General features: G+C 39.5%; 5 protein-coding genes across 10 annotated transcripts; 3 read left to right on the top strand and 2 right to left on the bottom strand.

Moving 5' to 3' along the window:
- Nucleotides 1-28,941: 28,941 nt before the first annotated feature.
- LOC146556538 (uncharacterized) lies at nt 28,942-32,333 on the top strand. The gene is made up of 2 exons (XM_085250182.1): nt 28,942-29,031; nt 29,715-32,333. The coding sequence occupies exons 1-2, from the start codon at nt 28,942-28,944 to the stop codon at nt 31,638-31,640; spliced, it is 2,016 nt and encodes a 671-aa protein (XP_085106308.1). The 3' UTR covers nt 31,641-32,333.
- A 25,729-nt stretch (nt 32,334-58,062) lies between these two features.
- cmss1 (cms1 ribosomal small subunit homolog) lies at nt 58,063-91,491 on the top strand. Its single transcript, XM_085249570.1, has 10 exons — nt 58,063-58,184; nt 88,204-88,337; nt 88,857-88,928; nt 89,055-89,190; nt 89,287-89,346; nt 89,435-89,537; nt 89,624-89,684; nt 89,782-89,869; nt 89,946-90,034; nt 91,354-91,491. The coding sequence occupies exons 1-10, from the start codon at nt 58,136-58,138 to the stop codon at nt 91,435-91,437; spliced, it is 876 nt and encodes a 291-aa protein (XP_085105696.1). The 5' UTR covers nt 58,063-58,135; the 3' UTR covers nt 91,438-91,491.
- On the bottom strand, nt 61,070-77,935 carry LOC146556537 (filamin A-interacting protein 1-like). 2 transcript variants are annotated; one of them, XM_085249455.1, is made up of 4 exons: nt 77,833-77,935; nt 77,541-77,711; nt 76,850-77,028; nt 61,070-63,778 (listed from the first exon to the last, which is right to left on the bottom strand). In XM_085249455.1, exons 1-4 carry the CDS (start codon nt 77,932-77,934, stop codon nt 61,273-61,275), a joined length of 2,958 nt encoding a protein of 985 aa, XP_085105581.1. In that variant the 5' UTR covers nt 77,935; the 3' UTR covers nt 61,070-61,272. The 2 variants fall into 2 exon arrangements, 1 of the variants encoding a protein (XP_085105581.1); XR_014888957.1 differs by lacking the exons at nt 76,850-77,028; nt 77,541-77,711; nt 77,833-77,935 and adding an exon at nt 65,184-66,351 and having other exon boundaries at nt 63,643-63,778.
- Nucleotides 91,492-92,081: 590 nt separating the features above from the next.
- Nucleotides 92,082-95,554, top strand: cdc50c (Cdc50 family member C). The gene is made up of 7 exons (XM_085249569.1): nt 92,082-92,279; nt 92,514-92,630; nt 92,918-93,025; nt 94,139-94,229; nt 94,310-94,453; nt 94,525-94,737; nt 94,864-95,554. Exons 1-7 carry the CDS (start codon nt 92,082-92,084, stop codon nt 95,049-95,051), a joined length of 1,059 nt encoding a protein of 352 aa, XP_085105695.1. The 3' UTR covers nt 95,052-95,554.
- Nucleotides 95,555-96,569: 1,015 nt separating this feature from the next.
- On the bottom strand, nt 96,570-117,524 carry dcbld2 (discoidin, CUB and LCCL domain containing 2). 5 transcript variants are annotated; one of them, XM_085249327.1, is made up of 15 exons: nt 117,142-117,524; nt 113,317-113,541; nt 111,337-111,474; nt 108,268-108,319; nt 108,111-108,183; nt 105,893-106,026; nt 105,681-105,721; nt 104,912-105,112; nt 102,458-102,582; nt 101,819-101,966; nt 100,737-100,871; nt 100,560-100,650; nt 100,406-100,455; nt 100,187-100,321; nt 96,570-98,465 (listed from the first exon to the last, which is right to left on the bottom strand). In XM_085249327.1, the coding sequence occupies exons 1-15, from the start codon at nt 117,242-117,244 to the stop codon at nt 98,071-98,073; spliced, it is 2,046 nt and encodes a 681-aa protein (XP_085105453.1). In that variant the 5' UTR covers nt 117,245-117,524; the 3' UTR covers nt 96,570-98,070. The 5 variants fall into 5 exon arrangements, with proteins under 5 accessions (XP_085105453.1, XP_085105451.1, XP_085105452.1 ...); XM_085249325.1 differs by having other exon boundaries at nt 100,731-100,871; nt 117,142-117,523; XM_085249326.1 differs by having other exon boundaries at nt 100,187-100,324; nt 117,142-117,523.
- Nucleotides 117,525-144,179: the final 26,655 nt, after the last annotated feature.

Raw genomic sequence — 144,179 nt, 5'->3', positions numbered from 1 at the left:
ACCTTGGGAAGCAGAAAGACAAGGACAAGACATGAATGCTCCACTGCACGTCGGGCTCAGTTAACACTGCAGCCACACAGGTTGTGGCAGAGAGTGAATATAAATGGGCTAATAGGTCCCTCCAGTGTATTGTTGTCAAGGTTTTACCCTTTTCTGTCAGATAATATATGTTGTATCCATACTAGCTACTAAAAGGAATAATTCTTATAGTTCACATATTACTACTTTAGGATTCACTATATCGAGATACAATACTTTAAAGCAATGCTTTAAGGCAATGCTTTAAGACCTGCTCTCTGACGCAGAGTAAGCAATATTTTTGATGCGCTTTTCTACGCAGAAGACAAATTCACTTTCCTGCGAGAAAAAATACTTGTTCGTGAATAAGCTTTGGCTTGTATATTTTCCATTTTTAAAATGAGATTTCTCTACCAGCTTAATACTGCAGTTTGCAGGGATCTGACTAAATGCACCAGTCGAGATACTTTTCTCACTGAGTTTAAGCCCTTCCTGTGGCACAAGTCATTGGCCAAGAAATCAAATTAATCTTTTTCCTTTAATGAAAACTTATTTGTTATAATTAATTGATAACTGTAACTGCTGCTTGCTCTAAGCATTGATACAAAATTCTTCTATATAATAACCCAATTCCAAAAAAAGTTGGAATACTGTGGAAAGTGTCAACAAAAACAAAATGTAAGGATCTGCAAATTTGAGTGAGGGTTACAAAATAGAGACATCTGGATTAGGTTAATTGGCAACAGATCAGTAACATGAAAAAAAGAGCATCTTAGAGAGACAGAGTTGCTCACATCTCAGTAAAGATGGGCACAAGTTCACCACCCTATAAAAAAAACTATGAGAACCATTTCAGAATGATGTTGCTCGTTGTAAAATTGTGCAGACTTTGAAAAGCTTGTTATCTACAGCACATAACATCCTCAAAGGGGAATCTGGAGAAATCTCTGTGCACAAGGGACAAGGCTGAAAATCAGGATTGGATGTGACTTTCGGCCTTTAGGTGGCACTGCATTAAAACGCATTGAACTTTCCAGAAATCATAATCTGTGAACACACGATCCACAAATGCAGGTTAAAGCTCCATCATGCAAAGAAGATGGCCTGTCTCAACATGGTCCAGAACTACTGCTGTCGTCTGTGGGCCAAAGCACATTTAAAAATGTTACAAAAAGTTTGGACTTACAGCTCAAATACTTCTGAATACTTGAATACTTCTTTCTTGAAACAAGAAAACATTCTGTGATGTGTTGTTCATACTCTTCATGTAGTTCTGCACACTTGTAGCTGAATTTGTGCGCAAAGACTCGTAGACTGTAAAAACGATAACTGAATACTTGTTTGAACTAATATCATTTCGTGAGAATGTTTTTTCATGTTTCCAAATAATGATAGGAATATGATGAACCGCATCTACTCCTCCAACCTCTAAACGCTCAATCTATACTATAAAAGCAAAGAGAATAAACAAGACAGTACAGTTGTGGACCAGTCAGTGAAGCAATGAGTTGAAATGCTCTACAAAGTTTGAAAAAGCACACGGGGGTTGTTGATTTGATTTGTTTTCAGTTCTTTATGCGCTATTTTGAACTATTGATGCCTGCAACATGGAAGTAGACAGCAACAGATGAGAGACTGAAGTTCAAGTTGAAGCATCCTTTGGCTGTGTACAGAGGTCTGCTTACATGTGTCAGATTATCTCCCCCTGCACATGTACGCCTGCGTCGGCTCGCTCTTACATATCTTTCTTTCTCCAAATCCCTTCTTCTTAACACAGCCTCTTCTCCATTCTACATTCCTCCCTGTGTGTCTCTCCATCTTTCGTGGTGCAGTCGTTTGTTTCTAGCTGTCTTTGATCATGAGCTGAGGAGGACAGTAATCTACTGGAAGCCAAGTGTTTATATCTAGGACGGCTAAGAACTGGGTCACACGTGACTCCTTCTGCCCTCGGCCCACATGGGCGCTACCTCGAAGTTTCCTCATGGTTGTCTCTCACTACTGTGCCCGAGTTTGCCGGCAGTAACTCGGCAGAATGGATTGAAGTGTTCATCCAAGTGTCAAGGTGATACCATGACAAAGGACAGACGTCCTGTACAACATGCAGTGCTTTCCTGCCATTTAAATCAATAATGTGGCATCAGGCCAAGTTCAAAGAAGATTACAGTGATTTAAAGCTACAGCCTAGTACTACTGTCAGCATCTGGTTTATGTTACATTTTTAAAAATGAAATACATTACAATAAATTCATCCCTAGTACTGCTTATGAACTTTGGCATTCAGTATAAGTAAATGCTGGCCTGCTAAACTAAATGCTTTAGCATTAAACATTATACTTGCTCAGCACCCGCATGTTTGCACTGATATCGTGAGCACGTTAGCAGACTGACTTTAGCTTTTAGATCAAAGCACCACTATAACACAGTTTGCCTTTGTAGGTCACCTTTAGATGGAACTGGGGAAGGCTGTGTCATCTGGGGCTGATTGGCTTAACGTATAAAGATCAGACCTGGTCAGTTTCTCTCTGTTTTTCCTTTCCATATGGCTGACACCTAGTCTCCAAGCATACATGCCAACAAGCACTACTACTACTACTATATGAATCAGATTTTCATATTATTTTGAGTAGATAATCTAGTTAAATCATGGACTTTTGTAGACTTGTATGTGTTGTATAGAGTTTTTAGCCTCAAAAGAGCTTGACTCCTTTTTTCTTTCCTGCATGTCTCACATGTCGGGCACCAACAGCAGGGGCAATCCTTAAACAGCAGGACGGCTGCTGGCTGTGCAGACTGGTAAAATGGACCCAGGGAGTCTCTTTTATTTGTGTTGGCGCACCAGTTGGTTAAGGTGTGCTATATCCTGGCTGTGCTCGCTGCTGCATATCAGCCATTGTGTTATGTATCCATCACAGCTGATCAAAGCTGGAGACATATATCTGTGACCACTGCAGAGGCATCAGATGCTGATTCGAAAGCTCCCCACTGAAGATAAAACTGACTTATCAGTGGAGGGTTTGTTTTTTTTCTGTGACTCTAGATTATATAACCTCTCTGTTAAGACTCTTTTCGAAAACACAAACATCGCAGCGTAAACCAAACGGAAAAATGTCTCAGACATTAAACAAGAACATGATGTGATAGCACGATTTCTAAGCTGTTTTCATGGGGTTTTATTCCAAGACGATGACTGACTGGAAGTAAGCAGAGTGTAATGCCATTACAGACATCCTCGGTGATTGCATTACGCTCTGTTTAGGATATCAGGGATAAAGTTGTCAGTGATGATGCAAGTGATGAAAAGCTTTATCTGAATTTATCTTTGCAGTGTTTTGTTTATCCGATCAGAGAGACTATAATGATCCAATAATACTGCAGATCTTTGAATACAAACTCTGTATTCACTGTGTTTATCCAGCACAGGCTCTTATAGGACTGAAAACTCTGTTCCTTTAAAACTGTACATAAAACTGATGGGATGTTGCAAAAGGTTGGGGAAGCAAAACAGGAATTTTGGAAAGGTATTAGGCAAATAGGACAAATATGCAGCTGGAAGAAAAAAATATTTTCTGTTTTTAACACTGAACCTTTTTTAACCTACAAAATGAAGACTAAGGGGTGTGGTTGTACACTTTGCCTGCTTAGAGCTGCAAATATGAGGCTATATAGTTGCCTTTCTCGCTGACAGTTCCCTTTTTCAAAGTCACCAGAAAATACTCCAAAACATAAAAAAAAAAAACTATTGCAGTCTCATCAAAGACAACGCAAAAACGCAGATGTGCAGCCATTGCCCTCTCTGAGGTTTTGTCAAATTCGTATATTAAAATAGTGGTTTGAAATTTGCCAGCAGACACAACACAGCAGGATGTCTAGTTGACTTTTTTTGGAAAGGTAATGCCATTGCGGATCAGTAATGGAGTGGCTAGGAAGGAATGAAATTTGAGACTTTAAGTAAAGGAAATTTACACATATAATGCTGTTTTTCTGCTGCTTTCCTTGCTTTCATTAGGCCACTGACAGAAAGCAGCACTCGGGGCCAGGAAGACTGCACGGTGATGTCAGAGAGGACGGAGGCACGTGTGCTCCCACAGATGTTCCGGTAATTACGGGGGAATGAATAGTGATGTTTTAAGAGGAGATCTGGGGCAATTACAGTGATTTAAAGCAATGGAGCTGGGCCCCGAACGCACACCTTCTAATTATCAGGCAAAATCTCGCAGTGAGCACGACAGATTTGGCATGTTTGCATAATCAAACAAAGGCTGCTGTATGATGTTTATCTTTCAATATTTAAAGGTCTCGATTCTGCTGGTGCTCGATAGTGCACTTGCGCCGTGATGTGTTTGTTTCTGCTGCCGCTGTTGTCGCTGTTAATGACTTTGAAGGAGCTTGGTGATATATTTAGCTGCTAATCAGACGAAATTAATCTAAAGTAATTTGGAAATTTTGTTGCATTGCAATAGCTTGCGGGAATGCATTAGATAGGAGTGTGTGTGAGGGGGTTGCCCACAAGAGGCTAAAACAGGGATATAATTTCATTTGATTGCCACACTCATCAAGTCCAAATGAAGATTAATGAACACATGATGGAGGATTGAAAATAATAATATTCCCGTTGTCTTTAGGGCTCTAATTTGTTTGAGAACATGCTGTCACGCTACAGAGGGCTTATTGGCATTTGCTAATGGACTGCTCATTGCAATGGAGACAAGGAGGGGGGCATCTGTATACACTAGTGAGACCACGAGCCATGAAGAGTGAAAAGGGAATGGGCAGTGGATGTGTTTTTAAGCACTATCTGAGGAGACTGTTATTAAGAACAACTTTGCATAAAAGTGTGTGAGAAGGATAGAGTTAGTGCACTGGGGGGAGGCGGGGCAATTCCCTAAATAACTTGTTCATTGATCGCAGCGAGTAGATGCAGTATTGAGTGTTGTTCACCCAAAGGTCCCAGATCCACTAATAATTAATTGCAATAGAATGAGGAGGGAGAGCGTCTATACTGCATTGCAGTTCTACACAGTACACTGGAGATCCAGTGTGTAACAGTCTACGTTCAACCCTGTCTCCTTACTGATTTGCACAGCAGTTACTTTTTGAAGGAATAGTGATGCTGATTTATTTATGCATTTATGCTAATAATAGGAAAAAAATTTTAGTGGCCAGCTCCTTTGTTTTTCTGCAATATTTGCTGTTGCATCTGAAGAATAAAATATTTTTTTATTATTATATTTAGGCAGTGCATTTCTTTAAAGGCAGAATAAATACACTGTTTGTTTGAAATTCAGAGAATACAAAGTGACTTGGATCAGACGACAGGATAAGTTGGATTGCGGACTTTTAGCCAAGACCATTGTTTAAACTGAAATTTAATTTAAACTAATTACACTCTGAATGAACTCATACCTTATATTTACATTTCCAGCCTGCCTTCTTTAAGATCTGTTTCAGCTGTTTCAGAACTTCATTCTTTGAAAAATAAGTATGCAGCAACTATAAGCACAGCCTGAGTATTTTTTTTCCAGCCTTCTAACATGTAGTCATTTGATGGGAAAGTAAACAACAGTTGTTTTATTTGCAATAGCAATAGTTTGAAGTCTAATGACGCGATGCACCATCCTTCACTATAAGAAAAAAAGTGTCATGCTTGAAGTCAGAGCTTTGACAAGTTGGAAAACTCTGCAAAATGCATTATTTCTTATAAGGGCACAACTTGTCTTATTCATGCATTCCTCAAGCCAGTACATAGTGCACTGTACAGTACACAGTACACAGCAGCAAGTATCAACAAACGTTCACAGTGCCAGTATTGTAAGTTTGTAACTAGCTGATGGTTTGAGAGATTAATGAATTGATTTTTTTTTCCCAGATGTTCATAAACTCGGCAGCTTTGCATGTGAGATAAAATGCTTCAGGCTGTCATACCTCTCTTAACAAAATTACTGTTAATAGTTCAGTGTGTTTCACTGCATCAATGTTAGATTGAGCTAAGTGTGTCACAAAAATGATTTGTTTAGGCCTCAGTCACACTGGCCTAGAGAACATTCAATAACCCTGATGTTGCCACAGTTGCTCGTCTCTTGTCTGCACACCTGCAAATTACCCTACAAGCAGAAACTGTGAAAGTGTGCAAAATGGATGAATTGAAACCTTAAACCAAGCCATTCACCTCCCAAGTGAACATTGTGCCTTATTGCTGTAACCAACACATTTAAACAACTTTTACTTTGAAGGCTAATCGTCTCCGTTTCTGTTTTGCATCACGTTTTTTTCAGTTTCCACTGTTTGCAGACCAGTTGGTGTCTTCCATGCAAACTACAGGCAACCGTAGCAATCTGCTTGTGACCAAAGCAATCAAAAGGTTGTTAGTGCAGCACTCTCTTGCCAACTGGTTGAGGAATATACATTTTTCCCTTGACACTGACAGCTTCCAGGTGGTCACTCTCCCTGGCTCATGGTAACTAAGGTCTAAATAAATAATTTGTGTGACTCTTAACTCACATCAACACCAAAGAAATTGCAAGGTTTCCTGTGTATGCCTCTTTACTACTAATTTCACACAAGTGACTCCAGAAACCACTCACCAATTGGTGCTGGAATGTACACTTCTCCATAGTAACAGGTGGTTGCCAGGGGCACAGAGACTGGTTTCTTGGCCTGTTAGACTGGGGCTTTATTATTCAGCATCACAACAATCTCCATCAACCACTTGCAATCAGTGACTGTGACCCACATGACTAGTGGTTACCAGATGGTCACTAACCAGTCTCTAGGCCTGTGTGACTAAGTGGATCTATCACACATACTAGCTTATTTTGCAAATGTTGTCAGCTTTCTTTACATATTTTAAGTTGAAGTAGGTTAATGCAAACTTAGTGACTTATATCTGAATAGCTTATATTGTGTTAATTACGTCAGTGTGTGTGCATTCTGCAAATCTAAGGAGATGCATAGCCATCAGAAGTTGTACAGTACACCACTGGGAAAAGCAAATTTTGGGACATAAGATGTTGACTATAGCCTTGTTTACAAAGTCTGTCATTATAAAGAGTGAAAGGGGGATGAACAATTATTGCTTCATATGACATACTTTGGTCTTTAGTGCTTGAATAAAGGTTGAATGAGTTTAACCAGCCCTGCATTGCACCTTATCATTACAATGCATTGTCATGTCATGTTAAAAAAACATTACCAATATGATTTAATTAATTAAATAACCTAGTTGTTATTTTAATCATGTTAATGTTACATGGAAACAGTATACAGGCTTTAATATGCACTCTGTCGATGTGGCTGATTGTTGCCATGTAGTGTTAACCTTTATTCTTCATCATGCTAAAAAGTGATTTTTGTTCTTTGTATTTTGCCATTTCAGATTTGTTGTTATCGCATGCTTCAGTTTTACAAATGCAAATTTAAATGGCTGCAGTAACATTCAGTGCAGTGAATGTATAAACAATTTTTTACGGTTATTGATTCAGCTGTAGAAAATCAGTACACCAGCAACTTCGGTGACCTATGTTAAGTTATATTTTCATGTTTACAAAAAAAGATCCAGTTTTGATTGACTCAGGCTGCCAAATGTACTACCCACACAAAGTGATATGCTATCTACACAAGAGACAGAGAGCACGTAGTCACTCCAGTATTACAACTATATTTACACACTTGAAATAAATAATAACAATAGTAATGTAATAATAATAAGGTCAGTGCTACTACAACCATTTTTAGTTTGTATCGACACTGACAGCTATCCAAAACCCTCCTTACGTAAAGTAACGCCACACTGAGAGGACTAACCTGAGACCCAACCAGGATGATTCAGAAATCATTCAAGATCATTCAGAAATAATGATCTGTATAATGGGCCAGAGCCGTTGTTCAGTTCAGTTCAGTTCAGTTCAGTTCATTTTTATTTCAAACATTTCAAACATGTGCCTTCACAATCATTACAAAATATCATTCCATTATTTGTTTGAAAAGGAGTAGGCTGAAGTATTTACTTATTTGTCCCTACCCCCTCAAGTTTTACCTCTCATTCATTTAATTTTTTTTTGTCTTAAATTAAACAAACAACATATGAAACATATGAAGTAAAACAAAACATAACATACATAAATCAAATCAAGAAATTAGCAAGCCCCACCACAGTATAGTTTCTTTCATATGAAAAATACAGAATGTGTATATTTGCAGATACACAAGTTATGGAAAAACAACAAAACAAAACAAAAACAAAAAAAAAGAACCGCAACACCATTACCAGCAACATTACCGTCCTGGATTAACCCCGTTTTCTTCATTCTTATACTTATTTAAAATTAGGTTTTTATATTTTACTTTAAACTGTTTTATGTTTTGACTGTCTTTTATTTCTTCTGTTAGACTGTTCCATAATTTAACTCCTGCAATTGAGATTGACATAGTTCTTAAAGTTGTTCTAGCACTTTGTATTTTTAAATTCCATCTCCCTCTTAAGTTATACCCACCTTCTCTTTCTATGAACAATTTACAGATTTCTTTGGGAAGCAGTTTATTTCTGACTTTATACATTATCTGCGCTGTTTTAAGCTTCACCAAGTCTTGGAATTTGATAGCTTGCATTTTGACAAAGAGTGCATTTGTATGGTCCCTGTACCCTACATTATTTATTAATCTAATGGCCCTTTTCTGTATTATAGTTATTGTTTGTGTGTTACTTTTGTATGTGTTTCCCCAGACCTCTACACAGTAGCTCATATATGGCAGTAGTAAAGCACAGTATAAAATGTGCAGTGCTTTCTGATCCAACATATGCTTTGCTTTCCCCAGGACGGCAATGCCCCGTGCCAATTTCCCCCGAACATAAGTAATGTGTGGCTTCCAACAGAGCTTGTGGTCAATGATCACCCCAAGAAATTTTATTTCATTTACTCTTTCTAAATATACATTGTCAAGTTCAACACATATTTCTACTTCGATGTTTTTCTTTTGGTTTCCAAACAACATAAATTTGGTTTTATCGAGATTCAATGATAATTTATTTATATCAAACCACTTCTTTAATATCGTTAATTCCTGTGTGATCATTTCCAAAACCTGTGGCAACTCCACACCTGAACACAGTATATTTGTGTCATCTGCAAATATTACAAACTTTAAAATCTCCGATACTCTGCAGATATCATTTAAGTACATAATAAACATTTTTGGACCCAGTACTGAATCTTGAGGTACTCCACAAGCTATATCCATCAAATTAGATTTATATTCATTTATTTGTACATATTGTTGCCTATTCCCTACATAGCTTTTTAACCATTCCAAAACCACTCCCCTAAACCCGTACTTTTCCAGTTTTTTTAATAGAATTTCATGATTAACAGTATCAAACGCCTTCTTTAGATCTAAGAAAACTCCGAGCGCATACCTCTTATTATCCATACATTCCGTTATCTTTTCCATTAAATCTATCAGTGCCAAAGCTGTTGATCTGTTGTTTCTGAACCCATACTGACTATCTGTCATTAATTCATATTTTTCCACAAAACTGTCAAATCTTTTTATGAAGAGTTTTTCCAGTATCTTAGAGAACTGGGAGAGTATTGACACTGGTCTATAGTTTGTAAAATGATGTCTTTCACCGGTTTTGTAAATGGGAATAACTTTAGCAACTTTCATTTTTTGTGGAAAAACTCCTTTTTGAAACGACAAGTTGAATATATATTTTAATGGTTTTACGATACCATCAATAACTGTCTTTACCGTTACCATATCAATATTATTCCAGTCTGTACTGGTTTTGTTCTTAAGTCCTCTAACTATGTCATAAATCTCTTTCTCTTCCACTGCTCTTAAAAACATTGAGCTACTATTCCTTTCAATATTTTCACCAGTGTCCCTTTCTATTCCATCCATCCATCCATTCACTTCCGCTTATCCTTTTCAGGGTCGCGGGGGGCGCTGGAGCCTATCCCAGCTGTCATAGGGCGAGAGGCGGGGTACACCCTGGACAGGTCGCCAGTCTGTCGCAAGGCTAACACACAGGGACAAACAACCATTTGCACTCACATTCATTTGCACATTCACACCTAGTGACAATTTGGGTTATCCAATTAACCTATCCCCACAAGCTGCATGTCTTTGGACGGTGGGAGGAAGCCGGAGTACCCGGAGGGAACCCACGCAGACATGGGGAGAACATGCAAACTCCACACAGAAAGACCCCGGCCTGATGTTGGAATTGAACTCAGGACCTTCTTGCTGTGCGGCAAGAAGGTCAATTCTATTCCATCAACCTTTATTTCTTCTGCCAGTTTTGGCCCTATGTTTACGAAGAATTCATTAAAGCCATTTACTATCTCTTCCATGTTATTAATACTTCTTGTCCCTTCTATAAAGTACCCAGGGTAATCATGGGTTGTCTCCCATATCCTTATCTGTTTAAAGGTTATAGAGATCTTGAACATCAATATAACAGCTGTCTGTAAAGACAAGAGAATATAGTCCTCAGGAGAAATTCAAGTCACTCTTTCTTCACATGCTAAATTAAGCTTCTCCATTCTGCATTTTAGTGGCCAGTCCAGTCTCTCCCTTTATTCTTAGATTCTATAAGAGCAACATCATTCTGCATCACCATGCACCCAACAGGATCCCCATGAAACAGGAAAATTTGGAAAATAAATGTATTCATATACCTAATGTATGTTATGTGTGTCTACTTTGCTTTAATACATTCGACATGAATCTGGTGACCAAAAAAAGAAAAGCCAACAAAGGAAGCACCACTGAAAGCTGATGGGCTTACTGTAACATTTAATGGCCATTCAGTGTATTTTACAATGTTGCTGTGGGATAATGGTTGTGCTTGGATTTATTTTTCTTTCCGATTGTAAGTGAAACACAAAGAAGGGGAGGACGTGTGGCTGACATGCTAGTCTGCTGTGGTCTGAGATGCTGGTGCACTAGCGAAGCTTGAAGTCATGTAGAATATAGTATAGCAACTTTAAAGCAAGTGTTTGTTAGCTCCACGGCTCAATAACACAGTGCGTTTGCATGTGAGTTATTAATAACTGCGTGCTCACGCTCTCAGCTCTCATTGGCTGACACTGCAGCTACCCGACGTCTTATTCCAAGCACCGTTGTCTAAATTGAAAGTACGGAGATGCCTGAGGTTTATGAGTTCTGTCGCAGTCAGGGCTGGGGGATCACGTGCAACATGCAGCTCAAATGAAATGTGTGATTCGAAAGGAGAGAGATGACATCCCTATTTCCTGAGTCATCAAGTATCCACTCTAATGCCTTCTGTCTTTCATCTCGTCTCTCCTTTCACTTCCCGCTATGTGTTAGAAAAATGCAAGCCTAAGTCGGCTGCAACTTTATTAACTTTTCAGTCTAAAATAAGTTGGAGAAACAGGGGAAGGCTTATCTGTTGGGAATTGAGTACGGTATGCAGTACAGTATCTGTGCTGTATTTTCATCCCATCCCAGCCAAAGGTTCATATAGGTGGGCTTACACTTAAGCGCATTCACATTTATGCACAAACAGCAAGATTTCTCCTACTACCTCATGCAGAGGAATAATGTGTAGGTGTGCCCCTAGGCACTTTCTGATCCTTTGCAAAAACTGAGACAGAAGGAGGAGGTGGAGGGGGGAGTGGTGGGGGGGGCAAAAGAGAAAAGAAAGCTTTGTAATGAATGTCATAAAAATGTCAGATACTGACATCTCGCATGACCTTTGGAAATACAGCTCTCTTGTTAAGTAGATTCACTGCCTATAAAAAAAAATAAATTATGATTGAACTTATTAGTAAAATCTTTTTAAGCTGATTAATATGGAGCCCCGCAGGGGACATGGGAGAAAAAAAATTAAGACGGACTTTTGCGAGATCTCGCAAAACAAACTCGGGATCTCGCAAAACAAACTCGGGATCTCGCAAAAGTTTCATACATCTCCGAAAACTTTTGCAAATATGTGATGTCTTGTAAACCGAGCAGATATCTGACGTTTACACAACTACATTCATGCCTCAAAATATCTTTAAAGTGTATTTTGTGACCCAGAAAGAGTAATATTACAACTAAATAGCTGCCGCCATTGTTGGAATTAAATTTTTGTGAGATCTCACAAAACTTTTGCGAGATTCAGAGTTCGTTTTGCGAGATCTCGAGTTAGTTTTGCGAGATCCCGAGTTAGTTTTGCGAGATCTTGCAAAACAAACTCGAGATCTCGCAAAAGTTTTGCGAGATCTCGCAGTTTTTTTTCTCCCATGTCCCCTGCGGGGCTCCGTAGATTAACATTAACTAGTTGTATAAAAGAATGTTTTTGCATTTGTATTTGTTATTTGGGTTCAAATTCTAATCTCATAGTAAAGATGCCTCCATCACAGACACTTTTTTATTTGATGTCTAAAATAAACTGTTCTTAACAAGACAGCAAAGATTGCCGGGACTATGCTTTCTGTTGCACTGAATGTTCCTTCTTGGCTCACCTTTTTTCACTTGTTAATCTGTGGCTCCCTTCCCCAAAGAGTTTCAGAGTGCATTAATTTTTAAATTAATGCACTCTGAAAGTTAAGCCACTAGTATGTTTAGCCTTCTAGTTCCCAACCAATTGTGAAATGCAAGTTGTGCATCCTTTTTATTATTCACAAATGCAAGCATTTGGAATAACAGATGTAGTTAAAGTAGTCACAGAGGACTTTTTGGGAGCGGCAGCCAATCAAATCAAAATCAGGTATGTTTTTTTCTTATTATGAGCCAAGGTATAGTTTGGTGTAATCTCAACTTGCGATGAGTTGACTTGTGCTAAGGTGCTGCATAAGTAAAATGAAACTGAATGAAATTATTGTAGGTTATTATAAAGAAGATAATTAAACCTATTTGACATTTTGAGGGTAAAATCCTGAGGAAACTCTAGTCAGACCTTAAAGAGAAATCAGAAAGCCCCAGTTCTGTCCTCATTCATGCCACTATTATTCATCATCTGTCTAACAGATTGTCTCTCATTATCTGAGTTTTTAGGTCTTTTTGTAGGTTAAGAATATAAAGCAATATGAGCTAAAGTAGGTGATGGTGATAATGGATCTTTGAAGAAGGCAGAACAGTTTGGAAAATAAAGTACTGGTGCTCAGTTTGAGATTTTTTTGGCAATAGAGCACAAGCTGCTATCTAATGTGCCCAAAGTCTCTCATCTGTACACATGCTGTTTCATATTCATTTTCATTTTATTTGAAACTTCAGCTATTACCATGTTGGCAGCATCATTTTATCTGTAGTCAATCTTTCGTTGTGTGATCATTATCATAATACCAAAAACAAAGGAGGACACAGAAACAGATGGGGATACAGATTGCAAGGAAATTAAACAATCAATTTCTTTCGTGTGTCCAGTGATGGATTAGAGTTCTTACTTGGATTCTTAGTAAGTGTAAGTGTATCTCCTTTCTTTCACAGATGTGAACTCGGGTAAATGTTTGCATGCAAAGAGTATGCATTATTTTCCTTTGCACGTGATGAATGGCTTGATAAGTACGCAGCTGTGGGTGTGGGAAGTCGTTCCTGCAAAGCAAATGACTTTCAGGTTTCCAGAAGTATCCAGTCATCGGGGTAAGTTTCACTGACTGAAGAAGTTTTGTATCAAACAGACCTGATTACCACTGCAAGGGCAAAAACAGTCTGGCACAAAGAAGATGTTCAAGAAGGTCCTTAAATACTGTGGATGATGAATGGCAACCCACTGGTGGAGCAAACACAGAGCCAGTCCAACTATCCACCTAAAGCAGGATTTAAGGTTCAGCAGGGAGAGCGCGCAGAGAGCTCTGCTGTCAGAGGGAGGCAGTGTACAAAGCTACAACCGGTCTTCAATCCATACTTGCTTGTGCTGTTGTTGGTCCACTACCACAAAGAGCTAAAATAAGAAAAGAATGTTAAAAATGACGAAAAGTGTCCACCGGACCAAGTGTCAGTGCTTTTCATGCTGGATTTTTTTTTTATCTTTGGAAGATTTTTCTTAAATTTCCTATTGTTGCTTCCTTGCTTATTCCAGCCTACTTGTCAACCAATCGCCATTCAGCAGATGCATAGGTCATTCGCATCTTGTGACAGGCCGTTACGATACTGGAGGACTGCATGAGAGCACATCTGTGATGGTTGAAAAAACCCTCTCTGTTTGCTTTCTGAACATAAGCGTGTAAGCTGACGGATGCATTTGCAGGACCATAAATTACATTTGAGAAAGCGAGAGAGAAAGAGCTGGAGAGGTGAGAGAAATAGAGAAAAAGGAAAACAAAGCCAAGATATCCCCAGCACATGACAATTTTACTCATCAAATTAGATTTACATTGTATTTTTCTTATGCAGCCCTCATTTGCCTTTTAACTGTCTTTCTGCATGCATACAGTATGTGTACTGAATGTGAGTATCTTCAATATCTTCAACACAAGTTATTCTCCTCTAAGAAATCGATGCTTGCCTTCGTTGATAGTTGAAAGGCATTTTGTCCATGAGGAACAAAACCAAACATGAGTCATAGAAAGTCAATGATGAAAGTCTGTGATGTCCCACTCCCAATGAACAACCAACATTCACACCCATAAACTAATACTGCACACCTTCACAACCAAAGTGACATGCACACATAGGCTACGTTCACTCTGCAGGTGTTAATGCTCAATTCCGATTTTTTGATCAAATCCGATTTTTTTTGTCTGCTTGTTCACACTACAAATAAAATGTGACAGCAAATGCGCTCTAGTGTGAACGCTCAAAGCGGCCCGCATGCGCAAAAGAAGACGTCACACACAACGCGCTCTGTTTAGACACAGACCAAACAGTATTGTTTGACTGACGGCCCTTAATATAAAGACTTGTTTCTGACTTTACGTTTCCCAATTTTGCTTTAAGTTATAAAGTTATTTTGTTATTTACATATGGCATAATAATTATCCTTATTGCTGTTTTAGAGGAGCAGTGCTTCAAAGGATAGTTGCAGATTTCTGTCAGAATCTGCAGATTATACAGTGCAAATAAAATGTTCACGTTTCTCCAACGTTGTCTTCCAAACAGCATCATTGACATCTACATGGGATGGCCAGGAAGCGTTCGCGATGTCTTCGCGGGCGCTTCTCCGGCGTCTGTGTTGTGTCAGTGGCGTAAAAGACAGATTTAATGCGACATGACCGTTCAAACAGCAGTCGCTTTCTAAAACATCAGATATGTATCGGATTCAGTACCACATACAAAAGTGACCCAGATTGGATTTGAAAATATCGGATTTGTGCCGTTCACACTGTCACACCATGATCGGATATGGGTCGCATAGGGTCAAAAAAGTCGGATTTGATGCGTTTTCGCCTGCAGTGTGAACGTAGCCATAATGACTGGTGATGTGTGATCAACCTGAGGAGCAACAACATACATCAAACCTGCTAGCTTTGTCAATAGCAAGATATTGATTTGGACCCCTGCCCAGGAGGATGATGATGTGTCTGCTTTGTTAAGCCAACTGACAGCAGTGATTTTTTTTTTATTTCTCTCTCTAGCACCCACTCTTCAGTCCCATACATGCCAGACATCCCGTCTGTCGCCTCTCATCCATCTCAAAGTGCCTTTTCCGGTGTGAAGGGAGACCCGGGAGAGAGCGGCAGGGGCATCTGAGACATGGCACGAAGATAAGGGTTATAGTGCTTAACAGACAGTGTCTGTCTCCAAACCCCTCGGCCAGATGGCCACTGTCTGCCAGGGAGATGGCCAGTTCCCCAGGTTCACACGTGCAAATTCACACACACATGAACACATATTAAAAAAATTAAATATGCTACTGTAAATTGACTTTACAAGTGTATTATTCCAAGAGGAACGCAATAAAAAAAAAATAAAGTGGTGTGCAGAATCTTTTTAACTGCTAATTGGAGCTGCCATATCAGCTGAGCCAAAATTGAAGTCAAAGGTAATGAAGCCCTACACAAGTAAAAGGCATCATGACGTTTAAGCCATATGTGTTTTCGGCAGCCATATGCGGTTTTGTTGTCCATCCCGTCATTGGCAAGCAATGGCTGTGACATGGCTGCCGTGGAGCGCAAAGCGAGCCTGTGTTTGATGATATCTGCCCAAGACTCCCCACTCTTCCAGGGGGAGATGTAACAGTATGTGAGCCCCTTGGATCCACAGACAGATGGAGACACTCATCTTTTCTCCTCCCCCTCCTCTCTATTCTCCCAGGCGGAGCCGTTCATCCTGCCCCGGGGAACATATGTGCTGCTTCAAGGAGGAAGTGCACAATCGCATACAGAGGCCAGTTTTAGAGATCTGGCTAAGGGCCTTTTTATTGTTTAGTCAGACCTTCTTTTTCAGCGGACAGGGTTGGATTTATTGTCGATGTAGCACACAGCGGGCTGTGACTACCTCTTGATGGCCTGTGCCCACCTTGAAGTTAAAGTATATGCAGGCATAAGTCCTGCACTCCAACGTGAAGGATTAGTACAACACAAAGAGGTTATTAACAGTTAAGGTACGGCCTGTCAGGGGATGAGGTAACATTTTTTCAACCCTTTCAGAACACAGTGCAGGTTGTTGGCTCTTTCAGGTAGCTGTTGAAAACCAATTACGCCATCCAATATTCCTTTCACTTTGACAATGGCAGAGGATAATTAAATGTGATTTTCATCCAGGTAGTAGGCTATTAAATGTCTCCACCTCTGCCACTCAGCATTCAACCCTTCATTTAATTTTTCTTAAAAATAAAAGGAAAGAACTGTAAATGCAAAATTATTGTGAGGTATGTGCAAAGAGAGTTAACCTAGGAGTCACTATTACAGTGCAGTTTATAGTTACAATTTCTTTTTTCTTATTGAAAGTGTCTGATAATTATTGGTCTTGCACCTTTTTTTTGTCTTCACTCAAATAACATTCACCTTAGACTTAATTTGCAGTACGCACACTAACTGAGTAAGCGCTGATTATGTTATTAGAATGACATGTTCTCTTATTACATTACATTTTATTATGTTGGCAAGGGGCTCATAAAATAAATTTAATGCAAATTACTCTGTTGAGATTAAACTTTTCAGATTAAACTTAGTACTGAAGACTTTGATTATGACTTAAAATATGTACATTTCATTTTTTTCTTCATTTAATTCGGTTTTTGCTGTTTAATCATTTGGTTTTTTGTTTGTTTTTGGATTATGAGGTTGAATAAAAAGCCTCTAAACTCTACAGCAAGGTTTCCTTTGGGGGACATTTAAGTGGTTCCGGTCCACTTGCTTCCTTAAGGGGAAGGGTCAGTGCAAAGTTTTTCTGAGTGACCTTCACTATCATATCAGACTATGCCTCCATCCAAAGGGCATGAACGGTCAGTGAATTAATCATATCATAAAACCTCCACAGTCACATGACCTCAACCCACCTGTGGTAGATTTCAGACTGGCGTGTTACACAGAGCACTCTCGTCACTGCCGACGTCAAGACACCAAGCGGGGGGAACGTATCACAATTTGTGCAAAATGTTTATGTTGCAGGACGCCCTGGAAAAAAGTTCAGTGTTTTTAATGAGCTCCTTCAGGTTAATAACAGGTATGCATTTGCAGCTGTTCAGGAAAGTGAGTGAACATTGCTTTCAAAGGTCAGAGGTAAGACTTTGTTCAGGTAAGATTTCTCTGTTTCTCCAAATGCTTGAGTTCAAGTAAGTGCTCTCTAATTTCCTCAGGTTTGAACCTGGGTAAGAATTCTCCTGTGGGGCTAGAGTGGGACTGGCAGGTTTTTCTAGAAACTAGGCAGGAGGGTACATCAGGGCAGAGTCTGCGATGAAGGAGGACAAGTCAGGTAAGCATACAGCAAAGGTTAGCAGGCAAGTGACATCAGATGACTAAGAGGCTCAAGTAATACTACCACGCTATGTGGCTTAACGATCCAGTGAGGAGGTGAGAGGAGGACTGTGGTGTAGATGGGAAACAAGTGCCAGTGGTATCTGGGGTGGCCACATTCACTTCTGGAAGGAGGTAGGCTGAGTTAATTCACTCACACCCAGACACACATGAGAAAAGGATAGAGGTAGAGCAGACAGGGAAGACAGGTCAGCACCTGAGAGGACGGGGGGAACATTTCCTCTCAGGTGCATTTTGCAACTACGTTGTTCAACACAGCTCTGTGAAGTTGGAGGATGTAAAGTAAGTAAGCTGAAGTCCTCCTACTGGCATGTGCTGTTCCTACACACTTCATGTTGGTTTTTTCCATTAATTTGAAATGTTTTTGTGGCACCCGTGTGAGTTGTTAATAAGAAATTTCTGATATATTTTTTTTAAAGTGAAAATGTTTTTTTTTTTAATAAAAGCATTCCTAATCTGCTGAGAGTTATCCAGAATGTCTGCAAAATTGCAAAATGCCTTCTGTAAACAATAATCCGTTCCCTACAATACAATTAATCTAAATAAAGGCGCCCTGGGATATCTGAGATGTCTCTGAACAGCTCTAGCTAATCCTTTCCATTCTACATGTACTTCTCAATTATGGAATATTCCATGTGGTTCAGAAAAAGCATCCACTCGGCCAAATGTTAAATTTCAATTTTTGTTCTGTTTTATTGCTCATGATCAGTGTTGGTCAACTTACTTTAAAATAGTAATTAGATACTAATTACTGATTACTTCTTCAAGAAAGTAATCCCATTACTTTACTGATTATGCAGTTTCAAAAATAATTCGTTACTTATTACTTAGTTAATTTTTAAAAAACACGATACACAACCTGAATACGTTATAAAGCAATAGACCTTTCAGCCCAATTCTATTTTTTCTGCATAATCCACCATATAAAATTAAATCAAAGGAAAAAGTCTATTTTTAAAACTTGTGTTATTAGTTTTAATCTTTTAACTTTATGCATATTGCATCAAGTAAAAATTAAATTATATGCAAGATTCTCTGACCAGAAGATATTTGTTTAACATTTAACTATTTTCTGCGTATTCCATTAATAAAATAAAATGCAGTTTCTGACTCGTGCTTCCAAGAAGCAGTTTGCATGCCATTTAAAAAACAAGACAGATGTTAATTATTCCATGTACAACAGACAACTACAATACAAAATGTCTCCAGTCCTGCTTATCGATTTCTCATTTTTGTTACTATTATATGTAAAACAACTATAAACTATAAACTACTCTTCGCATGCTGACCCAAGTGCATACACCAGTTTACAACAACAACCTACACTAGTATCAAATGACCTGATTACCTCCACGAGGGCAACAACAGTCGGGCTCACAGATGATGTTCAAGAAGGTTCTTAAATACCGTGGCTGATTATTAGCAACAGGTGTGACCGCTGGAGCCCAGCGACAACCGCAGAGTAGATTAACATAAGCAGGATGAATTTAATAGAGTGCAATATGTTAAATTACAAAGTTAAGTAATCAAGATAAAATATACTACGAGCTACAAATTAAAGATCATAAGGAAAACTTTTTCAATGTGGCTCAATACATTTAAGCAAAATATTGGCCCTAATACAAACTGAATCATTGATGCTGCAATCAGGACTCTGGTGGAGCCACGCCTTCTGTTAAAGAATGCCTCTTTGTTTAATCGCTGAAGCTAGTTTTCTGTCACTCTGTTGTGTTTCCACTGAATAAATCTGAGACTGATCAGATGGTATTGTTGCTTGATGGTATTATGTGATACAAACACCTGAAGTGCTAACACTTCTGGACAGTACTGTCCATAATTATAAATGAAGTCAGTCAATTAGTGCTGCATGTTTATCTTTAGCATGCATTAAAATCAATGTATTTTTTGGTAATGAGGGGTTATTGCATAATTCAACAGTGACTTACAGAAAATAAGCATTACCATGATTCTATGTAAAGGAGTGGTTTGGAATATATGGCTGACATGCAAGCGAACACATACAGTAGCCCTTTGCTGTATTTATGATGTAGGGAAAGGATTGATCATTTGCCAGATTGGTAACAAGAAGAACACAGAGTCTCGACTGGGGGTGGGCCTGTGTTGAGCGCAGATCATACGAGCCATCATGGTTCATGACTGAGTGTGATGCTAAGAGAGGAGAACGGAAAATTACCACACACCAAATTAACTTGGCAGAGTGTGATTAAAAATATTTTTTGCGAAACTAATTTGCACTTACTGTACCATAAAATTAAGGGTGCGTTGGAACAGTTGGTTCAATTTTCGGAGGACCATCAGGACTTTTGAAAATTTAATGAGGATCCAAATTGCCTCTTTCTCTCCTATCCACATCATGTATTTGTGACATCCCAATGCCGTCTCTGTCTGTTAAAGACCAAAGAGCCATTGAGCAGAGATGCATTCAGCCCAAGTGGAGCTATTTGGCAGGATTCAGAAAATATTTAAGTTTAACTGTTGTTAGTGCATCTTTTGATTTATTTTAATTGGATTTTTTACTTTTTGGTTTGTTTGTTTTTTAACGTACAGAGAGATGCATTAGACAAAATTAGTACAAATATTCAGACTGAAAATCCAAGACTTTCCATCAGTCTTGAGATGACATAGCCATTACATGGATGACCTATTAACCCTTCAGCTACAACATAGAGTGCAGGGATCATTTGTAGCCCCACAGCAGCTTATTAAGCAACTTAAATGACTCCATATATGACTCCCATTTGCTTAATCTTCCTCAGGTTACGAAGGGAAACATACCAAAAGGAATATAATCTGAATAAATATGCACGTAATCAGCTATGATAAGAGAGCTATGCCATTAGAATTCCCGTCATTAAAATAAGTGTTTTGGGTTTTGTTGGTTGTTTTTGTTTTTTTACATATAAAACACTTCTAACCATGGTTTTAGGGATCCATAGCCGAGGTAAAGGCTTTGTGTATGTGCTGCATTGTTCCCTCTTGTGGTTGACACAAAGATCGGCCTACTTGAAGTGAAGGCAGTGGATCTCTATGAGCTTCTCATGATATGGCACGAAGACATTAGGGTGACGGGTGTTCTAACCTATTCTCCTCATGGTCATTGTGTGTTGAAGAGAAATGTTACAAGATGACAGCAGAGAGAGCAAGCAGAATATAATCATCCTTTACCTTTCCATGGCCTCAATCGAGTGTAGCGGTCCTTTGCATGTCCGCTGCAGACATCCGTGGTCTGTCTGAAATGACAGAATAAGAAGCCATGACTGACTTTGATTTGCTGGAAAAGACACAAGTTATGAGCCCTGGTGGTATTTTTATAGGCTAACCTTAACCCTTCTTACCAATGAACCGTTGCTCACATCACAAATTTTTCAGTCATTCTGTAAGAGGCCAGTATCTGTAGAAACAACCAGACCGGCCTCAGTATGGAATGAGCATTATCTTCCTAGAAAAGCTAGCTAGCTATCTAGCTACATTAATAATACATTTTTTTTAAGTGGATACAGAGAAATAGCAAGTTTTAAAATCTTAAACCATCATTTTTTTAAACCACAAAAAGGCTGTAAAAATGCAGTACTGGGTGATTGGTTAACTGTCTGACTAAAGTAGAAGTATGTCCTGGTAGTTTTTGTTACTGGCCAAACCAACACAATTCATTTTCAAGTACAAATCAATCACCAAATTGAAATATGATGTTAGAAATGAGTAAAACAAACTGCTACTGCAATAATGGTAGTATCGATCAACATTGATGAAAACACACAGTATGTCAATCCACGAAGATTAAAAGTCACAAGTGATGAAACTGCATTTTTCATTTAAATCAATGCAAAAATAAATGCAGATCTACTGTGATGGCATCAGCCACACATGGGTAAAACCTGTCCATTCATTCGTTTCATTGGTTTGGTTTGCAGTTATTTCAGTAATATAATTCATTATTATTCTTACTTAAACCTAACAATGATATTATGAAGTGCACGCATAGTAGCATTGTGTGATTTTTAAAGATGTTTTCTGTTATATTAATTATTTTTCTCCTTCTTTGAGTTACCTGGTCTGGGGAGGCCGTTTCCTGTCTGGACAAAAGGCGTGGCCAAGGCCTGACTTTGAAAACACAGGACCAACTAAGTGTTTGTCAGAAACGGGGGCTGTTTTAGGTTTAGTCATGTTATTTTTGCGCTTAGTTGGTATTGGTGTTTGTTTTTGTTTCCCCTATTGTGTGTAAATGGTTTGGTGAAACCACTATATAGGTTACCCTCCTGTGTCTTTGTGTTTAGGTCAGTTTGTGAGTTAAGTTGTGTCTATTTTGTTTGGTTAAGTTTCTGGAAGTTACTCTTTGAGTAGAGTTATATTTAGTTGACCTCTTTTAATGGGCTCAGTAATTATATTTTGAACTTTGTCTTTTTGGGGTTAAAATTTTAAAAAGCCCATTTTGAAGACATTTTTCCTGTTTCCTCTATGCCGTTGCTGCTTGGTCCCTCACACCTACACATTACACAATAGTCCAGGGGAACAGGTGAAAAAATTGTTCTGGTGACAAACATTAACAAACATCATCAGTTCTTTCTCTCTTGTACCAAGACGTCTTGCAGCAGGATCAGAAACACCTGATCTCAGATGCATGGTTGTAGGTAACCTTGTACCTACAGCGAATAAGCCACAGGAGGGGATGTTTCTGCCTCAGGCTGGACATATTTAGTTGAAAGGACTGTCTTAAAGTGACGGATCTGAAAGGCCTAAGCTTCTATGAGGATGTGTAAGAGCAAGTGTATCAAATGCAGTAGACTGCAAGGGGGGAAGGGGTCTTCTCCAGTGCATTTGTAGAATTTGGATTGTTCTGCTGATACCAGATTTGTTTTAGTCTAAGATGGTTCAGATCTAAAACTTCATTGTTCTCAGTAATTTCTCTGAAACGTTATTGCTTTGACAAAACTTTTGACAAAAAAGAACTTTGTAAACTCTTGTACTTTTGCACAGAATATAAAAAGTAACCTTGGTCCTTTTAATGTTAAGATGAGCATTAAAATTTGAATTTGTTTGATTTTCCTATATTTCAGGAGGCTCACATTTGATTCAAGCAGCAGAATCCAGTCTAGCTCATAGCTCCCTGCCACTATGAAGTAAACAAAAAATGGGGAGTGTTGAGTAAAAAAATACAGAAGTTAGCAGACATGCAAACAACACTAACATAACAGAGTGAGAAGTGTGAAAGTTGGCAGGGTGCATCACTATGTCATGCGAAGAGTGAGTCATGTTAGCATATGACACAGTGCAGTTGACTGCCTAAAGTACTCTGCATTACATAACATTATTATTTTTCCATGGTGATTTTAAGGTATTTTTTCATTTAAAATTGTGTCAAATGTCTTTCTTTATGAGAGGTTTGTGTATAATTTAGTAAAATGTCACTATGAATGGTGTTCCCCAGGGTTCAATTTATGGATCCTTTCTGTATCCATCATTAAATAGAGCCAGGTAATGAGCCATCATCCAGTTTAAATACACATTTGCAGTTGTTTATGCTGCCAAAGTGGGTTTATGGGTCTTGAGTGGGTTGGGCTGTTGCTCAGAAGCAGTGTTGCTAAGATTTTAGTTACACAGGCACAAGAGACTTGTTGGAAACTATCTAGCAACAACCAGTCTTGAGTAAAAATGTGTCTTCCCATCCAGTTGGTGAATGGTTGCTAGAAATTGCTGGTGATTCCTTCGTTCAATAGCAAGTTGTCATGGTTGCCAGTGGTTAGCATGTCATGTCTGAAAATACAGAGTCACATTACAGTATTTGTATTGTATATATGTATTTGTACTGACATTAGATTACACACAGGTGCACTCCATTTAGTCATTAGCACTCATCAGGCAATGTCTATGGGCAACTGACTGCACTCAGACCAAAGGGGGCTGAATAATTACGCACTCCCCACTTTTCAGTTATTTATTTGTAAAAAAAAATGTTTGGAATCATGTATGATTTTTCTCACGTGTATACCACTTTGTATTGGTCTTTCGCGTTGAATTCCAATAAAATTGATTCATGTTTGTGGCTGTAATGTGACAAAATGTGGGAAAGTTCAAGGGGGCCGAATACTTTTGCAAGCCACTGTACTTGCGAACAAGCAGTTTTGAAACTGTAAAAAGTATAACACAAATGTTGTCTGTTTCTAGTTTGCATTGCACTTTTTCAAGTTTATCTTCAGCAGAGAAAACAAATGGCAAGTGTTTGTTCAGATTCTATTTCACCTGACTATAACCAGGACCCTCCAACAACCAGTGAAAGAATTCACATTTTTCCCTCGTGACTATGGTTGTCAGATGGTCACTGACCGGTCTCTGGATCTGTGTGACTGAGGTCTGGAGCATTAAATGTTCAATAACACTGAGTCTTGAAAAATGCAAAATAGAATTACCAATAAGCTTTCATCAAAATGCAAAGTCCAAACAACCAATTATAGAGCAGCTCACATACACACTACTTGGTTGCAAACTGTGAGCTACTCTCACACATTCACCCTAAAATGAACCAAAAACAATTGGAACAATTATTCTAACAAATGCTGGGTTGCATAAGTAACAAATTTCCATTTCTTGATTATTTTACAACATAAAGAATTGATTTTGCTTGTCTTGAAGTAAGTTTCTACACTTGGTAATTAAAAAGAGAGAGCAAACAAGTTCCCCATATTAACTATCTGTGTCTGCCAATTTGTGTGCAAAATGAATCAAAAATCACATGTTAAACAAATCAGTTCATTTGGTTTCAACCTTGACTTGTTGTCATTTAAGAAGTAAAACTGGCACTGCTAACCAAGTCTTCGTACATGCAAAACTGTTTCTGTGTGTGTGTGTGTGTGTGTGTGTGTGTGTGTGTGTGTGTGTGTGTGTGTGTGTGTGTGTGTGTGTGTGTGTGAGAAATATGTCTTTTAAGATAAATTTTATTTTCAGTGGTTAGAGTCTCCAGAAATTCAATGTGACCCAGTATAAGCTGATGGTAATGCATGTAGAAGTTGTTTGTCGACCACCATTATACAACAAATATACAAGAAGAATGCCTTACAAGCTGCCAGACCTCAGACAATAAGGCATGGGAAGATTAACCATTACCACATGAACAGAAGATGCCAAGGTACAAGGGAATTCAGCAAGCCCTGAAACAAACAATCCAATAGTAAATATGTGACAATACATCATTTACATTCAAAATATCTTTGAAGTACAAACAGAAAATGCTCCTGAATCTCTAAAGGGGCCTCTGTAATAATTTATTGAGAAGCTGAATTGTAGTCATTGTAGGGATAAACCCAAACAGCATATATATATATACATATTGTATATTTTATCCAAAGTGCCCTACATTTTGACTCTCATGCACCAATTTGCACACTAATAGTGCAGCAAGCTTCAGTGCCATTCAAGTCATTAGCATAAACATCTGTAGGTTCTCAAGGACACTTTGACAAGACAGAAGAAGAATACTGCAATTAGCTGCTGACCTCTACCTGCTGGCTCACAAAAAGAAACACGTAACAGTATTCCTATTCCCTGAACTCTAGTGGTAATATTTATCAGTCAGGTTTGGATAGCCACCACCTTTTCTTCTCTGCAAGGACAGCGCAAGGGCTTTTAATGAACAGTATAGTCATTCGATTTTTAACTAAGTCAAACACATGAACAAAAACATAACAACAAATTACTCCCAATGCATGACTGAAAAGTAAAATGTGCTTTTTTTTTTTTTTTTTGGAAAAAAGGGGAAGTCTTCATTAATTCAAAACTCTCAAGAAAAAGAAGAAAATTGCCAAATGATTGACTCCCTATCTTCTACATATTTTAAAAGTCCCCAAACCTTTGCAAATAACTTTTGTTTTTCTTTCTGGATATATGTTTGGAGTTTTTTAGTGGAAGATTTGATATTATTTGTCATATCCAGCATGTAATATTTGACCAGTGAGTTTGAATCTAGTGGAATACCATTATGCAATACTTTTTAATAGGGTTAATAATGAGTAATAAGTAATACAATACTTTTTTAAAGTAATCACACCAGCATTGTTGATGGCCTGGATTTTCAGTTGGTACTTTGCGGTACTTTACTACCCTCACTCACCACCACAAAATCCAAGACACAAACTACAACTTGTAATTAGTTTACTGTTAACATGAACCCTCATTTACACCCACAAATACAAAACAAGTGGAAACCACTTGTAGAATAAAAGAACAAGGCAACTATTATGCCTTAACACCATTAAAGTTTAGCTGCTCCGCTGATATCAGTCATTTATCTTCACTAATCATAGTAGGCTAAATTTACAGGTCCCTCTCTCCTCACAGAAGCAGTGGTGTGTCTGAAGACTCAAGCAGTGAGCGTTAACCCACAGCTGCTCTGACTTTGACGCACAGCGCGTGGTACTGCAGGTGGACAGCGCTCCACTAACACCCCCTGCAACTCTCGATCAAACAGCTTTTCTAGTGGAAATTCAGCATTTCTGCAATTGATTAATTTTCAAAATCACGTCTCATTGATTTTTCCACTTAATTCAATAATCTAATTTAGAATATTTGACATGAATAGTTGATAGCCCTACTCTCTATATCCATGTGTCTCATCTGGACAGACTAATCAAAACATGAAAACAAATGAATCAAAAGATGCACATGAATTTTTGAATAAATTATCTCTCGTGTACATATATTACATGCTCTGTGTTGTAATTTATGCCCTCTGTGGCCACTGATAGACTCCCTAGTGTGAATGCCATTGGACCATGGAAGGAAGCAGGAGGACCTTGAGAAAAAGCAAAGTGCCATGCAAATCTTGCCCAGAGACACAGCACAACATGTCAGCTAAAATCTAAATCTTTATTGATTTCCAATCAATAAAATCAATAAAATCAAAATTACTTTATATATTTCTTTTGTTTTCAGATGAGGGAAATATTGTGAGATGGCAATAAGGGGTAGCACTGTATATGTGCCTTCTTTCCTTACACTAGCCCCATCTCTGTGGTCTCTAATAACACACTGTCAATACACTACAGTTATGAAGTGCCCCTTAGGGAATCACATCATCCGTCCTTCAAAATAGGTTGTTTGTTTATTGTGCCCATTGACATAAAAATGAAAATAAAGTCATAAAATTCCAGACAGACAGATGGACAGAGAAATATAAAGTTTGGATAGGCTCAAATCTGGGACTTCAAAGAGCTTTTTTCATCACCGGCTTTAATGAAGCCTTCTCAGAAGGGAGTGAGCAGTGAGACTTGCTTTATTAAAGCACAGTCACTAAGGGCCCCCTATGGACCCACATAACAAAGTGTGTCATTAAAAATTAACTTTGGGTGGAAGAGACTTAGTCACAGAGGAGAGAAGTAGCACCTAATCAGTCAGGTCTAAAGCTAAGAGGCCTGGAGAGTGACCGTGGCATGGCAGAGGTAAAGCTCTAGGTTTAGGCTACGTGAAAATCCCAGATATCACTGTACAGTGCAGAGATTAAAACAGATGAAAGGCTACTAGATTTCTGGAGAACAAAAGATATCTGGAGTAAGAAATAAAGAAGAAACTGGAAGGGCATCTGATAGTATGAAATCTGGAAAGGGGGCAAGATCAGATCATTTTCCTGTTGATTTGCATGAAAGTGTTAAAATAAAATAGTTAGTACTACTGTTATCACCATGGCAGCATTAGCTTTCTATGAACGGTGCTCTAAGTATATTACTTTCAAAGCATGGGAAACTTTCTATCAAACATGAGAAAATACAAGTTCTGATCTTAAAGGGATATGAAGAATTTTACCAAGAACAAGTCTAAATGTGTCAACCAGTAATAAAAATAATAAACACCAGAAGTGATTTTTTTTCTTTCTTTCTGTTTTCACTGTAAGGCAGGGTTTTCATAATGCTAGAAGAGTAAATATTATAAATAAAAGTCAGATAAAGCACAGATACAGATGGCTCTGTTTGTTCAATGTGCTGGAAAATTTCTGTTTGGAAAAAATTCAGAAAGTGTGTTCAGCTGATTCCAAGCACAGACACTTTTTTGGGACAAACAGGAATAATTCACACCCAATTTCTTTTTAAAGAGTCTCCACCATGGTTGCCATCTGTCTGCACTGCTGTTTACAACTTCACTAACAAATCTATGGAACAACGGTGGGACCGACTAAGCATAAGCTATCATTATATGCTGATGATGCCAGTTTTGTTTTGCCTTATTACAATGTATAAAATGAAGTCAGAAATTTACTTTCTAGTACAAATAAAAGAAGGAACCCACTTGCTTTACTGTTTAATGTCATATAACAATTCCTATACAAATTGTGCCAAACACAGAACAGGTTGTTTGTGGTAATTATGGACCTGTTTTCACTGACTGGCACATGTTGTGAAAGTTTCAAAACTACCTTCACATGCGTATTTATATAAAACACTGCAAAAGCTGGCTGGTAAGTATATTATTAAAAATTTTGTGTGAAGAGTATTCAAAATAATCTGTCTCTTTGTTAATATAAAGTCCCTTTTGGGGTAACCAGATTTTAGCCCAAGATGAGCAGATGCTACATTTAATTTTGGGTCCTTTGGGATTTAAAAGAAAAAATTTAGAATTAAGGTACAAATACTACGGAAGCGTAGAGCTGCCACCCAGGCAAAAGAAAAATACAAGTGTATCACGTTATAACGTGAAAGGTTTATTGTTCTAACAAGATACTTTTCCTGTTTGTACAATATACTATCATGTTTGTACAATATACTTTTCACGTTTGAACAACATAATATCACGTTATTACAATATACATAATTATCACGTTCGTACAATATAATTATCACGTTCGTACAATATAAATATTATATTGTACGAACGTGATAATTATATTGTACGAACGTGATCATATATTGTACAAACGTAAAAAAAAATACCATTACAATAACATTTTTTATTGTAAGAACGTAAAACGTGTTGCATTCGGAAACCCAAATCCATGGTAGTTGTGGAGAGTGCACGCTCGTCAGAATTGGCACTTAACTTTGAATGCCCTGCTTTCAACATGGACACAAACACTGATAGCCCACTTCTGAGATTTCTTCGGAATCGTGGTGTACCTGAGGACTGTCTCTTACGAATGCTACAAGAACACGTAAGTGCACTCTTGAGGGGGAAACTTGTAAAACTCGCTTTTTACGAAGTTACAGCGTCTAAAAATGTGACATATTGCTAAGTTAGCAACCACAGCGGTTTTCGCTTCTCTCGCTTTGACTGCGTAAGGACGTAACGGTAGGCTGCATTGGTGTGGATCTTTAATATGGAATGGAAAATGTAAAACAAATTAACCCGCTGTATAAAACTGGGTCGTTGTATGACCACATGTTACTACTTAACCCGTATGCAGATTCCAGGTTTCTTAAATATATTGCTATATTATGTGATGCACAATGTTTCCTTGTTTATCTAAAAACAAATGAATTAAACTGTGTTTATATTGATATTTGTCTTCAATTAAAAAAAAACAGTGAGTTCAACCCTTTGTGCTCTGTGCAACTGAAAGATACGTGAATACTAATTTACTTTTTCAAAGGTGGGCGTTGTATATACTGTAATATTTCTATTAATAACATGTTAGAGAATCTCATTAATGTTGCTGCCATAGAGAGAGGAAAAGAATAAATGCTAAATATTGATGGCTGCCACTAAAATAATAACAGACAATTATCAAAACACATGTGAAATTTACATACATTTTTTTAGTGAGGTACCTCATGTGGTGTGGCAGCAGGTATACCTTGTACTTCTGTATAGTAATAAATATCCCTGTTATTACAGATTGATGCCACAGTGATTGATTTCATGGATGACAAGACCCTGTCTGATTACATCCCAACATATGGTGACCGGATAGCTGCCAGACGGTTCTGCTTGGAAAACAGTGGTGCAAGTACTAAGGAATCAAGAAAAAACTCATTGCTCGAAAAATTGAAGGAAAAGATGGGAATCAATGAAAATGAGAAGAAACCTGATCATGAGGAGGCATTTGTTTCTAAGAGAAAAAGAACATATGCAAAAAACAACAAATGGGCTGAGAAAAAGACACGAAAAATTGAGTTAGGGTGGATCCATGAAGGTAAGCAAGTGAGAAAGCGCAGAGGAGGAGGAACAAGGACCTTTGATGTGCCCAAAGACTCCAAAAAAGCTGACATATTACAGTATGCTAAAGATCTTTTCTTTCCAAGTGGAAAAAGCAAATTTGGAAGATGGGAAGTGTTCAGTCATGACATATTAGACTATCAGGAAGAGGCCGTATTTGATGAAGATGTCACAGTTGGAGAACTCTATTCAGCACTTAAAATGGGAATGTTGAGATTTTACTTGTGCACAAGAAGATTTTCCAATGATGAAGATGATGAAGAAGTTTATGATAGAGGGAAAACACATGTAAACAATGTTACACAACTGACTGACTCACATCAAGGAGATGAAGAAGCTTCTCACACTGTTGTGATCTCATCATCAGAATCTAGGAATGCTGATGAAGATGTATTATTAGACACATCTGAGGTAATGATTGGACCCTACCTTGGAGAGCCTCTGCCTTGTCAACTTGATGACACTGTAATAGATGAACCATTCCTGCAGTTTGAGGAAGATGATCTGGTCATCACATCCATTACACTTCCTCCAACAAACACAGCAGTCAGTAGTCCAGAAACATCTATAAGCAATGAAGCAATAAGCTCTGCAGGATCATATGATGTTGTCTGTGTTACCATCAAACTTCACAGGGTTACTATTCTGGAGGAGATGATCAGCCAGTTCAAAGATCCAACACTCCTCATACACCCTCTAAAATACACCTACATTGATGAAAAAGGAGCTGACGCAGATGGCGTATCAAGAGATGTGTATGCTGCATTTTGGTCAGAGTTTGTGGACAACACAGCTGAAGGAGAGGAGTTCAGAGTGCCATCACTGTCTCCTAAATGGCAGGAAGAAGAGTGGAAATCCATGGGTAGAATTTTACTGAAGGGATTTCAAGACCATGGATATTTCCCTTGTCGCCTTGCTCCTGTTTTCACAGTGGCACTCATCTTCGGTGAGAATCAAGTATCAGATGATCTGCTGTTTGAAAGTCTTCTCTTTTACCTAAGTCAATCAGATAGGGATCTGATAACAAGGGCACTAAAAGAAGATCTTTCAGATGAAGACAGGGATGAAGTGCTGGATCTCATGGATCGCCTAGATGTATCAGTGCTTCCAACCAAAGAGAACTTAAAAGGCCTTCTTCTGAAAGTCGCACACAAACAATTAATCCAAAAACCAGCATATGCCGCAGAGAAAATGTCCTTAGTTGCAAGCTACTTCCTAAAAGAAGCTTTTCAAAGCCCACAAGATGTCCTACAAATGTATGAGGATAAAAAGCCAACAACGAGAAAGCTTTTGAAGTTGCTTACTGCCTCTCCCACCACTCAAGCAGAGAAGCAGAGCTTCAGATTTCTGCACCAGGACATCAGAGGACTTGACGATACAGGGCTCAGAAGGATGTTCAGGTTTCTTACTGGGTCAGATGTCATCTGTGTTGACAAGGTTGAGGTACTGTTCACGCCTGTGGATGGACTGGCACGACGACCTGTGGCACACACATGCGGCCCTCTTCTGGAACTACCATGGACATACACGTCCTACCCAGAACTACGAAATGAACTGAACAATGTTTTGGCTGCTAAAAGCTCTTATGAGTTCAGCATAGCTTGATTAAAGTCCATCATGTTTAAACCAAAGAATGAAAGGTTTGCACTAACAATGACTGGCTATGAAGCTCTAAAGTTTGTTAAACCCACAAACAGGGAACACATCATTGTATAAAAAAAGAAAGAGCTTAAATTTCAGGGAAGTGTTTTATTTCATATTTGAATTTATTTTCAAAAATTGTGGATAACATCAATTTGTTTCCACCATGAAAAATGTAAATTTCAGTTTAAATTTTCATACTTAAAAGTTTTACTAGTTTAAATGTTAACTAATTATGTTTAATAAGTTCATATGGTTAGCAGCAAGTGGTGAACTATGCTTATTATTAGTTCTTATCATGTGTCAAGGTCCTTTTCCACAGGTCTGTGGTGCAGTTTTGTAGGATACAAGATGTCTGCTAGAGGGGATGTTTTGTTTAGTAATAATTCAAAAGACTTAATATTAATTATTTTCAAGTATATTTTTTTTACCTTTCCACCAGTCATTTGTTTAGAACATATTTTAAGGGAATAACTTTGGAAGGCAATGTGTTTGATGCAATAGTTGACTGGAATAAAAGACAGAAAATTGGCACATAAGTTAAGTTTTGTAGTGTTTATCAAGAGTCCGTGTTTTCTTCTCCTTGAACACAAATAAAAGGGAGGTTAACATCTAACACTATTTGTTAATTATTAAATAATGCAGAATTTGTACATTTACCAGTTTACAAGAAACTGTTCGTGGATGAATAGCAGTTGCACAATGTGTTCAGTAAAATTGAAAACAATATTTCATGAATGATAATGTATAGGATCAGCAGTTTAAAAAATGTTTTTTTGACAGTCTTAAAACAGAAATCAGATATAATAGAAATTCCGTTAAAAAATAATTGGAAATGCCAAAAGGTTGGAGTACGCAGATTTGGTTAAATATATTTAGACATGCTTGCTTGCTACTATCTTGAACCGAAAATCCAAACAAAATAATAATGAATGTCTTTTCTATTGTTTATTGCACAAATAAAACATTGTACCCAAAAATATATGCGTAAAAATTCCCAAAGCCCAATTATATTTAGGTTTATAAGTCCTTCAGTATATAGGCTCTCAGGAAGAGATACAGTTCAATGGATTCATCTGCTGTGCTTGGTGGAAGTAAGAAGTTCTCTGACATTATAAGGCAACACAAGCTGAAAACGGTTTCATCACAGGTATAAGGTCCTCTCTGTTGACATTCTTGCTTACAAGCATCCACTGCCTCCCAAGAAACCTCTTTCAGATGATCCTGTCCTCCAAAGAGATGAGGGATGGTGTACATGAGAATCGGACGTCCACTTGGAGCAACTGCATTTCTGCTTCTGCGTATTATGTGGGTGTTCCACATATGTGCAACTTGCTGCAGCTCTTCCTATTAAATATTAAAAATTAAAAAATCTCATATCAGTAAAAGAACACATTTCTCTTGGCTCAACATGTTACCCAAAACGGCGCTGGCACGGCTGGCAGCCTTAACCCAATTTCCCTCGGGATGAATAAAGTACGATCAATCAATCAATCAATCAATCAATCAATAAATCAATCAATCAATCAATCAAAAGCACCACACAATGACAGTCGGAAAAACAGAGTTTATCAAAAATACTCAACAACAAGAATAACAGTGGTAGACACGTGATACTTTGGAAAATTTTAAGTAATTATTAAACGTGAATTGTTTTAGACAGTGCGATTTTATGTTTCTGGCCAGTGAAATATGCATTTTTTTTCATATCCTCAACGGAGTGATAATAGGGATGGTGCATGGTAGGTGTTAAAGCAAACTTTTTATTCTCTCTCCGTGTCTCTCTTTCTCTCTAACACACACACACACACACACACACACACACACCTACACACACACCTACACACACACACACACACACACACCTACACACACACACACACACACACACACACACACACACAATGACTCATTAAAAGAATATAAACATGGTTACATACCTCGATGACGTTCAGGCACGTAAACAATATGAGCTGCTTGTCCAAAAAACATCCAGAAAAGCAATCATGGTCTTTTAGTTCCTGGAGACGATTTATCCAGTGCTGAGCATGATGTCGTCTCAGAAAGGCCCACCAGCCTTCAATACGCTGATTGTGATTGCTGGATCCAGTAATAAAACAGTTTCTGACATTCGGATCCATAGTCCAGCGCAAGAATCGTTGCATCTCGGCCATTATGACATTTTCTGTTCCCAAATCAGAGCGAATCCTAGCAGGTGTTCCCATCCTCTTTTCAACTTCTGCTATGAAATATCCAGCAATGACTTTGGGATCATTGTTTGTTGAATAGGCATGAAGCCAAATCATAACTCTCGAAAACCCATCAATAGCTCCATTTATACAGATTCCAAAAGGCTTCAGTTTGTCATAGGAGTCAACATGCCACATGAAATTTGGTCCAGGATTTACATACGTGCGTCGCATTAGGCGATTTCTGCGTCGTTGCTCAACACCGTAAGGGTCAAGATATTTCAGTAAATGTCTCACAGTACTCTGCGTGACAACATAACCTGCCTGAATGCAGTTCAGGTGATGTAGTTTGTATCCATGGAGCCTCCCATGTCCCTCCAGTTGATCAATAAGAAATCGTGCCACCTCAATCGGATCGGACTCATTCTTTCTCCTGTACAGTCCCATGCATTTTAGGTTTCTTCTAAGTGTCCGCATGCTTATCACAATACTGTCCAAACTGCTCAATAACAGCAAAATCTCCCCATGCCTCAATCCAAGCATAAAATAGAACTTAATTAATTCCAATAAACGAGCCATTTTCTCGCACTCTGATCTGCACTGTCACCCACTTCACTATGTTTTACACTTCCGTATCTTTACGGCAATATATCATGCTCGAACAATAAAATATATGTTATAACGTGAAAATTTTATTGTTCAAACAATATAATTATCACGTTTGTACGAACGTGATAATTATATTGTACGAACGTGATAATTATGTATATTGTAATAACGTGATATTATGTTGTTCAAACGTGAAAAGTATATTGTACAAACATGATAGTATATTGTACAAACAGGAAAAGTATCTTGTTAGAACAATAAACCTTTCACGTTATAACGTGATACACTTGTATTTTTCTTTTGCCTGGGTGGCAGCTCTACGCTTCCGTACTAATACTGTATACTGTTAAGTCGAATTGTTGAATGTTGTCATTGTGTTTCTTAAATTTGTAAAGTCTTAGTTCAAGCAGTAGGATCAAAGACATTCCTTTGTCTCTGACCACCTCCCCTAGCCACTCTGTGCTGGGGAAGGTTTTATTGCAGATACATCCTATCTGACAGATCTGTTTCTTGTGACCCTTTTGGTCAGCAGGAGGTCACACAAACACACCCCCATGACACACACACACACACACACACACACACACACACACACACACTAAACAGAAACTACAGAAACAGTTTTGCATGTACGAAGTGCCAGTTTTACTTCTTAAATGACAACAAGTCAAGGTTGAAACCAAATGAACTGATTTGTTTAACATGTGATTTTTGATTCATTTTGCACACAAATTGGCAGACACAGATAGTTAATATGGGGTACATGTTTGCTCTCTCTTTTTAATTACCAAGTGTAGAAACTTACTTCAAGACAAGCAAAATCAATTCTTTATGTTGTAAAATAATCAAGAAATGGAAATTTGTTACTTATGCAACCCAGCATTTGTTAGAATAATTGTTCCAATTGTTTTTGGTTCATTTTAGGGTGAATGTGTGAGAGTAGCTCACAGTTTGCAACCAAGTAGTGTGTATGTGAGCTGCTCTATAATTGGTTGTTTGGACTTTGCATTTTGATGAAAGCTTATTGGTAATTCTATTTTGCATTTTTCAAGACTCAGTGTTATTGAACATTTAATGCTCCAGACCTCAGTCACACAGATCCAGAGACCGGTCAGTGACCATCTGACAACCATAGTCACGGGTTTTACGGTGGGAGGTGCTTTTGCTGTGACGTGTATTGAACTGTTTTTCCCAATAAAAGGCAGCGAGCGGAGGCCGGATTTGGGGTCATTTTGTGGTAGGATTCGAAGTGCGTTCCTGAGATACCGACGAGGCCTCCCTTGCGCAAGTAAATCGATGGATTGCTGACTGTCTTGTTTTCTTCATGATGAATAAGTCTCTAAACTAGCGGGGCTTGTGGAAACACAGACCCAACAATACTCTAAATTGTTTTTTTGTTTTTTTTTAATTTCCAAAACTGTCATGGCCCCGAGTGCCCTTCTCACCTTCTTCCTCTGCTCTGTGTTTTCTTGCTCCTCTGTCCTAATCTGTATGGGCAATACTTACCTGCCTATAACATTGCCCCGAGGTGAGTCCTACCTGTCCTACTCTGGCTGACACACCTGCCTTTCATCTTCTTCTTTGCCTTTGTGATATTTTTCCCTTTACTTACTGTGGTCTCTCATCTTCCTGCTTCAGGTTCCCGATCTGTCAGCCTGTCATCTTCCTCAAACGTCACTCCTCATCCTCAAGAGTTGTGTGTGTTAGATACCTGATGAAGATCAGGGATTTTGAGTTCTTCATTATCTTCACATTAGCATGTTGTTTGTGCAGATGCTATAGTGGACTTGTTTCATTCCAGAAGTGGGGGCACCAGCTACCATGCCTCCACTTCCATTTCAGCTACGCCTGAAACATGATTACCCCAACACCACTGGATCAAAGCACAGAGAAGACGAGTGGGGATATTATTTAGTGGAGGACAACACATATGTATAGATATATATCAATGAGTCAATAATTATGATCTAAGAATATCATGTGTATGATTCTGAAAATGGCCTTTTACATAATGAGCACATTGACTCTACATATTTTAAGTATATTTTGATGATAAAACTAAACTTTAAAATTTTTCTCACCTTCAGAAAACTATTATAAAACTCAAAGTTATGTTTAAAGTTAGTGCAGCACCATTTTCACATAATAAATATGCAATGGGACACAGAACCTGAACATTGTGCCTAATATTTTCTACTCCAGTTTTCTATGCTGGCTCTTATTTCAGATTTTTTTTTTCAATCCTGGAAACACCTGAGTTCAAGTTGTTCAAGTACACAGAAAAAAATGTCTTTTTTTTTCTATCCATCTATCGGATAACTGAACCTCTCTAATGCAAGTATCAATGTACAGGGTGGGCCATTTATATGGATACACCGTAATAAAATGGGAATGGTTGGTGATATTGTGGGGATAGGTTAATTGGATAATCCAAATTGCCACTAGGTATGAATGAGTGCGATTCGAAAGTGAATGCGAATGGTTGTCTGTCCCTGTGTGTTAGCCCTGCGACAGACTGGTGACCTGTCCAGGGTGTACCCCGCCTCTTGCCCTAGAGCTGGGATAGGCTCCAGCGCCCCCCGCGACCCTGAAAAAGGATAAGCGGAAGTGAATGGATGGATGGATGGTTATATTAAAGTCCTGTTTGTGGCACATTAGTATATGTGAGGGGGCAAACTCCTCAAGATGGGTGGTGACCATGGTGGCCATTTAGAAGTCGGCCATCTTGGGTACAACTTTTGTTTTTTCAACTGGAAGAGGGCCATGTGACACATCAAACTTATTGGTAATGTCACAAGAAAAACAATGTTGTGCTTGGTTTCAACGTAACTTTATTCTTTCATAAGTTATTTACAAGTTTCTGACCGCTTATAAAATGTGTTCACTGTGCTGCCCATTGTGTTGGATTGTCAATGCAACCCTCTTCTCCCACTCTTCACACACTGATAGCAACACCACAGGAGAAATGCCAGCACAGGCATCCAGTATCCATAGTTTCAGGTGCTGCACATCTCGTATCTTTACACCATAGACAATTGCCTTCAGATGACCCCAAAGCTAAAAGTCTAAGGGGGTCAGATCGGGAGACCTTGGGGGCCATTCAACTGGCCCACGACGACCAATCCACTTTCCAGGAAACTGTTCATCTAGGAATGCTCGGACCTGGCACCCATAATGTGGTGGTGCACCATCTTGTTGGAAAAACTCAGGGAACGTGCAGCTTCAGTGCATAAAGAGGGAAACACATCATCATGTAGCAATTTCAAATATCCAGTGGGCTTGAGGTTTCCATTGATGAAGAATGGACCCACTATCATTGTACCCCATATACCACACCAAACCATCACTTTTGTTGTTCCAACAGTCTTGGAGGGATCCATCCAATGTGGGTTAGTGTCAGACCAATAGCGGTGGTTTTGTTTGTTAACTTCACCATTCACATAAAAGTTTGCCTCATCACTGAACAAAATCTTCTGCGTGAACCGAGGGTCCTGTTCCAATTTTTGTTTTGCCCATTCTGCAAATTCTGTGCGCCGATCTGGGTCATCCTCGTTGAGATGCTGCAGTAGCTGGAGTTTGTAAGGGTGCCATTTGTGAGTAGCTAATATCTGCCGAAGGGATGTTCGACTAATGCCACTCTACAGTGAAATGCGGCGAGTGCTACGCTGTGGGCTCTTGCTGAATGAAGCTAGGACAGCAACTGATGTTTCTTCATTAGTGACAGTTTTTTTGCATCCACATTTTGGCAAATCCAACACTAAACCAGTTTCACGAAACATAGCAAGCAGTTTGCTAACTGTAGCATGGGAGATGGGTGGTCTCGTAGGGTGTCTTGCATTGAAATCTGCTGCAATGACCCGGTTACTGCATTCACCAGATATCAACACAATTTCGATCCGCTCCTCACGTGTTAACCTCTTCGACATGTCAATGGCTGTGAACAAAGAGAAACTTGTAAATAACTCATGAAAGAATAAAGTTACGTTGAAACCAAGCACACCATTGTTTTTCTTGTGACATTACCAATAAGTTTGATGTGTCGCATGGCCCTCTTCAACAAAAGTTGTATCCAAGATGGCCGACTTCTAAATGGCCACCATGGTCACCACCCATCTTGAGGAGTTTGCCCCCTCACATATACTAATGTGCCACAAACAGGACTTTAATATCACCAACCATTCCCATTTTATTACGGTATATCCATATAAATGGCCCACTCTGTACAATTATATTCTTCCTATAGTTACACAGGGAACAACGACTGAAGTTAGTAGAGTACTGTGTTACATTACAGAAAAATGTAACACTTACATTTTAATGTGTTACATTGTAACCCATTGACCATCAGTGCGATCACCAGTGTGGCTGTTTTTATAGTGCTGTCATAAAATCCTTGTTCCTTTTTTTTGGTACAATAGTTGGTTCATATTCCCTGTAGATTATAAAAACTTCATTTTAAGCTGGTTAGCTTACAATATTAGACACAGACTGCAATACTGGTTCTTAATGATGTAGAGAGAACTTTGAAATAAAGTGTAGCTGCTAGTAATTGCTCTCTATTGCTGTGTAGACTTGTACTTCTGTTCCTTGCCAAAATGAACACCTGGCTCTTGGCTTGATGCTGTAATAATGAAGGAGGAAAAAAAAAGACTGCAGCTGTGCTATAGTTGTATTTAGCACCTAAATTAATAAATATCTTCTACAGGTTATGCGGAAATTGATAAGACAGTTTATTGGATGTGTCTACTTTCTTTTCTCCCATTATGAAACATTGTCTTTTTCCTATTCCCTCATTTCTCCATTGAGAAATATAGGGAGTGTCATTACTTAGAGGCCACGCAACAGTGTCGTCTAAGTGACCACGGTACCTGGGAGCTAGCTAGAAAGATGGCAAAGACAGCACACTGGGGCAAAGTTAACATATCTGCCTTCATTATAACAACCCCACTGACATAATATCAACTCTAATGCATGACAAACACAGGAATTATAATATTCAAGGAATCAAGGTCAAGAGGTCATTATAAGCAGCATTTTCATAGCTATGCTATTTTTTCCTATGGTTTAGCTACATGTTGAAGAGTATAGGAAGAAAAACAGATTGAAATCAGAAATAATATTAGCACAAGTTTCATTTGTTTTGGGTATTTTTTTTAATATATTTTTTTTTACTTTTGTGCCCACAGGAAGTGAAAATATCCACTAAAGCCACTGCTCTTCAGAGGGAATATCAAATATGGAACAGTCAGCAGAGGGAATGACAAATCTTCCTTTAAATATTTACACTGCACTATCATCTGCACTATAGCCTCATGTACTTTTTTGGTGCTGGACACAGACCTCTGATAGCAATTTCCTGTACACCTTGAGCCTCAGTTGAACAAGCAAGGCTAACTTTGGTCACTTAATTATAATTTTCAGGTAGCAGGTTTTCTGAATAAATTATTAATTCTGTTATTAATCTTATAGAAAATGTTGAACTCTTGCAAAAACATTTTAAACATCCTTTAAATGAAGCTTAAGAATTTGAATTCTTAATTCTACATCTTTTACAATCTTTTATCATAGCATATGATATCAGCTGGTAATTATTTTACCAGTGTCGATTTAAATAATGCTAACAATTATGCGCCTCATGCAGGTTGTGCGCTGCAGAGGCAACATTCTGTCTCCATTTGCTTCATGTGATTTTGCACTCCCTCCTCACAGGAGGAGAAGAGCTGATTACAGTGTTCTCCCTGTCTTTTTCAATAAGCTCGGCACTGTCGCCTCCGCTCACAGTCAAACACATGTGTGGAGTGACTGTCAACTCGCCAAGGCCCATTTACTCCAGCACACACCACATCCAAACTCCCAGTGCTCTCTCTACATCACATCTCCTCCCCAGCTCACTCTCAGCTCATAGTCATGTTCTGTAGCTTTGAACTTTTGAATTTAGCTCACCGCCAGCCTTTACCCCACAGCCCCTTTCCACTTCCTCTATTTCTACTCTCCTCCCAATCTTATAACCACCCCCCCCCCCCACCCCACCCCCCCTCGAGCTGCACTCAGGGCTACATGATAACACACTTTGGAGTGAGCTGCTTTCCCCCAGAGCAGCCCAAACTGTGAGCATATTCACTCCATCATAACAGCACTGTAGCAAAACTGCTGTCACGCCGAGTTTGCCATGCTAATGTGGCTGTAGGCGACACTCGCCTGCCCTTAAAATGCAGTGATGGAGGTGTGGGGCGTGTTTTGTGGGTGTTGGAGGGGAGGTGCGGGGTGTTTGGGGAGCTACATGGCACAAATCAGGGTTTCTGAGGCAATGGAAAGAAATATAATACAGAGAATAAGATGTAGAACAACTCTAATGCACCCATCCAAGGAGTATTTTCTCTCCTAAACAAAAGATGTCTAGTTCACTACTAGATGCATGGCATAATGTGAAAACACTAATAGTAGTTCCGCGCATTCTTTTCCATCTACCCTTTGAGAGCGGTGATAGAAGAGGCTTCAAAGGGCTCGATTGAAACCTGGCAAAGCTTTGAACTATGTCCTTGGACTGTCATGTGGAAAGACAGACACTCCCTTCAGTCATCCACTTACAAACAGAATAGTATACAGACAAATGTACTCAGATCGTACCAACATGTCAACACTGCTTTACCCTTATACCTAAACGCACACTTGTTCAGCTGTGGCTGGAGCCAGGAACTGATTAGCGCAACAAGGATCTTACTATTCTCAAAATGAGCAATTACTTCCTACTGGTAACATGTTGCTGTTGTCTGCAAAATCACTGAGACTCCAATGAACCAATTACCATCACTGCAGTTTTCTGGGTTAAAGGTTCCAGTCTTTTATAAGGCACACGTGGGAAGCATGAAAGTGAGTCCTCCTTTGATGTTTGATAATACTTCTTGAGTTAATGCTTCTCTGAAATGGCTGGTAGCCTTTTTTTATATATGTGTAGAGTTAAGTGATGCAAATAATATTTGGACATTTTGAGAAAGAGACTTATTTGCTTTCTTGAGTGTTTGATAAGAAGATTAGTACCAATCTCATGTCTCCTGCAAATTTAAAGCCAGCAAACATCAGAATGACTTTTATAAGTCATTTTTCGAACGTCCACGTAAGGAAGCTGTTTTGTAACGTCAGGCAACGTCTTCTTTTCCAAGTCTACTGAATTCTATTGTTGACGTCTGTAGGACCTCTGAGCACGGGCTATCTCCAAGATGGCGCAGCTCTTGAGCTAAGTCAAAAGTGAGCAGCCGCTCGGTGGATTTGGAGCAGAAATGTCCGGAGCTTCTCACAGACAGTTTTCAAAATGTGCGTATTGACAAAGACTGTCGAGCAGATAGTTCAGGTTATACATACACACTTACACACTCTTCTCAGTCCTTCTACCAATCACAATCACATATACTTCCTCGTACAAAACTCTTCACAATAAAACAAGATACCAACCTCACTAAAATAAAAACAAACCAATTATAACTCAAACGGTCTTTTAAACATATTAAACGCATTGTACTCCTTTCTAAATACTTCAACCATTTTTATTTTACACTGTAACATGGATTTCAACATTTTTAATATTTCGGCACTTTTTCATAAATGACCGTTTTAACCTTATTATGAACATTTTCTTTTATTTATTGAAGTAGTTAAGGAAACACAGGAAAAGGTAAAATAACAAAAACCAACCCACATGTACTGAGTAAATCAATAAGACAACACATAATAAATTGTGTTTGTTTATAAATAATCCTTATCGTATCATTTTAATAACAACAATGCTGATGTTTATAAATAAAATATATTACATTTATTAATCAAATTTCCTGCACCTGTCATAGACATCCACATGACATCCCAAATAATTACCAAGTTCAAATGTTGAACTTCATATTCATGTCCAGGTTGGGTCACGATTGGACATCCAAATTTTGGACCAAACTCAGATGTGGTATAGATGTGCAGAATTGGCCATGGACCAACGGACCCAATATAGACATGATCTGCACGTCTATCCAACATCAATATTTAGTGGGTTAGCACAAAGACTAACACAAAAACCAAAACACAAAAACAGCTAGCTCGGTTGTGTCCAAAGCTGATAAAATATGACTGCCGGCACTTTTTAAAGGTGGCTAATAAAAAGAACTAACAGACTTAAAAACTCCTTTGTCCCACACGCCATCAGACTGTTTAACTCCTCCCTGGAGGGGAGAGGGAGGGGAAACAGGAGGACAAAGGAGGGGGGAACAACTAAGCTGTAGTGCCTCTTCACCTCACTGTGCAATACCTTTTGTGCAATACTTTTGTAAATAGTCAACAGTGCAATAGACTCAATACTTGAAATGTGCAATTCACTTGTATTTTTATTTTTATTCCTATTTATTCTATTTATCCCCTTCGTATATTTTATTTATATTGTCTCTGTATTTATATATATGTGTGTGTGTGTGTGTGTGTGTGTGTGTATATATATATATATATATATATATAATATTCTGTAACTCTGTAACTTCTGTCGGTGCTGTGCTTTTTTGGAAATCGAATTTCCCAGAGGAACCCACCCGAGGGATTAATAAAGTTCTATCTAATCTAATCTAATCTAATCTAATCTAATCTAATCTAATCTAATTAACATGTCATTTCTCATTTTATGATTTAACAGGTGATAGACTTGGCTTATTCCTGGTTATTTTTGGTAGGGAATTACAGAACTTCCTCTGATACACATAGCTATACCAACTATTTCAGTGTGAGACTCATCTTTCACCCTTCATGCTTTTTATTTGTTCTCATGCTTTTTATTTGTTCTTGTTTCTAATGTCTCTGTAAAGCACTTTGAATCACCATGTTGTTGAATTGTGCTATACAAATAAACTTGCCTTGCCTTGCCTTCAAACCTAACTTGCTGGAGAAAAAAGACTCTTTAGCTATTGTTCGAGGAGGCTTTTTGAATAACTTTAAATTACCAATCTAAACTACAGCCACCTTTTGCAGAACTTCTTACACAGGCACACCTCTTCTGTTTATTGCTCCTATCTCCCGCTGTGTGTATTTTCCATTCACTTTTCTTTCTAGGGCTACTTCTGATGTTTCCCCCCGCAGCTGTAATTTGCTCCATTTTCTTTGTTATTGTTAGTCTTGAAGTATTTAACCAGATGATTTCCTTCACTTATTGAAGGAATGCCCCAACCAATAACCAGTGTTGGGGAGTAACGGAATACATGTACCGCCGTTATGTATTTAAAATACAAAATATGAGTAACTACAACAACAACAAAAAAGGTGGTATTTAGAATACAGTTACTTTGTTGAAATAAATGGATTACATGGCAGTATTTTCCTGTTTCATATTGTGGCGGGTCAGGACTGTTTGGGTTTTGTTTGACAGCTACGGCAGCGTTATGGTTGCCATGGTTAGAGGGCGACACGCTCTCTCTGCGACTGTGTGTTTCCTGGGTGAGAGAGGCCTTTTTGTTGTTGTTGTTGTTGTTGTTGTTGTGCTAAGCTATGCTGAGCAGTTTGGTTAGCAGCGGTGTGTTTCTGTTGGAAAATAAACGGCTGTGCTCCCTGGCAACTCAGGGTAGCAAGACCAAACGACACCTCTGTCTCCTCCTTGTCTGAGCTTGCCACAATGTGTTTGGCTTGTTTCCTCCGAAACAATAAGTTCCGTTGGAGCAGCCTTTCAACGCCTCTCTCACATCAAAGTTGACCCAGACAAGTAAAGCTATTTTTCGGCTACGAACCGGACTTATTAGCCAGAGGTCCCTTTACTACGGTTCGGAGCCGCAGACCTTCAGTAATAGTAATAAATCACACAGCAATAGTACATTCATGTAGTTGTAAAAAGCATGATAATATATTGAGTAATCCAAAGTATTCAGAATAATTGAGTAACGTAACGGAATACGTTACAAAATACATTTTGGGGCATGTATTCTGTAATCTGTAGTGGAATACATTTTAAAAGTAATCTTCCCAACACTGCCAATAACACAATTTGTGTGAATATAATGTACCCAAAAAAACTAATGAAATAAGGATTAAAAGCCTGATTCTGATCTGTTCTTAAAAAGAAGACAGGAGCATATATGAACACTGAACCAGGTCTTCTTGCTGTTCTTTCATTCTATATACAGCCATTTTAAAACCCCTTCCTTTCAATGTAAGTGATGTGAGAGACATTGTGCTCAAACATGTGGTCAAATATAGAGCAAGAAAAACCTCTTTTTATGTCATTATGGGCAACCAATACAAGCAAGAAGCCACAATGTGAGCCTGTCCATTAAAAGAAAATCGAAGTGTTCACAACAGCATTCAGAATTCTTCACAATACAAAAAAAGCATTAGTGAAGTTTATGAATCATCATCTTTTGGCCTCCAACAGTGGACTCAGCTCTCTGCTGGTCCTGCTAGACTGCAGTGCAGCATTCAATGATAGTCACCACGACACATGCGTCCCTTAAGCAATATAATCAAGTAAGGGCTAACATTCATTGCTATACAGATGATACCCAGCTCTCTCTATCATGAAGCCAGATAACAAACACCAGTTAATTAAACTACAGGAATGTCTGAAAGGTATAAAGAACTGGATGACCTCTAATTGTCTAACCAGAAACTTACGCTGCATGGCATAATCTTGACCTCCAGTAACACTTTGAGGAATCTTGGAGTCATTTTTGACCAGGACATGTCCTTCAATGCGCATATTAAACATGCATTTATTACTTGTAGGGTCTACTGTTGTACTTCATTGTTACTGGGCTTTCCTAAAAACTCCTTGAAAAGTTTTCAGTGGATCCAAAATGCCACAGCAAGTACTGACAGGGACTAGAAAACCAGAGAATATTCACAGGGGCGATCGTGGCTCAAGAGTTGGGAGAATAAAATGCATTTATGCATTTTATTCTCCCTTTTCTTCCCCCTTGCTGATTTGTATGAATAGCTAAACAAAGATTACGGTTTTGCTGCAGTATGGACTGTCATCTTGTCATTGTGCTGCCTGTTGAGATATCCTTTCACTCCACTCTGCTGACATGTTGAAGTTTACACAGTGCCGCCTGTATGTTTGTGTGATGCACAAGTGAAACCAGAAGCAGGTCAGGAGTGAAATCAAACCATCAGGTTGTTGGTGTGATGGAAAATGAATGATTGTTAATTCATGTCTGTGATGAATAAGTTATCAGCGCTACAGTTCGGGGCTAGACTTAAAGGCATGGGGCATATGGGAAATGAGGAGGGGCACAGATGCTCCTCGGGGCCAGAGGGCTGATGGGCAAACTGAAAAAGGGACACAGAGAAGGGTGAGGAGGCATTGTGGCAAATTAAAAACATAAAATATCATGCAAAAACAGCAAGAAACGACATGCTTACTCTGCCTCAAATGCCAACTGTGTTCTCACTGTGCAAAACTAGCTCACTAACTCAGCCCCAAACCCAATATCTGAAGTTCCAGTTCACTGGAGGGGCCTGCAGAGAGGCTGCTTGAAAAGGTCTATCTTTAAAGTCCTGCGCAACTTTGACCTCCCACATCAGTAAACGGCTCAAAGAGAAAAGCCTCTCCACCTGTGTCAATAACAACACTGCCCTCATGGGAGCGAGACGCAAAAGCACATAGAAAACACAGGTGTCCGTATTAAAATGCTCCCAAATATACCAGCAATAATGGCAAACATGCAGCTGATATTCCCACAGACACATATGTGGACACATACTGCGGAAGCATCGAGAGGATCTCAGCACCATCTGCTGGCGGCTTTATGAACAATCTGCTCCACAGAGGCAAAGGCAAATCAGTCCCCTAAAATCATTTTCTCCAGCATTTTTGCCAAGCTTCCCGCTTTCCATTTACACCTCTGTCAAGCTGAGAAACTAATCTGATCTGATTAGTTACAGTTTGACATGGCAGCAGCACACTGCATTTTTATCACTCATCAAGACCTTTTATTGTGAAGAATATGCAAGAAGGCAAGGGGGGGTTTCCCACAATTTGATGGGTACCTCATTTCTCATATTACAGCAATACAGTTTGTTTCATTAGAGGCTCTGAGCATGCGCGCCAACTGTGTTTAAGCTGTAAAATAATTAATCAAACAAGAAAAAGGTGGTATTTGACTTCATTGCATAGTTTGCTTATGCACTGATGCTAATTTAAAAGTTCACTAACAGAAATATATAACATTAACGTGAACCTCAAACAAGGACAAGAAATGACCTACTATACTTATATTAGGGGTTTCTCTCTTTCAAACGATTCTAGGCACATGTAACAAAATAATGTTGTCCCCTTGAATAAAGGGAATGCTTGAAGGTGGTATTATTTTTGGCTACCTAAACTATGTAGATGTAGAGCTGTTTTGAGATGGATTCTGCTGGCAGTGTGCTTTTCATATTCATCTTATCGCCTACAGAAGAACAGCAGAATAATAAACTCTTTTGTGTAAAAATTCTCCTCCCAGTAAGAAGAGCTTGTGGGGCATTTAGTTACAGTGGAAACACACAGCTTAGCATTTCAATGTCGGGGTCTCGGACAAAATGCGCAGGCTATCTACACTTTCTCGACTATGTATCCGCCCATAGCAATTATGGGTCTGTATATGTGTAAGAGTAAAAGTGCTCCTATCTTCCTACAATTACAGACTTATACATCAGTTTGTTATCAATGGAAACAGCTGTTCAGGAGCTGATTGTGAAATGGTAATACGCTTGCAGAGAACAGTGACAAGACAAATCTTTCTCGAAGGAACATCTTTTTTAGAAACCACAGCGTGATCCCTCACAGGAGCTATCTCCGGCTAGATCAGAAAATGAGTTGCTGCTATATGTATAAAGGACTCCCTCGTTCTACTCGCAGTCCTTCAGGACATAGTGTGAAGCAACACACAGGTCCTTCTTTATTCTATGTAACCACAGTGAACTAACGCAGGGAAATGTAATAAGCTTGTTCTTGGTGTTGTTTGCTTTCTCTGGTAAGTTACTGTAATCTGTTTACGTATAAGAATCAAGAGAACATGATGTACTGCTGGAGCAGAGATTTCCTTGATGATGTCGCACCCTGGCATCACAAAAATACACGCTCACACACTCACACATGCGCACACATTTACAGAGGGTGGTAATGAGGGACTAATAGCTTCTCGGAGAAGGAGATCCAACCTAATTTGCGCCATACGAATCCCCCCCGTGGTGACTACACCTAAAAGACGAACATATTATTGCTCAGTGTGTGTCTGCGATGCTGTGGGGAAAATAATACTATACATGTTGCTCTGAGGAACGGAAAGAGACTGCAGTATGTGTATAACGTAAGAGAGAGAGATAAAAACAAAACAAGGAGAAGAGGAGCGAGATGCTATTCAGCGGTGCTAATCTATGGTGTTCTGTACCACGATGAGAAACACCCAAATTATTCTTTTCGTCTTTTATTCATGACCTGCGGGGCATCCTCCCTTGCCCTCTTACTGCTGTGCTCATAGTCTCACTCCTTTCTCGCTATCGCTCACGCACACTCTCGCGTTCTCCTCATTCTTTCATTTGCCATCTTATCAACCCCGTGTGATATCTCGCCAAGCTTATGCATTTATGAGCAATTACTTATTTACATAAAATATATAGTGCAGCATTAGGAGTTTGGGTAAAGCGTGAGCCGAGCATTAGCGAGTATGTTTTTCATGATTAAAATCAGCTCTAATTATGCATTAAAGGTAGTAACATCCATTTGAGAAATTAATGGCAGGTTCATTTAAGACTAGTAAAAGGGGCGATGTTATTATATTATATAAGATGAATTAATGCCCAAATTGATATATTAAAGGTATTATACAGTGTTAAAATTACTGATGAGGGACAGAAAACTTTTTGTGCACAAGAAAATTAGTCAGATTGTGATGTTTTAAATAAAAATCAAGTGGATTTAAAAATAATAATAATAATGATTAAAAAATCAGTAACTAAGCATTTTAAGCAGTTCTCTGTTCTGTAATCCCTGTTTGTTTGTATTGGACAGACACCTTGCTGTTTCCTGTTTTTGTTTGTTGCTGCTGTTGTTCGTTTAATATTTTATTTTGTTGTGGCTTATTAAATGGACAAATAGACGACTGTTCCTTTTAATTCAACTGAATTCAGCTCATTTGTACTTCCCAGTCACACACGCAGAGGTTCAATGAGCTTCTAAGGCATAAAAACATAAAAAATTTAAAAAAAGAACTTTACTGTAGAAGATGCTTACTTGATTTGTTCCCCTGTCAGATGCATTGATAATGGAAGTTTAATGTTTCATTTCAAATCTCAGGTCTGTGTGGAGTTTACAGTTTGCATGTTCTCGCTGTGCCTGCATGAGTTTCCTCTGTTTACTCCAGCTTGCTGACATGAATGTCAGGTAACTGTTCATAGCTGGGAATGTGAGAATGAATCATTGTGTATTAGTACACTGGGTGTACCACACTCTTAACAGGCATCGGCTCCAGTGTTTGCATGATGCTAGCAGGGCTGTTAACTTATTTGTTTAGGCTTTGATATTTTTGTAGATTACACCAGTTTAGGCTTTCTTTTTCCCCCTTTTTAATGTGACCTTTTATAAGTTAAACCTTGTTGGTGATGTTGGGAACATAAAAATACCACAAAAGCTAAAGTATCTTTTGCAGTAACAATAATTTTAGGTACCAATCTTTTTTCCTTTAATATCCCATTAAATGTTATTAAAAAGTTATTCAAGCCCTTACTTTGGTTAAACGTCTTAACAGTTAAAAATGATATATTATTCCATATAACATTACTACAGTAGCTTCTTAATACTGATGCATCAGTGCTTGAGTAATATTTTGCTGCTGCTGCTTGAGATGAAGCATTAACTTCTTTACATACACTGTACAGTAGTTAGCTTTTGCACTCCAGTGGTTCAAATCTTGGTTTTGTGCCTCTTCCAAGGGATCAAGGCAGAATGTAGAGCCTCAGAAGGTGATTAATAGGAGAGAAAAGAAGAAGTAGAGGAGAAGAAACTTCTCCTGCATGCATTTGCATTCATGTTTCAACTTGATGACTTTGGACGCTGTGTAGACAAACTCTGCAGTAAGACTTTATTATGGCCACTTACACAGTACAAAAGAGAATCCATGTTTTATGATATTTATTATTGTCTTAAACCTTATAGTTCCCATCCTATATGTAGTGGAATAAAAAGGCAGCTAGGCACTATAAATGAAAATACCGTATAGAAAAACTGTACAGATACTAAACTAAATGTTTTTCTAGCAGTGCCCTGTTCTCACTGTATTTTAGATTGTCTAGATGCTTGTTTTTCTTAGCACCCATGTTAGCTGAAAGCTAAAGGTTTATTGTTGACCTTGGATAGCAGTTTTTAGTAGTTGTAAAAAGATTTATCAGACGGTGCTCAGTATGGAAATAAATAGTATAATAAACATTAAGTAACTAGTATTTAAACAAAGTAAATATTTAGGAGGGAACGTGATCACTCATTGATTACTCACTTTTTGGGGGGGTTTTTTAATGTGGAAGTGAAATGGGCTGGCACAGTCTGTCCCGTTTATCGTGCTACAAATCGTGGTTGAACAGACAAAATAAATTCAAGGTTCTGTAACAATGGAATGAATCAGAGTAGTGAAAATGTCAGCTCTCCATTGTTAAATAACAATCAATGGCGGCAGACATTTGGAGCATTTGGTCTTTTCAAGGCCTAAGTTTAATTCAATAACATTCACACTGAGTTCGTGAGCAATTGCTATTGATGACCACTGAGAGCCTGACAAGTTGTACAGACTGTTCTGCAGATTTGTTGCTTCTGATGTGCATCGAGCAACACGATTTTTATTTATGGTTGGGTTCACTTTGGGGTCTGTTTTTTTCAATAACATTAGCTACAACATTTGATCAGGTTCCATTAGTACACATTTTGCTCACTTCTCCACAGTTTTGCGATAGAGAAACTACACAAAGTGTTACACTTTACAAGGTAATGCTGAACTTCTATTGAAAGCAAATTAATTCAAAGCATTATTAAGACTGCACTCAGAAACGTCCAAATACTGATACAGAACAATGGACATGAAAGTCTAAATTGTGATAAATAAAACACCATCTGTGCACCTTTTTATTCAGCACTTCACACAGCAGTCTGCATCCTATAAGCCTCGTCGCACTTAGCTAAGAACACAAGTGTTTGTTTCTTCTAAATGCCCTGGCCTTCTTCTCCTCGGTCACATAACACCACACATGTTGCAAGGACCTATTTGACAGGTGCATTACGTAGCAGTCCCTTTTCACCTTGTTTTCTTCCTCCGTGTCCTTTTGGTGACGTACGTGTCGAGGCCAAAATATGCACGTGTCCCTAATCTCCCAGCTGTGTGGCTGGCTCTCAGCCCTTTAATGCCATCACTTCTGCAGCTAACAACAATCACTCTTGTCACTTATCCTAATTAGAGAGGGGACACGATGTCCTGTCATTCTTCCCACACAGTTGGTTCTGCTGTCTGCACCATCCCCGAGCACTCAGAGGTGTCACACATGAGAACTGATGTTTTGCTGCATCTGTTGGAGAAAAAAAAAAAACCCTGGCATGAATGAGAAGACAAATCCAGCAGAACAAAGACTCATTTGATAACAATTGCAACAGACAGCTGAAAGTTTTGACAGCACAATTGTTTTATTCATTTACTTTCATCATCTGGAAATGCATTAACAGACCAAATTCAAAATAAGTATGACATAACACTCATTTCAACTCGCATAATACTTGACAATGTAGTGTAACAACTACAGCCTATGCTTATTCCGAGGGCTGTACTGATCATTGTGATACAAATCTAATTTGAAGATATAGATATATAAAGCTAAATATAGAGACATCTCTCGGCTGAAACTATTCATCTAACAGTGCAGAGAAAAAAACTGAAATAACATTTTAAACAGGCAGGGGACATTTGCAGAAATATAACAGTTGCGTGTTTAATGCTATTAGCAGCTATCACGCCTCAAGCTGAGTTTAGGAGTAGGCTTAAACTGGTTCTGTGAGCTCACTTCTTTCTAATTCTACACCCACATTTTTCCCAACTTTTGGTTTTCACCCCAACCAAGGTTTACTTAAGTGAGATCACTTGGAACCGTATGAATTTTAAATAGCTTGCTCTGGAACCGCAAATGACTTTATGACATTTTCAACATATTACAGGCACCAAACACCTTATTAGTTACAGCTTGCTACTACTGGGTTGGCTTCCATTGTTCCTTGCAAGCCATCTGGTGACTGTGGATGCCATTTGAGTACAATGATTTCATTGGCACATTTAAGAAATCATTTTGAGCTGGACTGGGTTAACATGTTGGAACAGCATAAAATGGGTAAACTGTAGTCAACAACAATACTCAGATGAGCTGTGATATTTAAATAATGCTCATTTGGTACTAAGAGGTCCAAAGTTGATCCATTCTGTTGTGTTGTTTATGCCAAATTCTGACCCTACAATACAAATATCATGCCAGAGACAAAGATGTTCATCAGATCGGGCAATGATTTTCCCTTTTTTAGTCTTCTGTTGTGCAATTTTGGTGAGCTTGTGTGAACTTTAGCTTAAATTCCCTGTTCTTAGATGAGAGGAGTCACACCTGGTGTTCTGCTGCTGTAGCCCATCTGCTTCGAGGTTCTCCATGTTGTGCAGTCAGAGATGCCCTTCTGCATACCTTGGTTGTAAAAAGTGGTTCAGTTACTGTTGCCTTTCAGTCAGCACAAAGCAGTCTGGCCATTCTGCTCTGACCTCTGGCTTCAGCAAGGCATTTTTTACCCAAAGAACTAACGCAGGATATTTTCCCTTTTTAGAATCATTTTCTCAACTCTAGTTATGGATGTGTGAGAAAATTACTCAAGATCAGCAGCTTATGAAACACCAAGACGACACAAAAAAAGCATCACATGTTCAAATCACTTAAATCACATTTTAATTCCAAATCTGATGGTTGATTTGAACTTGGGCAGATTTTCACAACCCTGTCTACATGCATAAATGCATCAGGTTGCTGCCATGTAATTGGTGATTATATTCTTTTACATTAACAAGCAGATGAACGAGTACAACTAAATAAGTGGCCAATGAGTGTATTTGTAGTAGAACTACTCTAGACTTGTAAATGAATACTGATGTACAATCAGTGACATGGCCCTTAAATCTCTTTTAAAAGAGAAAAAAGTTTAAGTTTGAACTCATTATAACTTGACATGCAGGGCCTGGTGGCAGACAAACATGACTTTCTAAAATCCTACAGCCCTGTTTTGAAATGCCAGCAAATTAAAAAGTTGGATGTCATGTAATGCTGTAACTTCTAGTCCGTTGTCTTCCAGTACACTTTGCAGAGCATGCGGTTGGACATTTGGTGAGGTTGACAGTAACTGGGACCTTTTGGATAATGTCATCTGCACTGAGATACCTACTGTCTTACCTTTAACCCCCTTACACATCTACAGGAGGGCATTTGCTTGCTAATCCTATCCGTGGTCGCAGAGAGACATGTATAATGTGACCAAACACTTACAAACCCTGTCACATACCATCATTCTCTTGCATAGTATTCCACTAAAACTCTGCTTTGAAAATGAGATTTTTGACATTTTCAGATGTCTCTAACTGATATGTATCATTAATGCTTTTCAGATTTTACTGCTGCCTCAAACACACATAAAGTACAAAAAGGAAAATCAAAGCAAACAAACAAATAAAACAGATTAAAACGTACCAGTTGCTTAAAATGCAGCTCATCTCCATGCAGGTCAGGCTCAGCCAGATGCTCATGAATACAGTTGTAAGTCACAGACCAGCACGGGTTGCGTGTTGTGAAGTTTTCGAAAGCTCAAGGTCACTTGCGGCTCTTCTGGTCACAAACTTGCTGTCAAGGCACTGACTGTTTTTTTGCCCCCCCTCTTCAAACTGTGGCATAACGACATGACAGTTACTGTATTTAATTTCATATTCGTTTAATTCATCCCCTTTTTTTCCCCTCACTTTGACAGCACTGTTGTACTTTTATAAATATACGATTCTCCTCGGATCTCCTGGCCACTGTTTGCACAAGGTTACTGCACAATTAAGCAACAAAGTTATTCAGTGAATGTCATCTCATCGTTCAACTGTTAGAACATCAAACTGAACTGCATATTCCTCAGTGGGCAAAACAAGGAAAGGGAAATCTAGAATGAGCACAAGTCTTAGGTAAAGAAGAGTGTGTTTATCACTGAAATCACGTGGCATGATGGCTTTTGTATAGTAATTAGCTGTTAACTTTTGAAAGACATAATTAGTCTGTGTCAATTCTTGTTTTGTCCTACCTCTCCTCTGCTGTGTTCAGAAGGGGGGGAAAAAAGAGAGGCAGCCAAAGAAAATACAACCAAAACCACATCCTCTTGTGATCATTAAAATGAAAAAAAAGGAGGAACAGCTGCTCAGAACAAAATAAACACATTAACACCAATGTTCCACAGTGTGCAATCACACAGGCCCGAAGAGACAGCTGCCCGCTTTTAATTACACTAGCCTGACGTTTGTCTTCTCTTCTGTTGTTTTTTTATTCTGACAACTTTTCAAACTTTTATTGTCTTTATTTTTGATCTTGTTGCATCCCAGTTCTTCCCTATGCTACAACGAAATTGTTCAAACACAGATTCTTTCCTCCAACAAGAGCTTGATCAGGTCTTGTTAGGAGGTCGTATGGCTGCTCCCTTGGCCAGAGAGAGAGATTTACGTAAGAGATTTTGAAATCTACAGGATGTCAGAGGTTATGTGGTTCAGGTGGTAGAGCAGGCCATCTACCAATTGAAAGGTTGGATTGACTCCCGGCTCCTCATCCTTGAGTAAGATACTATTCCCTAAGTGGCCAAGATGCAACCATCGGAGTGTGAATGTTGGATAAAAAGGCCTTAGGTATAGATAAAAGCACTGCATGAATGAAAGCGCTTTGAGCTTTGAGTGGTGAGACAGAGTAGAAAGGCATAAAGGTTAAAAAACTTCTAAGTTCAGAAAAATTAACTTTATGTGGACTTTTTATAAGTTTCCTTATTTCCTGCCATGTCTGTATATCTAAATACAGTATACTGAAGAATCAATGTTTTTGCAAGTAATGTCTATGAACCAAAACCAGCCAGGCTTCAGACTGACTTTATTCTATACAGTTTTTCTATTCTTGGCTCCATGTGCTGTCAAACAGGATTCATATCCTTAATATGTAGATCTCAGGGGTAACCAGACTTAAAGAGGAGCTAAATTGACTTGATTTACACCTCAGTCTTACATGGCTAGAGACCACTCCCCACAGCTACCTCTGGTTGCTAGGGGAAAATGTGTATTTTTTTTAACCACTTGCCAAGTGGTTACTGCCTGTCACTACAATCATAAAGAGGATGCTGCAGCAAATTGCAGATTGCTAGCAAATTGGCCATAGTTTGCATGGAGGACACCTACTTGTCTGCACGCACTATAATGTAAAAGTTTTGCCTGCACACTGAAACTAATACATTCTGAACGGTGCTGCTTTTATTTTGAAGGCAAATTATTTCTGTATGTGTTTTGCATCACACTTTTAACAGTTTCACTACGACTTAGCGAACAGTTGCAGACTTTTAGACAAGTTGGTATCTCGTATACAAGTTACAGGCGATCGCTGCTATAAACTCGCCACTAAAATCATTGCAAGATTTTCAGTGCAGCACCTTATAGCTCTTTAAAATAAATTTCACCTAGCAACTGCCAGCAATCTCCAGAAAACCACTCCCCAACCAGGCGGGGAAATACAAATGTTTCCTAGTGACCAGCCTCTTGGTGTGTTTGTCTAATTATTGACCAATTATGCTCATTTTAGATCCATTTTAAGGGAGATATTGGCTGTAGCTATTTTGCTTTTACCCAGAGATCTGCCGCTCACACATGGTTTTTTTTTTTTTTTAATTCTCAGTAAATCCCAAGTTATCTGTAGCTTCTGAGATACTAGGCCCATCTGGAAATATATAAATTTACTATAAATAAATAAGATAATGCTTTAAGTCCATAAGTTCAAATATAAAATTTCTGAAATCTGAGATACAAAAAAAGGCCTTAGCCGTGTTTTTCTGCCATTGCTCTTTTTCTCCTTCAAGTTTAAAGTGGAAATGTCCCTTTAATGTGTACCTGGAGATTAAGGGTGATATCAAACAGCACAACATTTTGCTTCTAAAGTTTAAAACAAAGTCTAGCTAAATTTGGATAAAATATACCTATCTATATTTTATTAAAAACATTTCAACTGTGTTTATTCAAACAACGTCCTCAGAGTCATTTCGAATGCATGAGCGCTCATGCATTCGAAATGACTCGTGCAAAAAAAAAAGAAAAAAGAAAGCTCCACTTTTAAGTTCTTCACCGTCGTGAATTTTCCCTTTTAAAATGCATCTCATCTCAGACAAGTTGGCTGATTAACACAGGATTTTTTTTAAAGTCATACAGGTTCCCCAATGGCCTAGAAAAGATTGGATTGTGTGTGTATGGGTTTTTTTTTTTTACAGCATTGTTTCCCTTGAAAACGCAGCCAAACAGTGAACAGAAAGAATGACAAATGAGGACGAGCCCTGTGTTTTACAGGAATGATTCTTAATTACATACATAGCTGCCATTTAGAGCCTATTGTCCTGCCTGAAAGTTGGCAGACATTAGCACAATGTGTTCACTGCATCCTTCCTTTCTCTGTCTTTATTTGTTTTTCTCCCCCCATTTGAGGGTTACACAGCACAGCCATTCTAAACCCTCCATAATTTCCACAGTAATCAGTCTGTTCTTTTTTTTGCAGTAAAGCTTTAATCAAACATCTCATACCCTATACCAGGCAGAAATGTGTTATTCTGACAGAAAAACAAAAAAGCATGCAATTACTCCCAGAGGAGCCGTCCCTCCTCTCCACTACAGCTGCAGGAACGAGGGCACTATTCCAAGCGCATCCTCCTCCTTTTTCCTTTCACTTCTTCTCTGTGCTGAAACTCCTCCTCCTCCAAACAATAATGACAGAGGATGTAAAGACGTGTTTTGTAATGTACACAAAGTAAAAGAACAGTAAGATGGCGCTCTCGTCCTCAAGAGAAATGTCACTGTGTGATTAATAATGAGGGTTTATCCTGTAATTGCATTCGTCATTTGTAAAATTTATTTCGCAAACCTATTTGTCATCTTTATTGTTCTCCCATCCAACAAAACACCCGTCATCTCGAAATAGTAAAGTACTACCTACTGAAAGGCTAACAGCCCTAAAAAGAAAAGCTGTTTTTGATGACTGAAGAGCAAAGGACAAATGTATGCCGAGTGAGGCACGAGTGTTTGCCCTCAGTGGAAGAAAGGATTTTGGAGCTTTTGTTAAGTGCTTAAGCAAATCTTTACTATTAATTGCATGATAAACAGATTATCATTATCACCCAGATAAGAAAGTCAGCATGTGGGAAATTAAAAAATTTTTTTTTTTTTTTCACAGGAAAAGAGGAAGATCACAGAGAAGATGTCCGGATGCAGCAAAGGAGGACGAAGAGAGTGTTGGTTTGACAGAGGAGGATGCTCAAGGGGCAGATGACCCATTGCCCACACAGAAAAAACCATAAATCACCTAAATGATGGGTGTTGTGCATTGTTTTTAAGGCGCCTGCCAGGTAGGTTGCTCAAAGCATCTTGAAGAACTTCCCACTGTCCTGTGGCAAGGCTGTCTCAGCTGCTCATCGACACTATCTGTTGCTATAACCCCTTCTTGTAGCTGATAAGATGCTTTATGTTTTTGCATTGCTGCAAATTTAGAGTTGTTTTTATTTGTGCTGAAGAATAAATTTGAGGCCAGTCACATGTCTCCCTCATGATACTGTGTGATGTATCTAAAGTGCCAAAAAATGTTGCAGTGTTTAATCAGAAAATACTGCACTGATTTCTTCTTGCAGCTGTTTCTCAGATTTATAGTGTACATATAACTTATTAATGCAATTTGCACTACTTGCTTGCACAGTCTTACTTTTTACTCCTCCTTAACTTGATCTCATTTTTATTTCATATTTATATCTATCTTTTTTTGGCCAGTTATTATAGTATTACAGTGAATTATAGTAATTTTATTATTAAATCTCACTTGTTCATTAAAAAAGCAATAGCAACTTGCTTAATGCATTGACTGTCACTGCATCGGGTGGCTCCCAGACACATTTTTATGCGCTCTCTGATAGTTAGGGATCCTGAGGCCGAGGCCCCTTCACTGTCCATGTGTACACAAGTAGAGACCAGTTTTGTTTTGTTTTGTTTCCCTGGTTGTCGTATGTTACCCACCTTTATTTAAGAGTCCCAGATATTATTTAACAATGAGCCACTTGGTAATCTTGTGATGAGACAAAAACATTTAGCATAATTTGAAATACTGTAACATTTCAATGGGCGTTCCACCAAGTAAAAATAAATGTGCAAACAACTGTAACTTCGAAAAATGTATAATTATTGAATCTGTATGTGTAATCAATACACATGTATGCCTACAGTATAAAGTGTGTCAGCTAGTATTTTTGTTAGTATTGTATCAGTTTGTTACATTTAAAAATCCTACTGACTGTGAACGCAACCCTAGCTTGCTCTCTTAGCGGTATATTTGGATTGGACGGAGTATTAGCTAAAGAAAATGGGTGACGACTTGGGTGACGAGTGGTGGCAACACGAGTACAAATCAGGTATTTGGGTTAACCATGTACATTTGACTTCTCTTGTTGTATTGGAGGTCCTGGTGTAGTCTAAGGAAACACAACGGTAGCTTGGAGCTGTTGCAGAAATTGTCGGCTATAGTAAGCTAACGCTAGCTAGCAACAATCGCAGCAGTCTGAGTTACTGTTAACCCCTGGGTACATTCGTGCAATATTAACCTAAAGTACACATAGCGGCAAGTGAAAAGACAAAGCAGTGCTAACTGTGACTTACGTCTGGTTAGTTATTATCCGCATTGGTCGCAGTAGTTATTATGAGCAGGGGGTGTATTAACACGTGTTTTTTTTTTTCACCTGTTTTTTATGTGCGGGTCACTGCAGAAAACGAGGTTATAGGACAGGTAAAGTTGCTCTAATGTCCCCTATCGTGCCCTTCGCTTTCTTTCAACTTAAAAATGAACTGTCTTACACGCATAGGTTTAAGCATCCAGTGGGCTGTACCCACGTTTCTTGCCACATATCAACACAGGAAGTTCCCTGCGGCTACTTCTGGAACAGCTTCATGCACTCTGCATACCAAAAGAGGGCAGTCGTGCTGTTTTAGGACGAATGACCTGATTGTGTAGCGATCATATTGGAATGTGAGCATGATGCTGTATTTTCGAGAGTTATTAGCAATTTTTAAGCTAAATATGTTCATTCACGTTTTCTGCATTTGTTGTCTCCGCACATGCACGCAGAAACGAAACATAATATGCCAGGTGTTAGTGCACATGTCAGTAAAATATATTGAATTGAGCCATACCAGCCTCAGTTCAATTTCTGATCCTTATTACGTTAGTTATATAATGCAATATACCGCTCTTTAATATTATACAGGTGTTAACGTTGCTTTAAAATAATAAACATCTGTGTGTTTACAGATCAGCGCAGACTTTAATTGATTAGTTGATCTATTACTTATATAATACATATATTTTACTTATATATTAATTTATTAGAGTTTGCCTATTTGTTTACTACAGTTTCCTCTTGGGGCTGATTGACCACTTCTGTAAAATCTGCATTCTTTCATAAAAGTTGGGATTTGTTCATGATGAAAGTCATGACCAGGCAGTGAGAAGGGTTCTACAAGTTGCCTGTTCTCCATGTGTCCTGGGCAATGAGCTGTGATCACTTTGAAATGCTTCAGCAGAATGTATTATCTGCACAGGTGATACTCTCCAACCTTTCATGCTATTACTTATGTAAACCCATGTGTGCTTTTATGTCCAGAGATCTGTGCAGCGCTTTCTTTTTGTAGGTTTGCCCCTGGCATAACCGTCCTTCCGTGCGTTCATATCACAGAGCTGCTTGACAGAAATGGCTGCAAGGCTGACAGAAAATTGACAGGGCTGTAAAGGAGAATTGAAGTCTGTTAGACGGAGGATGGGATTGACTTTGAAGTCTTAAGAATAAGGCAGCAATTTGCAAGAAGCAGTGCAACTTTTTCCTGCTTTTTTCTATATTTTTTTTCTTCCTTTTTTGCGATGATGTGTCTCGTGGCCAAATTCTCAAACCAATAATAAAGGGTCTCACAAGAGCCCCTGTCAAGTTGCACATTAATATTTCTCTGCAACTGTTGTTAGATACACACTATTTGTAGGCTTGCTGCCAGCGTCTCTCCCCCCAGGACATGTAATGGTATCCCCCAGTGTTGTCAGCTAGTTTCCTATTTGGATGGCACAGCTCATCATGACTTGGTGACTAGATTTCATTTGCTGAAGTGTCTTAGGCTATTTATTTCTGCCACACTGTGTAACTGTTCATTTTGTCATGTTGCACTTAAAAATATCTAATAAGGGTTGTGTTCACTTAAAACAGCAAAGGCTGCTGTTATGGTTTCAGGGTTGATGCGAGCTTATTTAAAGGAATCGGCTGACCTAATTAAAAAGAATAAATTGATTGCTGTTGTTTAACTTGTGTGTTTTTCCAGCCTTATTGAGCTTTTGGAGAAGTTATCACTGTGCTTAATGTGTGAGGATTATCTGTGCTATTTCGGAAACTAAGGCAGTAAACTGTATTTTCTCCAAGATAAACAATAATTCCTTATTCCTGTGCATATTTTTCTTTCATAACAGATTGAATTTTCCATTACTTTTTTCAACAGTACACTTGTTTTTTTTCTTTTTAGCATTCTTCATCTGAATCTTAAATAGGTGTCTTGAAAGCAACAGAATTATTGTTTAGCTGAACTTTGAGAACCAAAACTACTTTTGTCTACATCATACAGGCTGTAGAATCATAAAGTAAGCACATCAGTATGGTGACACAATGCCTCATTAATCTATAAATTGGGATATTTGTGTGGCAGGAGAAGGCACATGCTGAATACTTTGGGGGGTCTTGCTTGTTTTCACAGCACAGGAAAGCAGTGGAAATGTATCTATTAAACCTTTTTAAATGATTTAATTGGATCACTTGTCACTTTGAAATTAGTTAAATGCTAATAATAACAATTACAGTTCATAATATTTACTAAAAAGTAAATTAGTGGCCAATTCACAATTAAACCTGGACACCTCCTCCATCACCAAGTGTTCCAAGTTTCCTTGCATTAGGGGGGAAAAAGGTTTTTGAGTCGAACCCAGCTCAGCAAACATATAAAGCTTTTTTTTCTTCCAGTAATTCATCAAACATCAAAGCACTGTTTTGCACTCACTTTTTCCCAAATCCAGCTGTTTTGCATTTAAACTGGCAAGCGACCCAGTTCCTCTGAGAAGTATTCAGTATGAATACATAGAAAACAAGATAACTTTTAATGAACAAGGGAAAAAAAGGAATGTTATTGAAACACTGACATCTCATTTATGTCTTAGACAGGCACTTGACATTCAATGAAGGGTTGTTAAAGTCAATAGATCTTGAGACAGTAATCAAATAAAGTAAGCTTTACAAAGGCTCTCATTAAACAAACATGACGAAACATTCAAATACATCAAAATACTTTTGCATTTGCAGAATTATTTTGGTTGTGTAGAGTTTAAAATGATGACTGAGGACATATTTTTTGCAAAATACATATTATATATTTGTATTTCACCTAAATACAAAGACTGCTTATTGTAACATTTAAGGATTATGATCCTGGCGAGCTAGCAGGGGATATAGTGATGCTACTTGTAATCTTTCCAACACCTTTTACATGACAGCCGTTAGTGAGTACTTGAGTTCTTTGTTCATGTCGAACATAGTATGGCCCAACGGGCTGTGGGAAATTGTGGGTCATACCATGTCGGGGCTGGAAATATGGGCTCCCCAGATGGATGTGGATCTTACTGTCCTCTGTTGTGATGATACTGGGACTTGAGTCAGGGGTACTGGACCTCGAATGGTACCAGCCGTTCTGCTGTTCAGGTGTCTTGCAGAAAATAGTCTGATCTGTAACCTCTGCTGGCTCCGGAGAGCAACTCCTGACAGTTACGATCTGAATAGGAGAGCTGTTGTGGTCGGGTGTGACAGAGCGTGAGCAATTTGGGCTCAACATTCGAGACATGTTCGCACCGTCAAGGGGGGAGATGGCACGGTCAGGGTTGGAAGTGGGGGTCTTAGGGTTCTGGATGATGGTAATTCTCTGCTTAGGTGAAGCTCCACTCGTCGGGATTAGGGCTGTGCTGGTGTATGATGACGCTGTCTCTCCAGTTGGGCTACTAATCTCGAGCATTGCTGTGTTGAGGACATGATGCGGTGTTACTTTGATGTGCAGTGGCTGACCTGGTGTGTGTGTTAACATCATAACTTCTCCATTAATTGTTGGGTGCATTTCTGTCCCTGAGTGGCTGCTGTCCTGGCTTAGGTTGTTATTTGTACTGTTTAAGCTGTTAAGGCTGTTGACAGGAGAGCTCCTTTTGTTGACGATCTCTACATTATGGTTTGGGTCTGTGTCACCATTTTGTTCATCTAGTTTCTTGCTGTGCCTCCGATAGTCAGGAAGCAGGCTCTGTGCAGGCTCAGTTTGTACCTCTCTGGTGGTCTGATCATGGACTGCAGTGTGTTTGCTGGCACTGGGTTTCACACTATTGATTTGTCTGTATCTGTCTAGCTCACCAGTAAGTTCCTTCATCTCTCTGGCCAGCTCTTTGTTCTTGGCTTCTTGCTGGTTCAGTTTTCTTTGCAGTGCGGATTGATCCACTTGCATCCTGCAGATGGATTCTTCTGTTCCCATCAGCTTCTGGAGTTTCTCTTTCAGGCTGTCTACTTCTCTGGTTAAGAGTCTAGATTTAACCTGCTCCTTCTGAAGGCGGCAAAGGAGAAGGTGCTCCTGGTTGACCTCCTGCTTCTCTGCCTGCTCGTACCTTGAAAGCTCTCTCTTTGTCACTTCCAGCTCCTCTGTTAGAGCTTGGGTCCTCGTCTTTTCCTCATGGAGCCTCTTTTCAAGACACTCAAAGTCCTCTTCCAGTTTCATCAGTTCTCCCTCCAGCACTTCCTTATCCTGGAGTCTCTTTTGCAGCATTTCTAACTCACGGGTCAGTTCTTTAACTTTGTTGTCCTCAGTTTGGCAGTAATAGGCAGTGTTATTTGGAATAGAGGTGTATGAGTATTTGTCCTCTTTTTCTTTCCTGTTCTCCAAGACCTGTAACTTCTTCTTCATTATAGTTACCTTATTCTGTAGTTCTCTGTTTCTTTCCTCCTCTTTGTTCAGACTGTCCAGGAGATCATCTTTTTCCTTTGCTATGCTCTTTATTGTTTCTTCCAAGTCCACTTGAGACCTCAGTGCCTGCAGCCTGTCCTCTCTCAGCTTTTCTGTCATTGTGGCCAAATTGCCATGCTCGTTTCTTTTGCCCTCCTTCCTATGTAGTTTTTCCTCAGCCTGTCGGAGTCTCTCAGCCATAGTTTTTCTGTCCTCCACCAAAGCTACAGTAAGTGACCTGAGCTTGCCAAGATCTTGTCTGACGACCATTTCACTCTTCTCCAGTTGGCTCTCAACGGCCTCTAGATCTCTTACCTTTAGCCTTAAAGTGTCAAGTTCATCAGAAAGCATTTTGCTGCCCTGTCTCTCTTGCTCCAAGCTGTTTTTTAGGATGCTGCAGTCCTGTTTGCTCTTGCCTAAAGCCTCCTCCATCCTGTCCAGTTCACTAATTCTGCTGTTGAGTTTATCCACTTCAGCTTTCAGGCTACGGCAGTTGCTGGTCTCCTTCGCTAGTCTGCTGTCCAGGTCTCGACATTGTTCCGCCATGCGTATCAGCTCTTCGTCTTTTCCCTCCATTTGCACCACCCTTCTCCTCAGTACCTCGACCTCTGACAGGAGGCTTAGGGCTGTCATGTTGTTCTGGCTTTTGTGGAAGAGGGAAACTTGATTGTGGCGCTCAACCTCGATATGCAGAGATTTTAGTTCCTCCCCCACCTTTGCTCTTCGTCTAGGAGCACTAAGCCTCTGCTTGATATGGTCAGTGATAGCCGTCAGTTCTTTGGTACAGCGTTTCTGCTCCTCCAGCAGCTTGCTCAGTCTCTCTTGCTCCTTTACAACTAGCAGTGCAAAAGCCTTCAGCTCGGTCAGCTCCTTTTTTAGAATGGATGCTTCTCTTTCATGTTTCTTCTCTTTAATTTCCTGGTACTCTCTTTCCTTTTTAAGCAACAGCTTGAGTCTGCAGAGGAAAAGAATTGAAATGTATTGTCAAACAGAATAATGCAGCCAAGTTTTATTGTGTAACTGACTCATTTCAGCCCCCAAAGGGCACTTTTTATGTTTACAGCTAACCTCTTGAACTCACAAAATGTCCTAAGTTGTGTATTTCCAGCATAAACATTTATTTTGTTTTTCAGAAGAATCTGAATAACAGTTTGTTGCCCACTCAGTTTCCCCCAGAAGCAAAGGAGGCTTTTTTTTTTTTTGCACATCTGTGTATTCCTGTGAAATGTACAACATGAGGACATGTGTGTATATTTCTTTATGTTTGTGTGTTTCTTTCAAAGCAACAGCCATTCTGTGGGATGTTTTGACTCACATGGCAGATGGTCCCTTGGCAGGGAGTATTGGTTAATTAAGAAGTTTCTTTACCCTTGAGTACCCTCAATGCTGCATCCAATCACCCTCCTTCTGTGCACCTCAAATGTAAACCCCACTTTAAGCTAAGAGAGTCAGGAATTCCCCTCTGTTCTTAAAGTAATTACAGACTGGCTACTTTTACCAAGTGCTGTCACTCCTCACATTCCCCCAGATGCGCACGAGTTCTGTACAAGCATTAATTCATACTGTGTATTTTGTCATCTTAGTGCATGAGACATATGCTCCAATGTGATCTGTCACCGGTGTATTTTTACTATTCGGAATGGGAGAGTTTGGACTTTTTGTGTCATGCTATTTTGCACTCTAGAGGTATATCCACAGTTCACATAGCAGAATCTTTTAAAACAAGCACACATTAAAAACAGTGACAGTGTAGTCCAGACATTTAGCTCTACTTGTGTATAATTCCAGATCCTCTATATTGACTTGAAACTAATGAGTTTTTTTGTTTAATTTTTTAAAATATAAGGCTACTAATGTTAAATCTCAAATACGAGACTGAACATTGTGTTTGTGAAAAGAATAAAGCGCGCTGTTAATTAAGATGTTTCTCTTAGAACTTTAATCTTGGAGTGTGTTTTGAGTGAGTTTAATTAGTGCAGTTTAAATAGTTGTAAGTGGAACAAATGGGTGGTTATGAACTCGCTGTTAAGTATTTCTGTTTTTAATAAGATCATTCACTGATGAGTTGTTATATTGTTTCTCTTGACTTTGAGTAATGTGTTGATTCCTTTTAAATGCAGAAAATTGCAAAAAGCAAAATCTTCAAAATAATTTTCTACATCTAAATCAACACCTTGGATACCTTTTGAACAGCTCTGTTGCAAAGCAATCTCTTTGTTTAATCTGTGTAGAATTAGCCAACAGTTACGTTATCCTTATCAGCTTATCTTGCAGTTGTAAATCGGGTTTTAAATTGGGAAACGTTTCTAAATGCATGTCTGCATCTTTTTGCTGTAGAACAAAAAATTTTTCGTTCCTACCTGTGCAGTTCAGCTGGCCCGTGTCCTTTTTTTTTCTTTTTGGAAAAAAAATCCTCAAAAAATAAATTGCCTCCACTCTTTTACCTCTCCCTTTCCCAGAGATCCCAGTGATGTGGACGTTCCATCCGGAAAACCAAACATTATGAGAAGTGCTCCGCACAGAGACTCTCTCGCACTCAGTGGCGCCCATTACATCATCAGCAAGTCCTTATATGGGACTGTACAGGCTCTACTTCTGTGTGTGTGTGTGTGTGTGTGTGAACATGTGTGTTTGTGTGTGTGTCTTTTTTTTCTGGAGTTCAGCCCACTGCAGATGAGGTCATTGTGTAGCAATGCCAAAGAGGCTAATGGGAAGGAGTGTGTGTGTGCGCACGCAAAGAAAAGTCTTCAATCACCATTCAATCTGCAAGGATAACACCCTCAGTTTGCAGGATTAGTTTAACCGAACATTTAACCATAACCATGCTACATAAATTCTTAACCTGCCTTGGCGTGTCCCAGAAGCATGCAGACCAGTTTATATGTTGTGTGCTTGGAGTTTGAATATACTTCAAGAAGAAAAAACATGTTTTGTGAGTTGTAGCAGCTTTGCCTGGGGCCCGATAACCTGACTGGGAGATGACATCATCAGTTCATCGGCCCTCAATTGCATCCATATGTCCCTCTTTTTTTCCTCTCTTTCTCTCTCCTCAACACATTCTCTCTTTTGTGAGTTATTTTCTCTTTCTACATTTTTGCTTCTAGTTATGAAAATGCCAATCTTTTTTTCCCTCTCATGCCATCATCAACTTTCACTTTATCTATATCTTCTTTTTGATTACTCAAGTCGTGAACTGCGTGCTCAGTATAGCGTGATTATACTCCTTTATTCTCGCAGTTAGTCTCATCTGTCACAGGAATGAAAAAGATAATAAATAGGTGTTAATGTTTAAGCTTTTTAAATGATTGTGCTAAACAAAATCAAAAAAATATAGATTTTGTTCCATTTATTTGCAATGTTTTTCACTGCTAAATAAACCTGTGGTGGTACTTTCTTTTTTCCCCTCTGTCGAGCAAACTCATGTAGGCCTCAAATAAAAGAGGCCTTTTCCCTCATGAGGCATGTCGCAGTCTCACAAGAATTTAGAAAACAGGCAAAAAGGTGCACTTAAACTTCGCTTTTTAGATATTTATGTTCACAAGCTTTTTTTTTTTTTATATGAAGCATGCCAAATTAAACCCCACTGAAACTACTTAGACACAGGTCAGGTATAGAAACAAGAAATCGCACATGCAATGTGTGTGCAATGCACAAGAATATTTAAGCTGTTTCTGTCAGCAGAGAATCCATCTCGAATCATTTGTGTCATAGTTTAACATGTGAACGTCTTCCATTTAGAGACACAACCTCCTCTTCATAACAGACTCTACAAGTTGCATAACTTGGTGATGTAAGGCTGTATTCTGTGCCTGGTTGGTATTTGCTTTAATCCCTTAATTGCTTCATGGCAACTGTGGCTGCCTGTTCTAAAGGCATAGATAGCTGTGGTTGATAACATTTCGTTTCTAATTGTTTTTGGTTTGTAATGGTGATTACTTATTGTTGAAGAAGATTATCATGTTTTATTAAAACACAGAGTGGCATTTCTAATATTTAGTTTGCCCTTAATTGCATAAATTGTAACTTTTTTCTTCTTTTTTTACTGCAGGATTAATAGACCTCTTGTCTTAGGCTCTGTTTTAATGAAATGTAGCTGATAAAATGGCAGCAGCTAAGCACGAGTCATCAGACGTTTTTGGTCTGCAGTGGTCATTATAAAATGTACTGTGCCACTGGGTAATTAACGTGACACAAGCAGAATTTTAATTTAAAAAAATTCCATGAAGCAGCCACCTAAGACACACACAGCCTTGTTGTTTTTTGCTTTATTTCTGGGTCTGAGATTTACAGTTATTTTCCTTTAACCCAAATGAAATGAAAATAATCTGATAACCAAAATGCAGAAAGTTAAAGTTGAAAGTCAATTTTCCAAGTTTTAAAACTTCACACCTTACTTGAAGCCCCTTAGTGGGAAACAGATCTTGCCCAACTGGGAGGATACCCAAAGTGGAGTCACAGGATTTGGTTGATTACAAGTCTAGGCACGTATGATGATTTATTATTGGCTAATTAAGGTACCTTTGCCATCTTAGAATATGTTCACTATCAAAAGTGGCCTTTTATGCTTTGATATGCTTTGGAAATTACAACACTTAAAAGAACCTTTAACTTTTGATCAAAGTAATATTGAAATGATCAAAAGCCAGGCCAAGTTGCATTGCTTGTGTTTTGCATTTTTATCAGTAAAACCATTTCAACTACTTCTACCTCCATGGAAGACAGTGACACTATCTTAATTATATACTTATACTGTATTATATACTAAATACTATAAGATTCAAACTTTCTTTTTGCCATGACCTTTATAATTATTTTGCCAGGAAAGAGAGATTTGAGATATTTCTCTTGTGTGAGAAAGATCCTCCTCATTCCTTTGAATATCTATGCACATACCAACCCCCATATCAGAGTTCATGAGGTCCTCTTTTACATAGAGGAGGAGTTGGCATTTCATCCAGTTCTTGAAAACTCATATTTGGGGGTTAAAAGAGCGCGCACACACACACACACACACACACACACACACACACACACACACACACACACACACACACAAAAGAAATGCCGATATGTAATATGTCTCTTATCCGAGTGTAGCACTCTCCTCTGTTTTCTTAGCTCCTATTTTCATGCAGAGGTATAATTTTCTTTTTCTTCTTTTTTAAGGCTGTCACATTTGACAAATCCTTCTTTTTTCTAAGAGCGCTCATATAAATGGCACATTGAAAGTACAGAAAGAAAAGCAGCTGCTTAGTCAGTCGGTGTTGGCTTTCTTCCCTTCATTTATCTAAATGTTTAATAAAATTGAAAGTATGAATAACTGACCTCATCTGCTCACTATAGCTAATAAATGGGCCCAACAGCTTGTGATCGGGGCAGTGCTTCTTCTCTGAGTTGATTCACTGCCAGATCCTGATAATTTATGAACATCTTCTGACACTTCATTGGCTGAGCAGGCAGATGGCGAATGCGTTTGAGTGAGGGACGAACAGAACATCTGCGGGTTTCTGCTTTGGCACAGCCGTGTTTATTGTGTTGCTTTTCTCTTGGTTCTCTAGTAATTCAGGTAATACAGGAATAACATTTTCAGTTCTTCGTACAACTATAAAACGTTATACAAGGATTGCCGCGGGTCTCATTTGCAACAGCACATCTGTTGCATGTATGTGATATGAAGTTCTGAAAATTTTTTGTTTATTAACCATGTAATACAATACCTCATTAGTTAAAGAGTTTTCATTATGACCTGAAAAACTTGGCTTGAAAGCAAATGTGAAGTACAAATATTCCTCTTCTCCTCTTTGTGAAAACTTCAAGTAGGGCTGCTCGATTATGGCAAAAATGATAATCACGATTATTTTCACTGAAATTGAGATCACGATTATTTGACGATATTTATTTCGTCCGCCAGAGCTTATATTATTTTTTTTTACATGCTGTAGTGCCATTTGTGGGAGCATTTCACGTTGCTATACATCAATACAACTGTTATAGCCCATATTTTTAAAATGTGTATGTATTAAGTCCATAGTAACTACATTAATTGCAAAAAAGTGCAATAAACTACAAAAAAAAAATTGAAAATCGTTTTTGTTTTGTTTACATATATTTCTACTTGGAGAAATTTAAGAGGTTTATCCCTCAAAACTTTAAATACAAAAAAGTTACAAAAAATAGTTTACAACAACAGGAAATTTTATTTTGAGTGTCTTCATAGTTTTATTTTTGGAGATACAGCAATTTTTATATACTGCAGGAAAAACAAAAAAACAATCCTATGATGCAAATTTGCAAAGAATGTGCATGTGCATCAAAATAAACTATTTCCAGCAGTGCAATTCGAGTTCTAAGGCCTACAAGTAAAAAAACTACATTTTCCGCGAAAATGACGTCACTTGCGATAGTTCGCGTTGACGTCTTTTTCAATGTGGGAAGTGTTATGAACAGCTGATCGGATCGGCAAAGCGTGTTTCTGGAATATTATGTTTTTGTTCCTGCAAGCGCTTTTTATGCAATTTTTGCAAAGCTATATGTGGAAGGAAACCGTGACCTAGGACAAGCTGATGGCATAAGATGTAACTCCTCTGGTTTCATATGGAAAAAAATTTATTGTGCTAGCTTAGCGGTTCAGGTTCTACAGGGATTTAAAAATAGTTATACAAAACGAGCATGCTGCTCTGACCGGCTTTAAAGGGTTAAGAATAACAATGTATTGAATAATGACTTTAAAAAATAATATAAAATAGTGTGCAAATACTGATAACAGTGCAAATGTTTGCAATATAAGAAATAAATGAAAAATGGGAACTTTGCAGTGTTGCTCTGTGGTGCAGCTACGACACCATAGCAAAGTTTACACACTGTGTCTACTTGATCCACATCTGACTCCGCAAACCCATAATGTTTCCACACCACTGAAGTTTTTTTTCTTTACCTTTCTTTTCAACCAACGGCAGTCACTCTCCTCTCCAAATAACTTCTGCTTAGCTTTCCGAGCTTCCCTCGGGTCCTCTTAATTGTTGTAACGCGTGTTCGAAATGCAGAGCAGTGCGCTTGATTTGCCACACGGAGCAGCGCGAGAGTAAAGCATGAGGGAGGGGCTAATAATCGGCTCAGTCATTTTTAATGATCGTTGAAAGCCCAGATCGTAATCGTGATTAAAATTCGATTAATTGAGCAGCCCTAACTTCAAGTCTTTTTGTTGAGTTGGCAGCCAGTGCAATTACATTTTAGCCAGTGTTAAATTAATAAAATTAAAAACAGAAGAGGCTACTCAGTTTCTTTCCAGTTGTGTATAATAGTAATTTATCAAACAACTCCTTTTGTCTACAGACATTTTACACATGAGGCTGATGCTGGATTAACCAGTTAAGATGCATTGTTTTGACTGGGCATCAAGGCTCTGCTCTGATGCTAGCGCTAATGGGATCACAGTTTCACCGTCTGGAGTCAAGCTGTTTAAGAAAAGGGACTGGACAGTGTGTGCCAATTACATGGATATCACCCTTCCCGCCTGCCTTTTATTTTCTCTGCCAGAGTCCTGAAAAAGGGGTTGAGACTGATAGTTGAGTCTCAGTTTTAGGCTGAATGCTGGTTTCAACTAGGCTGTAGTGCAGCAGACCAATGTTTTACCCTCCTGCGGTTTTTGTTGCACTGAGGAGCCTTGAGTTTACTAAATAAGTCTACATGTGGTATGTAGACTAACAATGCAGATTCCCCAAGGGTTTCTGCAGGGCTTTCCACAGAGAAAACCAGGGTTTGCCTCTCCTTGCTATACATTGCCTCAACCCTTGAACTGAAAGACGTGTTTACTTTCTTGGCAATAATTTGGACCTGTTTATTGTGTGTGTTGAACTTTGGCCTAGGCTTGATCTTGCCTCTATTACTTTTTGTATATTTTGTAGCCAGATTTGAAGGCATAGAAGCTGCGAGGAAGGAAGGCATCGAGCAGGTGATAAAGCGCCACCATCCCAGGAGGACTCCCAGTACTCACTTAAACAGTTTGCAGCTGAGTGTGCTGCAGCTGCAAAACACATCAGCGTCTTTAAACCCGAGGCCACAGTTTTCACTTGGTAACGGATGTTATTATGATGCTAAAATGGACTAAATGATTAGAAAAACAAAGAATGAAGGAAGAAAACCAAAACTGTACCAGATACTCAGGTTGACGTAATTCTTGTTGATATGCTAATTTGATAGAGTTACGCTGTTCAGCTCTCCCGTCTGGTTAGTCTCCTCCTCCTTTGGCATTTCAACACAGGAAAAGAAATAGCGGAGGGGGGGGCTGTAGTGCTAATTGGCAAACAATATAAGCTAACACCCTAATCTAAGGTGATAAACATGGAACAGTTATATGTATGCATTGTCCCTTTGAGCATATGACATGAACATGTTAGGATGAAAGTATTTTAGCTAACTTGAGAATTTAACCCAAAGGACTAAAGTGTACAGCCTCATAGGGCTGTTTTAAATAATCCTTTTTAGATCATGTGCATTCCTTTCCTGCATCTGTAGTGCTCACTGATGATGTATTGATGAGAAAGCCACATCAGTTGTTAAGTGAAAACATGATAGCTCTAAGAGTGGTTTTGGGTAAAGTCTATGAAGAGTTTGTGATGCTGAACTGAAATGGACAGATGAGAGCATTGATGTCCCTTGTATGTTGAACATGTGTGTGCGGTTAATGCTGAGATGCTGTCATCCCAGTAATAAACCATAGAAAATACGCACAGTCTTAAAGCATGTTCTGATAGCTGAGGTTGGAACAGCCAGATTGCTGCAATGGCATAGTGACGTGAAGATGTAATCGTCCTTTGACACATACTGTTGCGCAAAGTGGTGATACGATGTGTGTTGAATCTTCTGTATTAAATTATGGCTAAAACAAGTCATCTGTTGAGCATATGGCACCTGGTGGAGCTACTTTTCCAGGGAAACGAGGGGGGGAAAAAAGTGAGGGGTGCCGATTTTTAGCCAGGCCGTGTGGTTTTCTTGGCCTGGAGCATATACTTTGAGAAGAAACAGAGTGAGATTGAAAGATAGTTGAAGAGGATTTGAAGTAAGAGTGGAAATTCTCGTTTAAATATTTAGGCATCTGCAAAGCAAGAAGCAAAGAAAAAAAAGACTGGACTGGGAAAGAGATGAAAGGGACAAGCGTATCACCATGTGCCTTATGTTGTTTACCCAGGGGATAAATGCAAGATTTAACTCAGCTCAAACCTATTTAAGCCAAACTCAAAGAAGCTGAAGTGCAGTCAGGAATGCAAAGAAGGGCAATAGAAACCTGTGCATTTTAGACAAACTATATCTTTGGAATACATAATTCAGCAGTTGGACAGATACCCAGCACGTTAAACATCCCTAGTTTGAGACCAGCCAGAGACAGAAAACCCATCCTCAGGGAGTCTGAAACTGGTGTTCTCCTAGTGCCTGGATAAATGGCAGGGTTGCGTCAAGAACCAGCATAAAATCTGTGTTAAATCAAATATCTGGCTCTATCCGATGTGATTCACCACTGGGATTTAAGAGTAGAGCAAATTTTGATGCTGTAAAATGTAGAGATGGCACGATACCACTTTTTTATGTCCGATACCGATACCGATATCATAAATTTGGATATCTGCCGATACCGATATGAATCCGATATAGTGTTTTTTAATCAACAAAACTGTTTTTTTTAATATCTTGCTGCATTTTGTATAAGTTCATACTCAAGTTTAAAACAACAACTACACTAAAGCTATTCTGTTATACCTGTATGCAAAAAAAAATGTTTCATAGTTCAGCAATACTGATCAATCTAATAAACTTAAGCCTACACCATCCTCCCTATTCTGGTATTTTAAAGAGTACTTAGCGTAAATATTGAGCAACCTAACTAATAGGGTTCCAACTCCCAGCAACAAAAATAAATAAATAAAAAATAGGGAACCACCCCTCACGCTCCACCTCATGATGCTTAATCGACGTAATCAACCTTAATTTGATGCAGTGTGAAAAAAAAATGCACAGAAATCAATTATTTTTCAAGAAATATTAAATAGATTCAACATCTTTCTTCAACAAAATTGCAGACTGCACAGATGGTACCTTCCCAAAGGAAAAAGTGCTATAGCTTACTAGGGTATATATATTAGACTTAATAGTCACTATATACAGTAATTGACTTCTATTCATTTTACATCAAATTAAAACTTTGGGTGTAAGATTCGGATAATTATTTATTAAAAGCTAGACATTTTAAATGAGAATAAGAAAGAAAACTATGTCTTTGTGCCCCCTTTTCCCTGTTAATGCCCTATCGGCCCCCCTGGCTAAACTTTGCTAGATCCGCCCCTGCACAGTTACCAGCGTCAGCTACGTAGAAAAAGATCCTGGTGTAGAAAGTAATATTAAATACATTCTAACAATAGCTGATCAAGCTTAAACGTGCTGCTGTTGTTCAGCCGCTGGTTTCCTCTTTCTGGTGCAAAGTGGGCCAAAAACAAACCAGAGAGACGGACTCGCGACAGAAAAGCCGATCAGCTGATCATTAAGCAGTTTCATGATTGAAGTAGCAGCCGGAGAGGCAGTCGCTTGTTAAGCTTAACGCAGGAATGCTTTACAAACATTCAGAGATGGACTTACACACTTGCTTTACTTCTCTCGGGGATAACTTTGTCGGAGATGAAATGCCGGGTTGCTAGCGAAGCTCCAAATGCTATCCAGACCACCGACAGGTCCCGCATGCCACAGCCGCTCTATCACGTGATGCATACTGCTCCGACGTGCTAACTTTCTGAGGTGAGTTACGGCGTGTTGCAAGTTTTGTGAGGTGCTTTCGTGATATTTAATGGATCGGATTACATTTTTTATTTTTCTCCGATATCCGATCCAGTAATTTAGGTCAGTATCGGACCGATACCGATACGTGATATCGGATCGGTCCATCTCTAGTAAAATGCTACAAAATCAGAAGATTTTACAAGGTAGATTTTAGCATTTAGCCTAAAAGCAGACGGAAACACCTAACCGATTATCAAAATGGTTAAGTATTCTTTTAACTGACAAATAGAGCCTAAAAGCAAGGGTAGGAAGTAGAGCTGGGCGATATGAGATTTTTTCATATCACGATATGTTTTTTTCATTTCAGGCGATAACGATATCTATCACGATATAAGCCAAATAACTATATTTGTAAGATTTAAATGTGCCGTTGCTCACAAGTAAAATGGGAAATAATCAGCAGCTTGTTTTTATTTAAATATTTATTTCCCATAATAAGTTCAACAGGGTAGATGTACTTAAGGAACATGAGACTTTTTCAGATAAATAAAGGCAAATATTGCAAACTACACAAAAGGCAGCCACTAAAGCGTTTAAGTTTCAAAATAGAACAAACAAAACAGACTAAATTGTCAATTCCACTTAGAAACAAAATATTAATTCTAAAAATAAATCTTAGTTTGTTTTACAGAAGAACAGACAAAACTGACTAACTTTTGTCAATATCAAATAAACTGAGAACTAAAAGGAAATTCTCAATCTCTCCTTGTTGTATAGCTGAGCTTTTCAAACAGTTTTAACAGTTACTTTAGTCTGACAAAAGCCGAATGACGAATTAGCGCTTCCAGTCAGAGACTGAGGCTACGTCCACACGTACACGGGTATTTTTGAAAACGGAGATTTTCCGTTTTCGTTTTAAAAAAATAATCCCGTCCACACATAAAGGCAGAAATGAAGGAAAACGCTGCTATGAACATGCCAAAGGAACAGGTGGCGCTAGATTCCTAACCGTGCAGAAATGTTGGCCAATCAGAAGTCTAGAAGCCTCGGTGGGAAAAAGTAAACAAAGCTGGGGCATAGAAGCAGAACCGAGTCGTATGTGTGGACGGACAGTAACTGTGTGTATATGTAAGCATTTAAACACTGCAGAGAGTAGAATTAACAGTATTGTAGAAATTCATTTCACCGAAACAATAACGTGGCGCACAGTGTGACGCATGCACCAGTTTATTGTATTTCCAGACTTGCTTTCAGCACAATTTACAGTGCACGCTACTCTGTTTTTTGTCAGACTTGAAATAGCCGAAATACCTTCACACTACGGAACTTCTATGGCTCTTCCGTTCGACAATCTCTCCGGCATTGGAACCATCATCTGTTTTCTCTTCGGTCACGCTCGGTTGATTTTTCTAGTCGGCACACTCATTTCCTCCATTACCCGCTGGCTGCTTCCCAAACAAACACACGTGCGGCTTGGCACTTGTGCTGTACGTAACAAGTCACGCGACGTGACGCTGCGGCTGTGATTGGTTCGGCTCTGCGCTACTTAATTTGGATTGGCTGACCTTTTTTTTTTTTTTTTTTTTTTTGAGGACAAGAGCGGCGAGGTCTATCGCGATAGCTTAATTTCTCTATCGAGTAAAAGTTATATCGCGATACATATCGTTATCGTTCTATCGCCCAGCTCTAGTAGGAAGTGAACCAGACAATAACCAGTGTTTCCCACACAGACTTTAGTTGGACAGTGTATCCAGGTATTTTAATTCCTGGCCAAGAACATTTGGTGATTCAGACTCATAATTTCCATCACGTCATTCCCTGCCAACTGGCTTGCTGACCCGTCTCACTGTTGTCGTGGCCCTCCACCATCATTCGCCTACTTCTCCAGAGTCTGATCCTGCAGATGAATGAGCTCAAGCTCCACCGTCTCACAGAGGCTGCAGATCAGAACAAGGACTACAAGCACTAGCTGCTCCCCATGACAGTGGAATTTGGAGACTTGACCAGGGCGCGAGGGACTCACTGGAGAGGCAGCTAGCTATTTTGCTCCTTTTTATGGTCTCCTTCTTTTAAGATCATTCTTTTAAGACAGCGTAGGTGTGTGTTCAGTTGGATTATGCTTTAGATTATTTAATAAAGAATGATGTTTTAGATATTTAGAAAGGAGAGCGGGCAAAGAGATGAAAGAACCTGTATGTTATGAACACTCAGGAATAAATGCGTCACACGGGGCTACAGACACACCACAGACATGCCATGTACTCATGTATTAATCATCATTAGGCCAAGATGAACCACATACTCTTTAAGTGAATATGTTTTTAGCTTTCCACATTGTGTTTGAAGAGAGAGAATTCTAGTGAACTTAATCGCTCTACTGGTATGACTATTTTTGGTCTTTAATTGCATATATGCCTGTGGTGGATCAGTAAAAGCCTTTTTTCAGTTTGGCATGCAGAAGCAGACAACTAGTCTCCTTCCAAGGCTGCAAGCCCAGTGCGGGTCCAGTCTCTACATAGCTAGATTACAGAGTGGACGCTGGAGGTACATGAACCAAGACAACCGGGAACTTCGACAAAACGACCTTTAAATTGCATGGGAGAACCAGTCACCACCTTTATGTTAGACCTAGCTTCACCCGTAGGCCACATCTAAATACGGTCTCTATTTGGTAAGGGAACATTTCTACCCACCAACAAACCCTCAGCACATTTCCTTACTTTAGAAGAAACCTTTAGCCTATACTGTGTTGTGCTGTTGAATGGGACATGAGAGCGCCAATTTAGCCTCTACATGTAATTGCAAGTGAGTGCATGTTTATGTGTTTACAAGGGGGAGTGAGCTGAGCCAGGTTGGCCACAAAGTCTAACCAAGTCCAGAACGTAATGGACTGTGTCTGAGTGGAGTAACTCCTAAGTACTGTCTTAAGGTCATATGTGTGTATATATAAATGCTGAGATGGAGCAGCCACTCACTCTGCCATGAAGAGCTTTACAGACCAACATAGACTAAAAGAATTTAAGCCTTCACAAGTGTACATCAGAGCTCAGGTCCGTCCCATCAGGTCTTATTCCAATGTACTGAAATACTTTAATCCCTTAGCCTTTCCTAGCTTGCTGTAACATTCCCTTCCTGAAAGGAATTGGTGGATATTTTTATAAGCCTAGCCTCAATATAGGCCAGCATGGGAGTATAAATATAAAATATCAGTGTTGTCTTTGCTTGGGCATACATTTACATGTGTTGGGTTTGCTGCACAAACCTCTCTCTGTCCTGCCTCAGCAGAGTGGTAAGGCTGTTGCTCTTGTGGATCAAAGCCCTGTGGCTTTTCTCTTGTTCCTCCAGCCTGTGCAGAGCCTCAGAGTGAGAGAGGGTAACCTCCTGAAGCTGCTTCATCATCTGTTTTGAGGAATGCTCGTGGGCTTCCACCAAGTGTTTGAGCTAAGAGGGGGGGAAGGGAAAACAAAATGGGCATGAAGAGTAAAACTTTAGTTTACCTTGACTTGCTGAGAGTTAACCACAGGGAGAAAGCTCTCTCCTGTTGCCGTTCTGAAACCAAGACCGAATCCACAAGACAATCATCCGTGCTTACAAAATGCAATATAGTATGTAAATCTGATGAGTAAAGCTGTTATTATGTAAAAGCAACAAGAATTATTCTGCCCACATTATAATAATAGGCATTTTTGATGAGCTTCTTCCAAGATTTTTGCTGCCACCCAGTCCACTTTGCTGTGGTAGAAATTAATTGAAAAAGTGCTCACTTACAGATTTTGTAACCATGGCAGAAGGATGGATTCAAAACATGCAACACCTGTACTGCAATTTAACAAATGTGTGCAATGATGCAGCAGTAATAGACACTCTTTTGTCAGACTGTAATGCATCCATCTCATTAAATTTGATTATCTCCTCCAGATGGTGTCTACATTCTTTCTGTTGGCAGTTAGTACCTCAGCATTAGGTCTTTCATACACATCCTGTAAGTGGTCCTGCTGGGCCCAGAGGGAGTCTCTCCGCAGGGCATGAAGCACCATCTTCTGTCTGCTGAAACCATAGTGGGTCCTCAGTAGACCTGAATCTGTCTGCTCTGATTTCAAAACAGGAATTACCTCATCCCTCGCCTGGTTCAACAAACACAGCAGAAAAACAGTGGCTTTAATTTCAGTTTCTTCTCATGAGTTCACAAGAGCTAGAGTGAACTACAAAATAAATGCAAATCCAATATGAAGTAAATCATCCTACCTGTAGTTCCCCCTCCAAAATGCTGAGCAGAAACAGCAAGTCATCACAGGACAGGCCTTCTCTTGTGTGTCTTCCCTTCCACCTCTCTCTCTTCTTTGGCATATTGTCCTTTTCAATTATGATTATCAGAGCCTGGTTAGGTTAAAAGACAGCCGTTTAGGTATTTCTTTATACAACCTCGAAGATGGGAAGAAATGTTGCTGCTTTTACCAATGGGGTATGTGAAGTCTGTCGTGGAGCTGGAAAAGCTGAGAAATAGGAAATGATTGGAGGTGACAGCTGAACATTGGTGAAAAAGAAAAATACATGCTTGGCATGAAAGAAGTTAAACAAGGTCATGAGTTGTTTTTACAGTACAAGTGGTTATTGTGTTGCTTTTGTAAGTGATGCAGATCATATAAGCTTTGATGAGCTAATCCAAAGTCAAAGGGGTCTCTTGTCATAACAGTTAGTGTTACTGAAATAGATAGGCCTGCGCCTGGCATTACTTTGCGTGCAGCTTATGTCATCTCATAGTCTTACTCTTAGCACATTTACAGCAACTGCTGTTAGTTTGGCTGATAAAATGGACTAAATGTTTCCATAAAGTAGGACAGTGATTACTGACCATATATCTAGATACTGTGTGTGTGCGCGTCCGTGTGTGCGCGTGTGTGTTATTAAAGCTAATCACATAAGTTAAACATTGTTTGCCGGCCAACTTTCTGTATGTTCTCACCCGAGACACAGAAAGCAATCAGGTTCATATTAGTGAAAGATGATGTCATCTCGCTACTCTTCAGCTCTGCTTTTCAGGCCCAAGTTCTGCCTGTGGGCAAGAACAGTCCTTATTCTATAGTATTTGGTCCTTTCCTTTTTAGATTAGTAACTGAAGGGCCTTGTGTTTTGAGGAAAAAGTATTTAAAATTTTAAAGTGCCCACAGATTTTTTTATTTTTTATTTTTTATTTTGGGGGGGTGGGGTTCAGTATGTCTGTTTGAAGACAGCTATACCTTCTCATATATTTCGTTGGTGCATGTTAGAAAGTCTGATACTGAACAGAAAAGCAGTGAGAGTCTTTATTTTTCTCAGTAGCTCTTGCTCTTACACAAGCACACAGACAGGCAGCATCTGCTTGTTTTCATCAAGGCCCGAGAGCAACTTTGAGGCTCTAAACAAGGTGAGCACTGGTACATAAGAGACAAACATTGTGCAAGAAGAAACAAACCAAACAGAAAAAAAGACAACCTTTAACTAGTTCAGACTTTAGCCAATAACATCTTTCAGATACTAAATCACTGTGAGAGTGCTGGCTCACTTAAAGGAAGGTGTCCACATTGAAGTATTTTTCTCTTGCCCTTGGTCTGGAAACAGAGTGAGTGACAATCTCAAATTCTCCCCCCTCCTCTTGATGCCTTCTCTGTATCAATTAGGAAGACAGATGAAGCTGTCTGGGCTGTCGATGCATTTCTTTTGTACTTCCCTTGACATTTAGCTACAGAAAAGGACAATAAAACCTCAGCACAGCTGTTTGGGAGTGTAGATAAAAATTGGAAAGCTGAGTGCTGCAATAAACACAACTACAAAGTTATCATATCCTATTATAATTTGATATTATTTGTCCTGAGGCCCAGATTTGAATGATGGAAGGAATTGAGTTTGTGCACTAAAGGGAAAGTTTATAACTCATCTTGAATAGGTTCAGATAAATGCAGAGGGTCTGATGTGAGTTAGTGAGCTTTGGCACATATTTTCTATGATGGCCTGGGGTCTGTGTTCCTTGGACATGAGCATTAACATATTTCTTGTTCCTTTTGCCGTCCCGTCCTACGGTGCTTTTAATGTGTGCAAGTCGAGTCATGACACGTGCTGCTGTTTCCTTGCCCTTGGCACTCAATTGATTAATAGCGATGGGGCCGGAACGCCTCACTTGCTCTCTCTTGCTCTCACTCTCTTGCTTTCTCACACACACACACACTTACACACACACACGGACACGAGCCAGGCTGTGCTTTCTTTAGTGCCCACACAGTGTCTAGACCAGCACATGCTTACTGATGTCTAAGCACACTCGCACACAATGCCAGGCATGTGAAAATACCTCGGTACTTCAGTTGTGGCTCAGAGCCAAAGTCAGCCTTAATAATGGTTGCCAGGTCTGCCCTGTTGAGGACAGTCTGCTGGCAGGCAAGTTGGCAGCCTCACATGTGGCTGTGCCTCTGTTTGTTTATCCGAACACCACCGGGGGCAACATGCCTGCACCCCTCCTGCCCGCTCCTTTCTACCCAACAGGGCACTGGCTGCCCTCACAATAGACCAGTACCATTTCCTAAAATTAATCTTATTCACAACACCTTGTCCTGGCCACAAGTGGTCACAGGCAGATACAGGCAGTATCTTTGCAGCTAATTTGTCCACAGACCAAAAACAATGACCGTTCACCTGTTCCTTGGTATTATCCAACCAGCTGTGTAATTGGCCTCCAAACTAGAGCTGCATTCACACATGCGGCACAGCCCTGGACTGTTCTAGACATTACCTTGCCGAGGCGAGAAGGAAAATGAGCGAAAGCATGTTCCATTCATGTGTTAAAAATTCCTTAAGGGTGAGGTTTGTCACATATATGCCACTTTTAATGAAGCTTTGAGTGGACTGCTTTAACTTTATTTCAGACACACAGTTTAGTTATTTTTTTTAGCACATCTTTTGAGATTCTGGACATTCATCTTCTTTCCATTTATCTGGAGGCAATTTGTCATGTCTGTCTCATGCCTGTACCCTGATCATTTTTCAGTAAAAGTCACAGGTATTTGTTTGTTGGATTAAAAATATGGTTTTCGGTGTTAAGATTCATTACTGCCCCATTTCTGTATATGGAGAGGGGTTTGTTACCCAGACCGAGGATGAGTGCTGCATGAGAAGCAACAAATTGTCTGTTCTCTAACCTTTTCTCTGGCTGGTGACTCTTAACTTAAGTTGCTTTAGTGGTCACAGTTAAAAACATCCATTTTTACCCTGCACAGTCATATTGAGCAGCTAGTTTTACAGACAGCTCTTTTATAATGGAACCCTACATGGCTACAGTTTTTGGCAATACAACCTGGTCCGTAGCCCCCGGGTAATTTAATTTTCACGCCCTTGCTTCAGCTGCTCACTCTCACCAGTTAGCTCACATCCATTTTATATCCACCTGTCATGGGAGGCTGGATCAGTCTGAGTGCTGGAGTCCTCTTTGGCCTTCAGTTTTCAGGGTCAAGCTGGCACAGCACTCTATAATTCATATTCGGTATGGTTGGTGTGTGTTTTGGCTAGAGCACAGTACTTCAAGAGTGGTATAACTGAGAAATTATACATTTTGCAAGCCAGCTAGATGGAGGGGTGCAGAGTGCTGAAGAGTCTGTAAATCAGTTTCGTCACAAGTAATGCAACTGTTGTGCTTTATGATTATGAGTGTGGTTAGGCTACATATGCTAAATGTTTTAAGCATGAAGGGCGTTTAATGTTTTGTTTTGTGACTGATTTGAATTACTGTTAATTTAAAATGCTTTTGGACATAAGCCTTATCATAGTTCTTCACTTTTATATACATTTTGTGCCATTTGATATCACATACCTATCTGACTGCATTTAAGTCAGTTTAATTATTGTGATGCTGGTCAACTAAAGTGAGAGAGTGTAGTAGACCCTTCTAGGGCCATGAGGTAATGCAGCACTGTGCTGTGAGTTCACATTTTACACTTACTATCCTAAATAATGTTAATGGTGTTAGTCTTCTTTCCAAATCGTTGTTTTGAGTTGTGTTGCTTTATGGTTTAGCTTTTGTGGGTGGTCTTCTTACATAACAGTAAACGATCAATAAATCAAATGGTAACCATAATTGCGGAGAGCAAAACAACAGCCATTTAGTAGCCAGTGGTTTCATAAAATACAGTGTACATTATTTAGTTGTGACGTAAACCGTGTCCTTCTGGAGTCATTTTTGTTCAACGAGACTCTGTGGTAGTGCAGGATTGTTCAGACAGACAGACAGCCCCCTACCCTCATTCTGAGATCAGATGCTAGATTCCTCGTGCACCGAATCAGTATTTTATTAATATATATGGTGATTATTAATATCGAATAAATGTAAAGATCGCCCTTGTGATACCGGCCACTGAGGTATCTAGAAGCAATAAATGATTTTTAACTAAGTACAGTACCAGTATAGGTTGCAGTATGTGGTCCTGGTTCAAAAGAGGTTTTCTCATTTGGTTCTCGTAAAAGCTTAAAAGCTTTGCCTTATTTACATACCCTTCCTATCTCTGATTAGCAATATCCTCTGGAGCTACAATCACTCTCTGCCAGCCAGGACTGGCTTCACTGAAACACGTGCACGTTGGTCTTTCAGAATAACTTTGAACATTAAACTACACAGATCAGTCAGTCAATTGCTAGCACTGAAAATGAAGCCTCGCTGACATGAGGTAATTAAACATTTTTCATGACTGACCACTCTTCTAGGACAAGAGACAGTAGAGGTCAGAGTAAAGACTCTTTAATGAATTAGACACTTGATTTTTTTTTTTCTGTAATTGAGTCAGATAAGACATGACAGTGATCGTTCCTACACACACAAACACACATATCCCACATACTGGTGACCGAGTTCTCTTAACATTAAGGCTGGTTTTATGTAAAGGTCAAGTCGAGCTGCCTTGAATGCTGGTGAACATCTGTTCCCTCTGAAGGCAATAAATACCAGATTGTGTGTGGGTGTAGCTGTTCTTTCATTTACTGATCCAGATTTCGTGAGCTAGTGTGGGTGTGTGTGTGGGTGGGGGGGGGGTTGTGAAGCATGTCTTGCTTTGTAGACCTAAACAACTGTAAAAATTTCTGGAGAATTTATCTTTGTCAACCTCACTGTGCACCCATTACTGCTCCTCCTGGCGATATTTAATTCCTGCCACTGACAAAAGGTTAAATGTACTAACAAACCCCTTCGAGACATATGTCCACATGTTTTAGTTAGTTCTACAATCCAATCTTTTACTTGCAAACAAAATGTCAGCGTGTACCCAAACGTTCGAGTGTTGGGATAATGCACTGATTGAACAGGCCAGAAGTGTTTGAGGCAGAACACCAGTCCCTGTTCGGTATTTGCTGTCTTTGACCAGTCCACTTCATTTTTAGCCTTCTGTCTAAAGTCCCCATTGATTTAATGGTAACATATATTTAAATTGTGGCTTTAAAGAGGAAGTTGTTGGCTTTCAAAACCAATAACTGCTGTGCCCGCTCACCCACCGAACCACACAACTCCCAACACCTAACAAGCAGCCTTGAAATAACTTATTGATCACTTCAACATGTCCCGAATTGATTTCATGGAAAGTGTCTTATTGTTTTTATAGAAACATGAACATTACAAGAAAATTGCCCCAAAGTGTCTTTGGTGGTGGGGATGGAAGTTCTACTGTGTAATGGAAGTATTGGGTTTGGAGTATGGTGAAAAGAGTAAATACTTTGGATTATGAAGAGGGATCAGACAAAGTGCTGTTTTTATTCAAACATATAAAAACTGAGCATTTTAAACTGAGCATTTCTGGGTTCATGGCCAACTCGGTTTTATGCAGTTCTGTTGGCGGGGTGCTTTACTTGAGTAACAGTAATTCTGGGTGCCATTTGTCTGGAATTGAAACAATCAACTGTTTCCTGGAGCTAGTCAATTGATCCTCAGCCAGCGCCATTGACCACCCTTTAAGACCAGTCATCCATATTGATCGGGCATTAAAGATTACCAGGCAGCCCCATTTCCCCTGCATGTGATTCTGCTCCACAGGCATTAGCTTTCACTGATCTCTGGTTATGTGAGCTGTAACCTTACTGTGCTCCATTCATCTGAAAGCATGCGTTTTAATCGTTACTCCGCCATATTGTTTGACTGTGGCAAGAAGGCAATTGAGAGTTGGGGGTTCCTCAAGATAATTACCTCTTTCAGATGATGATTGAGACTGAGAGGGGTTTTTTTCTCCTCACTCATTTTATAGGAAGTTTTATATTCAATAATCATTTTTGTACTGATCTGGTGTAGATGGAAGTGGCCTCACAGTCTCCCTTCATTCACTGAGTTCACTTGAGGTATATATTCCTTTCCAGGATCTTTTCTTGAACTGAGTTTAAGAATTTCATGTGACCATGAAATTAATTTATGTAGACCACTAAATTTTATGTCCGACATCTTTTTCTAAGTTGTTTCATTTGGAAACAATCTATGAATTCAATATTACTCCTAACTTTTTCCTAACATTTGACGAACTCATCTGCACCGTAAATGACAAGTTTTGACACCTCAATGTATATCAATAAAGACCTTGTTTGACAACTATTGGAACAGGTTCCAGGTTTTTCCAAGGGTATCCCTAATAACTAACAGACTTAAAAACTCCTTTGTCCCACACGCCATCAAACTGTTTAACTCCTCTCTGGAGGGGAGAGGGAAGGGAAACAGGAGGACAAAGGAGGGGGGAACAACTAAGCTGTAGTGCCTCTTCACCTCACTGTACAATACCTTGTGCAATACTCTTTGTAAATAGTCAACAGTGCAATAGACTCAATACTTGAAATGTGCAATTCACTTGTATTTTTATTTTTTATTCCTATTTATTCTATTTATCCCCTTCGTATATTTTATTTATATTGTCTCTGTATTTATGTGTGTGTGTGTATGTGTGTGTGTGTGTGTGTGTGTGTGTGTGTGTGTGTGTGTGTATATATATGTGTGTGTGTGTGTGTATATATATATATATATATATATATATATATATATATATATATATATATATATATATATATATATATATATATAAATAACAATTCTGTAACTGTAACTTCGGTCGTTGCTGTGCTTTTTTTGGAAATCGAATTTCCCAGAGGAACCCACCCGAGGGATTAATAAAGTTCTATCTTATCTTATCTTATCTTATCTTAATAAACTGTATAGTCAGAGATCACCCTCACTAAATTTTGATACACACCCAGTCATTTTGTTCTGAAAGCAGGCCTGAAATATGACAGAAACAGCTCAGTTTAAAAAAGAGAAATAAGGGTTACCTATAGTAAGCATTCAAAGGGGGAAAGAGTTAAGGTACTGAATTAAGTTTTTTTTTTAGTGTAGTCTGTGAAAACCAGTGCACTATAAAGATGGGAAATATTACCTAAACACTTTGAGTGCTCTGAAGAAGCTAGCTAATTTTCAACTTTCTGATAACAACCTCAACATGTCCTTGTGTTAGCTGTCATACTTCATCTTGCATTTCATTAAGGATGAATTGAAATGTAGAAATGTCATCATGCGAAAGAAAAAAATGTTAAAGCGATAAATACGAGAGAGAGAGAGAAAATGTTAAAAGTACAGGATGAGCCAGAACAGAAATTACTGCATGGTTGGCTTTTTGTAAATACTAATGTTTGTTGGATTAGGAAATTGTTTTTTCTTTTTAGTTTTTTGTATAGGTTTTTTTTTTTTTCATGAATATGTCAGAACTATTTTGCTCATTTATGGGTTTGGTTAACTTCTAGCATCGATAATAAGTAGCTACATTTTTTAAGTAAATTTAAGCACATAAATCCTGTTTGTGGACGGCGCAAATATTCGGAAATAATAGCAATTGAAAAGCAATATAATTACAAGATTTGTTTTCACAAGATGAACAAAATTTGAAAAGTTTGAAAATGTTCATCATCAGTTCCTGAAGCAGAAACAAATATGCACGCATAATTTTCTGAATGACTTTGACCAGCGACAAAATTATTGAAAACATGGTCAGGGCATCTCCACAAGTGCTACCAAAATTAATACAACTGATGACAGAGGCTCAAGGTTTCAAAATATGTGTAGGAAGAGAAGGCTGGCTGTGATATAAAGGTCACACAGAGCATCATAGTTTTCACCCACAGAATGCACAGAGTACTCTTGTTGGCTGTCACCAACCACCTCAGTTGCTTTAAGTGGACATGCAAGTGTCAGATTTGAACAATATAATGATCTACGTGATGTTTTGCTGAAGACCTTGGGTCATGTTACTTTGACATACATCTCCCACATGAAAATTGTAGGCCATGAACTAGTCTTCATGGTGACGGTATATCCTGTTTGTTTTGACATAACAAAGAATTCAAGAAGTTGACTCAGCTTCCACATCCCTCAGATCTCAGTTCGATCACACCATCTTGAGGCTCTGTCCTAGTACTTACAAGGATCTTCTGCTAAAGTCCTGGCAGCTGATACTTGAGGACATTATCAGAGGTCTTATGGTATCCATGCCTCGGTGGATCGGGGGTATTGCAGTGGCACAAGGGGGACCTACTTAAGCTGCAGCTGGTTTCAATGGTGTGTTTTGTAGCTCAGTTTAGCTGCCGTGCTTTAGGGCTCAATAGTTATTACATTCACCTTAGACATGAAGCCAGGAAGAGATACAAACCAGTCTCAGGTGACCACAAGCTAGTGTACTTCTAGTCCCCCTCCTAACTAACCCAGTGCCAGATTCAGATTGCTGTTAGCTGTACCAAAAGGAAGTAAAGCACTTACTTGTTATGGGACAGGTAGAGCGTCCCCTTTTCATATATAGGCCTGGATTTTGCTGTAATTATGGTCCATTTACATCCAGCATCTTGTCATAAAGGCTTCCTTGCCTCTGTAATTAACTTTGCCTTTAATTGTCTTTCCCCTCATCCTCCGGCATTGTCCTTACAACCGTCCAGTGCAAGTGTGAGAACAGGGTGAGAGCCAAGAAGAGTAGGATGGGGAATGATTGGCTTGGTCCATTAATAGTGGGAGTGGTCTTTCAGATGGAGGAGTGCATTGCTGGACAGATGAATGCACAAAACAAGGATGAATGAAGGTCTTGTGAGGGATAACATGTAAATGGGTGTGGTGTTTGAATGATTGAGAGAGACCCTTGAGAGAAAGGGAGAGCAAGATGGATCAATGATGCCGTGTAGAGTTTCCTTTTTAAAGGATCCTTGAAAATATTTAGTTGTATTTAAAACACACACACAGTAGTGAGGAAGGAGTTAATGGTAACCACTGCAAAATTGATTGTAAAATGGGAAATCAGAGAACAAGGCAGAAAATTTGGTCAACTGTTCGCGTGCGGTGTGGCTTTTGTCAGTTCTCGTGGCCCGGAGCAGAAACCCGCTGTGGCAGATCAGAGACATGCTCAAGTGTCTCAGCCGTATTATATGAGCATATCCACACGCCCCTTCTTTCATTTCAGCTTCAAAGAGCATTGTAGCTCCGAATTGGTAAAAGTTGTAATGCTTAAAAATCTGTAACCTTGGCAACAAATTCAATGTGTTTTCTGTAAATGCCTCATTATAAAAGCCTCCCAGCAGCAATGAAGAGAATGAACAGTCAACATAAATGTATATATCAAGTAAAGAAAATATACATTGGATAGCAAGCTCTGTTATTTCCTTTGAATCCTTTACATATGTGAAGCACCTTGAACCCAGTAGAAGATGACAAGATGCAAGTACATATACTGGTTAGTGCTGGAAAATGCTGACCATAGTTCCACAAACTGTCCAATGAAAAATCACTTTGAGGTCAGCTTACATACACACCAGAGTTCTCGTTTTCACGTTAATGGTAAAAGGAGTTTTGATGGTAATGATCAGGATTTGGCAGAGGTAGCATGTGCCTTATTTATTATCCACACAGTCCGAGCGATGTGAAGTTTTCAGTAATGAAACACTGCCATGTAAAAGCTTTGGCTCAAAAAAAGTCTTCGATATTACAGAGCCACAGGAAGAAGTGCAATGGCACCAGTGTGATAAAACAGCACATTTAAGATAGACACTGCAGGAAAATGCTCTGATTTACTACTGATTTCACTCCAACAGCTGTTTTAAAGGCTTTTCACCAAGAAACCAGAAATGCCAAAAGATCTAAGCGTGACCCGTAGCATGAGATGTGAGGAATGCACAGAGAAGTGGTAGCAACAGGGAGGCTAAATATAACCAGATGCGTTGTTTGAGATCTGCTGCATTGTTGTTACCTCAGGTAGCATTTAGATGTGTAGTTCTGACTGAAACGTGCACTCGCAGCCACATCTGATGAATAACCCAAAGACTTGAACACACTTTGCAGCTCACTGGCCCAAGGATCAAACTAAACAAGCGTGGTGTTGGCCCTTCTTAGCAATTTTCTTCTTGTCATAGTGTGCACAGTTACAAATTAACCCATAAAACCAAAACTTGTAAAGAGCAATTTGCAAATCCTTCGCATTAAATGTGCCCATTTTACTCTGCTGACAGTGTCTCTCCTGTTCCTCACCTGAACTAAATATAGTTTGAGGTGTGGACGCATTTGCTCTTTTGCCAGTTTAATGAGGAAATTCTCCCTCTGTTTCCCAGATGCATCTGAGGTGGAGGAGGAGGAGACGGAACAAAAGAAAAAGCCAGCAGAAAAAACAAAGACTAAACCGGAGAAGAGGAAGATTGTAACAGAGAAGCCTGCTAAAGCCAAGAAGAAGAAAAATAATGAGCAGGTTGTTATGTCCTTTCTCTACAAAGGCTGCCTATTTGATGTTTTTACAGTATAGTGTGTAAGAAAATGTATCATATTAATAGGGCAAAAGACTGAGCCTGTCCTTGTCATTTTGTAGTCAACCAGTTCACAGGCACAAATGGTCATTTCAACAGTCGTTGGCAAGGAAGAAGAAAGAAGTCAGGATAGATGAATGGAACACCTTCAAAATAAATGTCCACCACATACTTATACATACACCCTCATTCTTTGAGACAGTGAATAAACCAGAGTGTTAAAAACAATTATCATAGTAACTGATGACGGAAATTGAAATCCTTTGATTTTTTTCCTAGCATTTGGACATTTTGATGTACTTTTAATGTAATATAATATAATTTGACACATTTAAATTTTATTATAAAATGTGCTCTTTACATCGGAGGATTATTAGGTTTTATTTTAATTTGTATTTAGAATTTCAAATGTTCATTAACATAAATTGCCTGAATTGTGTTTTCTGCATGTACTGTTGTCACAGAACGAGCAGATGATCCCTCCAAGGAAGGAGACTCAGGATGAAAAGTCTGCTAAACCCCCCAAAAAGAGGAAGGTGGGAGTGGCGACACCTGGTGTTGCAAATATCAACTACAACAGTGTGCACTGGCTAAAGTGGCGCTATCATTTGGCTGCTTCTGGGGTTCTTACTTGTGTGTTTGTTTGTTTTTTTTTGTTTTAGAAAAAGAAAACAATAACAGATGTCTTGGCCACCTCTGAGCCAAAACCAGGCTGTCCAGCTGACCTGCAGGATCTGGTTACGCAGTACTTTAAAGACAAGCGGTCTGTAATCGAGCAGGAGGAGCTCAAAGTGCAGGGTGAGTCAAGGCAAATCACCCTAAGCTTGCACATTCAGTCGATATCTGCTGAAATGTTGACTCACAGAGATCAGCGTGTCCTCTCCCATCCTCCAGACTCCTTTTTCCTGTCCAGTAATGACTTGACACACACCCTCTCTTCTTATCTAAAACAGAGTGAGTGCCGTTGCAAACTTTGACCAAGTCTTCCATTAGATTCCACTTATAAACACCCATCACTTTAATTGCTCTGTTTTCCTCTTAGTTGCTCCCAAGTGGGCAAAGATTCAAAAGCAGCACACGGAAAAAAGTTCTGTGGTTCTGCTTGTCGTCGGCAGCTCTGCTCTCCGAACCATCGAGCTCATTAAGTAAGTGACAGACCACTGATGTTTGTCGTGTTTCTCCAGTTACCACTTTCAAATTAACGTGACGGGAATGTTTGTGTCATCCACAGGCAGCTGACTAGTTTCAAGGGTGAAGCCAAAGCTGTGAAGCTTTTTGCGAAACATATCAAGGTAGTGGAGATGACTGTTAATCACAGGCGGTGTGTAGATTGTGAACTGTGAATGATTTCATAGAATGATTGTCTGTGTCATTTTTTTTTTTGCATAGATAGAAGAGCAGGTGAAGCTGCTGCAGAAAGGCATCTACCACATAGGAGTGGGGACACCAGGGAGGATCAGCGCTCTCGTTGAGAGAGGTGTGTGTTTGTGATCGGCCTCTTTCGTTTAACTTCAAAGCTTTTGAAGTCTTCTCACTCTGATTTGGTTCCCCAGAGGGTTTGAGCTTGCAGGCATTGAGATACCTGGTTCTGGACTGGAACTGGAGGGACCAGAAGCTCAGAAGGATGGTGGACATTCCTGAGGTGAGCTACTGCCCCCTGCTGGGCTAGAAAAATGTGTTTTTATTGCTGTTACTCCACTTTGACTTGGAGCTTCTTTTTCTTTTGTTTATAATAATTAACATGCAGATTTTCCCTGATCATTGTTTCTCTGATCTCACCGTAAAGCTGCGCTTAAGATTGGAAACGTATTTCTTTAGTTAATTAACAAAGAAAAAGAAAAGAGATCACCTGAAAAAATTTGTCTTTTTTTTAAGTAAAAAAAAAAAAGAAATGCTAAGATTGAAAAAATATTGATGTCAAAAAGTGACATTTTTATGTATCAGCACGTTACTCAAATTTGAAATCAAATGTTGTAATAATTTGAATAACTGGATTCCTGATTTTTATGATCTGTAAGTAATAATCATCAACATTAAAACAGAAAAACCTTTAAATATTTCACTCCTGTGTAAAAGTTAACTTTTAAAATACATTATGAAGAAAATTAGTTTAATTATTTGTGATGCACTTTTTTTATTTTAGATTTGGCTTGTTGTCTACAAGAAAGGAGGAAGAAATTAGTGGAGATCTTTTAATTGAACATATACTTTATGAACGTGGGATGTTTTAAACCATTATGACTTTTTTCCAGCGGTTAACCCTTTAAAAACTGGACATATTTGTTTAGTCGTAGATTCTGAAGCCTGGCTAATTTGACTTTAGTTTTGTTTTCCTAGAATTCCCGTCTCCGGCAAAAACAGTGTTAAAATGTGAATCGTTTCAAATATTTCCATTATTTTAAATATCCTAAACATTTATCCTGAATTAATATTTTGACCTTCCATTATTTTGTGTGTGCAATGCACTGGGTGTATGCTGTAAGCTGATGACACTGTGGAGGTGGCACAGAGCGTGGGTTAAGGAGCAAGAAAATGGCTGTGGGGGGACTTCCATAGCTGTGTTGTCTGCTCTTCTCACCTGATCCATTTGATACTTTTGGTTAACTAATAGAAGTCACAGATGCTCCTGGTTATAAGTGATGTTTATGCAAAGTTTCATTCAGATTGATGCACCTGTTAAAGAGGTGAGGTGGTACAAGTTGACATATAGATATGCATATGCTACAATTATTATAGTAAGAAAAGACTTTACATTGAAATTCAGTTCATTTTGATTTCATTTACATGGCACCAAATCCAGCAACTGTCGCCTCAAGGAGAACCTACAATATTAGATAGAAGGAGCTAAAAGTTATTCAATATTGAACCCTATTTGCATTGCAGAGTAATCTTTTTGGAGAGGATCTTTTAGTTTTTCGTTCCCTTTTAATTTCACTTCATATTTGCCTCTTTTTTTTTCAGATCAAACAGGATCTTATGAAGCTGTTGGAGAGTGGCGTCTTGGCTCGCTGTAAGGAAGACAAAGTCAAAATTGGACTATTTTAACTGACTGCTTGACATTTAAAGGGACTTTGTCTTCACTATTCCTTGTGCTGATCCTGTCACGAGCTTTTAATATTTCCAGAGCCTGTGTGAAATGTACGGCATTGTTTGTTCACTTTTGTGACCAACACAATGTCAGGGAGTGTGATGAATGAATAAACAGACTTCAAATTAAAGCCACATCCTTTTTTGTTTACTCTGACCTTGGAAAGTCCCCCCGACTGACAATGTGAGGTCATGAGTTTACTTAAACCACCGGGGAGCCCCATTCAGCATCCTACAGATAGAAAGGGGCCCAGAACCACCCCGATATCTCCCGCAGCCAGTGACGATATAAAATCCTGTTCTGTACAAGTCTGTGTGTTGTAGGACGGAAGTACACAATCTTGTGGTAAATTGGAAGTAACAGAAAGAGGTAGTTGAGTAAAGAATTGCGGTTAATAAGTAACAGGACACAACGGTCGCCCCCACGATGCAAAGCCTGCTGGGAAAATCCCTTGGCAAGCAGAGGGGTGTGTGAGTGTGTGTGCAGAGAGATATCGCTGAAATAAAAAACAGGAAGACAAGAGGAGGGCTGGTTTACACGCAATTTTTGAGTCTCCAGCTGTCAATCAAGTTCTTCTTCTGAAGCCAAAGCTCTCGCTCTCATGGGGAAGGTGAAAGGCAAGCCCGGGCCCTTGGCTCGGAGACCCGACAACTCTGCTTTCAAACAGCAGCGGTTACCTGCCTGGTCTCCAATGCTAACTGCTAACACCGTGCTGCCTTTTTTCTACTTTATGGCTTTGATGTGTCTGCTGTTGGGAGTATGGCTGCTTCTCACTGTGCAGAACACCCAGGAAATGAAGGTGAGTGAAAACCACATTTGCTTCTAAACACTCACTTTCAGTTCTAGAAATTTGATGGCGTAAGAGCGCTATGCATTTGTCTTTGTTCATGTCAGAGAGGCCCCAATGCCTCTGTGTGCAATAAAAACAGGGTGTGACAACATCAGGAAAGGTCGAAGGTTATGTTTGAAAAAGTTTAAGATCAAGTTCACTATCGGCACTTTCCCCTCTCTCTCTCTCTCGTTGTCTTTTCAGCTGGACTACACAGAGGCTGAAACCTGCAACCAGTGTTTTGAAATGCGTAAAAATGTGAGCAACGCAAACGAGCCCTGCACCTGCACAGTCAATTTTAGGATTGACAAACCATTTAAGGTAAGAACCTCTCGGCACAGTGACAACATAATCCTAACTTGAGGGCCACTTATAATCTTACTCCAGAGGCCTCAGTAGCACACGCTAAGTATGGCACAAAGCTCTGAAACAGCTTGGAAGCGGGTCTCATGTGAAGATTATTACTCTCACACTCTGTATCTAACAGGCCCCACTGTCAGTGCTTGCGTTTGTTGTCTGTGCTTTGAAGCTTAAAGCTTAAATTCATCTTAGGATTTGTGGTTCTACACTCATCCACTTGACGATGTGAATGTGTGTGTGTGTCCCAGGGAGATGTCTTTTTCTATTACGGACTCCGTAACTTTCATCAGAACCTTCGCAGATACATGGACTCCAGAGATGATGGGCAGACGGTTGGAAGGAAGAAAAATTTAAAGGTATCATCGTCATGTCATCAGAAATGCTGACAATGCCAAGAAATAAGTATTTGCCCTCTTCCTCATATCTTATTTTTCTCCATATTTGTCACGCATGCATGTTTCATATCAAATATCATCTGTGAAAAAGTAATTGCCCCCTAAACCTAATCAATGGTGACGCCACCGTTGGCAGCAGGAACTGTAGTCAAGTTTTTGTATCTGGCGTTGAGTGTTTCACATCACTGGATGAATTTTGAACCACTTGTTTTTTGCAGAATTGTTTTGATTCAGCCTCACTCGAGGGTTTTCTAGCATGAATGGCCCGTTTAAGGTCATGCCTTAAGTGTGGATTTTGATTAGGCCACTCCAAAACATTCATTTAAATGTATCTGGAGTCATTCAGAGGTGACTTTCGGAAGTTTCGGATCATTGTCCTGCTGCATAACCAAGTATGCTGGAGCTTTAGTGATCGCAGAACATTCTCCTTCGGGGTTTTCTGGTAGAGAGCAGAATTCATGTTTTCATCAACTACAGCATTTCACCATTGTCCTGAAGCAGCAAAGCAGCTGCAGACCAGCAGGCAACCACCACCATGTTTGACTGAGTGTGATGCATAAAGCTGCTGGGTCACCTTATGCATGGAGTGACAGTTCTGAATAAAGAGATGGATCCGTCTAACTCCAGAGGTTAAAGAAGAGGCTGGGCAGCATTAGGAGATGCTCATCTCCTCCCACAACACGGCTTCTCTGAGATGTTCAGCCCCAAAGAGCCGTTATAGAAACAGGACCACACTAATCATGCAGAAACTTTGACTTGTATGGTCACTAAAGCTAAGTCATGTCATCTGTTGTACTTGGTTTGTGAAGATAAAAAAACAGAAGTACGGATGAGCCACACCCCTGATAATGCTGGGTGATTAGTGGAAGCAGCGCTTTCATGTTGTTGGCGGAGTTAAAATTAACCTTCGGTAGTTGAATCTATGACAACAGACCTTATTTTAGTGTGTTTCATGTGTTTCGGGACCACATGCATGAATCTTCAGCTACCAGACATGCGTTGTAGTGTTTAAAGCTGAAGAAGCTTGAATTTTACTTGAATGCTCGACTTGATTAAATATCACATCTTCCCTAGGACCCAAGTTCATATTGTGAGCCATTTTTGAAAGATCCCAGCGGACGCCCGATTGCTCCCTGTGGCGCTGTGGCCAACAGCATCTTCAACGGTAAACACAACTCAAAACACACTGCATCAGTTAGCTGCTCTACCCTTCCTGTCACTCTTAACTTGCATGTGTTTTCCCAGACTCCTTCGTCCTGTGGTATCATCATCCCAACGGCAGAGGTGAGGTTCCTTTGATGCGGGAAGGCCTCACGTGGTACACGGACAAATACATCAAGTTCCGCAACCCAACGACTGACAACTTGACTCTAGCCGAAGTGTTTGAAGGTAAAGGAGGAATTTTTTTTTTCTTTCCTCAGAAATCATTTTGTGTCACATTTTAAATGTTTTCCCCACAGGAACGGCGCCACCTCCATACTGGCAGAAGCCCGTGTACAAGCTCGATCCCTCCAATCCCATGAACAACGGTTTTATCAATGACGATTTCATTGTATGGATGAGGGAGGCAGCTTTCCCCAACTTCAAGAAACTTTATGGAATCTTATTCCGAAACGACAACCCCTTCACGAAGGGGCTTCCAGCAGGCAATTACAGCATCAATATAACCTACAGTATCCTTTCACTGTGTTAGAGGCATCTTAACTCCCAAATGCACTTTCCCTCCATCTTTTGTTATTCAATTTAAACACGCTTCTCTTTGATCAGATATTTTTGGCCTTGACCTCCTGCTCTTTCAGACTTTCCCGTGCAGTATTTTCGAGGCAGAAAGGAAGTGGTGCTGACAACGGTGACCTGGTTTGGAGGTCAGAACCATTTCCTGCCTATTGCTTACCTCATAACCAGCAGCCTGATCCTCCTGACAGCTGTCGTCCTCACGGTGGTCTGGTGGAAGTTTGGAAAAGATGGGAAGAACATGAAGGAGTGAAGAAGAAGAGGTGCTTCAGGAAACTAATGAGAGGAATGCTGGGAAAAACTTACAAGCAGATTAAAAGAGATTATTGCTGGGTTGATTTGAAGTTTTGTTTTGTTTTTTTAAGAAACAAAAAGCTAAGTGCTAAACATTTGTGAGTAAATGATGGATGGGGAAAATGGTTTAAATAGGAATGTTTTCGATTTTGCGGCAGCACGTGAAGGAAAACTGCTTTCTTTTTCAGATCCACGCGTGTGACGGGTTTATCGTGGTGCTGCTGTGTTTACACATCTGAGCTGTGTTTACTTGATTTTTACTTGCTGAAGTTTGCTTTTATAATACACACCATTTCTCATGTACTGTTAATATGTATAAATATTTATTAGAATTCTTACATTAACAAAAGCACAGATCCAACTTTTATTTTCCTAATGCAAAGTGTATTCTTGCATCCTTGTGTGCAAAAACTGTCAAAGTGCCACATCTTAAAATTGAATAAAGGATTGTAATTAAAACGACCTGTTGAATCAAGTGTTGTTTCTGTCTTGGCTATAGCTACTTCACACCACACCATCATTTGACAGTACTAAGAATCTGCAGCCTAGCTAAATGCAAACATTTACAGGTTCAGTTGTTAGCATATTGCTGTACCAAGTTACCTTCAGACTTACAAATTGAGACTACAAGCATGGGCAGGTTGAAAAAAGTGGGTGTAATTTTGCAGTTTTTGTCAAATAAACGTACTGAAGGTACTTTGGCCCCTCTCTTATTTCCCAACGGGTCACCGCAGCAGATTGAGCCACATTTGATTGTAGATTCGATTTTACACAATCCCGTTTATCCAGGCTTGGGGCCGGGAGTACTCTAGCTTCTTAGACTGGGATTTTGTCTCCTGCCAGTCTTCCGTGTGTTAACTGCTACACTGGCAGTCCAACACACTGGACAAGCAAATCCTGAGGAAGTAGTTTGATACCCATGTTACTCTTTCTGGGGTGGGGAGAAAACATGAACATAACACGTGGCAGTATTTAGCAAGTTGATAGCTCACAGTTCAGACTAAAGGGGGAGGCATCTTTTATGGTGTGGGGTTGTCACGTTAAAAAGCTTTCACAAAAAAGAACAAAAACAAAGGAAAAACATCCATCCATTCTCTTCGTTATCCAGCTCGGGGTCATAGATGGGATGGAGGCAATCCAAGCTGTCATAGGGCAAGAGGGAGAGTACACCCAGGACAGGCCACTAACCTGTTGGAGGGTTAACACAAAGACTGTTAACCCTCCAACACTCGCATTAACACCTATTGTCAATTCAGAGTCACCAATTAACCTAAACCCATGCATGTCTTTGCACTGTGGGAGGAAGTTAGAATACCTGCAGAAGAACCCAGAGAACCCACACAGACAACGAGAACATCCAACTCCACACAGAAAGGCCGCCGGGCTGGATTCAACCCAGAACCTCTTTCACCAAACATTAAACAGAAACAGACAAATAATTAGTAAATCTTCTTGAAAAATGCCAAGAACTACAACATTTTCTTTTAAAAACTCTTTATTTCTATATACAATCAGTGAGAGCCACAAACTCAACCCTTCTGTGACCAGGGAGCACCTGGAGCTCTGGAAAACTGGTTACTGAGCACGATCAAAGCGTGACAGTGGTACAGCTGTTGGAACAACACCTTTAGGATCAGGTTGTTGTTCTTGTAAAAGATATGAAGCAGCTTGTTCTGCATTTCTCCTCCACCTGCACATGAGTAGCACAGGCGAAGGAGAGGAACGCAGGTCTATCGGTGCTACAGACGACGTCCTACTATAAGCCACACTGTAAATTGTCCAAAAACCCCACAAGGCCAAAATATGACGACAGCTTTATGCACGTACAGACACTGATGCACAGAGATACGAATAATGGAACAAGTCACAACGCCCAATTTCATCACCAGACAATCACCACGATCCACAAAACACGATCTAAGAAACACACAAACTATAAAGTTATCACAGCTGTAACATGTTTGCTCATCTACCGCTTTTTACTTGTACCTTTTCTTTCATCCAACAATGTAGAAAACAGAAAAAAATAAATCATTAAGACTGCGCAAATGTTTATTTGGCTAAACTTGGGATGTTGGCACGATTGTGAAAGTCGGCTCTGTTGTGAATCAACATTGCATAAACACAGAAAAGGCAACGTTTGGTCTCCCAATACTACAAAGAGTATTTTCAAAGGATTTTTGGACGTTCACTGGATTGATTCTCCTGACCTTTTCTTTTATACATCTATAAAACAAAATTTATTGTCAGTCAGGTGTCGATAACAGCGCGTTACTGAGTGGCGGGATGCTTACTATTAAAGAGTCTCTCCTTATCAGCAGGATGTGAAATAAAAAATAAATATTCATAAATCATTTGAGTTTTTAAACAGGATTGCAGTAATGGAATTACTAGAACTATACACAATTTCAAGTCATGCTTTTAAAACAAAATAAGACAACGACGTACCGTGGAAAGCAAGAGTCTCGCTGCAAACGAGAAACTCCTCAACATGCAATTAATTCAGTACGAAAACCCTCAGATTCGATGGATGTAAATCATCGGGTACATTTCAGTTGGATCTAGTTTAGTGTGTAACAGACAGCGGCAGAATGGAAATCACAGTTTCACAGGATGCAAGACCTTTAAAAAGAGAAAAATAAAAATCACAAAACAGGGACAAAGTCTTTATCAAATAGTAGTCAGCTTTCTTCTTTTCACCCTCCACTCTTTCCGTTCATCCATTTCCGACTCACGCCTGGCACGAGCACATTCATCTTTGTGATTTCAGTGATAGGACTCTAATGGCACTACACAAGCTGTTTGTGGCCATGCAGAAACAATTAGGAAACAGACATCTCCGGATGAATCTAAAGCGAAGGTAGTGTTCATTCAAGACTCAAGCACAAAGCTCAACGGCTCTCAACTCAACCCCATCTTTATCCTCTGGGTCGCGTTGGTAGTGAGGGGCAGATTAAGGCCATGTGCATTCAAGCTTTTCAGCCCTGTCCTGTTGGCTTTTGAGTGCTTTTTTGAGGTACCTGATAAGTCAGATCCTCAGTGGGTGTGGCAAGTTCAGTGGAGGTTTTGGGTCTATCGTATGCAGTGCTCCCTGACTGGCCACTGTCTGTCCACGGATGCAGTGAGCCGGGCCTGGTGCCCATGAAATTACACAAAGTCGAGGGCTGCTTCAAACCCATGTCAACCACAATGGGCGTAGCGTATTCAGATCCTGAAGATGGCAGGGGTTCGGCGTAGGCGTGGCATAAACCTGAAGAGATGGGGGCGTCATACAGGTCTGGATCAGAGTATCTTGGGGAAGGCCCATCATCTGGTTTAAAGGTTGACCTTGCTCCTAATGTTGTTACGCCACTTACGAGTGGTTGGGCATATTCTGAAAGGAAAGTGTACAGTAAAGAAATATTAAAAATCAAGGGCATCATACAGATACCAGGTTACTTCTTGAAATTGCTCCCAAATTCTCTAGAATGCTAAGCAACTAAGGAAACCGATTAACAATTGAATTTCTATGTTACAAAAGCCTTTAACTTTCTAATTTTATAGAAGCAATCTGCAGCTGCACAGAGGTTTGTAGCAGCAATCCAGGATGTGGGAAATCAAACCGCTAACCCTGCAATTAGTGGAACTAATTGAATATCTAATCTCTTCAAAACTTAACTCTGCCCTGAAGTGGGAAAAACTGGTATATATAAAAGTATGTTATTCAATCCTTTTTTTTTTTTGTTTTAGCCAAATACTCTACAGAAAGAACAAAACCAACATTTAACTGATAAAAATAGTTTAGACATGTTAAGAAGTGTGATTTATTTAGAGGACATCAGATAAATACCACTCAGATATTGAATGTGTGCTACAGACAGGAAGTGAAAGTCTTTGATTCTGGATTTGTGTGAAAAAGAAAACACTAGATAGAAACACATTTTACAGTGTTGTGAATAAATATTTGCCCCCTTCCCAATTTGTTATTTTTTTGCATATTTGTCACACTTAATTGGTTCAGATCAAACCAATTTTAACACAAGTAAGCACAAAATTTTGAGTTTTTAAATTATATCATTTATTAAGGGGGCTAAAATACAATTTCCCCCACTTAAATGTGATTAATGACATTTTTTGGAAACCTGTGGAAAATGTCACTCTCCACAACCAGACCTGATTAAGACCTGTTGAATCAAGAAATCACTCAAACAGAACCTGTTGTACCTTTCGAACCTGAAGCAGGCTAAGAGATCTCAAAAAGCAACACATCATGCTACAAGCTAAAGAAACAGCTGTGAAACAAAGTCACTGACAACTATCAGTCTGGAGCTAAAGTAGAAAAGGGCTAGAAAAGCATTTCTAAGGTTCCAGTGAACCACACAATCCACAATAGGAGAAATTTCAACAAAATTTTGCACATCGACAACTCATCCAGGTCACAAAAGACCCCAGAACAACATCAAACCAAGAGTCAAACATGGTGGTGGTAGTGTCATGGACTAGGGCTGCTTCAGGATAACTTAACTGCAGTCATTGGTGGAATCCTGAATTCTGTTTTTTTCCGGAAGTCCTTGAAGCTCACGCACACCTGGGTTACGCAGCAGGACAATGAGAAGACCTTAAACAAGCTGTTCATGCTGGGAAAAGCTTCCAATGTGTCTAAATTAAAACAATTCTGCAAAGAAGAGCCGTCCTAAATTCCTCTGCAGTGATGTCAAAGATTAGTCGTTATGTTACTGCAAACATTTGGTTATAGTTTTTGCTGCCAAGGGTGGCACAACCTGTTATTAGGTTTAGGGGGCAATTACATTTTCGCGCAGGGCCAGGTAGGTCTGAATCACTTTTTCCCCCTCAATAAACGAAATCATCATTTAAAATCCGCACTGTGTGTTTAGTCTGGTTTTCTTTGTCTAAGATTAAAATTAGTTTCATGATCTGAAATGTATAAGTGTAACAAATATGCATAAAAACAATATTTAAAAAAGAAATCAGGGTGGCTGCAGATGCATTTTTCCAACACTGCATGTCAATAAATACAAACCTAATTCGACAAAATTAGCACTGTACTAAGAACGCCTGGTTACTTCAGCAGCTACTGCAGGCGACAGCATTTACCTGCAGGTTCAGCATGTAGCCCTGGTACGACACCCCTCCCCGTTAGCCGGCTGACTTCACTGCTGCTGTATCGCACCGAATCCTCCGTCTCCACCATCTTGGAGGGCAGTAGCTGCTTCATGCTTTTCCACCAGTCTGCTACAGATGCACAGAGGTGCAACAGTAAGTCCACAAAACACATCCAGGCAAACTGAGCTGTCCTGCACGGCGATGACGTACCTGTGCTATCCAAGTGAGGAAGATCATACGTTCCCTCAGAAGTCTTTTTCCTGCCAGAGACGAGTAAAGTCAAAAGGGCAAAAAAAACAAAAAAACAACAACCCCCCCCCCCAAAAAACAAACACACAAAAACACGAAGAAAGAAGATGAATACCTGTTCTTCCAGTGGCAAGCACAGCACACAATCAGTATGAGAGTCACGACCATGACCAACACGGGAACCAGGACTGCTGCCAGAGTCACATCTAAAAGGGGGGGGGGATGCACAAAGTTATTATAATATAAAATACTTTTTTTAAGTGTTGTTGTCAAAAACTGCACGCACCTTTACCAGTGTGGGGAGGCATGGTGGTGTTTCTTATGTTTGGGGTAGGTGTTGTTTGGCCAAGGTGAGGTGGATGTTTTGTGCCGCCAGGAGTACGACGGGGAGGGGACATCCTTGGCCTCAAATCTGTCGTGCGCCTTTCTGCAAGTAAATGAATACAAATGTACTTCCAGTACGGTGCTAATGTCTCAAGCCACCCTGCAGTTCTTTATTTGTTGCTGGGAAAATGGAAACATTTTTTTCTAGCAAGTTAATGAAATGTGGAAATATTCAATGGAAATCCACAGTTTGTACAATTCTAACGGGCTTGAAAGTCAACATTTGGTATGACCACCTTTATTCTTCAACACAGCCTGAACTCTACTAGGCAGCATTTGTATAATCTATTTAAGCAGCCTTCAGGAATAGCTGTCCATCTTAAAAGACATTCAAACCTCTTCTTTGGATGTTGGCTGCCTTTTGTTCTGTTCCATCAAGATGATTCAACACTCCTTCAGTAATGAGATCCAAGCCCTGGGAGGTCAATTCATGACTTAGGGGTGTTCCATTGTGTTTTTTTCCCCCCATTCAGATATGTTTTTACTGCACCAACTTTGACAACACCTCTAGCTGAAATACAGCCCCAAACCATGAAAGCAGCTCCACCATGTTTTACATGTAAAATGGTCACTGCTGTTTGACCTCCCCTTCCACTGATTTTTTTAGTTTTCTTATTCTGTAATTTGGCATCTCTTTTCTCCATGTTTCCTTTCCTTAAGACTTCAGGTTTCGGGCCAACCACTCTTCCTCTGAAACCATCTAGTAACTAGTAACAAAGATTTTAAATTTAAATCTAAATTGAAAATTGGCTCTTTGGTTAGTTTGAGACAATTATAGTTCATCCGAGTTTGGTGTCGTTTTTTTTTTTTGCTTAAATTATTCATATGACAGTATTAAGTAGTTGAATAATAATCAGGTACAAGAAAAACTTTGGAGAGAAAGCCTAGCAAAATATAAAGAAATGAGTGGTGTCTCGAAACGTTTGCACAATACATACATCTGTGTTGATCAGCTCACTTTGCTGATCTGCCAGTAAACACCCCATTTACCTGAAGGAACTTGGCAGCCAAGCAGCTCCAACTTGAGTGCAATTCTCTTGTACCACGAGATGGGATTGATCCTCACAAACCGGGCCACGATTGGTGGAATGAAGTTATTCCTCACCTCGTCTCCGTAGTTGTTGTTGCCTTGAAAAATCTAACACAAAATAATAGCAAGCTCTCTTATTTGTGTCAGAGGTTTGAACCCAAGTGTAGTAACAGCTGCAGGAACAATTCAGTTTGAGGACAAATGCACTATAAGCTGATTACTTTCCAACTTGGCAAGCTAATAATTACTTTCCTCCACACAATATGAGACTGAGAATCCCAGTAGAAAGGAACTGATAGACAGCAGTTTCAGCCCAAGAACTCTGCCACTAAATCCATATACATCCATTATTAATGCCCGAGTGTCCAGACTTGTCTACCACAGCACTTAACTCAAACCACTGACTGCTCCAATTTCCTGCCATAAACATCTCTTAGTCAATAGTAGCTGCTCTGGTAACAATCCATATTAGTGTCTCTGCAGACTTCTAAAGTGATATTTTGGTCCATCTGCACCAATTGGAAGAAGGGGGTTACGTCATTTTGCTTTGCACTCTTTTTGTTTTTGTAACTGTTGAGCGAGCAGGGTTTATTGATTACCTTGTTTTGTACAGAATTTGATTCTTTGTAGCCGGACCACTGCTTGCCGTCGTTACTGTACAGGACCCGGTATGCTGAAACGTAGCACTTTTCCTCGCTGAGGGTAGAACCAGTGGTGATGATTCCTGGACGCATGCACAGAGAGAGGAAACAGGAAGATGTCGTACAGCTGACTCGACTGAAAGCTCAGGACTGCGGCTGTGTCCAGAATCACTCCCCATTTACTACATCCTGTATTTACCGCCTGCCGTTTTTATCAGAGATGAGAAGAGATACTGAGTTCTATGGAAACCACAGTCTTGCATCAGGCATTCTCAAGCGCCACATGCAGTAAATGGTTTACATGGAATGCATTTGTTGTGAAGCTTGAGCTCTGGTATCTCTTAAATCTGTTTTGATGCAATCATCATCTCAGCTTTGATCAAGTCTTTGCCTCTGTTGTAAATGAGATGGCGTACCTCCCCTCACTATATAGAAATTATATTATAACATAAGTAGTAAAAAGTCATGATATTGTAAAATTGTTTATTTCATTAATGTGCAAAAGGTTTATTTTATTTTACGTATATAGTGCCAAATCACCACAACACTTCCTCAAGGCACTTTATATTGTAAGGTGAAAACCGTACAATAATAAAGAGAAAGCCCAACAACCAGACGATCCCCTTTGCGTTAGCGCTTTGCAACAGTGGGGAGGAAAAACTCCCTTTTTACAGGAAGAACCCAGCGGCAGATTTAGGCTCAGGGAAGGGCAGCCGTTTGCTACGACCAGTTTGAATTCTATTTTTGATATATATTTTTTTTTTATATTTTTTTGTGGCCTGCCAGTGGTGCAACTGCCCCGCCCCTTTTATAGAGGCTCTGAAGTAAGCAACTGCCTTCTGAATTGAAAACAACAATAATGACTCATAACACAAATGTCTGGAAGGGGCTATAATTGTGCCCATGGCATGCACACTACATATACACAGAAATGTTCAAACATTTTCCTAAAATACTGATGAGGAAGCTCTGAGTGGTATCTGAATGTCCATATAGGCATTCAAAGCTGTATATGTACATATGCATGTGAGTGTATGTACATATGTGTTAGGGCTGTTCGATATATATCGGATGACAATATAAAAACGTCTATCGTATCATTTGCTATCGTTTGTTTCGTGGTGTCGCAAAATAAAGTTTCGGGCAATATTTTTTTCATGGTTTTGATGGTCACTGTAGTGGCTATATTAATTTCTTAAAGTTCTCTCTTTCTCTTATATTTAATAGAACCACACTACAGACGGACAAGCGCCTGTTTTTATGCGTTGTGGTTAGCAACAACAACGGTAAAACCATCGCATGTCCGCTGGTTTATTTTCCACATAAACCTTTCACAATAAAGCTCAAGATCCTGTTGACACTTTTCAAAATAAACTGAATCACGTGAAAGAATCTGCAGAGTATTTATGGATGAGAAGCAAAAAAAGAGCCGCCAGGTGGTAAAAAATAAACAGACTCAAACGTTAGAACAGGCTTTTCCCCACATCACGCCGTGTAATAAATACTCACAAAGAAAACGGCGGCCGTTACAACATATCTAAAAATGTATAGTTTCATGCATCGGTTAAAACATTCGACTCCAGCTACACGACGCCCAGCTGGAAACACTTCATGCAAGTCGAGCTGCCCGAGATTTACAGAATTTATAGAAAATGTTACATTTTTGTGATTTATATCGTTATCGGGACGATAGAAGTCTTATATCGGGATATGAGATTTTGGTCCTATCACACAGCCCTAATATGTGTACATGAATACATTAATACGTTCACTCTTTACATGTATATATCAATGGATAGGTATAAATGCACCTGTATGGGTATGTGATTTGAAAGTAAGATATTATTGTGATCATTCACTAGACAGGAGGGGGAAGGATTGTATATGTTAATACTTCTTTCTACTCAAACATTAAATCTAAGTTACTTATATACAGTTGATTAAAATAGTTGGTGTTTTATTTTGTTGAATGTCTGTATATGTCAACTGTAGTTTAGTCTGTTAAATGTTTGAAATAAACTGATCTAACTGATTTGTGATAATATTACAAAGCAACAATGCATATAAGAAAAGAGAAATTTACAGATATGTAACTCAAAAGCTGCCAAACTTTCTTAAACACTGAAGCCACTGCTCATAAAGGTTTGCAAACTTTATCAGCTCGCCTGAAGGTGACCTTGTTTTGTAAAGGTACAGATTAAGTATGTGGTCACAGTTTATCCTGAGGATGAGGTCAACGTTTGTGTAAAGGAAGGTGTCACAAGACAACGTCAGAGAATCACCAGCCAATCATCCACTGAAGCCTGGTGAGATTTTACAGCTAAGCCTATAACCTAAATTAGAGACAGTGGCTATAATGTATGTGTTGTGTTTATTGAATGAACATAACTTTGTTATTAGAATTTTGTTTACCTGTGATCCGCTTCTCCTTCTTGAGATCTACCTGCAGCCACTGCTGCTGGTCACTCTGAGAAGAGGCCCATGGCAGTCCCTCCTTTTTGAGCCGTGCCCCTGACGGTGCCCACACACGAGTGCTCCAGTCCAACACAGACGAAGCACTGAGCTGAGTATAAGCAACGCCCCCAGATGCCAAACCCAGCGTTCCATAGCAGCCTGAAAGCACAAACAGACCCTTAGCTTCAGTAATAAGAACAGAAAATCTTTAAGAAATGAAATAAAGTTTGGGTTGCATTACATTAAAAGGTAACCTTCAAGATTTACATCCTAGTTGATAATGCCTGTAGCAACAGAAATTCCAGGGGAACGTCCCCCAAAATATTTGGATGTCCAGTCTCTGACATAAGATTTGGAGCCCTGTAGAATTTTCCAGCTCGGACATTGATATTTTCTTTACAGACAATCACATTTTAAAAAGCCCCCTGACAAAATAATGCCATACAAGCACCTAAAAATACCCCTACCAAAATAATGACAGTAAGGAAGTGAAATTCATCATAATTCTTTAAACAAGTGTCTCTTTCCCTTGTTTTTCCCCCGTTTGATAAACTGAGGATGTTTCTTAAGCAACCTATAAATCATTTAAGCAACTTACTTACAAATCAATTTTAAAATTGTATCTTGTATTTCTCACAAAAACATGTCATCGACAGCAAGTGAACAGAATCTGAAAATCATGTCCTTAATAGGAAAAACAATACAGCAAAGACCCTGGATGACTCACCGTTGGTCGTGAAGGTGAACAGGCTATCTGACCGAGTTCCTCTAAGGAGTAAGAAAGAAGATCCAGCAAATATTATGATTACCAAACTGTCAGAATCATTTATATTTGCATATATATTTAACCTTCTCTAGGACAGAGACCAAGTACATTTCGTTTAATAAGAGGAGCAAACAGAGAAGAAGAGCATGTGTGTACTGTGGTGAATCTCTTACACAGTGGAAGTGACATTGTTAGCCAGTGTGCCCTCATAGTGAGAGATGCCTTTGCTGTTGACCACACTGATATTCCCTCCTGCTGCATTGGACACCACACCTGCATGGATTGCTGCCACACACAGAGAGGAGGACTGTGGAACGAAAGGAACAAAGGATTAAACTGATATATTCTTATCATTATGTCCTTTTGTTGTTACAAACCAGATCAGATTAACTAAAGAGTAAGTGAGTCAGATCTGACTCACCAAAATAAAAGCTACAACTAACATCTGAAATGTACTTTTCACGAGATTAAAAACAAATTCTTGCTATTTGTAAATCACTCAAGGACATTTAAAGAGGTTGAAATTTGAATGAAAGTTAAACAGTGTCATCTCAGAGAGACTTTGTTTTCTACTATAACCACTTTAAATCACCTAAAAAGTCCACTTCTTTCACCTTATCAGACCTCGCAGGTCACAAGAGAAACATCCAGTCTTGAGGTTTCTGTTTTCTACCAGTCGTTCCTGTCTGCATGAATGCTGACCGCATGTTGTAGTCTTGTGACTTGTAGTCTGTTGGGCCATTGTCATTGATGTTGTTAATGTACGACTGGTCATATTAGTTTGCAAAGATTTTCAGCATAAAGTCTGAAAATCTTTGCTGTTCAGATGCACCCCGCCTCTTCCCCTGTGATAGCTGGGACAGGCTCCAGCCTCCCAGGATAGGCAGAGGATGGATTCCCCCCCCAAACAGAGGACCCACAAGTTGTTTCATCAATAGAAAAATGCTTGATTGAAAACCATATCTTTACTACCTCCCAAACACAGACTTTGAAGAGTTAAACTTTTTGGAATCATGAAGTTTTGGGAAAGGAAAGACAATCTGAGTAGTAGTGGCGTTCCTATGTGGCACACATGTGGTGCCATTACAAATTTGCTCCATTTTCAAGCTGCTGAGTGGAAACAGGCAGTACCGCTTTGCAGCATAATCGCTTAACCTTCAAACCGAGGGAGATAAAGGCTGATGAGTCAGGATGATGTCACTTCTGTGCACAGAGGATAATAAGTGGCAATGAAGGTAATGATTCCCTCCCAGCTGCATTCCTGTCAAAACCTGGTGCCACATCACTGAGAAACTGACAAAACCTGATCCCGCTCTGGCCACGAGCTCCTTCCGATGAGCAGCTGGTGGTGCGAGGGGGAAAATCGTCTTACGGGAAAGACCCACGCTGGCATTGTGGGGGAGGGGGGGGGGGGGGGGGAGTATAGTGACAAGCCCACGCATGTATTCACAAACACACGTAGCAGTTAGAGGCTGCCACAAGCAATCAACACTTTCCGTGTGACTCTTAAACTTCCCCAAAAACACATACCGCAGCCTTAAGAGAGCCAGCCAAAACCCCTAACACAAACACAAAGCAATGCTCCAAACCACAGTGCCCTGCCTCCAGCAGAGGAAACCACGCTAACACGTGTTATAAGTGGGAGATGGGAATTTTAATAAATAAATAAATACCAGAACATGGATCACCGAATAAATCTGTGAAGTAAAATTATTAAAAAAAGCTGCAGGATTATGATCTGGGTGTAGAAACTGATCCTTGTGAGAGACGCACACACACTCACCATCATATTCCACACTCCCACAGACACAATCATGAATGAATCACATGCACACAAGCAAAAGCGGCTCAGGCATGCACATACACAAAGGGTTTCTCCAACCTCTAATCACACTGATTCACTCTTCAGGCTTTTTGCTCTCCAAAAAACACACACACACACACACACACACACACACACACACACCCACCCCCCCTCCCCTGCAGCTGGACTGGATTACAAGGTTATTATTTTCAGCCAAACTATTATCTCACCTCCCTTTCACCCGCTGACCCTGCCCCTCCTCTGTTCCTGTGGGGCGCCTCGTTCCCTGAAGCACAACCCCACGCTCCTCCCTATCCTCCCGTCAGCCAGCAGCACCACTCCCTCTCTCGCTCCCTTCCTCCCTTCGCTCCTTATGAGACATCCTCAAGCTCTAAACATGAGGTCATCAACCAGAGACTTAGTGTCCGTGACCTCACACGCAGCGGGAGTGCTGTGAGGTCATCAATCCAAGACACGTTTGAGCCACCGCTCCTTTCGCCTCCTTCACAAAGATAACTTGTAGCTAAGAAAACATAAATAAAAGCGATGCACGTGTATGTCTGTGCATAGACGGGGCGTGTACCCACCTCTCTGTAACCATTGGGTATAGTTCCAGAAATCTCCTCTGTAGATGTCAAGCAGCCTGCCGGACAGTACTTCCTAAAAAGAGAGCGGCACGTTCACAGTTCATATCCACCAGTATAATCAGTGCGCCGACATGCACAAAAAGCAAACTCTGTTTACCTGTACTCTGCCTCGGTGAAGTTCATTCCCTTGTCCACGCAGGTGATTAGATCTGCAAAGGCAAATAAACAGCATCAGAACTGGTCTCTGCATGTTCTTGATAAAGTATCACCCACTTTTATTTTCTTCTTAAATCCACCCTTTCAGTTTCTTTACCTTTTGAACCGTTTACCATATCCAGCTAATCATCATCGTAATTGCTGATTAATGTTAAACATACATTTCGACAAATCCAACGTTCTGACTAAATTTGGCCTCACGGTGACAGTGAGCGAATCATAAGCCCCACTGGGATTCCTCGGAGTGCCACGAGGGTGGGTACATTAAACATTAAACAGCTGTGAAGCAAAGTGGTGAGATGGACCATTCAACAGAGTGCACCGCTGCTAGAATGGCTAAAAGCAACCATCCAGAGCACTCAGGTTGAAATGTTTTTTTATTTATTTTGTGTTGTTCAAGCGAGCAGATGTTCAGTTCACTCTCACTGGATCACAGCAGACAAATAAACACAGCAAAGTAATTGCATTAAGTAGCTGGAATCAGTTCATTTTGGAGCAATTTTGGTTGTTTTTCACATCCAGGTCGAACACGTTAAAGTCATCCAGTGAAGGATGTGTGTTATTGGAGAGGTATGTCAGTTGGGTGTGGACGTGAAGTCCAACAGGATGATGTGGGCTACTAAGAAGTGTAAATAAACCTCGTGGAGATGGTCAGTGTGTGGGAGTCTTCACCACATTACAAAGAGAAAAATAAAACCCTTTATCTGGCAGACCAACCAATGAGTCAAAAAAATGACAAACACCCCCAATCACCATGGTTACTCAGTTACTTAGCTGTGCAAACTGTCCACCCACGCTCATCTGCATGCATCAGTTACAAGACGACATCACGCACATCAGCGCCTTTGTGGAAAAAGTGGCTGGGCGCACTGATGGCCTTGTTTGCCTTGCAGTGATTCAGTCGAGCTGAGATAACCGCCAAGACAAAAATATTACTGCATCGCACACACGTCACTGCTGCGGCTTTCTTCTTGTGGCTCCAATTATCCATTTATCTCCAAAGCATCCACATGACGAGGCACGTCTTCAGAAACAAGGGAGATGCTTACTAAGGAAATAAATCTCTAATTTTAAATCCTTGGTAATTAAGCTAACGTACAGCTTTGTCCCCATTGTCCCTGTGCAGAACTCTAACATGAGTGCCTTGGATCGAGCTGCCACCGGCTGTTTCTCGTGTCCGTTACAATTCATCTAATCCTGCAACCTCACTACTGTGTAATATATCACAGTTGAGCTCAATTAGGACTTTCTCACAGGATGCAAGTCTTACAATAAAACCACAAACCATGAATATTTTTTCAATTACTCTCACTTCCTTTTACCCCTCAGTGCCATTGTGGCTTCACTGTGGCTTTGCCCCTTTTCCACTTCCCAAAAAGTCTGGATTTTCCTTCACCCCCTCCCTGCTACTTTCATTAACTACACTCAGCTTTAACCATCACAGCCCAGTGGGAACACATCCAGTAAGAAAACAGTAGATTTACTTTTTTCCCCCCAGTCATGGCATGCTGCTAATTTTCAATCTGACTAAACCCAAAATTGTGCACATTCAGTGGTTAGCATCTGCTCATGCCACCCCTCGCTGTTCTCGCATTTATGTAAGAAAAACAGCCATCTGAAACGATGCCCACTAGCATGATCACCCTGCACATACTGCAGCTGGAATTCCAGACAGTCACAGCAGAGCAGCTCCTTATCTTTGCTGCATGTTTAAATTCGTATTCAGCGGTGAGCAAACACCACATCGTAAAAAGCCTCTCATGCGGCCTCGAGCGCCGTCGCCACAGAAGTGAACACACAGTTCTCTATTCAACTCCCACCTTTCTTTTTTTGTGTGGTCTTTTTATCACCATGGATATCGTTTGCATATAGGATAATGAGGCATGCATGTCATCTACATTGGTCCTGATCATAAAAACATTCAACATACATATAACACTGTCAGTATGAGAACATATTAGCCGGTGTGTGAGAAGGGGCATTTTGCACAAACACACAAATATTTAGAACCATTTTCTTTTTAAACTGGGGGGAAAAAAGCCAAAGGATCTAAATCGAGCAATCACATGAAAGGATGTTCTGCAGCCTCTAATTGACTAACTTGTTGCAACTAATATATGATATTAAATATCCAGGCAATACAAAAGCACTAGTTTTCAAATATGACTTAGAGTGACACTGTTTTTAAGCACAGTGGACATTGAAGAAGGGTTATTTCCCAGAAACTAGCACCAAGAATGTGCACAATGGCCAAATATCTATTTATTAGCATGCGCGTGCTTTCAACTCCATTACATCAGTTTGTTATTTACCAAATGGAATTCTTTAAGAGGCAGATGATTAAATTAGCAAAATAAAATGACGAGTCACCCTCCCTGCCCAGCCCCATTAAAGATTCTCTTGGTTCCAAGTGTTTGGACACATCTGAATTGGCCCAGTGGAAAAACTGCATGCACAATCCTCAAAAAGATGTTTAAGGCAGCCATAGAAAGTCAGACCTGTTCCAACTTTACCCATTAGAAACAGAAAACTTAGACAGTCCCATCTAGAGGTTGCAGTGTTGGCCAATTAGGTGTTAGGTGTATCACTTTTGCCCGGACTGATCGACTGACGTTTTCATCCACTAACACCGGCAGGATTTTTGACAAACATAGAGAAAACTGGATGATCCAACAGGAGGGAGATCTGCAGTTCTTACACACCAACAGTAACAGGTTGCCAGCTTTTAGACAAACCCATGTGTTACTGATCTGCGTGCAAGACTTTTCCAGAACACCCAGATTACTTCAGAGCTGTTAAAATAATGTGAAGGTGCAGAACGAAATAGCTGTGATTAACCCAAACTCACAATCGCTGAATCAAGTCTTATTCCCCCACCCCCGGGGCCGAAGCAGACGTGCACACAAGCTCAAACTTGAGATTTCTGAACCACACGACTGTTACTGCAGGCTGGGATGATAAGAAGACAATGAGAGACTTCGGCGTGGGTGAGCTGAGAGTCTGCCGTTACCTGCGTGTTCAGTGGTGGAGTAGGACAGGTAGAAACCGCGTCCAGTATGGTGGGTCCCACTCATGAACTGCACAGTGGCCTGGTTGCCAGTGGAATTGAACAGATGTTCAACCTTCAGACCCAACCCGCAGAGCTTCACTGTTAAGCAGAACAGGGAAACAAAGAGGCTGGTCAGTTACACAAATTAATGCCCCAAAAAAACAAAACCACAAAAACAAGATTTCATCAGTTTCATTAAGTAAGATGGACTTGAGGAGTGTCTCGGATATATTCTGGGAAAATTCAATCTAATTTTCTTTCTCCAGGATTCACCAAGTTAAATGCAGGTCTTTATAAGACCCTTCTGATAAAGAGCAACCTAACACCTCCTTCATGGTCATAATGGCCTAAATTATAATATAAATATATAATAATAATAACAACAACAACAACATATATGATGCAGACTCGTCAGCCACAGACTGATATATTTGTTGAGATATTCATGTGCACCATCATGTATTATAATACACTTTCCAATGCTTTACATCCATACATAGCAATATTTTAGATTGATATAAGGCAACAGTGTTTCCAAAAACCTTGGGACAATGTCAATCTGGTTATTGAAAATTTTCACAATCAGGCAGCAGCTCATCCGGCTCAATTCACAGGTTATTGCACGTAAAATGACAAATGTGACCTTGACCGTGAGCGCAACATGTGCACATTTCACTAGAATTTGACCAATATTCTAGGAGGCATAAACTTGTTGCTGAGGCTGTGTGAGATGAAAGCAGAGTGCAGTATTTTGTAAATCATTTAAAGCCAACATTTGATTGGAAATAGCACAAAGACATAAGAAATGTTACAACTGATTATTTTAAGCATTTGTTACTTTAAATCTGATATAGCAACACAAACGTAACAACGCATTCAGACGGGGGGGACGAAAGATGGCTGGCTTTGGCAATGAAAACGAGTTTTGCTCAGTTTATACTAAATATAACACTTGTGATAATAGGCCAAAGTTTTCTTATTGCTCTGATAGCTTCTGATCTACCAAGGTTAGACGTCTGATGGTAAAAATATGAGAAACTCAATAATAAAAAGGCTCAGAGACGCTGCTGTGCATCTCTATTAGTAGTATGTATTAGCACCTCGTATTAGCAAAGACCAATGTTGGAAACAAACGCATGACCTTAGCAGGCTTTATATTCCCTAAGCATCATGCAATGACTCTGACTTTAGCGTATTAAACTGCCCAAAAACACCCATAGCTTAAAATAATCCACCCTTGGCTGCGATCAGGGCGAAATCTGCCTAATAACTTACAATGGCGAGGTTATAACAGTGAAAGACAATAGGTCCTCCAATTTCCTGACATTTAACTCCTTTAATGTAATAACCACATTTCTCCTGTGCCTATAAACAGATAATGTTCATTATCTGCTCATAAGACGCGTTTTCCAAGCTCATCTGAAAGAAGAGGCGTTTGCAGGCATTTCAAACGTCCGCACACAACATTGAAGTGAAAAGCCAGACATCATCAAGAAAAGGAAGACGCAACAGAATTAAGATAATGGGTTAATAACAATGACACAGTCTCTTCAGTAGTATGGCAGTTCATTATTTGTAAGAAGAGTGACAGAAGAAAGGAAAGCTAGAGAAAAATGATTAAACTGTGGGTACAGTCTCTCTCATCTTTGGACACCGGCCAATCATGACAGAGTGGGTGTGAATGTTGAACTGTCGATTTCAGAAAATTGTTAGACTCTGACACCCAATAGGCAGTGTTAGAATGACGCACAGAGAAGGGCTTTCCAAAGATCAGTCCAAAACCTGACAAAAACCTATCACAGACTGATCTGCTGCTTTATATAGAAACAAGCAGGATTCCCTTACTCTGTATTGTTTACTGCATGTTTATTTTTAACAACAACTTGGATTTGCCCTCTACAAAACATTAAGTCTAGTTTAACATCCGCCTGTCACCCTCACCAATCTCGCTCCTGTTTGGACCGATGCCGTTGTACAGGCGGAGGTAGTTGACCTGGCAGTCGCTGTCTTCTAAGTCCAATAAAGCAAAGAGAAAATGGATCCTCTTGTCATGCGGCACACTGATCTCCCACTCGCACACAGTGTTGTTCGGATACGTCCTTGGGTATCCCAGAGAGGACAGAGTCCCACTCTCGGGGCCAAGTACACTGGGGCCACAGCCATCACCTGTGGAACAACAAAAAAAAAAAAAACAGTTTGGGTTTCAAGAAACGCAAGAAAAAAAAAGTGGGTGTGATTTACACCATCTAAAGTATAAAAGTAACACCACATCTCTTGGTTACTGGGCAAAAACTAGCTTTTGTTGAGTTTGTGTTCATGGTCACTGAGATCTTGTTGCAATAGAGGATATATTTACTCAGTTTCACTTAAAACAAGCAAAGATATGTAAGGTTTAATGTTTCCTTAAGCAATTAAATTGCAAAAACGTGACAACTGAGGTTTATTTTAAGTCAGTTCAACTTGCACTGTCCTGCTGAGTTACCCCGCAGTTCAAAATGATCCCCAATACAAGTATAAACAGGCAACGAGCTAGCAGCTTATTGCTTCACATCTGGCTGGGGCTTTACCTTTAGTCTGCTCAAACTGAATTAGCATTTTGAAAAAGTAAACAAAATAGTTGTTATACATAAAATGTTTATATCCATAGACCGTATATAAAAGATGGCTCTAACCACAATGACATCATAAACTGGTCAGAAAAGTTCTGATGCGATTCTCTGAATTTTATGGAGAGAATTTCTAGGAGCAGCCAAGTAGGGGAGTGGCTCGACTTTGCTGGTCTCAGGATTGCTCTCTTGACTTCGTCAGGTGATGCTCTCGACGTCACACTTGGGCGTTTTGCAGCGTGAAGCGGAAGAACTAAAGTAGTGTAGTAATGTAGATGTGACAGTAAAACTGTTGATTAGCTTGTCTGTCTACATTCCTACCTTGTGCTATGGACACAAGCAGTGGGTAGTGACTGAAACAATGACGTTGCATACAAGCAATGCAAATGAGCTTCCTCCAGAGGGTGTCTTTGAGAAAAAGGTGAAGAACTCGAGGCAAGCATCGCCTTTAAAAGGGGCTAACAATGACAATGCATGTGAACCCTGGAAAATGTCGAAAGCTGTCCTGTTCAACATATCGATAACACCATTATCTCATCAGGCAATCACATGACTGCAGCTCAATGCATTTAGACAGAGAAATTGTAAAGTTGACCAAGCTAAGAATCATAATGAGGAATTAACGTGATTTTAGGGACTTTAAACGTTCTTTTTGTTGCCCGATGGACTAGACTGAATTGAATATTTCAGAAACTTCTGATGTACTCTGATTTTCCTGAGATCCATTTCTTGGGAATATAGAGAATGACCCATAAAAGAGAAAATTATCCAGTGGGTGGCAGTTCTGTGGGCAAAAAATGCCCAGATGATGTCAGAGGCTTGACTTGACAGGAAGGCAAAAGTAATTCAAATAACCATTCATTACAACCAACGTGCACAGAAGAGCATCTCTGAATGCCTGATACATGAAACCTTGAAGTAGCGGGGCTACAGAAGCAGAAGACCACACTGGGTGCCACAGCTGTCAGCTAGGGGCAGGAAACTGAGGCTACAACTCACAGACCCACAAAATAATGCCTGGTCTGTTGAGTCTAGGAGGTAGGATCAGAATTTGGCTTAAACAATCAGGAAATAAATGATCCATCCTGCCTTGTATCAACAGTTCAGGCTGTTGGTGGTGGTGTAATGGTGTGGGGGATAGGTTTTTTTTTGTACACTGCCACCTCAGCACCAACCGAGCATCATGTACCTGAGTACTACCTTTGACATCAGTGACAGTGTAGCCATCTCCTGCAAGATAAACCACCATGTCGCAAAGCTCAAATCATCTCATACTGGACTCTATAACATGAGTTGACTGTGCTCAAACAGGCTGAACAGTTGATAGATCTCAATCATGTCAATATGGACCAAGATCCCTCAGGAATGCTTCCTTGGTTTAGCTATGCCATAAAGAATTAAGGCAGGGGTCCAATCGAGTACTTAGCAAGGTGTAGCTAAATGTTGTGGCTGGTGAGTGTATGTTGACCAATATGAACTAGTATCTTTCTTTCTTTTCTTTTTTTTAAGCAGAGCATAATACAGAAAAAGATGTTTGGGCTAATTTAGTGAGGGTGTCCTCACATAACCCAGCTTGCTTTCCAGAGCGACTGATTCCTGTTGTTTATAATGACCTTTGCGGCACATGCAGAAGTGTCCAGTGCTGCTGAGTCCAGCAGGGATTTCACTGTAAGTCGCCCACTAGCTTGTGAAACACTTATAGAATGACCAGTTTCTCACTTTAACATATCTCCCATACTTTATGCAAAATCTATACACAAGAAATTCAGATGTAATGACACTTGAACTTCTTACTTTTTGAAAACTTATAGCATTTGGTCAACAACAAAAACAAAGTTTTTAATGCTGCCATACTTTTAATAACAGTGCCTGTTAAATTATGTAATCCAATGCAGTAATGGTGTTCAGTGAAGGGCTAAGTATTACTTCTTGTTTAGTTTTTATAGACCAAAAAAAAAAAATGTTGGCTGTTCTCCAGAGAACAACACATGAACCTGAAAGTTAACGATTACATGTAAGATGATTTAGAGACTTTTTCAAAAATTAAAAGCTGTGTTTCAACAGAGCGTGTGTGTGAGAGAGAAAGCAAAGCCTCAGAGTCTGTGGATGTTGTGTGTGGCTCTGAGATAACACTAAGCAGTCACGCTTCATGGTGCTAACTCGATGTTCTGTGGACCTGCAGTTACGTAAGAGCCTCTCAGTGGACATTATCCAGATGAACAGGACAAAAACAAAGCAGCTTCCCTCACCCTGACTCACAAAAGTTACCGAGCAACTGTATGGTGCTTAACAGGAGTGCAGATTACTTTCATAAAAGGAGAGCTCTCAGGCTCAAGAAACAATACTAAAAGCAAATGTCTATCATCACACCCATCTATTAATGTGAATGTACAGTTAACGTGAACTGCAAGTTATGACACACTATGTCCACGTGTTTACAGCATTACCCCCACTGCTACCCCACCCCCAATCTGAGGCCACCTGAGGACTGTTGACTTTTAAATAAATATATATATATATATATATATATATATATATATATATATATATATAGCTATAATATAGCGCAGGTTAGCATCCTCCAACCAAAATATATTGTTACCCGGGGTTGTTATGCTAGCTTTAAAGTAAAAATTGGGCTACCTGAAAAAGGCAACAAGGCCACAAGCACCCAAACGTGCGGTCCTCTCGTAGAGACCTCAAAAACCAGATTCCATTAAAAAAGTCTGTCAATTTAAAGAGAACAGGGGCACCAGGAAAAGCACATAAGCAGCATACTGTTGCTTTCAACGTTAGCCAAAACATTTCATGCAGCACGTTAATTCGGTAAGCACCCGTTTTATAAGGCGGCAGTTATTTCCCAACAGTATCAGTTTTTGTAGGAACCGGTTTGCCTGGTTTTACTACAACCGTCTCACACCAAAAAAGAAAAACATCACGACGGGCGGTGGCGAGCTGTGCTCAATTCCACGTACACGCGCACACACACACACAGGGCCATGTAAGGTAGGTTTAAGTTTTGTTGACCATGACAACACACTTTAAACATCCCACGAAACATCGACACGTCTGTGTTTACACTTTAAATCGGCATGGCCGCGGGTTTCCGCGGTCACACACAGCTCGTCCAGTTGTCACTGCACTGCCGAGTGGTACAAACCTTTCTGCCCTCCACAGCTCTCCGTGGTGAGAATGATGAGTATCGACAAGACGAGAACCCCGGCCCCTGTCGGTCCCCTGCCCACCATTACCGCTCTGCCCATAGCAGCCTGCAGTCTGAATGCATAATGCTTGCTTCCTGGCCGGCTGATTCAACCTGTACCGTGGAAATAAAAAGAAAGGCAACCCTTCATCTCTTCGAGATACAGTCCGCGGGTGGTGTCTTCCTGAGGATTTTTTCTTTGCTTCTCTTTTCTTATCGCTCAATAGTCCAGTGGTTTGCGACAAACACACTATGGAGGTAAACGCTCCACACGCACACACACTTATCCAATCTGTGGAGCTACTTCCTCCACTCCACCGAGGCTCCTCCTCCTGGACTGGGATACCCGAGTCCCCCAAGTGGTCTAAATGGTCTTGTACTGCCTGCAAGCACCCCCCACCCCAACCTTCAGCACCTGCTGCACTCATATAATAAAAACGTCCACCCCCCAAAAATCCACCTGGTCACCAAAAGGAAACACTTAGACAACACCCTGCAGACCCTACAATCCGTGCTTCTGTTTGCTTCTTAAACCACACTCTCCCAGTCTTAGTAAATGCGAAATGAAATCCTTTATCCAGGTAAAAGTCCTGCAGAGAGTAGTCTACTCATGTTTCAAAAACAAAAGCTCTCTTTGTGAGAATCTCTTTTTCGCACACGTTTGGACATGGCAGAGCAGGAACAGCACAGGTGTCAATAATAACTGATCACATCCTGCAAGGGCAAGTCAGAGGATCTGCTGTATAAAGCCATATTGTTCTATTCCATTATTAAAACACTGAATAGGATTTAAAAGTTGAAACAGGACCAAATCATGCTGGGTTTTACGGATTAAAGTGCTCAACACAAAGGAGGTGCTATTTAAAAAAAAGATAGACAATGAAACGATAGAATTTACTGCTTTTAACATTTTATTAATTTTTTGCACACTTTTTATTTCACATCTCACTGTGATTTTATTTTTCAGTCTTCATCTTAGTCTTCTTCTTTTTACAGAGTAAATAATAGTAATGTTTAGGATACTGTGATTGTAACTGCAATAAAGCAATACATATGACAATACTAATAATCTAAATGAAAACAAAGTAATAATTCTTGGAAATGGAGCTTTAGCTGTCGGAGTTCGTGGTGGACTCAGTGACAGCAAGGCATCCAGGTCCTGTCAGTGCAAAACAACCCCCACTCATCATCCCTCCACCGCCATGCTTGACAGTTCGTATCAGGTGTTTGTGTTAATATGTCATGTTTGGTTTTCTCCAATCACGACACTGTGTGTTATTGACTTTGTTACAGCAGTCTTGTGGTTTGTTCAAAGGCAAGTTTGCATTTGAACAAAAATCACCTGTCCTGCCATGTTGTTTTTAAAGAAAACGGGCTTTCTCCTGGCAGCCTTTCTAAATAAAACACTACACATATTCAGCTTTTTTCTAATTTTACTGTTGTGAACATTAGTATTTAACATGTTAGCTGAGGCCCGTAAAGTCAGAGATATGGGTTTTGGTTATTTGCAGTTTCTCTGAGCGTTGCTCAGTTTGACCTTGCTGGGATGTCAACTCCCACAAAGATGCAGTATTGTGTTAACACACACCTCAAAGCTCGAGACCACCAAACTGTGAGAACTTCTGCTTTCAGTGGATGGCAACATTAAGTGACAATGAATTAGTAAAATGCATTTCATTAGCACAATTTGCTAGCAAAATGGTGATGCACAGGTGACTGTACACCTGTACATACATTAATTTAATATCAATTCTATATCACTGAATCTATTGTCCAATTAATTAAAAAAAAATCACCTTCTATACTTATGGTGGTGGTGAAAGAAATAATAAAAATAAATGAATAGAAATGGGGGAATTCAGCAAAGAAGGGGTCCACCTTCTAGGAAGCATACATCATCTATATGCAATTAAACAAAATAGTAGAATTAGCAGAGGGAAATTCAAAATGACATAATGGTAAATTTTATGTAATTTTGCTATGAAACTAATACAAGGTGCCTCACACTTCCTGTTTTTTTCCTTTTCCATAAACTAAACACTACAATTGATATAAGTACAAGGAGGTTAAACTGCATTTTTATGCACAATGTAAACAAAGAAAATACTAAAGCACTCGACTGAATATGCATTGCTGGTGAATCAGCAGTAATCTAACCTTTGATGCAATTTCTGGGACTTAAGGGGTCCTGTGTTTTCCTGGATCTGTGTGAGCAAATGACCTTAGTGTCTTTTTACCCATTTACCCATTATTTATTACACCATTAGTGTATCGTCTGAAAACACACATCCCACACAAGAGAATTTACATAATGGGAAATCCGATTATCAAGGAGATTTTATAGAAAGACACTGATTAAGGTTGATTAATGGGTGGGTAGCACATACTGTATCATACGCCCAGGCTTTGGCTGGACACTGCAGAGAATTAAGAAATATCCACTTATCATTGTTCTCCAATACACCCTCACTTGGCAGAGAGCTCAAATGTGAAGGAATTGTCAGAGTAACCAATAGTTACATGTAGCAACAAACACAGTTTTTAGCCTGTAGTATGTGAGTAATATGTTGGATGATTCAGAATTATTTCTCCCCCCTCTGGCTGGATAGGCCCATGTGTGTGCTGTAGACCATAGGCAGATATCATTGAGGGCGTATGAAAGTATACAATAGCTAGATAGACCCTTATGCTGAAATTATTCTTTTCTGTGGGTAAATGAAGTGGATTTCTATCCACTTCTTCTACACATGGCCCACCCGCTCTCTCCTTTGCATTCCTTATCTGTTTTTCTGTGAGACATTTGTGCACAAGGGGGAATTCCAGTATATTCTCAGTGGCAGACTTATCGAGCTGTCCCTTAGAGGGACATGCTTACAAATTTCCCTAGAAGCTCAATATAGATTACATGCTATATGAAGTTTGAGGCTGGAAGGTGAATAATTCAACCCAGTGGAATACAACAAACAGCATATTTATAGAAAATAGATTTTAACCCATGATTCATACTTGGGCTTCATAAACTCAGTGCACTTCTGATTTTTAATTCACCCCATTCAGTTAAACTGTAATGTCAGCTAGCTGCATACTCATTTTTGTTGGCAGAAGAAAATAATTTCTACATAAAATTGCTCAAATGTTTTGTGTTGTTTTACACTTTGAGCGTCACAGTGAGATAGCAATTTAGTCCAGTTTAGTCTAAAAAAATTGGGTCACCAACATCAGTACAGTCTAAATGGGTTCATTGGCCAGAGGGCGAAAAATAAACATGTATAATTGACTGTGAGGTGCATTTTATATATCAATAAAATTAATGATAATTTGTTTCCACACTTGATGTAAATATGTCGTTCTGTATGGACAAAATGTGATCTTTCTGTTGACCAGAGATTGCTAAGTATATGATTTACTCGACTGGAAGTAAACATTCACAGTACTTTCTCTTCCTTGGAGCTGCACTAGTGTTTCCTGGATTTCTGCACTGCTGAGCTTGTTTAAAGAACTATCAAACATTAGTTATGTTAACCGGCTGGTATTATAAAAACACTGATAAACTGCTACAGAGAGGACCCCTGCTGGAAAACTGCATATTTTGAGAGAAGGCTCATCCAGTCTAACTACTAAAATGATTGCGCCACTTTGTGGTCACATAGTATTATAACAAGTTGGCAACAGCTTCCTTTTGTTGTTTGGATTTTTCCCTGTGGAAAAGTTATATTTTCTGTGATATTTCTCTGGCTAATTCTTTTACTGCCCTATATCATATTGGTATAGGATGATATCCTGTCATCACATCACATGACATGACATGTACTCATCGCTGAATAGTACATGTCAGAGCAACCAAGTAGGTGGTTGTTAAGAATTAAAATATATAAATCCAGAATTTAAACTGATACATTTATAAATACAGCATTGACAGTGCACAGGAGCAAAAACACAAAAAATAAAACTTTTCTCCGTAACAATTTTGTAGTATGCCACATTTGTTCGTAATGTTCCCTCTGTACACGACCACAGTACATTTAAAATCACAACAATCGGAACAATCAGGATATATTTGAAGTATCCAAATACTTATACAGCCAGCTGTATGCCATACAGGATGTTTTGTGTACAAACAGATCAGACTGCGCATAAAACATGACATCACCCCACATTTTTGATAAGTCCATAATATCCGATGTGGTCTTCTGCTGCTGTTGCACATCTGCTCTTGGTTGTAATAAATGGTGATTTGAGTTACTTTGCCTTCCTTTCAGCTCAAAGGAGTCTGGACAATGCATTTTCACTCAGAGAACTGCCGCTCACTGGGTATTTTCTGTTTTTTAGATCATTCTCTGGAAACTCTAAGATGTGCAGGAAAATCCCAGTAGGTCAGCAGTTTCTGAAATACTCAGACCGTATGACACCTACAACCAATGCCACATTAAGTCACCTTTCTTCACCATTCTGATTGTTTAAACTTTAGCTGGTCATCTTGACTAATGTCTAGAGGCCCAAATCCACAGAGCTGCTTCCATTCAGTTATCTGATTAGATATTTGGACAACAAGCAGATGATTGTGTTTACCTAGCCTGGAAATAGCCTGTGAATCTAATCTTCTTTCTTTTCTTCTCTTTTCCTTTCTTTTCTTTTCTTTTCTTTTCTTCTCTTCTCTTCTCTTCTCTTCTCTTCTCTTTTCTTTTCTTTTCTTTTCTTTTCCATGTCAGACAATGTAATGAGGCCTTGGCAACCCATTATTGAGGGGGGGAAACCAGTTTACAAGGAAGTGAGTCATCACATGTAAGGCTCCTGTCTGTACAGGTTGTCTGTTTGAACAGCAAGCATACGATCAGAATTGCCAACACTAAGATTAAATTTTTTTATTATCAAAACTGAGCAAATACCGTAATTATATAAATGTTAGAATCAGAAGCTGAGAACTATCATAATTCACACATTCAGTTAATATAATATTTCTACATTTTCAGTACTTAAAGATGATTTATAAGGTTATTCTGCATAGTAAGTCATTTTACTTATATTGTAAAACTAATATGTTTGCCCTTGTATTCAAGTCAATTCATATCTGCATGTCTCTATGTGATATTGATCTATTTGTTGAGGGAAGTTCATGGAATTTCCTCCAGATATTTGAAGTCTCAGCATGTTGCCATTCTCGCCCGCTGAGCTGAAAAATGTCAGCAGATGCAGTAGAAAGCTGATGGTATTCTAACACACTCAGCTGTAAAAGGAGGCTTTGAACTTGAAAGAATTCAACCAGGAAGCTATACTGACCACAGGGTCACAAGTTTCCAGTGACCCTACCCTCAGGGCACTGTGTCATGATAAACCACCAGTAAAAATCACATTGGTGTATGAAATCCATAATAAAAAATTCATTTTATTTAGTCCGTTGTGTTGACAAACCGTGCTGTTTAAAGTTATCTGTTTTAGTCCCAGACATGAAATCCATGCACTTCATAACATCTCCACTGGGAGTCAGCATAGGGCACGAGACGTGTTTTAACATGCTACAAACATGTTAAAACATGTGCTGGAAATATAAAGATATTTATTAATAGCATACTTATGTTGTTATGTTCCAAAGTGACAATTTATCAGCAATGCTTCATAATTTCTGACTACAAGGAATACAAATTAGGCTTAGAGTTGTTAAATGTTGTATGAATGCAGTTATGTGAAGAAAAAAGATACAAAAGTTTTCTCACTGTTTTAATTACAATATATTATAAGGTTACACATCACGTGTAACATATAAAATAAAAGTATAAGATAAAATGGGACATTTGTATTCAAACAGTGTTATAGCTTGTGAAGTTAAAATCCATTCTGACAAAAGCAGTAAAATTAAGTATAAGTATGACCTGAAGGTTGATATCCTATGGAGTGATATGGGTTAAAATACAATAAGCAGAGAGTTCAGATGGTTTGACTTTTACTAATTTTCATTCTCATTTCTCTGTTTGTCCTGACAAATAAAGCCGTCTTTTACTTTATCTTCTCCTCCTCCTTCTCCTCCTGCCTGGCACTTCCATATTTAACGACCTTTGACCCATATATACACTATCCCTCCTCTGCATATGTCCAAACCATGTTAGCCTTACCTCTCTAAATTTGTCTCCAAACTGCACAACCTTAGTTGTCACTCTTATATACCCATTTCTAGTGTTGTTCATTCTGGTCATTTCCAACATCCAACAGCTTAACATCTTCAACTGTGCAGGTCTCACTACTATTCCCTTTCACTGCAATCCGTTGCTGCTATACTTCTGCCACAATTCACCCCTGAAATTCTTGATTTCCAAAGTCGTCCGATAGACTATCGTCCAGTGCTGCTTAGCTTCATTCTCCCCTGCTGTCTTCCAGTCTCCCATCTCCTTCAGGTTGCATAAGATGTAGTCTACATGTGTACCTTCCTCCACTCTTGTACGTCATCCTAAGTTTCTGTTTCTCCTTCTCTTTGAAATATTTGTTCACCACAGCCATTTTCATCATTTTCTCAAAATCCACTAACGTGCGTCCTTCTGCATTCCTCTCCCTAACATAATATCTACCCAACAATTCCTGGCATCACCCGTGTTCCCTTAACCCAAATCCAATCCACTCTACAACTTCATCCAACTCCAGAATTATTTTTCCTCTTTTACGAACATCCAACCTGTGAGACATACGCAATGACACCATATTATTTTATATATGCAGATATATGTTCTGAAGATATATAAAACATGTTTAGCAAATAATACTTGTATTACTATTGTTTGGGAAATGAAAACTATATTATATTAAGACTGTTTAGTATTTTTAACATAACTTAAACCCTTTTATAAATCTATAAAGGTAAATTATAGTGATAATTTTGAGTCTCACACATTTCTTACTAATGTGTGGATCTGGTGTTTGTGTGACATGACGTTTTAGGGATTTTTGTCCATAGATGATTAGAGAAGATTATTTCAAATGTCATTAAGAGCCATATTAGTCTGATCACTAGAATAGAATAGAATAGAATAGAATAGAAAAGCCCTTTAGTGTCATTGTAGATGTACAAAATAATTGTACGGTGAAGTGCTAAAAGCCTTATTAAGAGACTTAAAAGGCTAGTAGGTGATTTACTATGACCACACAGTACAGGGAGTGCAGAATTATTAGGCAAATGAGTATTTTGTCCACATCATCCTCTTCATGCATGTTGTCTTACTCCAAGCTGTATAGGCTCGAAAGCCTACCACCAATTAAGCATATTAGGTGATGTGCATCTCTGTAATGAGAAGGGGTGTGGTCTAATGACATCAACACCCTATATCAGGTGTGCATAATTATTAGGCAACGTCCTTTCCTTTGGCAAAATGGGTCAAAAGAAGGACTTGACAGGCTCAGAAAAGTCAAAAATAATGAGATATCTTGCAGAGGGATGCAGCAGTCTCAAAATTGCAAAGCTTCTGAAGCGTGATCATCGAACAATCAAGCGTTTCATTCAAAATAGTCAACAGGGTCGCAAGAAGCGTGTGGAAAAACCAAGGCGCAAAATAACTGCCCATGAACTGAGAAAAGTCAAGCGTGCAGCTGCCAAGATGCCACTTGCCACCAGTTTGGCCATATTTCAGAGCTGCAACATCACTGGAGTGCCCAAAAGCACAAGGTGTGCAATACTCAGAGACATGGCCAAGGTAAGAAAGGCTGAAAGACGACCACCACTGAACAAGACACACAAGCTGAAACGTCAAGACTGGGCCAAGAAATATCTCAAGACTGGTTTTTCTAAGGTTTTATGGACTGATGAAATGAGAGTGAGTCTTGATGGGCCAGATGGATGGGCCCGTGGCTGGATTGGTAAAGGGCAGAGAGCTCCAGTCCGACTCAGACGCCAGCAAGGTGGAGGTGGAGTACTGGTTTGGGCTGGTATCATCAAAGATGAGCTTGTGGGGCCTTTTCGGGTTGAGGATGGAGTCAAGCTCAACTCCCAGTCCTACTGCCAGTTTCTGGAAGACACCTTCTTCAAGCAGTGGTACAGGAAGAAGTCTGCATCCTTCAAGAAAAACATGATTTTCATGCAGGACAATGCTCCATCAACGCGTCCAAGTACTCCACAGCGTGGCTGGCAAGAAAGGGTATAAAAGAAGAAAAACTAATGACATGGCCTCCTTGTTCACCTGATCTGAACCCCATTGAGAACCTGTGGTCCATCATCAAATGTGAGATTTACAAGGAGGGAAAACAGTACACCTCTCTGAACAGTGTCTGGGAGGCTGTGGTTGCTGCTGCACACAATGTTGATGGTGAACAGATCAAAACACTGACAGAATCCATGGATGGCAGGCTTTTGAGTGTCCTTGCAAAGAAAGGTGGCTATATTGGTCGCTGTTTTGTTTTTGTTTTGTTTTTGAATGTCAGAAATGTATATTTGTGAATGTGGAGATGTTATATTGGTTTCACTGGTAAAAATAAATAATTGAAATGGGTATATATTTGTTTTTTGTTAAGTTGCCTAATAATTATGCACAGTAATAGTCACCTGCACACACAGATATCCCCCTAAAATAGCTAAAACTAAAAACAAACTAAAAACTACTTCCAGAAACATTCAGCTTTGATATTAATGAGTTTTTTGGGTTCATTGAGAACATGGTTGTTGTTCAATAATAAAATTATTCCTCAAAAATACAACTTGCCTAATAATTCTGCACTCCCTGTACATGCTTCAGTTTCAATATTCAAATAAATTTTGTTCCCTTCAGATTTATGTTCACCAAAATAAATGTAGCTTTGAAAGACATCTGACGTTTAATTGATCTAATGTTTTCAGTGTGTTTGCACTTGTGTTTGTGTGTTCATCTGCATGATATGTCTTTCTTCATCCATCATTACAGATGTTGGGCAGAAGAACAGGACAGCTTAAGTATCCAAGGGTCTGTGGTTTTGTGGAAGGAAACGTGGTTTCTACTAATAATCTTTCTTCCATTAAACAAACGTACATGACCTGATGAGTCAGTATCCTGTCTATGGTTGTATGGGCGTCATGGCTGGTGGTCCACCTATGTATGACCGGTGTCTGTTCACACCACAGCACCCTCCAGGGACACTCAACACAAATACATACATCACATGCTGAGCTTCCTACATGCCTCCTCATTCAAACAGACAGTTTATGGCAGACAAACCAACAGTGGTAATTAGACCCAGTGCACAGATGGCTGTCTTTAGCTTGACGAATTCGCTGTAGTTTTCATGGGAACCTTGGAAACAAATTCTTTGATTAAATAATTCCAGGACTTCCAAACCAAACCAGAGATGAGTGTAACTGAGGGGGTGTCCTTTGCCTCCACATTCGTCACATATTTACGGGAATAATAACGCATTAAACACCTGAACAAGGAGCTCACTCATTCATGCACAGAAATAATAAAATATCCTATAACGATGTATCAGGTACATGCAGGAGATATGATTAATCACTTTATTACTTATTACTTGTATTTAATCATTGGCTACTTCCTATTAAGTACTGTCCACATTCTAATTCACATAATTAAACTTGGTTCATTCTCTCTTAATCATTATGTATCTGTCTAACTTGTCCTTGTATACAAAGCGGCATTCAGTCTCTGATCCTTTTGATATTATATATCACTTGATTCTCACACTCAATATCGTGGCGTGCAATAAGGAGTACATCAAGGTTCTGTTCTTGCCCTATTTAACTTCTTAGTAAAAGTAATACAAAAATGCTATACATTTCCATTACTCCTCTGATAATACTCTTATTTCTTTAACCTAATTCTCAAGTTAATAAAATATAGGCTCTCCTGATTAGTCACATAGATACCAGGAACTCTGAATATTTGTTAAGGTTGCTATGAACAATGGTATGGCATTTGAAAGCACGGTGTTTTAACCTCCTAAGACCCGCACTCCTCTACAACATTCATTTTTAATTTCTCTTTGATATTTGGTCACATTGGGGCCCAATGAATGTAAAAACAAAGAATTACCAGATTTTTTTTAACCTTATTTTTGTTTTTAAGAAAAATAAGAGCCACATATGAGGATATTTGTTTAAAATTTTGATAGAACAGTAGCAGTATAATGTCCTCGTAAGTGGATATCAGGCCCTTGTAGAGCAAAATTGAGTATTTTGGTCTAAATAACCCAAAGTGTGATGTGGACGCCAGGTCCTAGGAGGTTAAAGATGACCTTCTTTCCATTTTTATTATATAGATCACACACATGTTTTTCTGCTAATACGGAGCTCATCGTGGCTTTGTTTTGTATTATATGATAGTAATTGCCAAATGGTTTAGAATGATCCAGCTAGAATAATGACTGAAACTAAGATGTCCTATAATACATATCTGTCTATCTTGAACGTTGTTTTCTGTATCATTTTACTTTTTTTTTTTCTTTTTTTTTTGTGGACGCTTCATCTCTTTGCTCTTAAATGCTTTGCTTCTTTTATTGATTTTTATTGATTTTTATGCTGATTTTTTCCCTTTTTTCCGCATGAGCTTACCTGCGATAGCTTCTGGACACTTATAGATCATTAGGACTAAAGTGTTCTTAACAGAAACAGCAACATTTTTATAGTTACCTTATCCTCAGCGCTCCGTGTGTCTGTGGCCTAGACACAGCTGAAGCCTGATTACAGCGTCTGGGCACCGAGCAGCCTCAATACCCTGGAAAGGTGCTAACCGCTAGGCTAACTAGCAACAAGATGCCTTCCCTCTCCACAGATGACTACCTCCTGCAGAAGATTCCAGTACTGGAGACAAAAATTCATCGCTTAGAAGTAAACGTGGAGGTAAATGGACTGTGTGGAAATGAAACAACCTTGCCTTTGATTCAAAACAATGGCGATGAGCAAGCTAGTACACAGCTAAGGAGCACAGATAACATGACCAAGAAAGTAGACTTTGTGCACTATTATAAATCCTCAAGCTATAATCCCCCCTTGGACTGTCTTGGTGCAAAACCAAGACATAAATCATGTCTCCTAGAAGGGGGAGGACGTATCACAGGCAGGGCACAGCGAGCTGAAATCGAGACAGAGAAGCTCTTCTACCCCTGTATACGAGAGGAAACAGGACTGGACAACTGTGAATAGGAAGGTTAACAACAAACGTTCAAAACAACTGAATGTGAAACTGCAGAACAGATTTGCTCCACTATCAAAGGACCCTGGATCTATATCGGACAACCATCCATCTAAAAGCAGAGAAGTAAGGTCCGAAAATCTTTTCAAAAGTAAAAGGCCACTGGGAAAGCTAAAGGCTAGGCCTGAAACTCTGATTGTGGGTGACTCTGCCGTAAAGGATGTACTAAGGATGTGCGGTAAGAACACTAAAGTCCTCTGCTTTCCTAACGATATGGTCAACAACCTGAAGGAGAGAATTCTTCAAATTGCAGAGGAATATCCAACTGTGACAAACATTGTTCTGCATACAGGGTCAAACGATGTGTCCAAACAACAGTCGGAGGTTCTGAAACGGGACTTTACTGGATTATTAAATACTGCAAACTCGCTGAATGCAGCTGTATTCATCAGTGGACCTGTACCGCCGGTCAGAGGAGGAGACGAGAGATTCAGCAGGTTGTTTACACTGAATAAATGGCTTATATCAACATGTGCTGACCACTCAGTGCATTTTATCAACAACTTTAATATTTTTTGGGAACGCAGGCATCTGTTTAAAGCAAATGGATTTAATTTTAACAAGTCAGGGGTGAAACTGTTCACCTCCAACTTGTTTTATTCCATACGTCATCCATCTGTGCTTGGTGCCAAGGCTGAGATAAACGAGGAGTTATCTCATAAAGAGGAACAAACAGTACTCCAAGAACAGACAAAGCCCAGCAGAAACCTTGAGGAGGAGCTCCATCTGCCCCCACCCAGGAAGAGCCTCAGAAAGGAGAAACATCTGAGGCAAGAAGAGGGGTCCCTATTTGCCTCCAACTCTCTCAACAACACCAACGACCAGGACCAGGACCAGGACCAGGGACCACGATCTTCCCCAGTCCCCCAAACCCCTGACAGGCCATCACCCCCATCACCCTCCTCCCCCTCCCTTTCTCCCTCCTCCCCACACCTGAAATTCACTGAGGAGATGATGGAGCGGGTCAATGCTGGGCTCAGATCTACCCCCCAGCCCAATCCCTTTTTGTCCCCCATAAACCCCCCCACCAGAGCGGCCAAAGGTTCGCCATCGAGCCCCACCCTCAACAGAGCAATCGAAGTCACATTGCTCAGCCTCGCCCCCCTTAGTTCCTCCTTACCACCTTCATGCCCTGTCTCCGAAGTCTGATGTGTGATGTGTGGAGGGTCCGGGCTGCGAGGATTATGGCAGTGGTGACTTTTCCCAGGAGAAGCTGGGACCCTGTTTACTAGAAGGTTTTAAAATCTCTGTACTTTTAGGTGACAGAAGGAGACATGTGGCCTGGTCAAAACACAGAGAGCTGCACTCTAAAAGATCTTTAAACATAGTAAACATACCTTGTGTGCCACAGACTGCTCCCAAACACGAGGGGACAAGTAATACCTCTAAAACACTTAAGTTGGCTTTATTAAACGTTAGATCTTTAGCTGGGAAAACATTTTTAATTAATGATTTAATCACTGAGCACAGCCTTGATTTTATGTTTTTAACTGAAACTTGGTTGGACCAAAGTAACAGTGGAGCTGTTCTCATCGAGACGACCCCTCCTAACTACAGTTTTATCAGTGAGGCCAGGGTGAGCAGGAGAGGAGGAGGGATTGCTGTCCTATTTAATGAATCATTTCAATGTAAGCAGCTATCCCCTGGAAGTTTTCAGTCTTTTGAATATGTGGCTTTACAGCTGAAGGCCCCATCCAAAGTTGTGTTTCTTAATGTTTACAGGCCTCCCAAATACTGCACAGACTTTTTTAATGACCTCAGTGAACTGCTGTCTGTGATCTGTGTTGATTTCGACTGTGTAATTATTGCTGGGGATTTTAACATCCATGTGGACAACCCTCAGGACAAAGGGACTAAAGATCTGAGCAACACTTTGGGCAACTTTGGGCTGACTCAGCATGTAACAGAGGCCACACATAATAGAGGACACACTCTTGACCTACTGATATCCAAGGGCCTGAGCATTTCAAACATTACTGTGTCTGATGTGGGCCTGTCTGATCATTACTGTGTTTTCTTTGAAAGTAAAATCTCAGCCCACACAAATATATCAACAGCAGTGATCACAAAACGGTGTATAACTGAAGACAGTAGTGAGATCTTTAACCAGGTCTTCCCATTAACACCTGACCTGTCCAGAGGGAGCTCAATGAGCTCGTCAATAGCTTCAATTTAAAAATGTTAAAAGTAATGGATACAATTGCTCCCATTAAGGTGAAGGTTATCTCTGGAAGGAAAAAGTCTCCATGGAGAAACTCCACACTGGTGAAAAATGAAAAAAGAGAGTGTAGGAAAGCTGAGCGCAGATGGAGAAAAACAAACCTCCAGGTTCATTATGACATCTATAAAGAGAAACTTCACAATTATAATTTACAACTGAGGAATGCACGGAGGTCCTACTTCTCTGACATCATCACTAAAAACAGTCATAATGCTCGGGTCTTATTTTCCACAGTTGACAGGCTAACAAACCCTCCTGTGCCAGTGCCAGCTGAACTTCATTCAACCATGGCCTGCAATGACTTTGCCAAATTCTTCACAGAAAAAATCCAAAAGATTAGACAAGCAATTGGTACATCAACAGCAGATCCAGAATATGTACTGTGTCCACCGAAAAACAGTTTAAACACCATAAAACAGTTTCACCCTATTAACAGCAAAGACCTGGATGACATCTTAGGTCAACTGAACTCCTCCTCCTGCTGTTTAGATGTCCTGCCAACAAGTTTTTTCAAAAAGGTCTCAAAGACTTTGGAGTCAGACCTGTTACGGATTGTCACCTATTCTTTAATGTCAGGTGTGTTTCCAGAACCACTAAAAACTGCTGTAATAAAACCTATACTGAAAAAGGACAATCTTGACAAGACACAAATGAACAACTACAGGCCGATCTCAAATCTCCCATTTTTAAGTAAGATCATTGAAAAAGCAGTTTCTCAACAGCTCAGTTACTTCTTAAAACAGAATAACTGCTATGATGCCTTCCAGTCAGGTTTTAGACAGAACCACAGCACTGAAACCGCGCTGACCAAAGTGTTCAATGACATATGTCTGAATACAGACAGTGGAAAAATGTCAGTCTTAGTTTTACTGGATCTCAGTGCAGCATTTGATACAGTTGACCACAACATATTACTCAAACGACTGGAGAACTGGGCAGGTCTTTCAGGAACTGTACTAAACTGGTTCAAAACATACTTAGAAAACAGGAAATACTTTGTATCAATAGGTAACTTCACATCTGAGCAGACAAGTATCACATGTGGAGTTCCTCAAGGTTCCATCTTGGGACCCCCTCTGTTTAACATCTACATGCTCCCACTGGCACAGATTATAAAGAACAACAAAATAAACTATCATAGCTATGCAGATGACACACAAATATATATCACAATGTCACCAGGAGACCAAGGCCCTGTACAGGCTCTTGGTAAATGCATTGAGGAAATTAATGACTGGTTGTGCCAAAATTTTCTCCAGCTAAACAAAAACAAAACTGAGGTAATAGTCTTTGGCGCCAAAGAAAAACGATTACAGGCCTCAGGCCCTCCAAGGTTTGGAGGCCTATCTCCACCCACCACCACTTCCCCTGCCGGTGGCGGACTCCCTCAGGTGTCGGTGTGTTGGTGGTTCTTTGTGTCTGGGGGTGGGCGTCCGGGTACACACCGGCTCACTCCTTGGCGGCCGCTTGTCGGGGCCTGGGGCCTGGGGCTCGCTCGGGCCCCTTTGGAGGTGGGGTGCCCCCGGCCTCTCGGCCTGGGGCTCGGTCACTCAGGCACAGCTGGGGGCCGGCGGAGCTCACGGGCGCGTCACTGCAACTCCCCCTGACTTCTGCTCCGCGGCTGCTGGGCGAGCCCTCATCTGGGACTCTCCTCAGCTCTTACTGGAACAGTGGCGCGGCTGCCCCTCTGTTGGTCTTCCATGGTCTTTTGTGTTCTGGGGGCCTCTGGATGTCTGGAGTTTTGATCTCCTCCATACCCGCTTCACACCCTGGAGGACGGGGCTGTGGCCCCCCCACACTCCCTAGCAGATCATTACATTGAGAAACCTTTGGAATGCAAGCATGCTGATCCACACAGGTATGCACACATGGGTATTCACAGACGCGGACTAAAGCTTTCTTGGCTGCTGCCTCAAAGCACACTGTGCGCTGTCTATCTTGCGTGCTGCACAATATCGTTTATTATTTAGTAAATATTGATATCTATGACTAGCTAGTTTATTGTGATGGTGCTTTGTTTTCTCTATTATTATGTTGCTCTTTGTTGTTTGCTGTCTCCTCTGTTTGTTTTTTTTGTTTGTTTTTTTTTTTTCTCCATACAGGTGACCCAGGAGTTCTTTTTTTTTTTCTCTCTCTTCCCCCCCCTTCTCACCGTCTCTTCTCCCCTTTGGTTTTCTTTCTTTCTCTCCCCCTCTTTCTCTCATTCATTCCCCCTGTCCTATTTATTAAAAAAAAAAAAAAAAAAAAAAATGACAAAGGATGAACTGAAGCTCTGCCATCACGTAATGTCGCATACTGCTGTTTCTGATGTCATTTAAGAAAAAAAAAAAAAAAAGAAAAACGATTACAGGTCACCAGAGAACTTCAATCTATACACCTAAAAACCACAGACCAGGCGAGAAATTTGGGTGTAGTGATGGATGCAGACCTAAACTTAGAGAAACACATTAAGACAATAACAAAATCAGCTTACTATCACCTCAAGAATATATCAAGGATAAAAGATCTGATGTCTCAACAGGACCTGGAAAAACTAGTCCACGCATTCATCTTTAGTAGGCTTGATTACTGTAACAGCATCTTTACAGGTCTACCTAAAAAATCAGTCAGACAACTACAGCTCATTCAGAACTCTGCTGCTCGAGTCCTCACTAAGACCAAAAAAGTGGACCACATCAGTCCAGCTCTGAGGTCCTTACACTGGCTGCCTGTCCGTCAGAGGATAGACTTTAAAGTTCTGATGCTGGTCTATAAAGCTCTGAATGGTTTAGGACCAAAATACATCAGTGACCTCCTGACCCAGTATGAACCTTCCAGATCCCTCAGGTCATCTGGATCCGGTCTTTTATCAGTTCCCAGAGTCAGAACCAGACACGTTCTGACTCTGGGACTCAGCTTTTATGCTCCTTATATCTGGAACAAACTCCCAGAAAGCCTCAGATCAGCTGAAACACTCAGTTTATTTAAATCCAGGTTGAAGACTCACCTGTTCTCAGCTGCACCAAATCCACACTTTTAAGCTTAAACTTCAAAACTTACATTTTAACTACTGATTTTATCTATTGTTCTGATTTTATCTGTTTTGATTTTTTTTATATTTCTTTTTTACATACTGTTTTGTTTGTTTGTTTGTTTGTTATTTAGTTAGTTTGTTTGTTTGTTTGCTTGTTTTAATCAATTTTAAATCATGCTTTTTATTTGTTTTTGTTTCTAATCTCTCTGTAAAGCACTTTGAACCACCTTGTTGTTGAATTGTGCTATACAAATAAACTTGCCTTGCCTTGCCTTATTATCAGTTTTTATTATTTTCATTTTTGTCCTTTTCCCTCTCTTTCTCCCCTTCTTTAGTTTCTTTCCTGACCTCTGGTTGTCCCCTACTATTTATTGCCGGCATAGATGAATTGCGTTTGTTCATCAGGGTTATATACACTGCTGCCTTTTCAACCAAGAAAGAGTCACTGCAGAATCCAAATACACAAATCAACTGCTCAGTCAACAACATAGCAGTGAAAAATGTCGCCCCAGGCAAAGTCTTTTTTGTCAATCATAAAACTGAAACCTGTTCCTTCCATTATTCTACAAGTGTTTTTTATTTTCTTTTGGAGTTTTTAAAGCAGATGAAAATGCAAATATAAGAAACAGTTTGTATAATTAGTAAAATGATTTGTGACTCATGCACGGGGTGTATAATCCCTGCATGACCTCTGAGGCCTCTTTTCATTTGTTTGCTCTGACTGAAACAAGGGGAATATTCATGTGTTGTGTTGTGTTTGTTTCATTTAATATCAATACCACATGTAATCTGGTTCTCATATGTGGTGATTTATGTCATTTATTTCAGCCTTCAACTGCTTCCTGATGCCAATTATTAATATTTATGCTAACTGTCCCAGTAAATCATTGTACAGAGTGTAAATGAGAGGGATCAGGGCTCCAATCACCTTGCTATATATGTTATAGTCAAACTCTGTATAGTACTAACATAAAAACAGTGCTCAAAATAATAGAAACACCTTTTCCTAAAAATGAATGGTTAAATACAGCCATGGTAAAAAGGAAGTACACCCTCTGCCATGCATAATTGTATATATAATAAGACATAATAATAATAATAATAATAATACGGATATAGATAATAATCCGTACCAAGTGTTAAAATTACACACAACATCTTACACTGTGTCCTTTTTATTTAACAAAAATGAAGTCAAATGAGGTTGATATGTTGTGTTGTGTCACTGTGCGTTATAGACAAGAATCTCTACTTTGGCCTCATCTATACAAAGAACAGTGCTCCAGAAGTCTTGGGTTCATTCAGATGCATATTTGTAAAACTAAGTCAAGCCGACATGTTCTTTTTAGAGAGAAGAGACTTTTTCCTTTCAACCCTTCCAAACAAAACATATTTGTTCAGTATTTTTCAAATTATAATGTCATGAACTTTAATATTTAAACTACTAACTCAGGCCTGTAGAGATGCAGCTCTTCGCTTTTCTCCAGTTTCTCTAAGGATTGCATAGGTCTAAACTTTGGGTGAATTTGCTGTGACGTCCACTCCCGGGAGGACTGTTGACTGTCTTGAATGTTTTCCATCTGTGAATCTTTCTCACTGTAGATTAAAGGACTTAAGATTGTTTGGAAATGACCTCATAACAATTCCCAGATTAATAGAGAGAAAAAACTGATTTCTTGTGTTAACTGCCTAAACCTTTATGGAGGTGCTCACACTTGCTGATGATCATTTAATCAAGTTCATTTGATTAGCAACACCTAGCTGCTGCTCGACCTCTTATATTTCCTTGGGAGTCGTACAGGTGTACTGAATTCTTTACAAACTGTTTCTGCATTTTGATGTCATTTTGTTTACATAAATAATGATATTATGCAACATGTCATGTTCATGCTCATCCGAAACTGTAATTGTCTAATTTTAAGGCGTGCTATTTTTTATTATCTCCTGATATAGCAAATCGTAGAAATGAAAGTAGGTATGCTTTCTTTTTACAGTGACTGCGTATGATTTTAGTTTGTTATTAACGGTGTCCTGGAACAGTGATGCTTCAGTTTTGTGGTCCTCATTGAGGCTTGTGATGTTCTAATGCACACTTCAGTTTTTCTGGCCTCTCGGCACACTGCAAAGATTTTAAGCGCGCAATCGAGGTACTGTAATTTTTTTTTACAAGCTGTGGTCCTGGTTTGGATTCAAGACAGGAGTTGATTTTGCAGCTTCTGGAACGGAAACAAATCAAAGTGTTCAGTAATATGTTGTCTTGGTTGAAGGCCTGGAGCTCTTCTTGTGGCTGAAATGTAGCTGGAGCTGAATTGGGCTAGATTGTTCACTACCCAGAATGCTTTGTTGGATGTCAGAACACATTCCTTGTCCATGTGCTGTGTATTTTCTTTTTATTCCTCATGAGCCTTCCATGTAAACCATCCCTGGCCAAATTCATTCATTATTCAAGCATGGAATAAAAGAAGTTTAATCTCTTTGCCAATGAGCCCTTAAATGTATCTTGTTAAGATATTCCCGTAGAGATATCCCTTCTAGTCGTTTACCTTGTTTTAGAAGAAACAAGAAAATAAATATTATATGTTTTTCCCTGGCGTTACCAGGGTACCATTTTTAGTGACTATAGGATGTTTTGGCACTAGTTTTAAATTGTGGAAAAAATAAATATTTTATAGATATTTTATCTTCCAAGACAAGATAAATAAACTGCAGTAGATACCGTATTCTGGGCTTCAAAGATCAACTTGTAGGAGGTCCCTATAACCACAGGCAACTTCCTTGTACAGTATATGGAGCATATTTGTGGGTATGTGTGTGGTCTGCATTTACATTTCATATAGGGTCCAGGCCACCCTGTTTACATTACAGGTATTATTTTAAAGTAGCAACCATGCAGCACAAGAAGACATTGGTAATCATCTTCCTGCTGAGTGACAATGCAGGAATGAATCAGACAGTAGCCTCCTGCTCCTGGTGATGATACATTCCTGATCCACATTTGTCAACATGTATGATTGGAGATACAAAGTGAATGCATTTGGTCATGGATAGATTATAAGAAAATGGGCCATGTATGTTAAGATCTCCCAATTTAAGCCAGTGAGAGGCAAGACAGAAACAACCATAAAGCAGGTCTCCATATGCTGTGGCATTTTTTATTATTTTTTTGTCTATACACTGTATATCTTCCAGGCGTTTTGCATGATTGTACATCTAATTGTGATCATCATTGCCTCTCTTTGATCTTTTCTTCTTATTTGCTCCAATCTGTGTCTGTAATTTTTGTATGTCTTCACAGTTGTCTTGTATCACATACTTGTCATTTTAGCATCGCTTTGTGGGCGGGTGCATTTCGTTCTGGTCATTCTGGATTTCATTTTGACCAATCTGTGTAGCTTTTTGTTGTATGTTTGTATCTCTTCGTGTGTCTTTTTCATCTCATCTTGGCTGCTAAGCATCTCTTTGTTCGATTCCTCTTTGAGATATTATGTTCATTACTCTTCCCTTCATTTTATGTCTCTTATATCTCTTTTGGTTGTTTTGAGTTTCTTTCTGGGAGATCAAGGATAATCTGTCAGTGGTTTCAGAAGAAATGTCTGTCTTGACAGTGCAAATGCTCTGAGAACATATGTGGTAAGTTTGGTAGAAAGAAGCCTTCAGTTTATATCTAGATGTTTTGGCTGATGTCATTCATTTAATTATTATTTCTCAATGTTTTTACATAACTGTTGTATTTTTCAGTTTTTTATCTGCTGTTCTCCTCTGCCTGCATTTCATGCCAAAAGCATCACCTGACCTGCACTTCCTCTCCTTTCCGTTGCTCACCTCATTCATTCATTTATTAACTCCTTCAGTATAGCTACTAATCCATCACAGGCTTTCAACAGTCTGTTATGGCTAATGATAAAACTGGGCCCAGCAAACAGCTTTTCTTCTTCATTATCAATTAACATTAATATATTTCAGTTTATTTGCTGGTTATGACTTGTTTTAGGTCTAGCTCAATAAACCCTGAAGAGCTGCTATCATCTTTAATCTTACACACAGACCCATGTCAGAAAGTGTATTTCATGTAAAGTTTTTCCTGTGACGTTTCTATGCATTAAAGTACAGAAGCATTATCACAACAAAAATATTCCAAATTTTTTGTTTCACATATTAATTTTGATAATAATTTTGGAAAAGAAAAGAAAAGACGATCTTGCTTTATCTAAGCTTATTCCTTCTCTATTATACCAACCCTTTCCGGAAACCCCCCCGACAAAAACAAACAAAGAGAGAAATGTTGTTGATATTTTACACATATCTGACCTGCCATGTCAGAAATGTAATATTCAATAATGGCTGTGTTTGGAGGAATAACACAGAGTATTGCAGCTGGCTACCTAACATATAGGCCCTTTGGGACTATGTGGACTCCACATTAGCTATATAGGCTACCTGATCAGTGCCAACACTCACATTATTATAGAGATTATTCCAGTGTGCTGTCACTCACATGGGTAGATATTAAATAGTTCTTTTGTGTGTGCTGAGCCCTGATTGACTTTAATTGTAGAGCATAAAATGCTTGAAATAAAGTGAAGCAGACTGCAAACTCACTAGTTACGTGTTGTCTGCATGTGGCACTGCTCCTGACTCATTAGCAGAGAAGAGTGGAATATAAAAACTGATTTATGATATCTTCTTGTTTTTTATTTTTATAGAAAAGCGCTATATAAATACAGGCCATTTACCATTTACCATTTATTATGCACTAAAGCTGAATGTTGCTTCAGGGGCACAATTTAATTACATAAATATTTTGCACATATTTTCTCCTTCAGTTGAAATTTCCTCTTGTTTTGAGTGCAACAATAAAAACTTTTTTGTTCACTGTGCAGTAAGCACGCTCTCTTTAACTATGATTCAGGCTTCACTTTTTGGCTTTAGTTACCTCATGGGAGGCTGAGCCAACTGTCTACCCACATGCTGTATCTCAGATTGCTCTGTGTTTGTCCCAAGTCAACACTGAGTCCTATGAGCATTCCACACATAGTAACACCTCACTGCAGAATACCCTATAATGCATTTCAGAATGCATGTGTGTTTATGGCACAATACCAAACCAATTAACCTGGAGGTGAATGTAGTGCTATTTTTGCAGACAGATAAATACAGGAATAAAATAAAGGTCGAAAGCAAGTGCAGGCAGCAAGATTAAGGGTGTATGTGAGTGTGTGCAAGATGAAACTAAATTATGTGTCAGTGTTTGGCTGAATCTGAGCAGATCCAGAATTCATCCTGCTGATTCTGTTAGCAGTGACATCATCTGTAAACACTAGTAGCCCAGTTCCACTGGCTGCCATACATCCCCCCACAACGTGCCATAGTCATCAGGGTCGCTTTGTGTTTTTCCATGAGTTACGTGATTTCTTGTGTTTTAGTTTGGCTCTTTATGTATATTTGTTTGGTTGATAGTTTCCTTGAGCATTTGTTATGTCCTCTGTAGTCCCGGTTTATGTTCCAGTTCATCCTCCTGGTTTTGTAATATTCAGTTATCCCATTCCCCAGTCATGTCCCCATGCCTGTCTTGTCTCTCTTTGTCCTGTCCCCATGGTTGTCTGGTTCCCCTTTTGTATTTCCATTCTTTTCCTTCCTGTATGACTCTGTGTTTTATTTTCACACATCAGTCAAACATAAACATAACTTTATAAAAATCTACATTTTATCTACTGGTTTTCCTAAATCCTGATCTTGTGCACCCAAGTCTTGTTTTTATTTATTCAAAGTCAGTTGAAGATGCATGCTGTGCAGTCATTCAGGTGTGGAAAAGGAAGCGTTCAAAGAAATCATTAAAAGCCCAAACTTACCATGAGCCTCTGACCATAACTGCATATATCTCACACTATAGTGCTCTCCTTCATGTTGTAACTTTCACAAATTGAAGATTAAAAAAAAAAGCAAAATCCCACGTTTGTAGAATCAGTTTTACCCCTGCACTACCACCTTAATCATCCTGATGCTCACTGATGCATCATGAAGTTGCAGTCCACTATAATTACATCAAAATCAGTCACCAGAGCAATCATCCTGTTTCTGATCACACTTGAATTAGCTTTGTTGCTAAGAGATAAGAGATGCCTTCCTCTACAACACTGTGGAAAGCCCCCAACTCCTGACTGCAATGAGCTGTTTATTATGAATTATCAGTCTGTAAAAGTAAGCCACAAAGTCACGTATGCCTTTTTTTGGGGGGGGGGGATACACATGAACAATACCTGTTTACAGAGTAGACTGAGAATATTGTCGTTAAAAAGGTAGTTTGCCTGCCTGTCAACTGAGAAAAAAAAGGTCTCCTCATAGATAATAGATGTCATTTAAAGGCAGCCTTTTGGTTTTAAATTCTTCTTCAGCAGGAGACGCACACTCACTCAAGCAGTTAATAAATCAGATTGTGGGTTAGAGGTAAAAGCAGTGTGTAAGAATTCGCACAAAGCTATGAAACGCATTAATCACATGAGGCCAAAGTTAAAAAAAAAAATGCAGTTGTGACGTCCATTTGATTACATGTGTATGCTCATGTCTGACTGGCTCCATGCTATAAATCTCTTTATTATCCAAAATTAATGAAGAAAATGAAAGTAAATAACCCAGTGTCAAGTCAAAGGTCATGCAAATGAGTAAAACTCATCAAATATCTAAAGCGTGTGGGAAACCTGTGGGAAAAGAAAAGGCTGGAATGATATTAAAGGAAAAGAAGGCAGACAAGAATTTAAGAACATGTACTTGAAGAGTGAAATATTCTGACCCTGTAATATTCTCATATTTTTCAGACCTGTATTATAATCCTATATTCAGCTGCAAATATTTTTATTTATCACTCACTTGTTTTTCCCACCCACTGCAGAAATCTGCAGACTGCCTGTCTCTGTCTGGCATGTCATACAACGTAACGCTCATGAGACGCCGTCTGTTTGTCAAGTTGTGGATGCTGAATAGGAACGCGGCAGTGAAACCACAGGACAGAAAAATCAGAAACTGGGACAAAACCTAATATGAGCAAAAAATAAATTAATGCTAAAAGATTTTTCTTAAATGGGGAACATTTTTCGATTCTCAGCATTATATCATTTAGTTTGTATTTTCACGCGCCTTGTAAATATTTTCAGTTATGGACTTATATGTCCTACATTTTCTTAATTTGCTAATTTTTCAGATATATAAAAAGTAGTGAGTCCTGGTCCTGGATATTTGACCCAGTGTTTTTAAGTCTGGTCTGTTTGATTCTTAGTTTGCTTACATAGACTGTATATAAGAGATGGTCATAGCCCCTGTGATAGCCAATTTTGAAATCTCAACCCTCTGTACACACAGCAACAAATAGGGAATAAAAAAATCATATCTGACAAATTTCTGAAAAATGATGCTCACTTCTGCCAGACCTCAGGGATACTGAGATGAGTTTTTGAGGATTGCCCAAAGTTTTCAGTCAGTAAGCACTGTTGTTTTGGTAAGCGCTGCTATTCAGTAACACCACTATTAGCCTACAATAAACCTGATTTAGCAATGTATTTTACTTTAAAAGGGACCATATTTAAAACAAACAAAAAACAAATACATTATGTACACCTGAAACTATCAACTGAGGCCATGAACTCAGTTTATCAAGATTTTTTTTTTTTTAATAAGGTCATAAATCATGTCAGCACTCAGCAATCAGAGGTGCCACCCTCTGTTGGCCATTTGAAAGAAGTGCCAATTTAAGACACTTCCTCTTTGGCTTAACTGTTCAGGCCCAATAGGTGCAGTTTTACATTTTTGCTGTACTAACCTCTCTGCTTGAGGTGTTGATTCCACACAGATTGATTCCACACAGACTGTTGACTCCCCACAAAAATACCTCATGCATTGTAAACATATCTCTTTTTGCACAGTGATAATTGGATAGTCGTTGGTGAGAGTTACAATGTTACAGTCTGCTGACTGACGCAAAGGTTTGTGGGCCAGGTGCTGTATGTGTGTGTTTTTTACCCTTAGACATCATGTATGAGGCTTTGCTGCGACACTGCTGTGTGAAGACGGCGAATGCCAGCTGTGAGTGGGGGAGCATGTGGGCCTCCTGTACATTCACAGCAAACTCCCAAAGCTAAACATTAGAGGCACAGGTACAGGTATAGCTGGACTGTTACCAAATGGTTTGTATTGCTTGTACCATTAGCCTGGTCAGGCTACCAGACTTAGTGGAGACTCTGTTGTTTGAGGTGATGATGAATGGCTATGGTGATCAGGCCTGTGATACATTACACATTTAGTTCCACAGTGAAAAAACATGCTTTCCTGTGTGTACATGTGTACACTGTACACATGATAGATGCCCGATGCTACCAGCTCAAGTAACAAAGCAAGGTTAGAGAGTTTTGACCTTGTTAGAATGGCTCTCTCTTTATCATCAGTGATGAGATTGAGCTCTCTGTGCAAGGGATGTGGCAGTACAAGCCCTGGCAGCCTAAAATTTGTGAGAGACAAGCTTGTTTTCTTAAAAAACTCAATAACAAACCTCTAACCTTGTTGGTGGCGAGAGAGGTGGTTTTAAATGGCACAGGGGGCTCCTAAAGTCAATGATTCATCGCTAGAACACATGGTAGGGGGCAAGAAAGAAGAAGTATGTTCTGAGCATGGCAGGTGTGGGGTGAAAGGCTTCAACAGTTCGATCATCACAAGCAAGGATGAGGGGGGAAGGGATTTAACTGTGGCAACTGTGGATGTATGGTAAATGTGGAAACCAGCAGGCTGCGCAGGGATACCTTGTATTTAACTGGCTGAATCTATTATATGTTAACTGTTAAAATGCTAAAGATTTATAGATGGAAAAACCATATTACGCTAATTGCCTGTTGGGAAATTAAACCTAAAGAAAATATTATGCAGTGGTTCATTATAATGCAGTAGGCTCTTTAGTTGACATTTACAACATTGCCTGGGAGAAAACCTGGCAACAAATTCTGAAGGTGAAAAAATGAATGTTGCTGAAATAGTGATTAGCAGTTAACAGGCTAACTAAGTTGATAACTTCTCCACTATTGTTTCCAGGTATGGTCGCTTCACTTTGATAGTGTTTCTGTGTTTCTGATCAGAATAATGTGATGGAGCAGAAATGACAAGCTAACAGTAAACAGCTAATAAAAAACATGTATCTGCAGCTTTCTCATATAATGATTAAAATTATATACCTATGATGTTTGTGATTAAAACACAGTAACGTGTCTTAGTGCATTTCGTTTACGTAGTCCTAAATACTCAACTTTCACTTCATGATTTTTTTTTTCATGCTTTTTTAGTTTTTCCAGCATTTTGTATTCGCTAGTTACAGTCCATTTGACCTCTCAGGGCCACCATATAATAACTTTAATATATACTTTATATAATAACCAACCCCCAATGCAATAAGGAGTCATAAGCACCAGGTGCTAACGTGATAGCTGCTTTCTGACTTTAGGGCATTGGATGCTCTTTAAGGCCATCAACAAAAACCTTGTGTTTCTTCCAAACACATGTAGACATCAAGGTTTTTATCTTAAAATAAGAATGAATAAAGCAATATTGTGTCACCAGCATCCAAAAAGTTTCTAAAGCAAGTAGATTTTGAGAAATAAACTCACAAAGCTGACATGTTTTGGGTTTTTTTAATTGTTAAAAAAAATCAGATGTAAGAGCCCAGTAACAGATAAAACCACAACTTACACCTTGCTTGTTACATGCTCAAGAGAATGATGTTAAAGCACTGACATTTAAGAGATGTAAGCAGCACAGCACACAGTACTGCTGAAGCTAATGGTGATGTCATTGGTGTTGGTCTTTATCACTAACCAAAGTAGCTGTGATGCAACAGGTGTGTAAATAAATGTATAGCAATCAGTCAAGACCTAACTGCCTCGTGTACTATAGTGATGGTTATTCCTGACATAGTTTAGGTTCTCAAGCAATGTGTCCTAAAATATCTCCAGGGAATGTTCATTGTGGGGTAAGGATGGTCAAGGTTCAAAGCTCTGGCCACTGAGGGCAAAGGGTCAAAATAGTAAAAGTCTAAAATGAAAGAGGCTCACACGCTTGCTGAAAAGCTTTGTATCACCTTGATTTACTTGCTGACCTCTTAAAGAATCCCTCGGTAGGCCGGTGACAACACAAAGAGGTAAATATTAACTTACTGTGAGATCAGAATCAGCAAAGGGCTATGTGTTTTAAGACTTTAGGTCTATATTTAGGTATCTAAGTGTAATCGCGGAGGAACTTTTTTTCATAAAAAGCATAGAACTGGTTCCACGCCAACAAGATTGATAAACATAGCTTGCTGATCACATGTTGGTGATGCCTAGTGATCACAAGTATTTTGGGGTGCTTCTAGCAGGTCTAAATTCCACAAGTCTTTGTCCCTATGAATGAGGTGACATGGACACTTTCAGATGTTTACTCCTGTTTGCACTGCAAATTCCAAGATTGCCTCATGGTGAAGAAGGAAGGAGTAAGGAATGTGGCTGCTTTACAAACTCAGATGCCATAAACTCATCTAAAATTGTGACCAAGCTATCGGATGGCAACTGTTAAACTGTTAAAAGCAGATTCTTAACAGTCA

The sequence above is a fragment of the Mchenga conophoros genome, linkage group LG16 (genome assembly GCF_057382185.1).
Source record: "Mchenga conophoros isolate Kocher_MC1m ecotype Shallow Benthic linkage group LG16, M_conophoros_male_GT1.1, whole genome shotgun sequence".
NCBI lineage: Eukaryota > Metazoa > Chordata > Actinopteri > Cichliformes > Cichlidae > Mchenga > Mchenga conophoros.
This window is presented reverse-complemented; position numbering and strand designations above follow the sequence as displayed.

Bases quoted from the DNA above. Each gene is read 5' to 3' on its own strand.
- cdc50c (XM_085249569.1), top strand. From the start codon at position 92,082: ATGGGGAAGGTGAAAGGCAAGCCCGGGCCCTTGGCTCGGAGACCCGAC. The intron at 92,631-92,917 runs GTAAGAACCTCT...TGTGTGTCCCAG, and splicing joins GGATTGACAAACCATTTAAG to GGAGATGTCTTTTTCTATTA. The intron at 94,738-94,863 runs GTATCCTTTCAC...CTGCTCTTTCAG, and splicing joins CAGCATCAATATAACCTACA to ACTTTCCCGTGCAGTATTTT.
- LOC146556537 (XM_085249455.1), bottom strand. From the start codon at position 77,934: ATGCCAAAGAAGAGAGAGAGGTGGAAGGGAAGACACACAAGAGAAGGC. The intron at 77,712-77,832 runs GTAGGATGATTT...TTGTTGAACCAG, and splicing joins TTTTGGAGGGGGAACTACAG to GCGAGGGATGAGGTAATTCC. The intron at 77,029-77,540 runs GTACTAACTGCC...CCCCCCTCTTAG, and splicing joins ATGAAAGACCTAATGCTGAG to CTCAAACACTTGGTGGAAGC.
- LOC146556538 (XM_085250182.1), top strand. From the start codon at position 28,942: ATGGACACAAACACTGATAGCCCACTTCTGAGATTTCTTCGGAATCGT. The intron at 29,032-29,714 runs GTAAGTGCACTC...CTGTTATTACAG, and splicing joins TACGAATGCTACAAGAACAC to ATTGATGCCACAGTGATTGA.
- dcbld2 (XM_085249323.1), bottom strand. From the start codon at position 117,244: ATGGGCAGAGCGGTAATGGTGGGCAGGGGACCGACAGGGGCCGGGGTT. The intron at 111,475-113,316 runs GTGAGGGTGACA...TCTGCTTAACAG, and splicing joins TCCAAACAGGAGCGAGATTG to TGAAGCTCTGCGGGTTGGGT. The intron at 108,184-108,267 runs GTAAACAGAGTT...CTCTCTTTTTAG, and splicing joins TTCACCGAGGCAGAGTACAG to GAAGTACTGTCCGGCAGGCT.
- cmss1 (XM_085249570.1), top strand. From the start codon at position 58,136: ATGGGTGACGACTTGGGTGACGAGTGGTGGCAACACGAGTACAAATCA. The intron at 89,347-89,434 runs GTGAGTGCCGTT...TTTTCCTCTTAG, and splicing joins CTCTTCTTATCTAAAACAGA to TTGCTCCCAAGTGGGCAAAG. The intron at 89,870-89,945 runs GTGTGTGTTTGT...TTGGTTCCCCAG, and splicing joins CAGCGCTCTCGTTGAGAGAG to AGGGTTTGAGCTTGCAGGCA.